This window comes from Adiantum capillus-veneris, chromosome 4 (assembly GCF_014529385.1).
Source record: "Adiantum capillus-veneris isolate H3 chromosome 4, ASM1452938v2, whole genome shotgun sequence".
NCBI classification, from domain to species: Eukaryota; Viridiplantae; Streptophyta; class Polypodiopsida; order Polypodiales; family Pteridaceae; genus Adiantum; species Adiantum capillus-veneris.
In genome coordinates, this window is record NC_140934.1 from 157,464,633 (window position 1) to 157,608,811 (window position 144,179).

Genomic DNA, 144,179 nt, shown 5'->3' on the forward strand with positions numbered 1-144,179 from the left:
CCAGGTTTACCCCCCACACGTGATGTGCAACATGGCATAGATGTCTTGCCAGGCACTACACCGGTGAGTAAACTACCTTATCGTATGAGTGCTAAAGAAGCCAAGGAGGTTGAGAGTCAGTTGGCTGACTACCTCGCTCGTGGTTTCATTAGACCTAGCACTTCACCTTGGGCATCACCAATTCTATTGGTAAAAAAGAAAGATGGTACTATGCGCATGTGCGTAGATTATCGCGGATTAAAGCGATAACCATCAAGAACAAGTATCCTCTACCTCGAGTGGATGAGTTGTTTGATCAACTCCATGGGGCAAGATACTATACAAAGATAGATCTTCGTTCAGGATACCACCAGGTACGTATCCTATTGCAAGATATCTCCAAAACTATCTTTAGAACACGGTTCGAGCATTTTGAATTTTTGGTTATGCCTTTTGGGTCTAACCAATGCTCCAGCTACATTTATGACACTCATGGATAGTGTCTTACATCCCTATCTTGGAAAATTTGTTGTTGTTTTCCTTGATGATATTCTCATTTACAGTAAGACTGAAGATGAACACATAGAACACTTACGATTACTGTTTTAACAACTACGAGCACTTACGATTACTGTTTTAACAACTACGAGCTCACGCGTTGTATGCTAAGCAAAGCAAGTGCGATTTCTTTAAAACAGAGACACATTACCTCGATCATGTGATTTTGTAACATTTAATGGCCTAATAACTTGTGTGTAGCGGAAATGAGCATGAACATAGTGGGCATTTCATTAGAATAGATTTCTAATGAGAATTACAAGAGTGCTTGGGTGGAGAGAGCAACAAAAAACATAACACCTAGTTAGATAACATCAACAATACTTTCAAAAGAGAGAGAAATTAAGCTAATGACAATAGTTGAGGACCGGATTCGCATGGAGCCGATCCCCCCTCCAAAAGGCTTTGTATTATGGTTTCTCCCATCAAGAGAGACATTGTACAATACAATTCTTTGTGTTCCTTCAAGACTAGCTAGTGCAATGAAGATGAAAGCTTCATGCACTAAGCAAAACACTTAGCAAACACAACTTGAATTATCCCCGTTCTCAGACCCAAGACCTCACACACCTTCGAAGATGGTGAGAGCTAGTAGGGTATGAGAGTAGATTGAGAGGAAGAAGGAGTATCTTACGAGAAAGATGTACATCTCCTCACATAATCACTCATATTGGCATAGCTTAGCTTAGTAATTAGCTTGGTAGAGGAGATGAGCATGCATTGAAGCTTGGCTCTTGGTTGGATTTGCATCCACATGCCAAGAGTGTGTTGATGTAGGCTTCTATCTCACAAGCTTGGAGTAGGTGATGAGCTCTCCATTAAAGCTTGGGAAGAGATAGTCTTCTCTTTCTTCACACATGAGATTGTGTGAGTGTGTGTGTGATAATCCTTGCAAAAATCAGCCCTCTCCCTCTCTTGGGCGAGCCCTCTTGCTATTTGCTCTTGCTGAGCCCTCATTGGCTCTCCCCAAGTCAACAAGCCAATGACTATTAAGCAGCATAAGTGATAGCCTTCTGACATGTGTCCCCCTTTTCCCTTTTGTGAGAGCTTAAGGTAATTAAATAATTAAACTAAACTCTCATTGGACCCCTTTGCCTCCTGGCCAATAGGAATCAGGCAAGCCATTGGGCTCCTGAATGCTCATTGGACCCCTTGTGAGACTGCCCAATAGTCTTCTAGGAGACTTAATTCTCATTGGTTTCTTTTATTAAATGTTTTTAAATTAATTAAACTAGATTTACTCTAGCTTAATTCTCATTGGTCCACTTCAAGGGTCATCCAATAGAAACTGGGCACACCTTGTGAGCATCTGGCCTAGGGAGCTGACATGTGTCCCTCATTCCCTTTGTGTAAAGGGAGCCTCTGTGTGTGTGTGTGTGTGTGGCTTTCTCTCTCATCCCCTAGAAGAAGGGCTTGCCCCCTCCCATGTAGGGATATGTGTTGACTTTGGAGAGCACACAAAGCATCCAATTCCCCCTAAGCTTTAATCCTTTGGACACAACCTTTGAATTTTGGAACCTTAGCATTTTGGAAGTCTTAATGGGCTGAACCTTAGGGTCTTTTTAGCCCATTGTTGCACATGGCTCTTTTGCAGATGGCCCCCCCTTTGGATCCCTATTTTCCCTCCTTTGGATCCCTATTGTGGCCGGTCGGCTAGCTTAACCAATATTCTAGCCTTTTCTCCCCTGGCACTTCCCCACATTAAATGATCAGTTTAATATGAGAAAATCATTTAGGAGAATTAGATATTGATTATTATGACAGATCTCTTATTCTGGCATCAAGATGGACACTGACAAGGTCGCTGCCATTCTTCGATGGCCACATCCCAACACAATTGAGGAGCTTCAAATATTTTTAGGCATGGCTGGATTTTATAGACATTATATCTGTGACTATGCCAAAATAATTGTTCCTATGAGACGGATCTTAAAGCAAAAGGTAAGACCTTTTCTTGGGAAGAAGCCCAAAACGCAGTTTCGAACAGCTCAAGGTAGCTATAGCCATTGCTCCCATCCTAGCAATCGTCGACCCACTTAAGCCGTTTGTGGTAGAGACTGATGCTAGTGATAAAGCCATTGGTGTGGTACTTCTCTAGGAGGGAAGACCTATAGCCTTTGAACGTAAAAAGTTAGATAGAGCTCAACATAATTATTCTGTCTATGAGAGAGAGCTCTATGCCATAATTCACGCTTTACGAAAGTGGCGACACTATTTATATGGTGTCGAGTTTGAAGTAGTTTTTGACCATGAGAGTATCAAACGGTTTACTACTCAAACAGACTTGAAGGGCCGTAAAGCTAGATGGGCAGAAATCCTTCAAGATTATGATTGTAAGCTACGATATCTCAAGGGGCGATATAATATAGTAGCAGATGCACTAAGTTGGATGCCTCAGATTGATTCACTTGCTTTCACGGAACTAAAGAGTGGATTTTGGGAGTCATTACACGGCAAGTGTGCACAAGAACACTCATATGCTAAAGTGTGGAGTGCAGTTTTAAAAAGGGATCCCTCACACTCACATGTCTCTGAACAGCCATATCAACATGTCTCTGCACACGCAGATAGATACTCCAACACATAGAGTTCCACCCCTACTTAGGAAGAGCTTAAGCGATGGAAGATTTTTTCCATTAATGATGGCTACTTACTCCACGAAGGTAGAGTATGTGTGCCAAAGGACTCAGACATTAGGTGCCAAATCTTATTTGAGTGTCACAATAGTCCAAGTGCTGGTCATCTAGGTATCCGTAAGACGTATGCCTTAGTTCGACGGCAATTTTATTGGTTGGGCTTACATCATGATGTTCAAGAGTACGTACTAAACTGCCAATAGTGCCAAGTTAATAAGGCAGAGCGCCTCAAGGTAGGTGGCGTTTTACATCCTTTAAAGATTCCACAAGGTAAGTGGGAGAGTATCTCTACGGATTTTGTAGTAGGACTACCTACTACAAATCGTGGATATGATGCCATTTGGGTAATTGTAGACCATCTCACAAAGATGGGTCAATTGATTCCCACTAAGACTATGGTTAAGACACCAAAATTAACACGGCTATTTGTAGAGCATATATATAAACTCTATGGTCTTCCAACTAGTATCATTAGTGACAGAGATCGAAAGTTCGATACTCACTTCTGGAGAGCTGTGTTCCAAAAGTTGGAAACTAAACTTAATCTAAGTACGACTGATCATCCAGAAATGGATGGTCAAACAGAAAGAGTTAATCAAGTGCTAGAGGATATGCTACGAGCATACGTTAGCAAGAAGCAAACCAATTGGGAAGACTACTTACATATATTGAAATTTGCTTATAATAGTTCAAAGCATGTGACTACATGGTTTAGTCCATTTATGCTTTTGTATGGATTTCAACTTAGATCACCCGTTACAGTGGGGTTCATGTCAGACGACAGGTGTTGGTAAAATGGCTAGATAGACCTGAAGAAGGTTCTACATGGGAAAATGTTTCTGCACATAAGAAATGTTTTCCTACGTTCTTTTTTGAGCAAGAAAACGATTCTCCAAGGGGGGGTTAATGTAAGGACATGGGTCCTATGGGCAAGGCCGGATAGTGTGTATGCTAGGGGGAGGCTATAAGATAGCACGGTTGGGTGGAGACTAGCACACGCATTACCACCGCCCTTTCAAGTCGTAGGAGAAAGACAACCCAAGTGCGATGAAGTTGTTCCAAGTGAAGTACGAGGAAGTCATGCATGCTTGCTTGATTTTGCATGTAATGAGTGTCAGGGTTTGATCAAGCTCCGACAGTCTAAATTCTTTTAAACCTCTAATTTAGAGAGAGACTAGAGCAAGAGCTAGGATGGCTAGAGAGAGTATTTGCAGGTTCAAGGAGCATATGGGAGGGTGAATATATCTGATTACATACTCTTCTAGTTGCAAGTCTTGATGGAGGATGATGAAAACCTTGGTGTCTTGCTATAGGCAGCTGCAGTGCAAGATGCAACCCATGATCAAGGCTCTTTCGATTGCACTTGCAAATGGAAGACAATGATGACAACCTTTGAACGTGTTTTCTAATTTAGCGTGGCTTGCACAATGTAAATGAAAGAAACTTGTCCTTAATGCTCCAATGGACGACGTAGGGTTAGCTCAATGAGGTTAGGGCCACTCACATTAATCTGTAGGCCGCCAGCAGATCAATAGAAGTTGAGGTACGTGTGAGCGGAAGAAAATGGAGGGACAACTCATGAGCTGCGTTAGCGAGCAGCAGAGAGGGTTGCATTGGTATTCGTGGCCCAAAACTCTGAGATTTTTGTTCAGCGACGCTTCTTGTATAGGGGCATCAATCTTTGGGCTAGGAGTCTGGGTTGCGGCCTGCATGCATGGCCAGCTGTGAGCAGGGCCAATTTTTTCTTAAAGCTTGTAAACTAAGAGAAAATAAAGTTGCACTAAAAAAGCAGTGTTGCGGTGTTGTAGGATGATTGCAACAATCTGACACTAGATAATTGCAGTACGTGGACGACGCTGAGGGCTGATTTGAGAACTTTGGACTATGCCAACCAAGTAAAGACCCCTTATTACTTCGTTAGCATATAGTGAGATTCAAAAATCTTCGAAGGTGTTCATCCACATGGCATCGTTGTTCAAGCGGCTGCAATACTGCATCTACACACATGACGACCCTATATATTTTAAAAAACTCAAGGCACGCAAAGGTTAGTATTAGTTATAACTTTACAATATGCCACTGACATGACATTTTGCAAAGATGGAGGACTACGCGGGGAGAGCAGCACAGTCGTTGACGTCGACACATAGCACAGATAGCAACGACATCGTGTGCCAGTGCCTTCGATAGACAAACAAACGAAGAGAAAGAGCACGGCCACTCGACAACCAGTAGCACCGACAACACCAAAGTGCGTGACAGAGAGAGAGAGAGAGAGAGAGAGAGAGAGAGAGAGAGAGAGAGAGAGAGAGAGAGAGAGAGAGAGAGAGAGAGAGAGAGAGAGAGAGAGAGAGAGAGAGAGAGAGAGAGAGAGAGAGAGAGAGAGAGAGAGAGAGAGAGAGAGAGAGAGAGAGTGTAATGGTTTTTCTGCCCCTTGCGTAGCGCAACCCTAAATCGGCAAACTTGCAAACAGATGGGGTTTTCTTGTCGAAGACGCACTTGGTTAAGGTAATAATATGTTTGCTTAGGTTATTTTTGTGCTTTGATGCTCTAATGATGGAAATGTAGGTGAAAAGCGGAAGGGTTGTCTTTCAAGGCCTGCGCACTGAGGAAGCCAATGGTGCTAGATCGATAATCGCCATTCTAAAGAACCTCCTTGCGGAAGGAGAGAAGCTCGTTCACCCAGACCTAATGGTTGAGTAGATGCTTCTTCAGCCCCACCATGAAGGGGACGGTTGCGAGCTGATGTTCTATGTCATTTTAAGGCAATACCTTACAAACTTGAAGAAAACCCCTCCCCCCCCTACCCCCCGCTCTGTCATCGGCTTGCTCAAGATCTTCTCGACATCTGCCCCTGGCGTCGACAGCGAGGCTCAAGCCATGAAGCATTGCGATAGGGCTCCACATTCTACAGGTTTTGTATTTGTGTCATGCTGCCCAATTGAAGTTTCATGATTATGCAGTTTGTTTGAACTCAGATTAGGCTAAAAAGTGTAATTTCTCACAATCTGTGCAACCTTGTTCGGAGATTGCATGGTGGACCTATGGTGGACCTTTTTGGCCATGTGCTTTGCTATGTTAAGTGTTGGCCTCTTAGGTGGTGTGGTCTTGGCTTTGAGCCGATTGTGTGTGGGCCATGTTCTGTGTGTTCAGTTGAATAAGTGAAGAGCACTTCTCCACTTCATTTGCTTGAATGGCATTTGCAGATTATTGAATGCGCATTAGGTTATTGGTACTAATTTGTATGCTAATGTTTGCAATCTGGTTCAGAGATTGTAGACAGCCATTCAATGCTGGTGTGTGTCGAGCTCAGGCGGGATCCTGTGGTACATTTTCTCCCGGTGATGGTGAGGAGTACCTTTGACAATAGAGACTCCAAGATCTTCCTTGCTCCCACCCTCATCCAAATTGTTGCTTTCGTGTTAGGACTTATGACATATGATGAGAATGAGCAGCAAAAAGCCTTTATGTTGCATATTCTATTGATGTGGGATAGGGTTCGGGTTCAATATAGGCCAATGGTGCCAAGTTTTTCTCCCAGTGATGGTGAGGAGTACCTTTGCCAATCTCCCAGTGATGGTGAGGAGTACCTTTGACAATAGCGACTCCAAGATCTTCCTTGCTCCCACACCTCATCCAAATTGTTTCTTTCATGTTAGGACTTATGACATATGCTGAGAATGAGCAGCAAAAGGCCTTTATGTTGCATATTCTATTGATGTGGGAAATAGGGTTCGGGTTCAATATAAGCCAATGGTTGTGTGCCAAGTTTTTGCTATGTGCATAACGGTATTTGTTTTGCTTGTCAAGGCAATAAAACAAATAAATCTTTTTGCTATGCTTTGGCTACTTGTGTACAAGGGAGCTTTGCGATGATGTCTCATTTGTTTCCTGGACATCTTTAGATGCCTCAGATGAAAAGAGAGAAGATTGAGCAAGCTTTAGATATTGGACGATATGGAATACAGGATAAGCTGTGATGAGTAATACATACCTATTATGGATTCATGTCCATTTTTTGGTTTTGTTTTCTGAGCTTATGTGATCAAAAAATCCGAATTTTTATTGGGAGTGGAATTTGAATCCTTCTGTCTAGGATCAAAAGATCTTTTTTTTGTATTAATGCCATGGCGAACTTTACTTATGTTTGCAACTTTGCGGGAGGTATTATGGATGAGTTCGCATGATGTGAAACTTAATTTTATTCGTCTTCGTCTAGCTTTGTGTCACTTGGTTGGTTAATTGTGGAGAAGTGGTAAAAAAAAAACCCGGGCTTGTCATTATACTTTAATGTTGGAATTTATGAGTGTAAGTTTTACTTTTTAAACAAGGTGGTGCTGAAAAGTACAAGGCAGATAATATTCCAAAATTTTTAAAATGATTTTTGATTTTGATTCCACTCTTTTTGGATGATATCTTCCACCTTTTTCATAATTAAAATTTAATTATTTTAGATTTGATATATCCATGAATGATGATTATCCCCTACTCAGTTATTTATAATAACAGAACTCAAACTTATTATTTTTACTAGTTGTCCATGTTAATGTTTAAACATCTTTTCTCTCTTTTCAAGATTTCTCATAATGAAAATTAAATTGTTTTGAGTATTCATGATTCCAAGATCCTAAAGTTACAAAGAGAATCCTAAAAAATATCTTGAAAAATGTAAAATCTTGAAAGGAAAAAGTGGAGTGCTTTTTCATTTTTCTCTCCTTGATATTAATACACTTCTCTCACTTATCATCACTAGTCTTTACTCAGCCTACCCTTGCTGAACATGAGACATTTACTCTCCTCATCATCATAAAAACACTCAACCTCTAACTATCTTCTCTCCTTCTCCTATATAACCAATACTTTAATGTGTAATGATTGTGCTATTCCACAAGCTTAAAGTCTCTCTTCTTCTGAAAGCTTGGTGTGTTTAGTAAGGTTGCCTCCACCTACTTCAATGGATATCCCTATAGATGGTTAGTACATACGTTTTTTGAGCTGTGATTAGCTTGAGCATTTGACCTAGATCATTGGACTTGAGCAATTTTGTGTAGATGTAAGCTTTGATGATTTTTCAGTGGTGGCTGAGCCAGACTTAGAATCACCCTCATTGCCCAATGAAAATCTTGATGGTACGAAGTGCAATGCAACCGTTGTTGTTTCACCTTTAGCTCGAAATAAGAATTGATCGTCTGAAAGTTCGCCATTTAGTAAAAAAACTCAGCCCTAAAGGAAAACTGAACAAAGCTTTACTTCAGCTATTAAGAAGGCTTTGATTTCTATTAGAGGTAACATTTAATGTTTGTTTCTCTTTATTTGGCTCAAGCCCATGACTTACACTAATGCTTTTGTTTGGTTAAAGCCTCTAGGTGTTTGGCAGATTCCTCATTCTCATCTTCGTTGATTAAGAACATAGAGGAAGGCAAAGAGGAGCCTATTGTTGAATCTTTCAACTCACAGTTGGCTATAACCCCTACCTTAAGAAATTTGGTTATTTCTAAATTATCCGAGATTGCAAATTTTAGATTTGCTCTAGAAGGGAAAGTTTTATGTAAGTACGGCACTTACAAAATCCCCAAGTTTAACTATGGTAGATACATGCACGCTGATCTTCTTGACAAGGAATCACACCACACAGTAACATTAGTTGTGATTGAGATCTACCTCTTAGAGTTTGTTGAGGCCTTTGTTGTTCATGACTTTGTGTGTGTTGAGGGGGCTTGTGTAAAAAGGGTTGTTGCAAAGGACGATGGTACTTGCTTGTGGGCCTTGTATGCGGATGCTACCACACTGGTTGTCAAAGCAGAGCCTTTTGATTGTTGTCTCCACCTTTATCTAGAGCAGAAAATCAAAGAGTTGCTCTCTCAAAGTGCAAGTGGTGCTGAATTTATTTCAACTGTTGCATTTATTGTTGTCAAAATAGAGAATGCTATTAGAAGCGATGGTACTCCTAGTTTTTTATTGATGGTGGCGGATGGACCGTCAACAAGTGATCGAGCTAGTGTGAGTTTTGCCTAAGCTAGTAGTTTTGCAATAGGTTTGTATCTTCCCTCATGTTTGTATGTTGATGGGCAGCTTCTCTTTGTTCCAACGAGGCGGCTTGACTATCAGCTTATGGTAAATGAGGTGAAAGAAAATGGATATTACTCTTGTTTTGCCGTAAACATCAATGTGTTCAAGCACCTATTGAATACTCTTAGTGTTGTTGATGCTACTATCTTGTGTCCACTCCTTCCTCTTTGGCTCGTGTCTTCCAAGAATACTTGCCTAAGCAAGTCTCGGACTTGGGCTTTGGGAAGAAGGTAGATGTTGTATGTGCGCTTTTAGATTTAGAATGTTTTTGTATTTTACTAATTGGTCATTGTTAAATTCATAGGTGTTTGGAACATTAGAGATTGTCAGTGTGAATAGCTTGGATGTGGAGTTTTCATGTGGTATGTGCAAAGGTTTGAATGTGAGCCGGCAAGCTAGCAACCCATTTTGCTACTCTTGTGGAAGACAATCTACAATCACTAAGTAGCCAGTGTTGCCTGCCAAATTATATCCTCAAGATGGAGATCCTATTTCTGTTATTTTGCAAGGAGTTGTTGTTGATTCCGTTCTTGGATTTTCTCGCCCGTTCTTGCATCTTTTTGAGCAAAGCTTAGTGGAGTTAAAATCTTTGCTCCTCAACTTCAAATAGGCTGGTTGGTTTACTATTGACAAGGGAGGACACATTACTGCATTCAAAGGAGCGTAGTTTGTTACTTTTTTATTAGAGTTCACTTTTTGGACCATGGTATATGATCTGATTTTGTGCGCAGATGGTAGAAGGTTGTATGTTGATCCCATATTTAATTGTAATTTTCCGAAAAACAAAGATGTTTTGCTAAGCTTGCTCCATGTTTTTAACTTGGCCTTTTCTTTGCAATGTCTTGAATCCAAAATTGTGGATGCAATTGCAGAACAAATAGTATTAGAAAATGATGACATTTTGAAAATCACCTTCTTTTAATCAAAAAGAGTTTTTGATTTCGCTTTTGGCTAGTAGACATTCATCAATGATGTTGAGTGTTCACTTGGTGAGTGTGGTTTGTGAGATTCTCTCTACAAACTCTACTTTTACAAATGTGAGGTTTTATGTGAAGTTCGTTGTTTTGTACACTTGACTGTGCATCTTCATCCACTTGGCCAACTCTTGTTGTATTGAACTTGCATGGTGTTTTTTTATGGTTTCATTGTGGAGTTCAATCACCCAAACGTACACGTTGTGTATGGACTAAAGAAGCTACCTTGTGTGTAGCCTCTCTTGTCAAAACTCATGATGTTGCTGTTCAACAAGTTGCATCTATGTTCTTGCAATTATACCCCAACTCCTTTAGTGTTAAACAAGTTAAGACCAAAATTTACAACATGTGCAATTCATTGTGGATGCATCAAAGAAGGTCTACTGTTTCATCTAGCAGAACTTTACTGTTAGTGAAGATTGTTGAAGATATCTCTGCTTTTGATTGTGTTTCGTGTGATTCTCTCATGTTCCATCATAGTTTGCATAGCATGTCAAAGTTAGAGTTTTTGCTTCTCAAGAAAATAAAATCAAGAGAGAGTGTCTTACATAGTGTGCAATGGAAAGATAGATATCCCTAGAGTGATGGGCGTATATACAATGCTCGGGGGGAAAAATCTCCTAAAGAGGGAAAAAATGCCCCGGCGGTCCTAGTGTGTTCACACACATCACCATCACATATATATGGTAACAAATCCCCCCTGGAGTGATGCGGTGAACGAGAGCTGGCACATGAGTAAAGGGAAGTACCATGCCCTAAGGACATGATCAGTCCACAAAGGGGAGTAAGCCCAAAGCTTTGCGGAAAGCTTCAAGATTCTCATGAGACAATGTCCTGTGTCGGCACATAAGCCAAGTTGATCTCTCCTGCTGAGAGCCTCTCCATGACGTAGTGGTAATGCACCTCAATGTGCTTCGTGCGAGCATGAAAAATTGGGTTCCTCACAACTGCCAATGAGCTCTGACTGTCAGTGTAGATAATGTTGGCAGTGTCCTGTCCAACACCCACATCAGCCACCATAAGGCGTCTGAGCCATACACACTCAATCGTAGCTGTGAAGATTGCCCTGTACTTAGCCTCACAACTCGAAGTGGCCACAGTAGGTTGCTTCTTGCTCAACCATGATATACATGAACTGCCCAGCATGAAACAAGAACCACTTGTCGACACTCGTGTGTTAAAACAACCGGCCCAATCCGAGTCCGAAAAAGCATGTAAGTCTGGTGGCAATGATCCCCCCTTGGGATAAAACAAGCCAAGATGTAAAGTGCCACTAAGGTAGTGGAAAATCCTCTTGACAGCTTGCCAATGCTTAGACCTTGGGCTATGCATAAATCTGATGACGTGTGAGATTGCAAACTGAATATCCGGCCTTGTGTTGCATACATAAATAAGGCAGCCAACAACAGTTTGATAAAGAGTGACATCAGCAGGATCGCCAGCATCATGTAGACTCAAATTCAAACTTGTTTCCATGGGAGTGGCAATAGGTTTGCAATCCTCAAGTCCAAACTTACATAGCAATGTCTCTATGTAACTTTTTTGACACAACGCAATACCACCATCACACTGCTTAAACTGTATACCCCAAGTAATGATGCAACAACCCCAAATCTTTCATCTTGAAAGTAGCATTCAAATCAGCCTTAAATTCAGCAATATGTCTCTCATTTGGTCTAGTGATCAACAAATCATCGACATAAAGAATCACAATGAGAATTACATCATCCTCACACTTTACATACAATGTGCTTTCTGTTGGACTGTTACGAAAGCCTCGTTTGACCAAATGAGTGTCAGCTTTCTCATACTAAGCACGAGGAGATTGCTTCAACCCATACAAAGCCTTCTTACATCTGCACACTTTGTCCTCTTGTCCTTTTATGACAAAACCGCAAGGTTGCATTACATAAACTTCCTCAAATATGTCACAATTCAAGAAAGCAGTAACAATGTCTGATTGATGTACATCCCAAGGACAGAGTTTGCATGGGCCCACAAACATCACTATGCACAAGCTGCAACTTGCACGTGGCCTGAACTGAACCATACTTTGGAAACTTAGAACGCTGCATCTTACCCAAAATACAGCCTTCACAAACATGTTTGACAGGTGCTTCAAGAGGCGACAAAGAAGCAACCATATCAGATTTCTGTAAACGCAGCAAACTGGCAAAATTTAGATGACCAAAACGTGCATGCCAAAGTTTTGCATCTGAAGTAGCCCTTGAATCTGCAACAACATTTGCAAAATTTTGTCCACACTTGTCATACAAAGTGAGCTTATACAGCCCACGACACAAAAGGTCAGATGCAACAATTTCATCACCAAAACTGAGATCATGAACTATACATCTGTCATCCACAAATTTGACTACAAGTCCAAATCTAGCAAGTGCGGATATAGACAAGAGATTCTTCTTGATCCCAGGTACATAAAGTCCATCAACAAGTGTGAAGGAACTGCCATTTGCAACAGTAAGCACAATCTTTGCAACTCCCTGAACCGGATAAGAGGCATTGTTGGCACAAGTGACTGAATTCCCATGAGGGACAAACTCGAGAGAGGTGAACAATTCACGATGTAAGTAATGTGCTTTGTAGCACCCTGTCGAAATACCACACATGTGAATCTGCAGCAACTAACAAAGCATGCATCATTGATAGCAGGATTGTAAGTGCACTCTGCGCGCTAAAAGCCCATTCTACATCGACATCAGTATCACAGTTTCCTTTCACAGAAGACTCAACAATGGCTGCATTTGTAGTGGAACCAGCATTTGCAATGGAACCAAAACCATCCTCTTTCTTCTTAGCCTCTTTGGCCTTCAACTTAGGACACTGCTTGATCAAGTGATCATTAGCTTTACAATAATGGCAACGCATCTTCTTTTTGCCCTTATCACCAAAATTGCCAGACGAAGTGCTGCCAGCAGCAGAAGCATTAGGAGCAGAAGTTTTGCCACTCGCAACAGAACCATAAGAAGTGGCTGCATTGCTGTTACCACCCTTTCTTTGAGAATCAATAAAAGCTTGTTCAACTGCACGCTGTCTAGTCCTGTTTTTTCTGAAAAGTGACTCTTGCAACAACAATGTGCATAATGCATCAAACTTGACAACTTCTGGATTTCCTTGGGTCATAAGTCTCCAAGTACCAGCAAAAGTCTGGTAAGAATCTGGTAAGGCATCAAGAACAGTCTGCATAAGGGAATTGTCTGAAATGACTTCACCTGCAGAAATAAGTTGCTCATTGATAGCCTTGACACTAGCAAGGAAAGTGTCCATATCATCTTCCTCATGCATAATCTTCGACTCTAGCTCTTTACGCAGCAAAGCAATTTTAGCCTCATTGCAACTTGCATAAAGACCAGCCAATATATCCCAAGCCTGTTTTGCAGATTTTGCTCAACAAATGTGAGGAACAATGGTGCGCTTCACAGACAACGCAATCAATGGATGAGCCTGCGCATCCTTTACATCCCAACGAGATTGTTTTGCCGTAGGCAAAACAACTCTCATAGCAGAAATCCTTGCAGCAAGACTTGCAACATCGCCTGCATCCTCAGAACCAGGATGTACATCAATGACCTGCACAATATTCCAGACACCCTTTGACATAAGAACATGTTGCATCATGTAAGCCCACATAGGGTAATTGTCCCCATCCAACCTGTCCTCAGCAATAAACATCTTGAACACATATGTGTTGTTGTCGGCCATGGTAAATGTTGCACCTGATGTGAAAACTGCCCGAAAAGAGGAGAAATGAAGCGGGAACAACACGTGCTATATAGCACAAACCGTAGTAGACTGTAAGGCACTTGTTATGCAAAAAATGGCAGTGTGACAGAATTTTGCACAAAATGACGAAATAGCCTACGCAGGCCTGCCTGTAGTGGAAACGGAGGCCGAAATGAGCCCAAATCAAAAATCTGAGCCCAAAATATTTGTCAACCTGCAAACGCTCGCAAAACCTCACTATAATCGTAGAAAGTGAGCAGCGCGTGCTGGAGTAGCTGGCGACCAAGCCCAGGAGGACGTAACCTGCTCTGATACCAATTGTTGGAATTAGGGTTGCAGAGAAACGCACACAGCTTAGAGAAGACGAAGGAAGCTCAAGGCACACAATAGAGAGTGTGTTACTTAGTGTGCAATGAAAGATAGATAGCCCTAGAGTGATGGACGTATATACAATGCTCAGGGGGAAAAACCCTCCTAAAGAGGGAAAAAATGCCCCGGCGGTCCTAGTGTGTTCACACACATTATTACCACATGTATATGGATAACAATTTTAAAATAGAAATGCACTTTAGTAGCAAAATACAAAGTGTAGAAAGATTGAGTTCTGGAAAGAGTCGTCTTGTATCTTTGTGCATACCGTTTGCACAAATTCGAGAACTAAACTTTGAAGGTCAATTCGGTTTACGTGGAAGCATTGTGAATGTAATGGCAGATTTGTCTCGGGTGCAAAGAGTGCTGCCACGCATTTCTAATCAAGCTTCAATTCTCATAGAGATTTAGCACAATCTTGCTTACGATCATGCCTACCTGAGTGGCATTGTGTGTCCAAATTGTGTTCTTCAAGATTTAACTGACCATTTGACCACTCCATTATACAGTGAGCATGGTGTTACAATTGACATGGCTTGGTCATCTTCTTTCACACTCCATGCAGATCTTGCTTGTAGTCCACACCAAGAAGATGTTGAAGATGAGATTGATGCTACAGACACTTTGGTGCATGGTATCTACTCTGCACAACATGTTGTGGACCATAATTCTCAAGTTGCAAGTATAGCGCCTTGTGAGGTATTCAGTTCTCTAAGCATTTTTGATGATGAATCTTGTGAGGAGTTTTCATTTCCAAGATTGTTTTTTGGTCAAAGAAGAAAATATCATGTATTGGCGAAGAAAAAATACCAAAAAATAGCACGATGGGAACTTAAGAATGTGGATAGATGATTTGCAAGCAACATTGAAAATCTATTCTTTAAAACAATGAAAATTATTATTGCAAAAGTTCTTGGTTCCATTTGGGTACGCCTACGGAAGGGGAAACTAAGTGGCAGACAATTGCAAGCAAAAGATGTTCAAGCTAGCACTAACATTGGGCAATTACTTTCATATGAGCTAGGCTATCACGACTTTTAATCATTGCGCACGTCAATCGATTACAAGGTGAAACTTAAACAAAATGTGTTTGCAATGATTCATCAGTTGGGCCAGTCGACTTTCTTTGTAACATTTTCATGTGAGAACAAAGATGGAACCCAAAGATTGTTTGTGTAAATTAAATCCTCATATTAAAGAGACTGACTACCCAAACAAAGCTTCATTCATTCGTGCACTTGTTCGGTCCGATCTCGTCACAATAGCATGATACTACGTTCATAGGTTTCACGCCATGAAGCAGGAGTTGAAGCGCAACAATATCATCCTTGGTGAATTGGTAGATTACTTTTTTGTGATTGAATTTCAACACAAAGGAAGCCGGCATGATCATGGATTGCTTTGGGTAAAAAATGCACCTCTCTTTGGCAGTGTACCGGATAATGATACAATATGTTTTGTTGACACACATATTGCTACTGACAAGAATTTGTTAGATGAGTCTCTTAGAGGCGTGCAAACTCACTTTCATCACAGAACATGTAAAAAAAACAAATGCTTGTGTCGCTTTGGTTTCCCACGACCGCCCTTGTGGGAAACATTGGTGCTATATCCAACCACATTACCTTAAATAGAGAAAGAAACACTCTTCGCCAACAAAAAATGCATTGACAATCGATTGCTTGCTCTTGGATGCGTCATATGATGGATGGCTGACCTCTTTGGGTCAACATCAAGCAAAACAATCAAGCACATACTGCAAGATTGCAAGAAAACAAATGTGTCAACGTTGGATCGATTGAAAAAAATGGCAATGCTTTGATCAATACACAAGAGATGACATCACAAAAAGCAACATATATTTCTCTTTCATTGCCCTTACATAGTGCAAGTAGACAATTTGTGTTTATCAATGCAGACTTTGAAAGCCAACGCACATTGCTCTTGAAACGAAGGGCTACATTAAGCACTTTGAATCCTGAAGATACAAGCTTTTTTTTTAATGACCTTGTTACCAAATACACTCATCGTCCAGATAAGCTAGCACATATATGCTTGGCTAATTACGCAAGCAACTACCAATATGTACGTGGCTCTACCCGTGAATCCAAGTGTCATAAAATATAATACTTAACTTTACCAAATGATTTTCTCATATTAAACTGATCACTTAATATGGGAAGATAAAAGGGAAACAAGAGTTAGTATATATATATGTGCTTCTAGACCTATCTCAACAGGGGACCGAGAGGAGAAATGGTTGCATCTCAATAGGGGTCAGACGGTCTACCAAAAGGCAATGTGCAATAAGTGCTTCTAGATTTACCTCAGCAAGGGACCAAGAGGAGAGATGGTTACATCTCGAAAGGGGTCCAAACAGAGGTAGTCTATCAAAGAGCAACATGCATCTAATGGAGCTTAAAAGACCTTAGGGTTAGCTTCATTAAAGACCTCCAAAAGTTAGTGTTAAAAAGTTCTTTGACCTTACGTAAGCTAGGACTAACCTCGAGGTGGGAATCGTACCCAAGCATGAGGTGCTAAGACGCTTAAAGTAGTTGTGGGAACCTTGCCCAAAGCTTGAGGTGATTTTTATGCTTAAATGACTAGGGTTTTTTGAAATGATAAATTCAAAGATAAATTCTCAAGAGGCATGAACTTCCATGCTTCATTGACCAAGGCTCTAAGTATTCAATTCAAAACAAATAACTTAAGAAGCATAAAAGACACATGCTTGCTCGATTGATTAAGTCTTTGAAGTATTCCATTCAACCAAATGACTTAATAAGCACAAAAGACACATGTTCAAATGATCCTCCACATGTGGCCCTCATGATGTGTTTGAATGCTATTGGTTAGGTTTTAAAGGGGTCCAATGAGAATTTAGATACATAAAAATAAATAATTTAAGTTCTTTCTCTCAAAGAGGAAAAAGAGGACATGTCCAAATGAAATAATAAAATAATGAGAGAGAGAGAGAGAGAGAGAGAGGTGTGGACCAAGCATGAGAGGGGGGGTAATACTCTCCCACACACACACACACACACACACACATTCTCTCTTTGTGTGGAGTGCAAAATGCAAGAGCTCTATCTCCTTCTCCAAGCTTGTGGAAAAGTGGAGAGCCTACACCAACACTCTTGGCTATGGAATGCAAATCCAACCAAGAGCCATGCTTCAATGCTTAAGCTTTCCATCTTCTTCATCTTTGTTACTACGCTATTATGCTATGCTAATCAAGAAGAGTTATGACAAGTGAGGAACTATTTCTTTCTCCTATGGAATGTTTCTTCTCCTTCTTCCCTACCCTCATTCCCCGCTAGCTCTCTTCACCTTCGAAGGTGTTTGAGACCTTGTTACTGAGGCTTGGGATAGGTAATGCTTTTCGAAAAGTTTATGTTAAGCTTGTGATGCATGAAGCTTTCCATCTTCATAGCATCACCAAGGTCACAAGGAACGCAAAGATTGTATTGTAACAAAGTCTCTTTTGAAGGGAGAATCTATAATACAAACGCCTTTTGGAGGGGGAATGGCTCCAAGTAAATCCGATCCTCAACTATTGTCACGTTCTCTAATACTCTCTCTCTCTTGCAAAAGTATTGTTCATGCCAAGTTAATTATGTACTATGTTTATGTTGCTACCATCGATTAAGTTCACCCTCTATGTTCTCAAAGTGATCTCACAAAAATGCTCACCTTAATTCTCTTAATTTCGCTATTCTCAAAGTTCATAGGCCATTTACATTACACCAAGAAGCCTCGAGTCATTCGGTATGCTAACTTCATTGTGGAGAAGGATGCAAAGAAGCATTTCCATGAGCTTTGTTTATTGTTCCTTACATTTATTGGGGATGAGAAAACCTTTGAGAGAATTGTTGATTGTTGGAAAGACAAATATGCCACAAACTTTGCAATTATAGATGAGAATCGTTAGAAATATTGCAAGCTAGAACTTGGAGAAGCAAGCACTAAAACTCTCTCATTGCCCTCACCCTCAAGATTTGAGCATATGGAGCCTTACAAATATGAGTTGGCCCTTGATATTCAAACAAGCAAACCCACTACAAGATCCATTTCAAAAATTGGCATTGTGCAATGAAGAGTACCACTCACTTGTATCCGAGTTGAACATCGAACAACGCTCCTTTTTTTATGACATTATGACTAGAAAACGCTTACAGCCAACTCAACCAATTCATCTCTTTTTTACTGGGGGTGCGAGAACAGGAAAAACTTTCACTTTGCAGGCAATCGTTCAAGGCTTGATCCGCCACTACAATACCTCTCTTGAATTGGATGTTGAACTCCCCTCAACATTATTGATGGCATATACAGGAAAATAAGCTTTCAACTTTGGAGGCACAACAATTCACGCAGCACTGCGCTTCCCCCTTGTCTTCCAACCAAATGTTTCTCTTTCTATTAAAAGCCTTGCCGAACTCTCGCAGCTTTATAAAAACCTTAGACTAGTTGTGTTTGATGGAGCATCTTTGATTGGAAATAGACTCTTGTGTATCATAGTCACAAGGTTGCGATCAATTAAGCACAATCACGTAGAGCCATTCAGTGGTCATGACGTTATTTTCTGCGGTGACTTATGTCAAGCAAGCCCGGTTCAAAACTGTTGGATATTTAGCGAGCCACAAGATTCTTTGCAATTTCTCTTACCTTCATTTTGGCATACCCATACAAAATGCCATGAGCTTACAAAAACAATGCGTCACTTAGACAATGCCTTCATTGATATTCTCAATAGAGTACACAAAGCAAAACACACAAGCGATGATTTGTTGCTCTTGAATACTAGCCATAGCAATAAAGCCTTTGAAAAATTGACAACACCCCATTTATACTTCACCAATATCTTGAAGGACTCACATAACCGCCTTGTTTTTGAGAAATTTCCTGTTCACGCAGAAGCACCCATGCAAGGGACAACCATCATAAAAATTGCTCAAAAAACCTTGTAGTGCCAAACAACCCGCAGAACAGTGCAGGCTTGGCCTCAACCTTGGAGCTTAAAGCATGAATGATTGTTGAGATTTGTGGTGGGTATATCGATATTTTGGACAGCTTGTGAATGGTGCGGGATAGAATTCTAAAACTTATAGAAAGCAAAGCTGCCTCCCCTGTTGCATGGATAGAGTTTTTTGATCGCTCAACAAGCTTCAAACAGCGACATGCAAACCAACACCTTAATACGTGTCATTAAATATCTAATATCTAACCAACCAAAATGATTTTCTCATATTAAACCGATCATTTAATGTGGGATAATAAATGGGAACAAGGGTTAGAATATAGATGCTTACGGACCTATCTCAACACGGGGCCAATGGTAAAGGGGCTCAAATGAGAAATGGTCTATCAAAGAGCAAGGTTAACTAATGGAGCTTAAAAGACCTTAGGGTTAGCTTCATTAAAGACCTCCAATGGTTAGTGTTAAAAGTCCTTTGACCTTACGAAAGCTAGGACTGAGCTTGAGGTGGGAACCCAACCTAAACTTGTCTTTGACCTTAAGCAAGCTAGGGTTGTGCTTGAGGTGGGAACCCGAACTAAACTTGACTTTGACCTTAGGCAAGCTACAACTGAGCTTGAGGTGGGAACTCCACTTAAGGTGCTTATCATGCTTGATGACTAAGGTACTTGAGGTACTTGTCATACTTAATGAGGAAGTTGCTTGAGAAGCTTCCTATGCATGGGGGGTAAGATGCTTGAGTCAAAAAGAGACCGTACAAACTTAATGAGGAAGTTGCTTGAGAAGCTTCCTATACATGGGGGGTAAGATGCTTGAGTTAGAAAGAGGCCCTACACACTTAATGAGGAAGTTGCTTGAGAAGCTTCCTATGCATGGGGGGTAAGATGCTTGAGTCAAAAAGAGACCCTACACACTTAATGAGGAAGTTGCTTGAGAAGCTTCCTATGCATAAAAGTCCCAAAATAAGGGAAATCTTTGACCTAACCTTCCACTCGCCCGAGGGGCACCCCTTTTCTAAAAGGACACATGGGACACATGTCATACTCCCACTAAACTTAACCGCATGGGGTGCTTGAATGCATTGGTTGGGCTAAAGAGGGGTCCAATGAGCTTCTACTTCCATCCAACAAATATCTAGATATTTTCAAGCTCTCTCTCTCTAAGGGGTAAGGAGGACACTTGTCAAAAGACCACCCATGTACTTGAGTGCATCTTGCATGTGATTGGCTAGGGGGAGAGGGGTCCAATGAGATTGAAGCATGTGGAAAAGCTACCACTCGCCCAAAGCAAGGAGGGGGGGTGCTAGGGGGATATACTCCACACACACACTCATTTGGAAGGGCATTCTCACTTGGTGAAAGTTGAGGAATACCACCTCCTTCTCCAAGCTTGTGAGAAGTGAGAGCCTACATCAACACTCTTGGCTATGGAATGCAAATCCAACCAAGAGCCATGCTTCAATGCTTAAGCTTGCCATCTTCTCCATCTCCATTACTATGCTATTATGTATGCTAGCAAGAAGAGTAATGATAAGTGAGGAACTATTTCTTTATCCTATGGAATGTTTCTTCTTCCTCTTCCCAACCCTCATTCCCCGCTAGCTCTCTCCACCTTCGAAGGTGTTTGAGGCCTTGGGATAGTTAATGCTTTCTACAAGTTTATGTTATGCTTGTGATGCATGAAGATTTCCATCTTCATTGCATCACGTAGGTCACAAGGAACACAAAGATTGTATTGTACCAAGTCTCTCTTGATGGGAGAAACTATAATACAAATGCCTATTGGAGGGGGGACCGGCTCCATATGAATCCGGTCCTCACCTATTGTCATGTTCTCTAAACTCTCTCTCTTGCAAAAGTATTGTTCATGCCAAGTTAACTAAGTTCCATGTTTATGTTGCTACCATCAATTAAGTTCACCCGCTATGCTCACAAAGTAATCTCTCAAAAATGCTTCACCTAATTTCCTAATATCACTACTCTCATAGTTCATAGGCCATTTACATTACATTGGTATCCGAGCATTTGGTTTCTCTTTTCTTGCTTAAGAAGAGAGGTCCTTAAGTAGCTTGTTAATGTTGTTTTTGTTAATTATATTAGGGTAAGTGGGTATGGGATCTATTATTGGTTTTGTTGAGACCACTATGTGGAATATGGTGCACACCTCTGGAGCTTTGGTCTTAATAATGGAGTCTTTTTAGACTTGCCTACGGCTTTACCATTATTGAGCCATAAGAACTCTGAAAGGAGCTATCCCTCGGCAACTTCGCTAAGTTAGACTCACTCCACTACTCTCTATAATTAACCAATTCGAGCCTTGGGGTATATACGTAAGTGCCTATTTTCAAAGGCTAAGAGGAGTAGCAGCTAAGATTTTGGATTGCCAAGCGTACACTAAGTAAACGTATAAGTTTAATTAACATGGCTGACAATAACCAAGAGAGTAGAATGAACATTGATAACTTTGATTTTGCACATGAAGGTGCCAATGATGATGCCCCCATGTTTGTTAATTATCTTGTCACTAGGTTGCAACAAGCTATGGGCAAACCCACTTTGCAAGCCGAAATTACTCAACAACTTCGTGCTTATGGAATTTCCTTTCCTCTCCAAGAGGAGAGAGAGCTTACGAGGCCTCTTGAAGAGACCCCCAAAAGAAGACTCTCTCCCATATGAGAGGAGGAATCCAAAGATCAAGAAAGCAATGAATCCCTAAATTCCTCCAAAGATGTGGCTCCACGAAGAAGGCGGACTAAAAGATTTCCAACTCCTTCCAAGAGGAAACGGTTAACCCATAGTCCTTCTCCTCGTCACTCCAAAAGGGAAGAGAGGAAATCAAGGAAGAAAAGGTCAAGAAAGAGGTCACCCTCTTCTCCTTATTCTTCACCTTCCTCCTCTATCGATGAAAGCTATGGCTATTCTCCTAGAGAATATAAGAGGGGAGGACATCACAAATCTTACCCTGCAGGGCGAAGGTCACAAAAGCTCAAGAAGTCCAAAGAGGGAGGAAAGAGTATCTCTTTTCTCACCTATGATGGCACCTTTGGTGCTACCGACAAAGTATTGGCCTTCATCGAACAATTTGATGCGGCCTTTGGAGATGAGGGATTCATGGAGTCCTCCAAGCTACGCCATGTAGCTATGCACTTCCAAAAATCGGCTCGTCCATGGTGGGCTAGCCTTCGTGGCAATGGCGAAGCCCCAAAGACATGGAAAACTCTACGAGTTTCCATCATGAAGCAATTCCTTGCAAGCGATGCAAAGGACAAAGTGCTCACCGAATGGTGGAGCTTAAGGCTTATCTCTCATGATTCTATCCACAAATATGTGGACAAGTTTTGGATTTACATCTCAAGGCTACTATCTTTCAAAAGATAAACTTTGCTGTTTTTGCTGAGTAAAAACAACAATTCTATGCGGGATTACCTGAAGAGATGGCCGAGTATGTCAACTCTCAACGGCCTGACTCTATCAGCGAAGTAATCCACCATACCATGGTTGCTTCACACATCAATTTCCAACAAGGGGTTAGACGGAATGTCAAACCCATGGAAAATAAAGACAAAAGTGATGCAAAGGGAAAAATTAATGCCCAAAACTTTTCCCGCAGCCATTCCAACAACAACAACAACAATTGGTCCAAGGAGAAAGGAGTTTACAAGGTACAAATAAACTCTCTCCTGAAGAGCTTGAAACTTTTCGCAAGGATCACAAATGTTTTAAGTGTGGGGAGCAAGGACACGGCTATCATTCTTGCCCCAAAAGAAATGCTCGCAATGATACTCCTAGAGCTTCCACTATCGAAGCTCCAAAAGAGGATACTCATTGCAAAGGATCACCTCTCTCCTATGCTTGGGGAAAGGTAAGGGAGCATGATGCTTTCATCTTGTTTGACCTTGGTTCTACTCTCAACTTCATATCAATGGAGTTGGCCACCAAGTTGGGCATTCAAGCTTTTGAGATGGGAGATGTTGTAAGTGCCGATTCCGCTTTCAAGGGACAACAAGCCTCTGTTACTCCCTTGATTGGGAAGTTGAGGCTTCATGTCCAAAGCTATGTCGACAAAGAAGACTTCTTTATCTCTCCTCTCCAACATGAGGATGCTATCCTAGGGATACCATGGTTCAACCGCATGGCTGCCAACATGAAGTTCCCTGAAAGGAGAATCTACTTCACCTATAGGGGAAAGAATATGTATATAGATGCTAATGAGTCTAGTCGTACTATACCACTTGTGAATCCTCTCGCCCTTGATAAATCAATGGAAAGCTCAGTTTTTCCGTACATGATTTTTGTTAAAGAATCCCTAAAAGGTCCTAATGTTTCATCAAAGGTGAATGGTAGGAATCAAGAAGAGTTAGACTTGTCTAACTTTCTAAAAAGATTCCAAGATGTGTTCATTGATGATATCCCTATGGACTTACCTCCAAAACGAGGGGATGATGACCATCGAATTGAGCTCCTATCAGGAAGCTCACCGCCTAACAAACCTCCCTATTGAGTTTCAAAAGCTCAACAAGAGGAGATCACGAGGCAAGTACAAGAATTGGTAGACAAAGGAATGGTGAGGCCTAGCTCCTCTCCCTTTTGCTCTCCAGTCCTTTTAGTGCAAAAGAAAGATGATACATACCGCATGTGTGTGGACTATTGCGCACTAAACCATATCACTATCAAAAACAGATCATGTACCTTGGGTAGAAGGTCTGTTTGATAAGCTACAAGGCTCTCTACCTACTTCAATAGGATTGACCTTAAAAGTGGCTACCATCAAATAAGGATAGTGAATGAAGATATCCTAAAGACCGCGTTTTGTACAACGTTTGGACTTTATGTATATCTAGTCATGCCTTTTGACTTGCCTAATTCACCAGCTACATTCAATCGATTAATGGAGAAAATTTTTAGAACCTACCACAAATTCAATGTAGTGTTCTTTGATGATATCATCATCTACTCCAAATGCTTGGAGGAACACAAGCAACATCTCCAAGCGATTTTTCAAGCATTAAGGGAGAATAAGCTTTTTCTCAATCAAAAGAAAAGCGAATTTTTCCTTCAAGAGATTCAATACATAGGTCATATTATCTCTCGAGATGGATACATCTCTCTCTCTCTCTCTCTCTCTCTCTCTCTCTCTCTCTCTCTCTCTCTCTATGTCGTTTTTTTTTCCTACGTAGTCACCCTCTCGGTGATTGTTTTGGTATACGAGTGTATGTACGGATTAACCAAGTACATATAAGATTGCCTTATGATTGTTTCATCATGTTTTATACGTTGACTTATGCACATGATGTGTTATAGTCACACATGTGCATAAAGAAGCGCTTTTCGTTCCACGTCAAAGAAGCGGTAGAAATACTATTTTGGTCATAAATCACAAACTGTTATGAATCAGCCCGAACCCTTTAAACCATAGATAAAACACATCATTTAAAATATTTTCTCTCTTATGTGTCATGTGGAAAACACACACGAGTTAAGAGATATGGTCAAAAAACAGATTGCTGCCCACTACACAACCAAATTTTTTGACTCCAGGCTCCTTGGAGAACTATTATATAGATTCACTGGATGGGCAAACCCACTTAACCAATTGAAAAGCTTGATAAAACTTGATGAAAAATGAATTAGGTCCTTGTTATCATTTCGAAAATGCGAGTTATTAATCACTCTATTATCAGTTTTACCTACACGCGTAGGAGTGCTATCAAAGGGGAATACCATATGACGTCGTGAGTTAACCGAGCCGTTTTGATATGTTTTATGATTTATTTTGGTGAGTTGATTTCAATTATTAGATGGACCTAAACTTACATGAGAGTATATGGTTAAACATTCCAAACCGCATAGGTAGATATAAATAAAGTGACTTTCTTTGGAGGTTACCGTTTGTTGTGTGAGTATCATATGGTCAATGTGACGTGATGGAGTGATAGTCTACATTATAGAGCTGAACTTGATGCATTGGTTTGAGGTCAAACACTTTCATTTGCATGTTTTGCATGCTTCCAAAAATGTCATAAAAATTGTTTCTGCATATGTGTGAAGTTATGGTTTATGGTTGACCTAAAGGTCGGAGTTATTTTGCATCGTGATTATGGTGTTGGAATGTTATCATATGATGTATGGGAACTCATGTATTGATGTGGATGCCTCATATGCATGGCTATGATTGCTTTCCACCTTTTTAGGTTAAAACTAGCTCTAGGTGCTAGAGTGGTGAAGTACGGATGTGATGCATCAACTTTGCATGGTTGGATGTTGTAAAAATTGGATGCATCAACTTTGCATGGTTGGATGTTGTAAAAATTGGATTTTTATATCATGATTAGTCGTTGGTCGGACTCTTTGTATGCATGAAAGAATCACATCTTAAGGGTCACATGTGTGTAGACTCCGATTGATTGCAGGGGATATGTCAAACTCCAAGTGTGGGAGTTGGTTCAGTGTGATTATGATTTTTGGTTAAGGGCTGAGATTCCCTCATAGATTTTGGTTGATATTTTATGGTGGAAGCCGGTGTGGCTTATGATTTTTTTTCTTGATTGAGTTATGTTGTGGAAATTTTTGCAGCGATGTTATGTTCTAAAGTGGTTATGCAGGATTGGTCATGCCTCACCCAAGTAGGGTGGAGAGCTCACCCGTATGATGTGATAGGATTATGGCTTATGGTTTATGGGTTTTGGATTGGGTCATGAAGTGATCAAGATGGTTTATGATAGACGTGTAAGGATAGAGACCCTGTACAGTCTAACTGTTTGGAAAAGGAATTGTTTGTGCATCTAGGAAGTGTTATTGTGATTGGACTCATGTGTTATGTTTCTCATGACAACGTCGCTACAAGACTAGGATCACCTACATTGCTTAGCCTTAGACTAAAGGGTCACTGACCTGGGGTTTTGCTGGATCAGGGGTGTTGCCTAGGTCTTCTTCTTTTTGTTAGGCTCATCTACACGGTTAGTGCGTCGGGGGTTGAATGACCTACATAGCTAATGCGTCGGGGATCTTGCCTTGGCTTGGCCTAAACACCCGATGCTGGGCATCGAAGAGGTGTGTCACCTAAACTGGTATGGTTGGTGTTGATACCCTACCACCTGCTGGTATTTGGGATCCTTACAGAGCTTGGGTTCATGGAGGGAGGCGAAGCAGCCTCACCTATGTCTGGCTCAGGTAGGATGGAGGTGTTCTGGTTCACTCCCGGTGAAGTGAAATTCTCTCTGTCCGTAGTAGAGCGGAAGTGGATGGGTGGACCAGTCGATCCCTACACAGGGTCTGGTGCTCTGCTAGTTATGTTGTCATAATTTTTTTTTGATGTTATGGTATACCCAGATTTTGTCATTGCATTAATACATGGTTGCCTGTTCCATTTAGATGGGCATTTAAAGATTCTCTGTTGTCAATTTCTCATGTCTCTGTGCACTCTATTTCACCCTCCACTATATTCTCTCTCTCTCTCTCTCTCTCTCTCTCTCTCTCTCTCTCTCTCTCTCTCTTCCCGTAACACTGTGTACACATATATTCATCCTCCACAATCTTATGTTTTTTCTTGAGTACGCTTTCATTCATAACACCCATTCAGGGGTAGCACTAGTCGCTAGGTACCTCTAGATGCAGTCTGGATGCAGTCCGGCTCATGGCCTAAACTCCATGCTTGGTCGGGCGCTGAGAACTCCTCCCCTATACAAATGCTTTCGTAACTCTGATGTATATTGAAAATTGTATAAAGGTGTAAATTGTATATTCTGTGCATAGATCCCTGGTAGGGGTATCTCTCAGATAAAAATCCATATTTCATACTTACCGAAGGGGAGTGCATTGACACTTGCATTGCTCCAACCGAATTTCTCTTGCAAGTTGAGGACTTCCAACGATGACCGAAGCACCGAGTACTGTGCACTATTGTAAAGAGGTATTTGGGCACTCACCATCAATCTATCCTCCATTGCTGCTACCCGTTGAGTGCAAGGCTGACAATCCTCCTCCCACACATCGCGCTCATGAGCTAGTAACTCATCACACATATCAAACATGTGCTCATCCTCTGCCTCAAAGTGCAACTGAGGATACCATAGGAGATGTGGAAGTAGAGCCAACGGGAGTGTTAGCGGGTCGCTGCGATGGACGTATGCAGCATAACTTTTTGGTACCAACATAATGTCAATACTCAGGGAAGTGATTCGGATGGGGCATGGAGACTCTATGAGATCACCAATCTCATGAAGTGAACCTTGACAAGCAAACACAACAACTCTACAAGTAAACCAACACTCAATGATCAGGGAAATATACCTATGTCCTTTCTCACAGCTCTAGGTCATCACACCATTTCGGTACTCGAACGGACTCGAAATGCAACGAAACTTTAGGAGGAGGTCTATGATACCTCGGGGCACTATCTTAGCAAGTATGGTTGCAATCCAACAAGGTACCAAAATCACGATCCCTAATGAAAAAGGTCCTGAAAACTGCAATAGAACTATCCAGAAAGGTTGCCCTATGGTCTAGGAACACTCTCCTATGTCAAAACGACTATAAACAGTGATTTAAGCACTCAAATCTGTAATTACAGCTCACAGACGCGTAATCACAGACCACAAAAAAATGTTAGGAAATAAGATGTAGCTAAATAGATATTTGAGTAGATTACTTAATGGAGAGAGATAGATTTCACACACAAGAGATTATAGAGTGGAGAGAGAGAGAGAGAGAGAGAGAGAGAGTACACACGATATACATGGTTCACCCAATGTGGGCTACGTCCACGGGAAAGCAGCCACTCAATGGCTTTTGTACTTCAAAACAAAAAGTAGTTTACAAAGGGATTATACCCTTAATAGAGCTCTCGCCTTGCTTCACTCTCACCACCTCACACCCATCTTGTTGCATCAACTTCACACTATATAATGTGTGTAGAAATGGCCTCCTTCTATAGGCCAAAAGGGCTACCCTCTCTCATGAGAGGCAGCCATGTGTAGCCGTCTTTGTGTAGATAAGTCCAAATCGGACCCTCTAATCCGCCCATGTGTGGCCGCCCTTGAGAAGACAAGTCCGCTTTTGAATTCGGCCACCAGCCAACCGGCCATTGACTTCCGACCACCGGCCACCGGCCATTGACTACCAGCCATCGGCCAACCGGCCAACCGATCGGTCATTTTCCGACCACTTTTCGGCCGCCGTCCGGCCATAGTATTCCGATGAAGGAAAAAAAAAAAGTTGCCCCTGAATTTTGGCCGTGAAATTTTTTATTTCCGGCGAGTGATTTTCCTTCACGCACAATGTCTACTCCTCATAATGGGGGCCTTATAAATGTGCGTTTCTACCACAAAAAATTACAAGGGGTAAATCAGACTCCATACTTAACACAAAACTGACAATGCTTACACTTGAATTCAAGAGCAAAGAGAGACGAGCACAATGCAAGTTTCGGATTTGAAAACGGATTACCCAATCATTAGAGAAGTCGATTACAAGTTGGAGTAGCTTACTAGCTCGAGCGTACGTACAACATTCCTCTTTTCTTCTCTAAAGATAAGCCCCCTTTTCACATTAAGGTTATTGACCTTTATACCTAGGGCATTCTAAATGGCCAATGGATGGCTCACATGTACCTTTACAATTGTCATTGACAGAATTACAACTCAGGGAATTGACTGGTACTCTAGAATTAGGACTTACACAGAGTATCATTACACTAGCTCGGCAAAATAATAAACTACAAATGTGGTGTCCGACTACGTGTCTGACCAGTTGGGCACCCGTTCGATCTCTCCTCAAATGGGAGGATCACCATGTGGTACACCCAAATTGTCTAGTAGTTCTTGCCCCTGCTGTTCGGCATTGTGTGCCGGTGCACCACCATCGAACACAGACCAATGGGGCACCTCCTCAAGCGATGGGTGAGTGACGCTCTCATCTCTCCGAGCGCTTTTTCAAGGATGCCAAAGCCCTTCATTCTCCATGTGCTCCAATGCAATGCGCCTCAAATGAGGGATGCCCCTTTTGCACTTGGCGCAAGGACAAGGGAGTTTTTCCTTGAGCCATCACGATCGCGCTCAGGGCCTCCAAGGGGGCCACGATCATCCCAATAGATGTCTTGCACACGTGATAGATTTTCTATTTAGTCATGTGCCTTAAGAAATAAATACTTAATTAGAAAAAGTTCTAAATTCTAATAAAAAATACATGAAGTTAAATTCAAAGTTATTTTTAATAAAGGTGGACTTAGAAAATGCAATTAATAAACATTTAAAATTTCTACAAATATAAAATACTCATTAAAAATTAAAAATCTTCATTAAAAAACTCAAAAGGCTAAGAAATGAAATAATTGATATCTAAGGGTAGAGGGGGTGAATTTTTACCCCCTCCCCCCCCCTCCTACAACCTCAGATACATTTGTAGCTCTTTGAAATGACATATCGCAGTAATACTAGCGGTAATAAACGCGATAATATTAACAGTAATAGGCACGATAATATCCATGGTAATGCCTGGCGCCTAAAATAGAGAAGAAGGGCAAAGTATGCCTCATTTTGGCCGCATACCCTACCCTCCTTTCTCTCCGCCAATCGCTACAACTCAAGTCCCCCCCCCCCCCCCCCCCCACTCCTGGCTCTCTCCCTCCCCCACCCCTCCTCACTCCTCCCTCTCTTCCTCCTCCCTCCTCCCTCTCTCCTTGCTCCATCTCTCCCTACTCCATCTCAAACACAACAACAACAACAACAACAACAACAACACACACACACACACACACACGCGCGCGCGCACACGTTCGGATCGAGGAGGAGCTCGTTGAAGGGGGTTTTTCGCGTTCGTCATTGGAAGCTCAACCTAACCGGTAACCGTACTACAACCAAAGGTATTCACAAAACATTGCCCCCTTCCTCTTTCCCTATTGTTTTCTACTCCACACACACACACACACACACACACACACACACACACACACACACACACACACACACACATGCATAAACTCTAAAAATTGATGATGAGAAAGATAGAGATATCATGGCATATCTTGTTCATTTGAGAAATGGTTGCGTTGTTGAAATGTTTCTTTGTGCGTATTTCCTACCAGGCACAAAGATACATTTCAACAACGCAACCATTTCTCAAATGAACGAGGTATGTCATGATATCTCTATCTTTCTCATCATCAATTTTTAGAGTTTATGCATGTATCCGCTTGTTTGGAAATGTTAGATTTGTTAAGGTATCTTCGTGTTAGATTTGTTAGACTTGAGAGAGAGAGAGAGAGAGAGAGAGAGAGAGAGAGAGAGAGAGAGGGGAAAGAGGGAGAGAGAAAGAGAGAGAGAAATAGAGGGAAAGAGAAAGAGAGGGAGAAATAGATAGAGAGGTAGAGAGGGAAAGAGAATTAGATAGAGGGAAAGAGAGAGGAAAGAGGGAGAGAGAGATAGAGAAAGAGAGGGGGGAGAGAGAGAGAGAGAGAGAGAGAGAGAGAGAGAGAGAGAGAGAAATAGATAGAGGGAAATAGAGAGTTAGAGAGAAAGAGAGGGAGAAATAGAGAGAGAGGTAGAGAGGGAAAGAGAATTAGATAGAGGAAAAGAGAGAGGAAAGAGGGGAAAGAGGGAGAGATAGATAGAGAAAAGGGGAGAGAGAGAGAGAGAGAGAGAGAGAGAGAGAGAGAGAGAGGGAGAGATAGATAAAGAGGCAGAGAGAGGAAAGAGGGAGAGAAATAGAGAGAGAGGTAGAGGGAGAGGGAGAGATAAAAAGAGAAAAAGAGGGATAGAGCCTGAAAAAGGGGAAAGAGGGAGAGAGAGATAGAGAAAGAGAGAGGAAAGAGGAAGAGAGAGAGAGAGAGAGAGAGAGAGAGAGAGGGGGGGGGTGGGGAGAGATAGAAGAGGGAAAGAGAAGGATAGAGGAAAGGGGGAGAGAGAGAGAGAGAGAGAGAGAGAGAGAGAGAGAGAGCGAGAAAAGAGGGAGGGAGAGGAGAGAAAGAGAGAGAGAGAGAGAGAGAGAGAGAGAGAGAGAGGGAGAGATAGAAGAGGGAAAGAGGAGAGAGAGAGAGAGAGAGAGAGAGAGAGAGAGAGAGAGGGAAAGGAGAGAGAGGGAGGGAGGGAGGGAGGTAGAGAGAGAGGGATAAGGAAAGAGGGAGAGGGAGAGAGAGAGAGAGAGAGAGAGAGAGAGAGAGGGAAAGAGGAAAGAGGGACGGAGAAGGAAAGAGGGAGGGAGAGGGAAAGAGATAAATAGAGATATCCGTAGGGCGAAAGAGGAAAAGAGGGAGAGAGAAAAATAGAGATATCCATCGGGAGAAAGAGATAGATAGAGAGAGGAAGATAAAGAAATAGGGAGATAAAGAGCAATGGTTGTAGACGGAGCAACCATTTTGTGGTGTACACAGTGCGGGTATGTTCCTCCTTTTGTAGAGTGCTATGAAAAAGACCTTCTTTACGTGACATCAACGGACCCTCGGAAATTACTTTCTACTCTCTTCTCCTTAACTTCTCTATCTTTCTTCCTATCTCTTTCTCCCCACCGAATATGCATTAGGTTGGACAGCTTTAACGATATCGTACCTCAGAATGGAGGCAGACATGCAATGTGCAAAGTAATCCCTCAAACAAGGAGCTGTTGTGAAGAGATGCTGTGTAAGAAGCACAATAAAGAAGCTCTTCTTCATAGCACTCTACAGAAGCAAGAGCACTCTCGCACTGCACACAACACAAAACAATGGCTACATTTACAACCATAACTCTTTATCTCTACTCAAAATGATGGCTACATTACGTAATTGTATATATATTTGTGTGTACATATATATTTGTTTATGCATGTATGTGGACACTAAGTACGGGAGCATAGTACCCGAAGGTTAGACGCTTCCTCTTGAGTATAGTCCTTTTTGAATCATGGCATTGCAGTCATTGATCCACTTATGCATGGATTATCACGATGTACCTTTGGTTTTACGACGGTTGAGACTGTGATGATATCTAAAGAGGTGCACTTGACCTTAGGCACTACTAGCCTCTACTTAGGTCTACTAGTATGTATATGTATCTACGTGTTTGTGTGCTAATATACTTGTGTACGTATTTATAGATGAGCGGGTAGGAGGGAAAGCTAAATCTCATATTGCTCTTTGTAATGTAGATGTCAGACGAGAGACCACTTGGTGGGTAACAGCCATCTGGCTCTTCTTTTGGTTGGTTCACGTCCCAAGTGGGCTCCCACTAGGGGTGGACATCGCCTATAGTGGACCCGAGTCTTGAGGTGGTGAGACAAGCAAAGAAATAAAGATTGTTTCTGGCTAGTTAACCCTAAACCATGAGAGTCATAGGTTTATTTTTATTATTTGTAGTCATGGCCATCCTACACCTACTCTAATTAGGGTCCTCCACCGGTCGTAGATCCAAACCTACAACGGGCTATCTCTTTACGACGAGAGTAGTACCTCCGTTCGATGGAGGATTTGTTTGGCCGCTACACTCTGTAGCAGCTTGCATCCTACGGTCTTTCTCAGCATACCACACCGTGGGGGAGTCAGGGAGGGACTCCTTACCTACAGAGCCTTGCACCGATGGCACCTCAGTCTACGGCCCCTTCTTATCGTCCTACTCCCCTTCCATCTCGCAGGGTCCCACTCCCATCTCATCACTGGGTCCTACGCCACTCCATTCCACTCCTGCTTTGCCAGAACACCGTCGACAAACTTCCTCTAGCAGCGCGCGTCGATGCTCGTCTCAAGGCAGCGAGCACTGTGAGAGACGAAGCAGTGGTGGATCTTGTGGTTGCGCCTATTTTGGTAGTGGTGGGGGAATGGAGTCCTCACTTTCAGAGCGTGCCGCCCTTGATGAAGAGGACGAGGATACTGATGCACCCATGCCAGACACACATGGGTGCTACTAGAGGGTTAAATATGGCGGCGAGGTGGACTTCGGCACAGCACGGGGCAGGGCATTTCGATGTCATTTACAAATTTTTATATAATCAACGTATTAGAACTGTATTGTAAAGTTTAGAGACCAACTGCCCGATTATGCATGCTACATTGAGGACGTGCTGCTAGCTAGATTTCCAAATGCCCCCGATCATTGTTTTTCACAACAGTGGTTAGAGGGCTACATAAAGAAATTTCTAAAAAACAAGCAGCCCAGTGTGCGGCGCACAACAGCCAACTAGGTTAGAGATGCATACATGTGCTATCACGGTGGGAACATGGCAGATGCGGAGTGGGAGAGGGCAATGCAAGAAAAGAGCGATCAGGAGGTGACGAGCTCATCCTACAAACAACAACACGAAGCTCGTGCCAGACAAACTCCCACGAACTATGGCTCAGGAGGCAAGGCAACGTGGAAGAACAAATATGTAAGATTGATTAAATTATAACGTCGATTGGTGATTTTAAAGATTGTAGTTGATGATTTGTTATTGTTATTGCTAAGTTAGAAAAATATCATTTTTACTCGACCAACCAGAGAGATGGTCAAGTATCGGGAGCAACATACCAAAATTTGATACTTGGCGAGAACAACCACATCTCTCGCGAGCATTTCGACGCGGTGATTGGATCACTATAAGCGGTAAGTTTAAACAAGTAATTTTATATCAATTGTTTTGAGATGTTGATAATTGTTTAATTTGGTTTGGGTTTATGTAGAGTCAAGGTAATCAAACGTACGTGCCTCTGGACGACGATGAGATCGAGGAGGATTAAATAGAAAAATATTTGTCCAAACTTTTGTAAAGTCCCAATGTGGCACAATGTATATACAACTATTTACATTTTATTTGTAACCTTTTTAAATAGTTGATCTTCTGCATATTAAATTGTCAAGGTAAAGTAAATTCAATTTCAATTCTTTGATTTTTTTGTATACTCTTTTAGAAAACAATTGATGTTTCATTGTTTTATGCAGGTCAAAAATAAAGGTGCTCATTTGGGCCACCCAATTTTGTGTTTATTTGGGCCACCCAATTTTGGGTGGCCCAAATGAGCACCTTTATTTTTTGAATGGTCGTTTAGCGGCAATAAGCGTGATAATAGCAGCGGCAACAATCACGATAATAATAGCGGGTGTATTACCGCCACTATTACCGCGCTTATTGCTTTCAAACCATTACCATGCTCATAGCCGCAGTTATTGTCGCCCCCACAATTTTTTCTCTCTCCATTTTCCTTTGTTTTTCCGCGGCAATAGTAGCGGTTATAGACTACTCCTCTTATAGTGTTGCCTTCCCTGACCGCTGGCCTCGCTATAACCACGCTATCAAGCTCCCGGTATGCTCCTCTATAGCTCCTAGCATCACCTACAACTCACCACTCTCCCCAACTAGCATGCAATCGGCCTCGACCAGTTGCGACTAGTGTTTGTGCATAAGCAGCCACATAGATGCTTCATATGTCAAAAAACTGCTTCTTTGTATATGCCTATATAGAGGCACATTATACTCAATAAAAACCAAGTTCATTTTGCAGCCATACTCTATTGTAGTGTGTGCTCAATATTAAACCATATAATAACTCTATTCTAATCATGCTTATGCCATGCATGGAACATTAAACTATCCACCATGACTTAAAATCCCCCCCCCCCCCTGCATTGTATATATGCCCATCACTCTAGGGCTATCTTATATTTCCAATGCACACTGAGTAATACTACTCTCTATTGTGTGCCTTGAGTTTCCTTCATCTTCTCCAAGTTGTATGTGTTTCCTTGCAACCCTATTTCCAACAAAAAAAGGGAGCAGATGTAAGGTGTTTAGAGTTGGAAAATACACGAAGCTTGTTAGGTGGCACACAAAGAGGGTGGGTTGGCACGTCATGAAGAATGGAGGGAAGATGCTATTTAGATTTTGTCTAATGTTCATGACCCACTTCATTGAAGAATGGAGAGAAGGGTCATGGCACATTTGTTCCTATCTCACTTTAATCCTAGATCTCATTTGGGTTTTGTCTATAACCAATGTTCATGACCCATTTCATTGAAGAATGGAGGAAAGGGTTATGTCACTTTTGTTCTTATCTCACTTAAATCCTAGATCTCATTTCTAACTAGTCTTTGCTGCACTAAAGATCACACTTAGAAACTTATTTAGCTCTACAAAAGACAGTTTGGAAGATGATGGTGTGCAGTTTTACAAAATGGACATATATGTTCCTTAATTAGCTGTGTAAGTGTCAATTACAAGAAATGATAGATGATTCAATGAACTAAAAAAAAAGGACTTAAAATGCTATTTTCTTTGCATGGATAATCAATAGACACATCATGGAGATTTTATGTTACACTAATTCATTGTTCAACATAGTTTGTCTCTTTATAACACATGAAATTGGAGTATAAAAAGGTTGATTGCATTGATTAAAACAAGTTGTGCAACATTGAACAAGCAAATCTTCAAGTTTGCAATCTGTTTTTCAACTTCCATTCTTAAATATTAGGGTAGTTTGCACACTTGCCTATGGGACAAGGCATGGATTTTTTAACTATAAATTTTGCAAAGACTAAGTGAAAATTACTACCATACTTTAATATGGCATCTGATTATTTCATATGATGTAGCTTTTTGACTTTTTTGTATTGCTATTGCTTCATCACTTTACAAGAAATGCATGTTTATTGCTTCATCACTTTATAAGAAATGCATGTGTGTTTGTTTTATTGGTTAGGAATTTATTTTGTCCTTTAAAAAAAAAACTCACTTAAATACTTTCAATTTCTATGTCAATGGTGGTGTGTGCTTGAGGTTAGGCCTTTCTAACAAGAAGCAATGCATGTGTGATTGGATATAAAGATTCAAAAACTACCTTGTAGGTGATTAATGTATCATCTATGATGAAAAGGCCAACCAAGCATGACTAGTTAAAGCTCCTTTGGTGATAGTCCCTACCAAGAACTAGTATGCCTTGATTGCTTTAATGTGCAGATGGTGTGGATCTAAAAGGCAGAGTAGTGGCGTACCCTTTACCTCATGTCATAGCTTGTTCTTTAAGATTCATCATTTTCCTCCCCAAACTTTTCCAAAAATCTTTTTGACCTTGCTACATGATATGAATTTGGAGTTAGCTGATGTGTCAAGGAGAAGAATTTGAGGATTATAATCTTTAGAGATGCAACAAGATGTTTTTTGAGCACGGAGATGCCCATCAATAAAAGAAAAGACCATACATATATATGATGTGAAGTTGACATCGTCCTCCTCATCGTCAATAATAACATGAAGCATGTGGCCTTCCCTCATTTCTAATATCCCTTCATGTGTTAATAGGTGCATTTTCTTCTCCTTCAATGTTGAAGAGCCTATTCCTTTTTGAAAGTATAACTTTTAATGTGTATGAAAAGAAAGCATTACTTTGGGCCCTTGGGGTTGCTTAGCTCTTGAAGTTTGTGCTATTCTCTGTTGTTTCTGAAGATTGAACATTCCAACACTTCAACCACAACTTCCTTGTGACTTGGTCCATGTACCACTCTCATCAATGATAAATCTCTCTCTCTCTCTCTCTCTCTCACACACACACACACACACACACACACACACACTTTTGTATGATTGGTGGTCATTCTTTGACCCTAACCTACCCTATTTTCCCTCACAAAGCTTCGGCTTATTTGAACAACTCGACCTTTTCCAGTACAATCTTGTTAGGCTTTGACCTTGTTAAAATTGGTTATTTCCCCTATATACAATGGTTCATGGTGGTACATTGGCTTAACTTGAAACCTTGTTATTAAAAGAAACCCTCAATATGGAACGCTAACCTTTCTACATGATTTTTTTTCCCCCTAGATCTTTTTGGCTTGATACAATGGATTTGTTCCTCTTATTGGGGACTTTTCCCTTCAACATCTGAGGAATTATACTATTGTGTCTTGCTGTGGAACTTTAACATTTGAACCTTTGTACTAGGCACCGAGTTCACTCACTTGTTAAATTGTTTTGTTTCAAGAAAAGAGGGCTTGCTAATTGATTCCTTCTTTTGGCAATATAATGTGGGTACATTGGCCTAATTTTGAGATTGAATTTTTGGTTACAATGCTCTCCTAAATATTTTTTACTATTGGGTCTACATGAAGTTACATTCCCTTTTGGCAATTGCTCCCTTCACCTTCTGATGTGTGGCGGCCACAATGGCTAGCTCAAGCATGTTTGCTTGTTTTGATCCTCTGAATAAGAATTCTCTTAGTCCTCCTCACTTTGAGGTAAACATCTTGGTGGAATTTCCCCCTCAATGCAATTTTTGTTGTAGGTGTTGCAACATAAGCTTGCCTTTAATTTTAACGTACATTTGTTTAGCCGAACTTTGGTTCTCAAACTTGGTTGAAATAAGGATTTTCTTTTCTCCTCTTTGAGCTGCATAGCTTTGCATAAGAGAGGATGTGTTTACCACCTCTCCTGCTTATCAATGCCATTGTGGCTTGGCTTTGATGCCTACTATGGGAACTAACCCCTTACTTTGGGTGGTTGGTGCCACTTGGGCTTGCCCTGGACTTTGAGGTGTGGCATTAATTGGTACTTGCCAAACTGGTCATCCTCTCTCTCCCGAAGGATGCCATCCTTTGGGGACCTTCTTCTCTCTTGCCTCTTTGACCCCATCACTACATGGTAACTTCATGCTAACTTTGCATTAACTTGGTAATACATTCTTGCCTTGACTACGTTCTCGAATGGTTTCTGGATGTTCTTTTTCCACATGGCTTTCACCAGCCCACGTGTGTGCTGGTGGATTGGCTATCACACTGTTCCTACTAGTTGTCCTCTGTGATGCTAGGAGTACTGATAGTTGTTGATCATGCTATTGAGATTTCATCAAGAGGAGGTGGATGCCAATATCTAATACTCCCAACCATTATTTAAGGTGAGAAATTTTCCCCCTCACTTAGCCTTGGTGTTGTCATTCGTTTTACTAGTTCAAACTAAGCACTTTCACCTAGTCATCATGCACCTGAGTCCTACACTTGAGAGAGATAAAGGCGAGGGTAAAGCTTCGTTGGTTCTCATTGAAAAATGGTGATGGATCAGTTCCTTGCCTCTTTTCATGCTAAAATCTTTTGGTTTATTGCAACTTTCTTTCAAAAACTTGTCATGTTTGAGATGAGGCCAATACGCTCTTATTTCTATGGATTATGGTGCTAGCAACACTGAATTTTTTGGTTTATGGTGCTACCATGTTTGGTATGAGGCCAATACCCTGGTATTTCTATGGATTATGGTGCTAACAACACTGAATTTTTTGGTTTATGGTGCTACCAATACTCGTAGATTTTTTGCTATATAAATTATTAGTCTCTATGCTCAATCGTGATGAATGCATGGCCAAGCTTAAATATTTAAAAGAAGTTACATAAATAGGTCCTTCATTGCTTGCCCTCATCCCTAGAACTCATAAAAGTAGTACCAAAGTCTTGTGTATCTTTTTTCCTTTCAAGATCAGAGAGTGGTCAACAAGCAATATGTACAAGTAACATTACCCACAGATGGCTCATATCAAAACATGAAAAATGTCATAATATCCTATCAAATGAAGAAGGAAGGCAATGAAAAAGGCTTAGTGCTAGTGGATGGTGCTATGTTGAAAGCATCGATGATAAAGAAAGTAAAGACCAATGAGGACATATGTGATACAAAATGGTAGCACGTACAAAAAAGCAACAACTGAAAGAAAAAGTACAATTAAAACAAGTGGCGATACAAGCATGTTGCAAGATACAAAATGAGGACATGTGTGACACCAAATGGTAGCACGTACAAAAAAAAAAAAAAACCAAAAAAAGAGAAAATAAATTTAAAAGAAGTGGTGATACATTGATGTTGCAAGATAAGGAGGGCCTTCACTTGTTCCTAAGGTGCCATGTCAAGAACACTTTGTATTTTCTTCATAGGGCACAAATTCATTCCCAACTTACATATGTCTTGAGGCCTAGAATTGGGAACTCATGTAACTTCTTGAGAGAGATTGCATTTTGCATCTAATATGCGCACATCTATACGAGTGAGGAAGCATGGAAAATAATAGTAATTCCAGTAGTCTATTATCATACCTTTGGGTTATTTGTTTGTTGGCCTATGGAAAGAGCTCATATAAGGTGGCTCACCAATAGCATGATACCCCCCCCCCCCCCCCACCAACACACAAACATCAAAGCACAACCTCAAATTGAATAGAAAAAGGGCGTGTTATAATCATCAAAAATTCACATAGAAAGGATTTTTATACTACCAATTCTAAAGAGAGAAAATAAAAAGAGTGGAAGGATGAAAATTGTTGTGACATGCAACTCAGGGCATAGAATGCTAAAAGGGTGAAGCAACCTTGAAAAGTGCCAAAGCAAGTAGTTTAACATGCATCTCAAGACCTAAGGGTGCCAAAAAGACGGTGTAACCTTTAGAAGCGCCAATGGAATAGAATGCACTTTTACGGGCTTAAAATGTTAAAAATAGGTCATGAATGCCTTTGAAATTGTGATAGAACGTCAGCTAAAAGGGCTCGGGAGAAACAAAGGAAGAGTGTCTGATGAACGTGATTTTGCGAGCTTAAAATGAATTAAAAATAGATCACGAATGCCTCTGAAAGTGTGCTAGAATGTCAACTAAAAGAGAGATGTGCCAATGAAATAGAATGTGCTTTTACAGGCATAAAATGGATTAAAAATAGGTCTCGAATGCCTCTGAAAGTGTGCTAGAATGTCAGCTAAAATGGAGATGTGGGTTAGCTCCACCCTAAGTATCCATGCACACACATTTCTTATGGAGGAGTGGTGAATACTACTCAAGAGGAAAGCAGTGGGTAAAGAACTAAAAAAAAGTTCCAAAGAGGTTGAGCTACCAAAAGGAGACCTAGTGAGACTTTCAAAATATCTCATAATAGAGAGTTGGTCTCTAAAAATGGCAACTCAATGAGACCATAACCGGCGAGATCGACATGTCAGAACAAGGGTAGGACCAGTCACGACCAAGGGCCAGGATGGACATGCAGCCAAGGGGGTCCCTATATTTAGCAGGCCAAGGGCCTATATAGGGCATGGCTGGGTGGAGATTAGCATGTTCAGTCCCCATGCCCTTTCACTAGTATCAGAGAAAGGTGGAGAGAAAGGGGGAAGGTGGAGCCATGGCGGAGGAGAAGACATGGAGCTCTCTCTCTCTCTCTCTCTCTCAAGCATGGATCTCTCTCTTTCTCCCTCTCTTTCGAAAACTGTCTCGGAATCTCTCTCCCTCTCTCTCGAAATCTCTCTCCCTCAAGCTCGTCGAGGTCTTCAAGGCAACACAGGTGGGAACCAAGGCTAGGACGGACTGAGTCTGCTCGTCGAGTAGCCGGCTAAGGGCCGAGTCTACTCGTTGAGTAGCCGGCATCGTGGGTAACAACCCTTGTCGAAGGGGAAGGTCGAAATCCAACCTCGATGAAATCACGTGCAGAGGAGATCTATGGGGTTGCACAGCCTATGGGAGCATTTTTCGTCACCTGCACGAAGCCTGGAATGCAACGGAGAGCTCGTTGGGACTCCCTCTCTTGATCGGCGCTGCAAACAGTCATCGCCATCGCTTTGTTGAGTTCATATTATTAAGCATAAAAGTGCCCTAAGTTGGGCACCCTCCCCTGCTAAGCAACAATTCCCGTGTGGTGCACGGGATATGAGAGCACAACCACGCAGATACGCAAGACTTTGTCAACTTTCAAACAAAATCTGCAAGAAATCGCAGAAACCCTGCACCTTGGAGGTCTTGCATAGCTCGTGCATGGCAGTGCATGCAACCTTGGGTGATGATTTTGAAGAGATTACCGGTGGTGGAGGATTTTGAAGCTCTCTTCCATGCCGAATTGTACACGTCTCTCGGATTTCAAAGAACATTGTCGGTACCAAGGCGGATAAAGGTCATGCCAGGCCTATCAAGGACAGATCGGACGCTTTTCGTCAAGAGTCTTGGTATAGCATGCACGGCATACCATCGACATGCGAAAGGCTGTCGATATATTGGCTTCAATCTACCAATGGTATCAAGGGACACAAGGCTTCCGGTTACCCGCCATCGCCAACAAGGTAAAGCTATGATTTTCACGCCCATCGCTTCATGTTTGACGGAGGTTTTTGATATAGATGTCTTCGACAGCTGGTAAGTACCATGACCTGGAGATTAATGCTTGAGATTAATGTCTTATCTTCATTTTTTTTTTTGCTAAAAGCAAGATTTGAGACTCTTCCTTATGTAGAAGGGGAGCTAGTTTCCAGGTATAATTGTCACATATAACTGTCATGCTGTTCAGGCAAGACCCGTGGCATACCAATACAGGCAAGAATCAATGCATCATGGCATGCATTAAACAAATGATGCAAATGATAAGTATTTGTTGAATGTATGCGTTTACTATGATGCTATTGGCATACATTTTTGACATAGCGATTCATCTCACGCATGGCTTGAGTCTCTATCGCCTTGACTTGAAGCACAACTAATCAACAGTTCAATGGGATTACACGGGAGTCCGGCTAGTCAAAGATGCTCATGGGTATGGTTTGTGTAACACCACTAGAGCATTGCAGTTGCTCATAAGCTTCCCAATTGCTTGCAAATTGGGCAAGGCCTTTGACAGTACAAGGTCAAACAGCTGTGAACCTTGATTCCAACTCGTTCGATTCTTATGACGGCCATTTCATCGGTAGGTGTACTTCATAAGGTACCCATTTGGTATTGTTTATTGCACATGGTGTGATAACTATGGTATGCAATGGGCGTCTAGATGGATCGTGAATATCATTCATCAACTCAAGTATGTACGAGATCAAGGTCGACGAGTCTCTTTGGTATTTATACATCTTGCATTGAGGCTAGCCACGTTTGGCATATGCTATGAGCATACAGAATTGGGAAGGAATAGGCAATATGTTTGTAGGTTATTTCCTAATGCAGGTTATTTCATCGTGTACCAGACGGGTGTATAGGATATACGAGGGCGTCTGTACAGATATGGCTATGAGCCGTTTTGGAGCGAGTTTTTCTTCCGACATCTCCAGGCATTTGGTTACAGCAGGATGACCAGGTCAGACCAAATTCAGTTTTGTTGATTTTTCCATGTTTACACATTTCATTTGGAAAATATTGTCGATTGTGTAAAGCAAAGTGCTTTGACAATTTTGCATGAAGCAAGGCTTTTCATGCGTGCCATGCTACTGCCTATTGATTTGGTATCAAGGGCATTGGCACGCCAGTTTGGGGAACTGTTACGATTAGAAATTTGTTCCCCTTTTCTGTGTGGTGACATCACGTTATGATGCATCACTACCAATGCAGACTGTGCAAGGCACTTACGGCTTCGGCTCTCACGCTTGAGGCCATCATAGTAGCCAAGGGCTTACAATTTTGCATGCAAGGCATGTTGGTCAAGTGGACTCAACTCCACTGCCTCATAAATTACGCTTTCGCTATAGCACCAGACACTCTGTCAAGGACGAGGAAACTTCTGGATTCTTTCAACATGATTTTTGGTTGCTGTCAACACACAATAACACTACAAGGAATCCAAATCTAAGACTTAAGACTTCATTCACAGGCAGCAAGCCATTGTTAAGTCATTTTCGTACAGTCACGATCCCCTACATGATAGGCGAGGCAAGATGTGACTTGTGTTACCTCTCTTGATGCGAGCATTATCAAGTCGGATTGTTGCAGGTTTATAGGATAAGCTGCTCGCTATGCATAAGATACACACAAGCATGGGGTGCAGTACATACAAGGCAGTAACTTAAGGAAAGTTCCTCAGCCTAGAATACTCTCTATCTCTCTCTCTCTCTCTCTCTTATTTCTCTCGAAGATAATGCACCCTTTCTAAGAAGCTTTTGCTACATGTTTCGCTGGTGAGTCCTCCTGAGCCAAGGTGCTCTAACTCTCAGTTAGAAATTGGGCAAAATGCCATCCACATTAGTCTTTATCGGTTTGACGATTGAACACTAATTGCCATGAGGGCTATGAGCCACAAACGCTGGTGAAGTGCCATTGTTCAATCTAGGGTAAGACCCAATTGTTCGTATTCATTGGATGATTGTCCTCAACATCGAACAGCTCTACCTAGTGGAGTACACATTGAAGTTAATTGACAAGCAAGAGTCTTGTCATTGATGTTTAGTGTGTCATTTTGCACTACATGTTTTCAGTGCGATGCTCGAGTTGAGATTTTGATAACCTTAAACTCCCATCAGCTGATCTCTACCACGGAGTATAGATGCAGCAATAGTTTGAGACAGCATGGCTGTCCATAAGAGCTAGGCATTTCACTTGTGTGGATCTCCGACTCTAAAGCACTATGCATTATCTATGGACATACTGTTTTGGGGTAAGACCCGGCGGGTGATTGCTACATCTCCACATAGGCATTGAGCATCATAGTTTGATCTATCCCAGTTCTACTTTCAAGGAAAGAAGCTAGTAATCTACCATGGGGTAGCGGAAAAATTCAACTTTTCAAGTTGATTCTCATCATTCTGTACACGGTTAACTAGGTTGGTTATTGTTACCTGCTAGTTGAGCAGTTTCTACAAAAGGTCTTACCAAGGGGTTTGACTACAGATTCTACCCGACGGGTTTGAATTGCGAAGGCAACACCCAGGGTTTCTAATGCAATGTTGCTTGTTTTCTTTCACAGGTGGGAGATGTACTCCTATGCATTTGAATACGAGTAACTGAACTTTCAGTTCAATCCCCAGGGCCATGCCAAGGGCATGTCGAAACAAGTTTTTTGGGCCGTAGTGTCCAAAGTACATTATGCTGTTATGAATCCACTTGTAGAATTCGATTTGGCACATGTTGTCACATGGGATACAACATGGTCTAGGAACTCAAGGAGTTCGGTTTAGCCAGTGTGGAGCAATGAATGAGGGTCCCTTTCACTCTTGTCGCAGAGTGGTTAGAGTTACCTCCACACACAAGTACATCTTGTACTTGAAGGATGTTCTTTTTTCAGACATCCTTAGTTGAGACATATTCCACATGTGGTGAATATGAGTCTCTGGGATTGACACTAGCGCCCCCTATTTTAAATATGTGTCACGACAAAGTCCCTAGGTGCTGGTTAAATCTATTTTCTAAACCATTTTCAGCACGACGTATCAGGAGCAATTTTAGTGGCCAAAAATTGTCGGATACTTAGAATGACTTATTCAACTACAAGTATTGCTAAACAACATTACAGATAGTTGTTTATACATATAGCAAGGCTATAAATTGTTAATGAAAAAGTTTCATTGTCTGTACCTAGAAGTGATCAATGTTTCACCTTCTATTGTGATTCAGACGTTTTAGCACGGCTGCCAAAAGATTGCAACTAAAAGTATTTAGTTTCTTTTCTTTTCAGAACAATTTACATTCCTTTTTAATGTGTGCTAGGTGCATCACATTTGCCATAAGTATTGACAAGGATCACATGGATATACAGGTTCGGATCCGTTTTTTGCTAAATGCATGCACTCTAGGTGTTATGGGCCCTAGTGTTTAGCAAAGGCTGATTTGGAACGACATGCATATTCCTCAGGTTATTGCTTATGAAGCATTTTGCACTCTATGTGCACTATCTCTATGAGATTACTTTTGAGTTTACTATTCACCAATAGAGGTCATGGCTCGGTTTGGGTGTTTGTGGATTTTTCAAGTTAACCACGATGGTTATTCGGGACATTGTTGATTCCTCAACAATGTTATACGCTACTGTGATTCCCCATTTACCAGTCGTCTAGGAAGACTGTCTGTAGACCGTGGGGGAAACACACCTCAGTACTATCAGTTATCCAAGGGGATAGACAGATTATAAAGTGTAATCTGGTGTTGAAGGATATGTAAAGTGCGTACGTTAGCACCAAGCGATTCAATCAGTAAGCATTTATTGCTCTACTTAGAGTTTGCTTACTATAAGTTAAAGCATGTTTGCGACTAGGTGTAGTCTCTTCATGTATAACTCAGGTTCTCAATCTTGCACACTCTAATATTAGGGTGGGTTGTTTATTGATGAAAATTGGGAACAAGTCAAGGACTTAAAACTTGGCTGATGAGTTATGTCAGCAAGTTACTTTCATGGAAAGTGACAAGAGGTACTCTTTCTGGTACATCTTTGTTGTGATAAACTCGTTTACCATGCTCATAAGCATTCTAAATGGAGTCTACACACTATGTTTTGATAGGAACGAGTACCATCAGATCGTTACAAATGGAAAACAATGTAGAAAATCAAGATGTTACTCTTGGTTTCATTGAACCTCCTACTAAACCGGGTTCCGCTCAAATGAACCGTTGGATCCATGAGGGATGTTACGGTAGAAAACATTAGTGTTCTTATGAGGATACCATCACTTGTGTTTTTGCGGACGAAAACACTTCTCCAAGGGGGGAGTAATGTCAGGACAAGGGTAGGACCAGTCACGGCCAAGGGCCAGGATGGACATGCAGTCAAGGGGGTCCCTATATTTAGCAGGCCAAGGGCCTATATAGGGCATCACTGGGTGGAGATTAGCGTGTTCAGTCCCCATGCCCTTTCACGACAAATTTTATGTTGAACCTTTTTCCAATAGAGGAGAATAAAAGGGTGAAAAATGTGCATTACTCTTGCACACGAGTCTAATCATAGCATGCAGAGCAAGGCTTCTCCCTCTCCAAAGGCTCACTCTTCTCTCTCCCACCAAGATCTCTATAGCTTCCTTGCTCTGCTATGGCTCTCTTCGATCTCTAAACAGATATGGTATAACTTTCATGTTTTGATAATGTCTACTAGATTTTATAGCAACATCTTTTCTCACCAATCTCAGAGAAGACGATGGAGAAGTTATTTGTCATGCATGAACCATGCATGGAACTCTATATGTAAAGATCTTCTAAGAGAAACGTGCATATATTTATGAGTATTTTTGTTTGTTTTTGTGATGTTTCTATAGGAGAAAGAAGAGATGTCAAAGACGAAGAAGATGATTCTTCTTCAAAGAGGATTCTATGAGTGTATGTTTCTGATCAAAGAATTCCATTACACTAGCATGATCAAGGGCCACCTTATGGATAAGAGGATGTATCATGATCGTATTTAGCTTCATTGTAATACTTTGTATTACGAATCCTTGTAAGGGGGGTCGGCCATTCCAACCATCAATACTATGTCTATGTCTCTTTGAATTTCTTCTTATGTTTATGTGACTATGTTATGAATCTCTTATTTTGATTCTATGTTTAATTGACTGCTCAAATTCTGTGACAAGTTTCACATAGAGTGAACACCTTGAACTTTCTCCCAAACCTTAATCAATGTTTGCTCATTGAATGGTTCAATAGAAACAAACAAAAGATCCTCATTCCAAAATTCATCATAGAATTATGGATAATGTTTATGCACATATCAAGGCAAAAGAAAACACACCCAAGATGTCCATAGTTGTTACCATATACATGTTGTAGTGATGTGTGTGAACACACTTCGGACCGCCGAGGCATTTTTTCCCTCACTAGGAGGTTTTTTCCCCCGTTCATTGTATATGCGCCCATCACTCTAGGGCTATCTTAATCTTTTCATTTCACACTAAGTAATACACTCTCTGATGTGTGCCTTCATCTTCCTTCATTTTCTTCAAGTTGTATGTGTTTCCACATAACCCTAATTTCAACAATTGGTATCAGAGTAGATTGCATCCTTTCAGGCTTAGTGGCCAAGAGCTCCAACACATGTCTGCTCACTTTCTTGGATTTCTATGAGCTTTGGTAAGCATCAGCAGCTCAAACTTTTGATTCGGGCTCATTCGGCCTCCGTCTCCACTACAAGTAGTGTTGTGCATGTAATTTTGTCATTTTATGCAGAATTTATATTAGTGTCTTTTTCTGCATATAAGGTCCGTTATAGTCTTCTGCGGGTTGTTTTATATAGCACGTGTTGGTCCCGCTTTGTTTGTCCTCTTTTCGAGCAATTTTCACATCAGGTGTAGGCATTCGCCATGACTGACAACATCATAGTGTTGGGGTATAAAGCCCAATGTGGTCGCCCAGGTAAGTGGGCGGGCTGCCAGGTATGTACACATATTCTTTTGTAAAAACCTAATAAGAACTCACTATGCTCTACACATTATAGTAGAGCGAGTTCACCATATCGTCGTGCTCTTCTTCTCGCACTCTCTCTCGCGTCGCACTGCCGCTCGTACTCCTTCAACTGGTATCAGAGCTCAGATCGAGGCTCGGGGCAGCACTGCAGGAGGCTAGAGTCACCAGCTCAGATTGGAGTGAAATTCGACAGGCAAAGGTACGGCCCCAAATCTTGTGGGAGAACCCGTAGGCCTTGGTGTGCTCAGAATTTCATTCTGAGGTCATCTCGGTCACCGTTCGGCTTCGACAAAGTTCTGAGCATGCCATTTTCAACTACGTGGTCTCAGCGGGTGCAGATCCGACTCTGCAAATTTGGGGTTTTCAGCCTACGTCTACAGGTGCTGAGGATATCGACACTCTGGGATCGACACTCCCAGAGTGTTGATTTGTGGCTATCTACACATCGAAGGACGGCTCACAGTTCTTGGAGGCGTGTCACATACGACACGGGCGCATCTACACACAGACTGTAGGCGACATCCACTAGTTCATCAGGTAGCTTGTGTTTGCTGCTTGATATTCCAGATTTCATCCTGACATTGCAGGTACTTCCACATGGGATGTATTGTCAGAGATGATGTATGTCTGTTGAGGGTTTGCTGGCTGTGAGTCACGCAGCAAACAACCGCCGCAGCGGTTACAGCATACAGTGGGAAATTTGTGGATGTATGACTTTGTGGGAAGTCAATGTACTGTCAGATTTACTACAGCCTTTGTTGAGGGTCGAGTGAGGTTTTATTGAGCTGGGGGATTCTCGAATGTTGAGATCCTTTCGGTGATACAGGTCTTGGAGCGATCCCTCGAGCACCCTTAGATAGGCAGCTAGGATGTATTGACTGTGAGTTAGACAGTTGGGATTGCATCTTTGCTTTACTGCCATTGAGGCATTGTCGCAGTCTATGCTTATAGGACAATGACAGGACAGTGAGAGACAATACAGGTGCAGGACAGGTTTACCCGTAGCTTACAGTGTCAGAGAGACAGTGTTTTTTTTTGAGCTGTTTTTGGTCTGTTTTTTGAGTACACCAGAGCCATTTTACAAAGGAGACTCTGCCGAAATTTATGCAGAATCTGAAGCTTTCTTGGTTCATTTGACAGGTTGATATTGGTTCAGAGGTCAGTTTACAGGGGAAACTCTGCCGAATTTTTCCCAGAAAAGTAAACTACTGTGAAGCGTAGCTATGGCTGGATCACAGGACACTGCTCTTTACAATATCAAGAAGCTGGATGGAACCAATTTCCCATTGTGGAAGAAGCAGATTTGCACGTGTTGGTACAAAAGAAGCAGATAAAACCTATAAAGCTCAAGGGGATAAAACCAGAAGATATGGACGAAGATGAATGGAGCGAAATGGATGAATTGGCACTTTCTACCATTATGCTGACTTTGGTAGAAAGCGTTTACTTCAATGTAGCAGACGAGATGTCGGCTTATCAAGCATGGTTAAAGCTGAGTGATCTTTATGAGAAGCAGAGTGCAGCTTCACAGGTATACTGGCTTAAGAAGCTTGTTGACTTGAAGATGAAAGAAGGGACACCTATGTCCAATCATCTGAATGAATTCAAACACAATCTATAGTTAGTTGTCAGCTCAAGGTGTCAAGTTTGATGAACCTGTTAGAGCTATGTTCCTGTTGATCATATTGCCGGAAAGTTGGGACACTTTTCGCACAACTTTGAGTAATTCTGCACCTCCAGATGGTTTGAACATAGCAGGTGTAGAAGGAAGTCTGCTTACTGAAGAAACCAATAGAAAGACAATGGACAAAGGCAAAGGCAAAGGAATAGCCTTAGTTGTCAGGGGAAGGACCAAAGAAAAGTACAAAGGTGGAAAGAGGAATCAGTCTCGTAGCAAGTCCCACAGTGCTAAAGGCAAGAGTGACATAGAATGCTACCATTGTGGCAAGAAGGGTCACATGAAAAGAGACTGCAGAGAATGGAAAGCAGAAAAAGTCAAAGAGAAAGCTGAAGACCATGGTGAGAAGAACAAGTCCTCAGTAAAGATTCAAGAAATAAATGTGACAAACACTGTTGCAGAGGATGGCAGTCTAGTGTCAGGAGACATCTACTTCTTGAAGAATACAATGGACTCAGCTCTTCTTACAGCATCTGATGGAAATGCACTGAGTGACTGGATAATAGACTCAGGGGCATCACTTCATGTGTCTCCAAACAAGGAGTGGTTTACTTCTTATGTGACCACTAAAGATCATGTTCGGCTAGGCAATGTGCAGACATGTGAGATCTTAGGTGTTGGAGATGTTCAATTGAAGTTTCAGAATGGCTCTTCTTTCACACTGAAGAATGTGAGACATGTTCCCGCAATTACAAAGAGCTTGATCAGCACAGGTTTACTTGATGATGCTGGCTACGTCACCACTTTGGACAGAACATGCGGAATATATCCAAGGGTTCTATGACAGTAGCACATGGAGTAAAGTCTGGAGGAATTTACATGATTTATGTATCAAATGTCTCTAAAAATGTAATCAATGTAACCGAGCAGCCGAACGTTTCTTTGTGGCATAGCCAGTTAGGACATATGTCCAAGAAGGGAATGGAAATCTTGTCTCGTTCTGGTTATTTGCCTGAATTTTCATTTAATGATTTTGAATTCTGTGAACATTGTCTGTATGGTAAGAAAACATAGCAGCCACATAAGCATAGAAGCAGTAGAAGAGATACACAGTTGGAAAGTATGGGTTTACTTTCTCAAGCACAAGGATGAAGCGTTTAGTGTTTTCAAAACGTTTGTGACACTTGTGGAGAATGAGAGTGGCAAGAAGCTTAAATGCTTACGCACGAGAGTATGTTTCAAAGGCCTTTCAGGACTTTTGTGAGTCAAAAGGTATAAAACGTGAACTTACTGCTCCTTACAATCCTCCTCAAAATGGTGTTGCTGAGAGGATGAATAGGACCATACAAGAGAAGGTCAGAAGTATGTTGTCTAATGCACAGCTGCCAAATGGGTTTTGGGCTGAAGCTGTATCAACAGCTGTTCATCTTGTAAATAGATCTCCTAGCAAGGTTTTGCAGAAGGATTCAGTGCCAGAGATGGTATGGTCAGGCAAAATGCCCTCATACAAGCATCTCAGAGTCTTTGGCTGTGAGGCATATACTCACGTTCCAAAGGAATTTAGGAACAAACTTGAGCCAAAGAGTAGAAAGTGCATCTTTCTAGGCTATGGTAATTCTGGTGAGATGGGGTACAGACTTTGGGATCCCGAATCCAGAAAGGTTGTCCGCAGCAATGATGTTCACTTTAATGAATCCAAATATCATTCTAAACCAGAAAGGGTTGAGGAGATTAGAAGAGTTGTCTTCCAAGAAGATGGACCTGCACGTGCAAGACAAAATGTCAGAGCTCAAGAGGAGCAAGGACAGGATAGAGTGGAACCACAGGTTGTGGCTGAGCCTGAGCCACCTATTGTGCGTAGATCTGGACGTGTCACGCGACCTCCTGATAGATTTGTTCCATCTATGAATTATGTCATGTTGACTGATTGCAATGAGCCTTCATGTTACGAGGAAGCAGTGCAAATGAAGGACTCCGGGAATTGGCAATTGGCCATGCAGTCAGAGATGACATCTCTGCATAAAAACAAGACATGGAAGCTACTTGTATTACCACAGGGCAAAAAGGCTCTACCTTGTAAATGGGCTTACAGGTATAAGATCACCGCTCATGATAGTCAGCCAAAGTACAAAGCAAGGCTTGTTGCCAAGGGCTTTAAGCAAGAACAAGGCATTGACTTTGATGAAGTCTTCTCTCCGGTGGTCAAGATGACTACGTTGAGATGCTTTCTTGCATTGGTTGCCATATTAGATTTGGTGTTGCACCAAATGGATGTCAAGACAGCGTTCTTGTATGGTGATTTAGATGTGGAAATTTACATGCAGCAGCCAGAAGGGTTTGTTGAGAAAGGCAAGGAAGATTGGGTATGCCAGTTGTTAAAGAGTCTTTATGGCTTAAAACAATCACCGAGGGCATGGTACCATAAATTCCACAAGTTTATGCTTTCTCAAGGCTACAAACGTAGTGAGTTCGATCACTGTCTATATACAAAGAAGGCTAAGGATGGTAGTTGGCTGATCCTTATTTTGTATGTGGATGACATGTTGATTGTTGGCAAGCACTTGGAAGAAATTTCAGCTTTGAAGTCAAAGATGGCAAAATCGTTTGACATGAAAGACATGGGTGAGGCAAGTCATATCCTTGGTATGCGCATTGAGAGAGACAGATCAAAGAAGTTGATTTGGTAATCTCAAACAGAGTATATTGACAAGGTTTTGCAACGTTTCAATATGGAGAAGGGAAAGGCACTGAGTGTTCCATTGCCACCATATGTGAAACTTAGCAAACAAGATTGTCCCGTGTCTGAGGAAGAACAGGCTGAAATGGATAAGATTCCATATGCGTCTGTAGTGGGTAGTTTGATGTATGCAATGATTGCTACTCGCCCAGACATTGCATTTGCAGTGGGAGTAGTAAGTCGATACACAAGCAAGAAACATTGGGAGGCAGTGAAAGGAATATTGAGATACCTGAAAGCTACAAAGAGTATGCGTATATGCTATGGGAGTCAGGAGCTAAGTGTAAAGGGTTTTACAGACTCAGATTATGCAGGTGACTTAGACAACCGAAGGTCTACGTCAGGGTATGTCTTTACATTGGCTGGTGGAGCAGTATCATGGCGTTCTAGATTACAAGATTGTGTTACTTAGTCTACTACAGAGGCTGAATATGTTGCAGCATCAGAGGCATGCAAAGAATCAATTTGGCTTAATCGACTAGTACAGATTTGGGAATCAAAGAAGAGATGCCTGTGTTATATTGTGATAGTCAAAGTGCTATACAATTGGCTCGCAATCCAGTTTATCACTCAAAGACAAAGCATGTGGATGTGAAGTATCATTTCATCAGGGAAATGCTCGAGGATAAGCAACTTCAGCTTGTCAAAGTTCACACCACAGAAAATCCTGCTGATCTACTTACAAAAGGACTTCCCTCAGAGAGCTTTGCGCATTTTCGCAAGCAGTTAGGTGTAGGGTAGTACATCACTTCTCTACATCTCTTGTATATTAGCTTGTATAGTAGCTTCTCACACTTAAAGTACCACATTGGATTTTAAGTGGGAGGTTGTTGGGGTATAAAGCCCAATGTGGTCGCCCAGGTAAGTGGGCGGGCTGCCAGGTATGTACACATATTCTTTTGTAAAAACCTAATAAGAACTCACTATGCTCTACACATTACAGTAGAGCGAGTTCACCATATCGTCGTGCTCTTCTTCTCACACTCTCTCTCGCGTCGCACTTCCGCTCGTACTCCTTCACATAGATGTGTTCAAGATGTTTGCAGCTCTTGAGGATAGATTGGAAGGGGACAATTACCCTATGTGTACTTATATGATGCAACATGTCCTTGTGTCAAAGAGAATTTGAAATATTGTGCAGGGCATTGATGTACATCCTTCTTCTCAGGATGTAAACAATGTTGCGGATGTTGTAGGTTTTGGTGGCAAGATTGCTGCAACTAGAGTTTTTTTTCCTACAGCTGAACAAGCTCATTGGGATGTAAGAGATGCGCAAGCTCATGCATTGATTGTGTTGTCTGTGAAGCGCACTATTACTCCTCACATTCGTTCAACAAAATCTATAAAACAGGCTTGGGATATTCTTATTGCTCTTTATGCAAGTCGCAATGAGGCTAAACTTGCACTATTGCGTAAAGATCTGGAGTCCAAGATTATGCATGGGAAGATGAGATGGACACTTTTCTTGCTAGTGTCAAGGATATTAATGAGCAACTTAGTTATATAGGCCAAGTCATTTCTGACAGTTCCCTTGTGCAGACTGTTCTTGATGCTTTGCCAGATTCTTACTAGACTTTTGCTAGTACTGGAAGACTTATGACCTAAGGAAATCCAGAAGTTATCAAGTTTGATGCATTATGCACATTGTTGTCGCAAGAGTCACTTTCAAGAAAAAACATGACTAAACATCGTCCAATTGAATAGGCCTTTATTGCTGCTAAGAGGAAAAGTGGTAACAGTAATGTTGCCACTTCTCATTGTTCTTCTGCGAGTGGTAAATCACATGTTCCTAATGCTTCTACTAGCAACACTTTGTCTAGATATTCTGGTGAAAAGGGAAAAAAGAAGATGCGTTGCCATTTTTGTATAGCTAATGATCACTTGATCAAGCAGTGTCCTAAGTTGAAGGCAAAAGAGGCTAAGAAGAAAGAGACTGGTTCCACTATAAGTGTAGCTATTGTAGAGTTTTTTGTGAAAGGAGATCGTGATGTTGATGTAGATGCAGAATGGACATTTAGTGCAGAGTGCACTTATGATCCTTCTGTCCATGATGCATGTACGTCAGTTGCTGCAGATCTCATGTGTGGTACTTTCACAGTGGTGCTATAAAGCACATTATTTCTCATCGTGACTTGTTTACTTCTCTCAAGGATGTCTTGCATGGGAATTCAGTCATCTATTGATCACATGCGTGTTTTGGGTGTTTGGATTATGCTTTGGTGCCACAAACGCAACGTAGAAAATTGGATGATAAGGCTATCAAGTGCATTTTTATTGATTATAGTGTTGAAATCAAAGGTTATAGGTTGTACCATTCGCAAACAAAGTGTATCTTGATTTCACGGGATGTTGTATTTGTGTTAGATTCTCTTCAGTCCTTGCTGTCATGTACTAGAGACAGTAATGTAATATCACAGGACGTATATGATAGTTTATTGCCTCTTTTCAGTGGTGGAAGTTTGCATGTAAATTCCAATGAGGCAAATGTACAACCTATGGGGGTTTCTGAAAATGTTACAGGTCATCCAATTTTTAATGCAGATGTACATGATGCACTTGATGTGGAAAGGGCTCAGAATGAGCAATCTAGAGGTATGCCAAAATGGCTGGTATATACTTTGTGTGATAGTAAATTGTATGCACCTTTGTCTAGTCATACTTGTTCAAGTTTTCACCATGCATCTTATGCATCAAATTTCTACACTTGGGTTGTTTCCAATGATGTTGAGGAACTTCTGTCTTTTGATGAAGCACCGAATTCAAAAAATTGGATGGCTGCCATGCAATCAAAATATGATGCACTTATAGAAAATGACACATGGACTTTATGTGATTTGCCCCCTGGCAAAAAGGATGATGAGATTTATCTCGCTATAAGGCTCGACTTGTTGTGAAAGGCTATGCACAACAAAAAAAGCATAGATTATGAAGAGATTTTTGCTCCCACTTGTCATATGACTAGTGTGCGTTTTCTTTGTGCATTGATAGCTCATATTGGTTGGGATGTACATCAATCAAACATTGTTATTGCTTTCTTAAATGGTGACATATTTAAGGAATTTTATGTAATACAACAGTTTTGTCAAGAAAGGACAAGAGGATAAAGTGTGCAAATGTAAGAAAGATTTGTATGGGTTGAAGCAGTCTCCTCAGGCTTGGTATGAGAAAGCACTTTGTATGTGAAGCATGAGGGTGATGTACTTCTCATTGTTGTACTCTATGTGGATGATTTGTTGATCACTGGTCCGAATGAGGCACATATTGCTAAATTTAAGGCTAATTTGAATGCTACTTTCAAGATGAAATATTTGGGGTTGTTGCATCATTACTTGGACATACAACTTAAGCAGTGTGATGGTGGTATTGCCTTGTGTCAGACAAGTTACATAGAGCCAATGCTATGTAAGTTTGGACTTGAGGATTGCAAACCTATTGCCACTCCCATGGAAACAAGTTTAAAATTGAGTCTTCATCATGCTGGTGATCCTACCAATGTCACGCTTTACCAAATTGTTGCTGGATGCCTTATTGATGTATGTAATAGGAGGCCGGATATTCAGTTTGCAGTCTCATACGTTAGTAGATTTACGCATAGCCCAGGGTCTAAGCATTGGGAACCTGTCAAGCGGATCTTTCGCTACTTGAGTGGAACTTTACATCTTGGGTTGTTTTATCCCAAGAAGGGATCATTGCCACCGGATTTACATGCTTTTTTGGACTTAGATTGGGCTCGTTGTTTTGATACGCGAGGTCCACGAGTGGTTTTTATTTCATGCTCGGCAGTTCATGCATGTCATGGATGAGCAAGAAGCAACCTACTGTGGCCACTTCTAGTTGTGAGGCTGAGTATAGGGTAGTCTTCACAACTATGGTTGATTGTGTATGACTCAGACCCCTTATGGCTAATTTGCACTGCCAACGTCATCGATAGAGCGCATTTGCAATTGTGAGGAGCCAAGTTTTCCATGCTCGCACAAAGCACATTGAGGTGCATTATCACTACGTCAAAGAGAGACTCTCAGCAAGAGAGATCAACTTGGCTTATGTGACACCACAGGGCAACCTCGCAGACCTTTTCACAAAGGCATTGTCTCATGAGAAGTTCGAAGCTTTTCGCAAAGCTTTGCGCTTTCCCCCTTTGTGGATTGATCATTTCCTCATGGCATGGCACTTCCCTATACTTTATGTGCCAGCTCTCGTTCACCGCATCACTCCTAGGGGGATTTGATACCATATACATGTGGTAGTGATGCGTGTGAACACACTTAGAACTGTCGGGGCATTTTTTACCTCAATAGGAGATTTTTTTCCCTATGCATTGTATATACGCCCATCACTCTAGAGCTATCTTAATATTTTCATTGCACACAAAGTAATATACTCTTTGTTGTGTGCCTTGAGCTTCCTTCGTCTTCTCCAAGTTGTGTGTGTTTCCATGCAACCCTAATTTCCAACAATAGTTTCCATAAGCAGATGGCAAGAGGGAGCCAAAATATTTGTAGATGCCAAACAAGGGCTACAAGAGAAGGCTAACAAGGCACTAAAGGAGGGCTCCTTGCTATCTAAACTCACTAGCAATAGTCAACAAAAGGGGCAATAGTACCATGACATGTATGCTCCCACACATTACAACACCCAAGGGCCATGGGAACAATGAGCACCAATGCTACTTTACTAAAAGTACAAGATGTGGAGAGAGGCTCAAGATTAGGCCAAAGAAGACGAGCAACATGCAAGACATAGAGCCAATGAATGAAGGATTCGTAATAAGAGAATGAAGTAACCCCCACGGCTTCAATCCCATGGCTAATTGCAAAGTAGGAGGCCTATAAAAGCAAGAGAGGTAAAGAGTATGGTAGAAGCCTTTGATAGAGGCCGAAGTTTGCATTGTGCATGCTAGTCAATAATGCACATTGGCAACTTTTTTGGCAATCTAAAATAAACCTACATGAATAGTGATTTTGTTGCCTAGCCTTTTTTGCCATGGCTAAAAATTCGAATATTTATTTCCGTACCTTTAATTACTATTCTTGCTAGAATATTAGAGGTGTTCTTGCCACATTACAATCCATCGAATCCTAATTTATCTTCTATCCACATGTATAAATTCTTCTAACTTCTAATGTATGGTAGATTACATTTATATGATTGCAAAATGAATCAACTTTCCTTTCACTCACGGTTTGGTAGGTGACAATGGACTCTACAAAAGGACATTAAATTTATTTGAGCAATTAACAAATTGCACATCCCATTGTATATATATGTATATATAAGCACACGGCAACTATAAGGCACAAGCCCTTTCCCCTCCACTTCAACACCCCCTTAATTTGGCCAGCTCTAACAGATGTCATATAGTGCTTACACCACTTTAAGAACAGCAACCCTTCCTTCTAATCAGAAGACAATACAGTTAAAGAGTGTAGCACGTGTCAATCTCAATTGACGTGGAAAATAAGATGCACAAACCAACAGGCACTGTGTCCGGCGATCGTCGCTTGAATAATGTGCACCCTCTGCAGAGCTTGACAGTAATTGTTTCGAAAATAATTTGCCATTCTTTCACATACATTAATAGTAATTCTGATCTTTCAGTACCCATTATCTGTTCAGAAAATTCCACTACGGGCTCCCTTGACATTCCCTGCTCAAAAGTTAACAAGCAACAATGGTACTCCTAGGCTCCATCTTTCACCATTGAAGCACTTCACCTCTTGGGGGGAGTCATCAACCTTCTTAATAAAGAAGGTGTCTTTCACGTATAAGGAGGCCACATAACATGAGGTTTAGGGGCTACCGTGCACATTAATTGAGCCCAAGTTCTCATCTCATTGCATGTACAGTGAAAAGAAATTATAGACAGCACTATCAAGAGCGTCATGGGCCCGTTAAGTTGTTACCAGTTACATAAACAAAACTGGCCAACACCATTATAATGTGTTCTGTGCCCACCACCTGTTACCACCTGTTACCACCAAAACTTCCTTGAAAAGGCAAAAGTATGTTGCTCACTCAGCTTTGGCTGTTACTCTTGATCCCATCTTCCGCCTACTTGATGCTCTTTTATGCTTCTTTGATGTAGCACGCGTTGGGATTGTCCCTGAGGGGGTGGGACGAAAGTCAGAAGCTCGCTTGCTCATCTGACTATTAGAAAGTATGGAGGGAGCCCTCAGCGTAGACTTCCTTTGCTCAAGTACATCTCTATGATACTCCTGCTTGCAGACCGGAGAAAAAATTACTGCTAATGTCAAGTTGAGAAAGAGAAGATAGCACAAGATTTCAAGAAAATAAGCTGACCTGCACCACAAAATTCCTGCGCTCACAATCTAGAAACATGCTCAGCCGAAATGGAACCCTCCCCATCAGCTTATCACGAACAACAGCAAAGCTCAGCTGATCCCTTGACGTAAATCGATCTACTTCATTGAACCAAAGGCATGTGAACAGGTTTGTGATTGGTGTATGCTCCCGTATAATGACACATCCCTCCGGAACATCTGCATTTAAGAAAGAGGAATCAAAGAGTCTTAAAGGAACTCGCTGCTCCACAGAGTGTGAAAGGTAAATAATACCAACCACTGGGGAAAACGGATTTTGATCTGTCATATGGTACAAGCCCTTCACTTCGATAGAAATCAACCTGAGCATTGATAGAGGCATTATCATACTTCCCTGCAGCCTTATTGGCTTCAGCTTCTTCAAGAACATCAAAACGCTTGTAATGTCTGGAAACGGCAAAAGTTACATTGCGCCTCCATAGAAATCTGCATGACAAGAAATATGAGATGTAACTATAATACAACAGAAAAAAGAGCTCAATGAACCCCACTACACTGATCTACCTTAATACAACTAAAAAGTTAAGCTGCCTAAAACAGCGTGCCGCCACAGGCAATTGCCACGACTTTGTGAGTACTCGCCTGTATGAGCTGTGTTATATCCAGAAAACCATAAGGAGAACGCCACGTGGTAATCAATGCTTTTGGATAAAATGATTCATAATCCACATTGCATTTATCTAAAAACATCACTCCTAGGGAATAGAGTCTCAAGATTTGGAACACTCGAAAGCAAAGAATAAGATGCTCAAGAACTTTGGAGTCTGACATTTAAGCTATGGACATAAGAAAATCAAGAAAAAGTTCTCGCGTAGTGAACCCTCTCTCTCTCTCTCTCTCTCAGGGCGTGCACAGGCAGCAGGTCGAGAACCTTAAGACGTGCACAGGCAGCAGGTCGCAGAGTTGGGCAACGCGCGCACAGGCAGCAGGTGACGCGAACCCTAATGCATGCGCCTTAGACAGGAGTCCCTGCCTGTGCCCGCCCCTGCCTGCTCGCGTCAACCCTTGCTCACGCCCTGACCCCCTGCTCGCGCCCTGTCTGCCCCGCCCCTACCTGCCTGCTCCCGCCCTGTCTGCCCTGCCCCTGCCTGCTCGCGTCGCCCCCTGCACGCTGCAGCCTCCTGCCCCCTGATGTTGCCCACCTTCGCGATGCTGCCCCATGCCCCCTAGCTGGACAGCAGAAGCTGGCGGTCAAATACGCAGGCGGAAACAATGCAAACAGAGAAATCATACGCGTAGACGGCGGCAAGAGCGCACGGGCAGCATCATCATATGCGTAGGCGGCAACATCATTCACTCAGGTAGGCGCTTTTACTCATTAGGTGTAGGAGGGTCATCATACGCGTAGCTCAGCTGGGCATCATACGGGAAATCATACGCGTAGGATTCAGCGGAAAATTCGGCGTGCGAAATGGTAAGTGAGCCCGATACATCTCTTGAACGACAAAAACATGGAAGCAATCTCCCTTGCACAAGACCCTGCACAGGACACGGCAGCCGTCAATGTCTCACCTGTTTGCAAGTCGCGAGCAAAGGCAACCTTCATGCTCACGAACAAGCGGATGGCGCAGATGAAGAGGGAAATGAAGGAGTGGAAAACAGAGATGGAAGGATGGTGGAAGGAGAAGGCCAACCTCCTCCAGATGGTCTTCAATGAAGGCGCACAGCGGAAGAAGGAGAAAGAGAGCCTTAACGCAAAAATACAGACACTCAAAGTAGAAGTCTTAGCCCTCAAACAGGAGAACCCAAACGCCAAGATACGGACACTCAAAAAAGAAGTCTCAGCCCTTAAACAGGAGCTTGCTGATAGAGTAAGCAGTGGACTAGAGGGAGGCAAATTTCAGCCCTCGGTAATAGATGAAATCAAGGAAATCAAGGACCAGGTAAGGATGATCACAGAGGAAGAGAAACTGAGTGTGACAAAGATATCTTCATGGGCGGAGATGATAACAAGGACACAAAAAAAGACGGACGAGGCCGAAAAATGGATTGAGGTCGCCAAGAAAGGGAAAGGTCAAGAAATTCCTTGTACACCGACGCTTATCAACATGACCCTCGAAGAGGAACAAAGGAGGAGGATGCAAGCACTGCATGTGAGAGTGACCGGTCTCAAGGACAAACAATGTGGAGAAAGAGGTCACAAGCCTTACATCCATGATGGGGATGGAGAAGCCTTTGCACACAAAGGCATGGAGGGTAGGTAAGAAAAGCGATGGCACGAGAGAGTCTTCAAAGGGGAGAGCTCTCATACTACGCTTCCACTCACTGGAAGAGAAGAAGGAATTCTTGAGGAAGAGGCCTACTCTCAAAAAGACAGGTATTTTCCTCGGGGATGACTTGACTCTCTCACAGCTCGCACATATGAGAGAGGTAATGCCAGAGATTACAACGGCAAGGGAGAAGGGAAAGATAGCCTTTTACAGAGATGGACGGGTGGTGATTTTAGAGCGACGCACTGCATGACAGTGCGAGACCTATGGGACCACACTAAAGATGGCTACCTGGAATTGTAATGGGTCTATGAGGTTGGACGAGGGTGCATTTGAGGACAGTTTCAAAGACAAGGATATTGTATTCTTCTCACAGACTCATCAAGCCCCTGGACAGGTAATACCACATGTGATGGGATATAGATGGGAGACAGATATAGATGGGAGACAGCTCACAGGACAAATGCGAGATCTGAGCATGGGAGTAGAGGTTCAGGAGGAGTAGCAGTGCTATTCAGAGAGGAACTACAACCATTACTGCATATTGTACGAAGAGATGATCATGCTAGATATATGTGGGTGAGACTGAGAGCTGACACAGGTCGATTCCTATATATTGCCATATGTTACTTTCCTCCCAGTACATCCGTGTATGCTGCATCCAGAGGGCAGTCACCTTTCTCTATTCTAGATGATGACATATGGGAGTTTTCTAGGGATGCTGATATCATTCTCCTAGGGGACTTCAATGCCCGAACGGGCAACTCGTAGACAGTCTTCTACGACACTTCAAATGAGATGCTTAGAGAGTTGGATGTGGGTGAGTTGGGACTGGACAAATGCTCAGATGACAGAGAGCACACTGAGTATGGGAGATACCTCATAATAATGACGACTACACATGGATTAGCCATACTTAATGGCTTACAGCGATTTCCCAAAGCAGCCGATTTCACATGCTTTCCACACAAACATAGGGCCAGTACAGTGGATTATGTTATGACACAACCGAGCTTTGTCCCTTGCATTCAGGATTTCACAGTGGGGGCCAGGCCAGTGGGCATAGCAGTAGATCATGCTCTCTTGACACTGTTCGTTAAATTTCAGTATAGTACAACCAAGACATCAGGAGGCACGTCACACACCCGCTATACATTTACACCAGAGACAGATTTCGTTTATACAATGGAGATCTAAGACCGTCTATTGGAAGGCACAGTTGGCACAAATGGTACAGGCCTCTCAGTGGAGGAGTGCACCACTCTACTGACTGAGACACTGCATGGGGCTGCATCAGTGGCATACCCACACACTCAGCCGAGTAAGAGACGGCATTCTGGGAGCATGCCCCAGAATAGTTGGTATGATGAGGAGTGCAGAGAGATGAGAGCCCAGCTTCAGAGGGATCTTCTTTTAGGAGTCATCACTTACAGACAGTCTCGGATTGCTTTCCGACGCCTTGTGCGACGCAAGAAGCGAGCTTACCTAGCTCAGATGGAGCGAGACTTATATCAGATGTTCTTGAGTAGGGACTCAAGAGAGGCATGGCGACTCTTCCATGAGCACTCCCCTCCCCCAGTGATTACTTCACCTGATGTGTGGGGCCAATATGCGACATCATCATATACGGTTCCTGGACAGGAACCCCTTCCAGACCCTACCAAGCCTTGCCCAGCTACGAGCACTTTCTTTACACCTGAGATGGTACAAAGGGCCATCGACAGGATGAGGACCGGGAAGGCATATGATCATGACGGTCTAGTAGCGAACCACTTTATACATGCCAAGGATATGCTGATGGAGGTTCTCGCAGTGTTGTTAAATCGTGCCATGTGTGAGGGATTACCTGAGACTTGGGAGGTTGTCTAATATTGTGCCCATCTTCAAGGCTGGTGACCCTACAGAGCCTGGGAATTACCGCACTATTATGGTTGGACACACATTGGCACGGTTGTATGCATCTATTCTGGAGCAACACTTGAGTAATTGTGCAGAGGGAGAGGGTGTACGAGCAAAGGGTCAGGCCGGCTTCAGGAGGGGTTTCTCCACTCTTGATCATATTCTGACACTCAGGGCCATCATTGAGGAGGACAGAGCACATGGGAGACGGATCTATTGTAGCTTTGTGGATTTTCCAAAGCATTTGACATGGTACCAAGAGCTCGATTGATGCGCAGATTGCAGGAGATGGGGGTGCCCATAGAGGTGATTTGGGGGATTATGGCTTTGTACAGATAAGTGGTGGGACATGTACGCACTCCGGAAGGGGTATCTGATTTAGTTCACTCTACTATTGGAGTGAAACAGGGCTGCCCATTGTCTCCTACTCTATTTGGTATATATGTTGATGAAGTGTCTGATTACATTGACACAAAGGGTGACAAGGGTGCCCAGTTGGTAGGGACGTGGATCCCATTGTTGCTATATGCTGATGATATTGTGCTGATATCTGACTCACCAGAAGGTATGCAACGACATTTGGATGCACTACGCAGTTTTGCAGAGGATAGTGGACTGTGTGTAAACCTAGGTAAAACCAAGGTTATGGTGTTTAACACCACACCGCAATGGGTCAGGAGATCAATACCTACTTTCAAATATGGTCAGGAGATTGTGGAGTATACAAATGCATACACTTACTTGGGGGTAGTCTTTACTGAGCTGAGATTTTCTTTGAGAAGAGAAGCAGAGACTAGACTAACTAGAGCCGGTGCGGCTCTGGGAGGAATGGAGAGGATGTGTTCGCAGGTTCAGTTATGGCTCTTTGATACTTTGGTTGCCTCTACTATGTTATATGGGGTGCAGGTTTGGGGACATTCTATAGGCTAGGATGGTTGGAGGTGTATGGAGAAGCCCCTGGTCTCTATGATCTCTCCGCTTATTAGAGCCAAGGTTTCCGTCCCGCATGATATCATTCGAGCGGAATAAGCTGCCCCCCCCTATGGAAATTGAGGCGCTTACCAGATCAGTCTCCTTTGTACACAGTGTGTGGGATACTACCAGAGACAGATATGCCAGGGTGGCTCGAGAGTCCTCCAGACAATTAGCTCTTAATGGGGATACATCATGCTGGTATGCACAGATGGCATCATGGTTTCAGACACATGGTTTCACCATGGACAGGTTGCCTCCTTTTCAATACTCTCTACACGCACCCTTGAGGTCTCTGACACATGTAGAGATTAATAGACTCATCCGTCAGGATCTGATCCAGCTGGACACGAGGAGGACATGGATAGAGCCGTTACAGGAGTTGGGCACAAAGATGGCTTTCTATAAAGAGCATCTTCTCCACCTCACAGGGGATGGGTTTATGATTCAACCTAGCTATATGGACACGCATCTTTCGCATGGTTTGTGTTGTGCCATTAGCGAGATACGCACATCCTCACATCAGCTCGAGATTGAGACTGGCAGATTCAGAGGGACACCAGCAAATAGCAGGATATGCCGCTTATGCCATCTAGAGCCAGAGACAGAAGTACATTACATATGTCATTGCACAGTGTACTATGAGATACGAGGCCGTTTTCACTGTCTATTCAGAGAAGGTTTTGGGCCTCTATCTAGGGTCATGAGTTATGAGGATCAAAGATGTCTTGGGCTATATCTACTTGAGTTACACAGGCATAGAGAAACTTTACTGAGGAGAGCTGAAGAGAGGCATCCCCAAAGATAGATCACATATTTCTTGACACTAGATATTGTACACCCAGAAGAACAGACAGAGGAGCAGCGAACGGTGGAGAGATCTACCCGCACTACTGGCATTCTCATAGACCGAGCATTGGAGCTAGGGAGATCTAGACGACCCCGATGGAGAAGAGGAGCTACACAGTTTCGAAGGAGGCTACGGTAAAGGATTCAAGCCATACTCTTTCGTCGTCCAGAGTGCAGATGAAGATGGATCTCTACTCCCCTCCTATATTGTCTTCACATTGTACTGCTTAGTTTAGGATCCCGCAGTATTTATATTTTGTTATCCTAGTTTAATTTATTTTGTTAATTTGACTTTGTATCAGATACACCGCATTGTAACTTTCTGGTCTCATAGGTCACTTTGGCCTTTTGAAGACGTTAATATAACATTTCATTTCATTTCATCTGTGTGTGTGTGTGCGTGCGCGCGCACGTGCGCGAGCATGTATGTGTGATTTGACATTTTTCATTGGGACTTTAAGATCATGACGGCTCTGGGCTTTGAGTTCAAAAAGCGTCGCGTGGTCTATTTTCTTTATGAACATAGTCGATCTGCTGATCTGCTGGAATTCTTGATGGTGAGCTGACTCAATTATGGGATCTTGGTCGATCGGTCAGGCAAGGATGCCCTTTGAGTGCTATGCCGTATGCTATTGCTACACATCCTCTGTTGTTGTATCTAGACTCCTTAACAACATCTGGCCATTTACATGGATTGGAACTGCCATCTCGTGATCATTTTGCGGCGCAAGCGTATGCAGATGACTCCATGTTTTGGCCTAGAAATCAACCTGAGGATGTTCGATGTATTATGGGTTGGCGGCACGCATGCAAGTGAATTTTCGAAAATGTAAATTGTTGCCGTTGCATCAAATGGATTGGCACTCTGTATTATGGCCAAGTGAGATTGTGAAGCCTGATCAAATTGTGAGGCATCTTGGATATTCGTTGACTTAGTGTCACAAACTGATGACGTGGCATGACCAATAAGTTGTTCCAACTTATGGACAACTGCCGAGGGGCCGAGGGGACACCTAGGCTTTTAAAAAAAAGCATGAGAACCTGCTGACGTGGCTGATGTACGGACGGCCACGATTTGCGTTGACTGCTGTACGGACAACCACAAAACGCGCTGACTGCTAACATGGCAGGTCTGTATGAAAACTGTACGGAATTTCCGATTTTGGCGTTGCTGGCTATTACTGGCAGCTTTTGGATCATGATGCTTTTGGGTTTACATGCTTTTGCGGCTCTGCTTTTGGCATCCCTTGTAACAATAAATAAATCCCAAGGGGTCTCACTTCTCAGAGCATCTCGACGTAGAGTCTGAGAGCGAGCACTCACAGGAGTTGTACTTTGCTCAAAGATTAATATAAAAGAAATATTGAAAGGGGCACCAGTTCTTTGGGGCCACTCTCTCTTGGCACGGAACTATGCCGGGCCATGTCGACTCTTGAATTGTGAAGTGTTTTGAAGTGAATTTGGGTGTCCAAGTTTGTTACAGTGATTTCAGAGCACGACCAATTTCTCTTCTACCAGGAAATCTGATCCTTCTTCTCGAGGCACTTAAGGATTCCTAAAAGAATCAGTCGACCTCTTGTGCCACCACTGAGACGGAAGGAGGCAATACAGAAAATTCAAGCGACCTAGCAGAAGATGAGTACGGGCCAACCCGGCCCACACAATATGAATTCATAAATATGCAAATCGAGTGCACAAAGCAGATGCTTCAGTTTGCCAAAGATACCCAGTTTGCAAAATTTTTGACCCGGCAGTCCATGGCTGAAGTGCATACCCAGTGGCAGAAATCCACCGAGAAGCGTGTGTGTTTTGAAGGACTACCCAGTTCTTCTTCCTCTTCTTCCGATAATTCCTCTAGCTTCTTCCTCTTCCGACTCGAGCCAGGAGGATAGCAACGACAAGAAGCGAAGCAAGAAACAAAGCTTTGGAAAAAACAAGAAAAAGGCAAAGAAAATCAGATTCCGACCAGTTTCTGATAGTTTTACGGAGGAGTCATCCTTTGACAGTTCGGACTCCAACGATCACATGTTTTATGCAAAGAAGAAACACTTGTACAGAGCCAACTAGTATGATTTCCTCGAAGATAAGAGCAAGAAGACAAAGGACAGTCCATAAAATTTGAATCCTTTTCTGGATTCCGAGACACTCCAAGGGCTTTGCCTTCCATTCAGTAGTTTGACATAGCCTTCTCAAGCGGGCATTACTCAAAGCACTCCAAGATCAGGAGGGCAGCATCGTTTTTAAACGGAAATGCCCGAACATGCTGAAGTTCAAACGGCTCTTTGTTTCTTCTTGGTTGACCCAGGAGTACGAACGAGATGTGAGAACCGCTTGGAACCATCTTCGGATGACCAAGGTTGACACTTTGGACGCATATTGCAAGAGGTTTTGGGAATCTTTTCTACCAACCTCTTTGTTTAAGAAGGTCACTTTTAAAGAACAAATTGAGCGGTTTTGATGCGGACTCCCTGCAGAGATCCGAGATTACTGCCTTGAACAAAAGTCCGAGTCTATACAACAACTAATAGGACATGCGAAACGGGGATTCTCGATACATTCGGGGAATTTGAACTACCCCACTGATGAAGTTTTGACTCAGAAGACCAGACAGACCTCGACCAATGAAAATAGAAAGAAGAAGAATCCCCAGAAAAAGAAAGATGCACGACCCCGATTGACTACAGAAGAGAGAGCTGACTATCTCAAAGAGGGGAAGTGTTTTGGTTGCGGGGAACTAGGTCACATCTCCGCAAAGTACCCCAAAAAAGCACAACAAGGACAGATTCAAGACAGGCCAAAGAGTTCTAGAGCAACGGCAGAACGTGGCAGAAAAGGCAAGATCAAAGCAGGACTGCATGGGAACCGACCCAAGCCAGATGGATGAAAGTACGGAACTTTGCCGCGCATGGGACAAAGTGAAAGATTAGGAAGCCCTTATCTTTTTTGATGGAGGAGCCAAGGCCAACTTCATTTCACCTGAATTGGCGGCGCGGCTCGAGATTACGCCCGACATGATGGGGCCACCGGCAGAGGCAGTTCTAGCGGCCCCCGGATTGGATGTAGCCATTACACTTGTCATTGGCAAACATCGTTTGCATTGTCAGGGGTATTTAGGGCATGAGGACTTTTACATCATGCCGAAGGGTGTGCTGTCCTCCTAGGAATCCCTTGGTACCATAAGAACAACACCGTGGTCGACGGGCTAAGGAAGCAACCTTGACAAATGAGAAGGGCATGAAAATCGTACTTGATGTGAAATTGAAGGGTAAGTCCGTCTCTATTCTATCGGCTTCGGCCATTTCAAAATTAATGAAATCCAATCTTTTTGTTTGCTCGATCTATTTGAAAGAATTGAATGATGAACAATGAACGAACATGTCTAAATTGGACAAAGGACGACAAGAACTACTGCACACACATGCGGAACGTTTCTCAGAAGGCCTGCCATGCGAGTTACCCCCATCTCATCCTAAGGACCATACTATTGATCTGAGCAAGCGAGCCTCGCAGTAGAGGTGGAGCGTCTTCAAGCCACCTATGTTGTCTGCAAGATTATTAGCAGTCTTCCTAGTCGAGGAGAGGTACGCGACCTTCTGCAAGCCCGCCCTTTAGCAGAGGTGGGGAAGATCATTGACATCCAGCTTCTCAGGCGAGGATACTATCAGATAGAGTTTTGAGACTCCCAAGATGGCTGCCAAGGTCATCTCAATGAGCCCGTTCGCCATCCGTGCGGTCAGAGCTCATTTTCGACAGTGGCGCCATGGGTTTGATCCACCATCGGGCGTTCTTGTCGAGGAGGCAGACTTGCCTGTTTCTATCTGCTTCCCTGGCCTGCGGAGGGAGTACTTACCGCTTCGGTTGCAACCAAGGCTATCGCTGTGCCCTCAGTACACGTTTTGCTTCGTGACACTCATAATCTCCCGAAGGTGGTCTTTTTACCTAAGGTGAGTGGGGGATGGTTACACACGAGGGTGGAGTATTCAGGACTCCCGAACCAGTGCTTCATTTGCACGCACATGGGCCACTTAGCGAAGGCCTCTCCTCACAGGAGATCTCGACCCACAGCGCATGTGCAGCCTCCCAAGGCTAAGCATGCCCAACAGACAGGTACCCAGGACACACAGACAAGTACCGCGACAGACGCCAACGATCAGTCAGCTGAAGGCTGGAAGTAGGTGCCCGGCCTCCACCGCCTCCCCCCCATCCACCTTCAGTCTCCTCCGTTCCGCGGCCACCTCCTCCCCCACCTCCACCTCCACCTCCACCTCTCTCCCCGATGGGGACCTCAGCCTCATGACCCGACCCATCCCACACTCCTTAGATGCACGGGACTGGACGCACATCCACAAGGAGACGATCTCTTGGTAGTGCTTTTGCTACCAGTCGCATGGCTCGAGAGGGATAGCCCCACCTGAGGACACCACTTCTGGTTCAGACCTCTCCTTTTGCAACAGTCCCTCGGGGTTTGACCAGCTTTGACATTCGCAAATGATTCGACTATAGCTTCGCATGCTTCCTTGGTGACCCTTCTCCCGATCTGGAGGAAGCTTGCTTTTGAGTTCACATCCACTTTCTAGCAACCGAAGGCAGGGATGCTCTGGATACATCGGTAGGTTTCTCCTTTCCGTTGTGCGGCAAGGATCATCCTTGCACACAGTTCTTGACTGGATTCAAGGCTATTGAGTTCTCACACCACACAGGGGACCTGGGGATAACAGATCTGGTATACACACTTGGCCTTTAGCCACGTTCAGTGTGATGCTGCCTGATGCAGCAGGTTGCAGGCACATTGTGGTGCACTTGTTTGCTAACACTCAAAGCCCCCCTTGCTATGTATTTGTACATGAGGATTCTTGGACAAAGGATGTAGCCCTACGGACTGCACGCTTGGCTTGGGCCAGGGTGGGACAGTCACTTCAGATGTGTTTGTCTAGAGGTTGCTCGCATGCGGATTACTGCCATCCAAGCAAGCCTCAAAGATAGCGAGGTTGGCTCCTACTGCAGCATCTGTTTTTTCTCATTGACTCCATGAGGATTAGGAAGGCCCCAGTTTCAACGTCAGAGAAGTTGGTTGCGTCAGGAGCTTCAGCGATGCCTTGTGGGTGGTGAGATTGATATTCTTATGCTACAAGAGCATCACCTCTGTGAGAGCCGCATTAGACAATGTGGTCAGATTTTCTGTGGTCGCTATGAGACATTTTGGTTAGCTGCCTTTGGACTTGGAGGTATCCAGGGAGGGGTATGTATGACTATTGCGGACTCATGGGAGCAAGCCATTGTGGACAGAGGTACTATTGTGCCAAGCAGGGCTCAGTGGTACTATGCAAGTCCAGGGTTTCCTGAACATATATGTGCCCAATGTGGCAAATGCACAAGTAGAGTTTTGGTCTCATATTGTAGAGTCTTTGCCACATGTAGAGCAGTGGTGTGTTGGGGGAGACTTCAACATGTTGGAGGTGGCCATGCTACTGTGCACGAGGCGAATTGGCATCTTGGGAGCGTCTATGTATGACTTTGAGCGTTTCTGATGTTTGGCAGCACTCATGCTTTGTGAGGCCCCCACGCAGCTTGTCCTTCTCTCGCTCTCACCGCAAAGTAGGAGTGTCACGTGCTATTTTCAGATTTCAGCATCTGCGTTTTTAGCGCATCGTCGTCAAGTCGTCATTGCCATCCTCGCCTACATAGTGTCAGAGATCAGCAAAAAGTCAGCGTTTTACAAATTTCAGCATTGCAGCCCGTCCTCGTCCTCGTTATCATTGCCGTCGACATCGTTGGCAAGTCCATTGCATCTAGACCATTGTACCAGATTTGTGCAATCTATCGCATAGACCTCTCTGGCCATAGAGAGGGGGGCCCTTGGAGGAGGGTTTGAGAACCGGCAGGTGTCGTATTCTTCTCTCTTTCTCTCAGTCTCAGCACTTTCATTCACAGTAGCATTCACTTTGTTTGTGATCATTGCACTCTCTCTAAAGGAACGGAAGGCTCTCCCTGAAGGGGATCGGGGAGCACCACAGACGGAGAGTGAGAGAGAGAAAAGGAGACACGACGATGTGGGTGGGGAGACTCTAAAGAGTGAGCAGCCCCCTCTACACTTATGCTATGTATAAGGTATACAAGTCAGTGGGCGCCCAGACTTTGGGCGGCCGGGCAAGGCACAGACGCCTATACCCCAACAACCTCCCACTTAAAGGCGACTGTGCCTTTAAGCAAGGGAACCTAGTCTAAAGACTACAAAAGGTGAGAGAAAACCGCTCTCAACCCATACCCACTGGTTGGCTGTGATCGTGTGCATCCGGTTGTCCTGCTCCCGTGTAAGTCCATACACCACCAGACGTACCGCACACGTACTGCAAGTATGTACGCAATACCTGCATATCTCCCTCGTGCACTATGCCATCATCAGTCAACAAACGACTGACAACCCCAACTGCAAATGCTCCCACTGCAGCTGCGATATCCGGTCTCAAGATCAACATCTCATACATGAGACCACCGAATGCCGATGCAATGCTAGCGGGCCCTGCTAGCTCTACGGAGCATGCATCAACATATATATCCCTGGCAATAGGCATCTCTGACTGACAAGGCGTGTCAGCCACATGCATCTCCTGACTATCCGCAAAAGACGCATCACCCTGTCGTGCAACCTCAGAGCAAACCAGCTGCTCTAGGTGTCTGCTGGAAGACATATCCTGCACAACTATATCCCCATGCTCACTTTCGAGCATAGAAAGGAATGATTGCATAATCGCTGACGTCTCAGCCTCCCCTGCAACCATCCACTGCAAACATGACCACTCAATCTGCTGTGACTCACTAGAGCTCTCATGCTCTAACTCCGTATGCATAGAATCTTGCACAACGTCCTCCTGTCGTGACTCACTAGAGCAAGACCGCTCTACCTGTCTATCCTGCATAGAAGTATCTCGCACAACTGACTCTCTGCTTTGCTCAGTCACTAGCAAAGCATGCATGTCTGACTCTGTCACCTCTCTGTGTGACTGCTCAAGTCGTGCCCCAACTGTGTGCACAACGAGCTCACTACTCTGCACTCCATGCAAAGTACCCTGCAACCCATGAGCAAAAGAGACTCGCCTGCTCTCTCGATCTCTACCTTGCTGCATGATCACAGAGACAACACCGTCTCTCTCGTGATCCACATGCAATGGGTAACCTGTACCACTCCTGGCACCTCTCGCAATCACTAGCGAACCCAAATGCATCACAAAATCTCGCTCTCGTAGCGAAATCTGACATCCACAATCTCTAAGCTGACCAATCGAGATCAAACTCATTGTCAAATCTGGTACATAGCGCACATGTCGTAACAAGTAAGATGCACTACTCGGTAATGACAGTCTCACATCTCCTGCACCTGCTATCGCATGCACCGATCCATCAGTCAAACGTACACTGCCAAGCATCCCGCTAGAATAGCTACAAAACCATGCACGATGCCGCGTGACATGAAACATAGCATCTGCGTCTAGCAACCACTGCGAAGGGAGTGCACTATCCACATGTATAGCATCTCGTGCATAACTCGAGGTAAAAGTGACATCCCCGTCACTAGTATACTCCGACACTACATGTGCCTCAACTGTCAAAGCAACTGAGTCCATGGCATCACTACATACATCTCTGAGACTGCCATGTCTCCTACGATGTCGCATACGACGAAAACAACGCCGTCTAACGTGTCCAGAATGACCACAATACCAACATGTCACCTGTCGGCGTGCTCGTGAATGTACATGTCTCACACGAGTCCGTGATGACTTAGATCTATCATACATATCATGTAATCTGCGCCAAAGTGCTCTCGAAGTAGTCTCATACATAACAAGAGCATATACAGATTCCGCAAGGTGCAAAGAGAGCGTAGATAGTGCCATCTCCTCTAGCTCCTGCCACTGATCGTCAGACATGTTTGAAGGTCTACCTACATCACCACTCAATGGTCGATGCAACCCTCGCTGTGTCAATGCATCAAGCATACACTCTGTCCATGCCGCAAAGTCTGACCCATCAAACACGCGCATCTGTGAGAGGTCACAATCTGATCGATCACCTGTCTCTGCCATGAGCACAAGGTAGCAAACTAGAAAGCAAAACCACCTCACCAAAAACACCTGGAAACTGTCTACCAATATGGCCAGAAACACAATGTAAAACCTGTGAGACACACTCCAAAATAGAGCTCCCGCAATGTCAATACAAGCTTCGCATGCTCTAGTATCACACTGCAATCTGTGAGCTAATCACCAAGCCCACACTGTGCGGTATCGATGCATACACACGCACAAATCTCCCACCTGCAGAGAACACCGCACGCAAATGCTGAGTGCAACCTGCAATCTCTACCTAAATCGCATAAATGATACGCATAAAACTCCTGGGAAAATTTCGCCAGAGTTTCGATGCACAATGGCTATCAACACAAAATAACCATTGTCCTGCAAGCGCAATACAATGAGCAATCAATGCGTATCAAACTACACTCAACATACATGCATAAGCTCTGCAAAACTATGGCAAAGAATGCTCGAGATCACAAGACTCTCCCACCCGAGAGCAAACCACTGTCTCAAGCAAAGAAAGATACACAACTCCTCACTCTTGCGAGAGTGGATACAAAAACACAAAACTGTGTCCAAACTGACAAAACCTGTCAAAGTGAGAGTAAACACTCGATCACAAACTATGGCGAGAATCTGGGAAAAATCCGACAGAATTTCCCCTAAAAACTGAGCAAAAAACTCAAGTACAATCTCTACCATAAACCATAACACTACTCAATGCCAATGAGTAGAAATGCCAAAATGGCTCCACATTTCACATACAATGGCAATCCGCACTCAACATACATCAACGGAGTGACCGCGCATAAGCAAGCGCCAAAAGATTTGCAATCCGGAAACTTATTCAATGCGAAAACAATGCTCTCAAGAGAGCTCACCGGCCTATAAATAGGCCCCTCTCCTTCTTGTAAAACAACCTCCAACATCTCACATAGCACCCCAACACTCTATGCGTGAGGAGAGACTTAGGTGTAGCAACCACTTGTGAGCTTCACTCTTGGTGTGAGAGAAGCCTTCAAGCTACACATTGCAAGTGAGAGAGCGTGAGTTCCACAAATCTCAAAACCACTATTGTACATGCTCCATCATCAATAAATTGAGGTTTGGTGCATCAAAGGCGTGATTCGACGTTCAAATCTTCGTCCTTCCATTTGTGCAATACGGTTTGGTGAATTCAAGGTGACTTGTGTATTTTGAGTTTTATCGGTTGATCTTGATTTTAGACCGCCTCGATGGTGTGTAAACGCCTCCGTACTTCGTTGCCCAAGTCTACCAAAAAACCCTCAAACCACAAGCTTAACACAAGCTGCAATTGCATCTTCAACTCAGAATTTATGCACTCAACTTCAAGCATCTCCCGTGCTTCCAAAAGTGCATCAAACTCGCACACAATGCGACAACAGAAAATCTGGAATTTCTGTATACAGTCAGTCTGAGCTGAATATCAGCAAAACGGTGAGGAATTTGTAAAAAGTTTCTTCTGCAAAGTTGTAGACCACGTCGAAACGGATGGGCATAGCGGACAGAGAGCAAGATTTAGAGCTCAGAAAATCTTGCTAGATTTAGAGCTCAGAGAGCAAGTGGAGGCACTTTGGACAGAGAGCTTGGACACGCAGGACACCCCTGCTGGTAGAATGGCCTCTGGACTAGCTGAGCTTAGTCGCTTCTTTCTCCATGAGTCTGTAGCGAGGGAGGAGGAGAAGCGTCTCCGATGGGGCATTGTTTCCTTGCCGAGGATGCAGGAGCAACATCCAGACAGTCCTTGGTTGGAGGAGCAAATGCTGCAGGCTAGACAGGAGCTGGCTAGCATTGAGGAGCGGCGTCATGAGTTAGCCTTTCATCGGCAAGCATCTCAATGGACCCGGGTGAGTGACAGAGTTACTAGGGAGTTTTTTGGGACGGTGAGGCCACGCCATCACCCAGTTGAGGAGACCCAACGGGTCAATTGCTTCAGAGCTTGAGGATATGCATGCAGTTGCTACTGACTTTTAACGTGATTTGTTGTCAGCTGAGCCTCAATCAAAGCATCAGGATGCATGCAAAGAGCAGGTTTGGGCAAAGATACCTTGCCTTATTACTAAGGAGACGTGACAGAGACTTGAGCTTCCTCTCCAGCTAGAGGAGCTCCATGAGGCCCTCAAAGCACTCCCTCGAGGTAATTGTCCAAGGTTTCCTCGGAAATTGGGACTTGCTTGGTTCAGATCTTTGCAGTGCATTCCGGTACGTTTTGCACACTAGCCAGATGCTTGATAGCATGGGTGAGGGCTTGATCTACCTTATTTCCAAGGAGGGAGGCTCCTTGGATGAGATTCGACAATGCCGACCCATCACTATCCTCAACTCATCCTACAAAATTCTGGCATAGACTGAGCTTGAGGATTCAACCACTACTAGACAACATTATACATGGGACCCAAACGGGTTATGTTGAGGAGCGTAGTATCCTTGATAGCATCTTCACCTTTTGGGAGGCGTCTACCCTCGCGCGTCTCCGAGGAGAGGATCTGGTGATACTCCTGGATTTTGATAAGGCGTTGACTGGGACTTCTTGAAGGGCACTGTACGCCGGATGGGTTTCACAGATGCTTGGATCAGAGACGTGTCAGCTCTCTACAGACGTGCACACGGTCAGGTGCTCTTGACAAGGGGAAGAGGGGAACGCTTCATGCTCACACATTCGGTAAGACACGGTTTCCCTCTAGCCCCCTTCCTTTTTTTGTTCTATGCTGAGGCGATGAGCAGATTTTTGACTTCTCAGTAGGGCAAATGAGCTCCTTGATGCTGAGTTTGTCGATGACTCAGCCTTGTACTTGGAGGGCCAGGAGGCCAATCTGCACAGTTGTGAGCAGGCTCTTGAGGTGTTCTGTGTGCATCTAGAGCACTCATCAATTGGAGGAAGACAGTAGCCTTCTGGGTTGGTAGTGCTCCTACGCCTAATTGGTCGCCAGGTAAGGGTTTAGATGGATTTCACAGGGACTGTAGTTCGTTACTTGGGTTGTCAAGTTGGCCTGGACTTGTCTCCTGAGCAGTAGATTGCTCCCCTCCTCCTATCTATTCGGAGAACGTTGTTGCATTGGAGTTCGGCATGCCTCTTTGGAAGGCAGAGTTGTAGTGGCCAACCAGGTGTTGTTGGATAATATGTGGTACATCACGTCTTGCTGGATCTTCTCGAGCTCCTGTATCAGCCAACTAGAGAGGCCGATCAGGAACTTTCTTTGGTCAAGGCGCGACACCTAGTTAGCCCGGGCCAAAGTAGCTCGGCAGGTTGTCACCAGGCGGTGGCAACCACTAACCTTAGTTGTTGGTTTCTTTCCCTTTATTTTTATTTAATTTTTGGGACCCTCTTTTGGAAGTCACAAATGGTCGAACACTGTGTGGCAAGTGTGACACGGCTGACGACCGAGAGTTTCACCTGCAATAGGGAAGGGCAGGTCGCCACAAGATGGTCGGGCCGATCGACACTGGAATCCAAGCAGTAAAAGGGTGTCTAGGCTCAATTCAAAGTCATTTAGGCCCCTCGCTACACAAAATAAGTCGGTGGGTACTAGGAATTAACAAAAAAGAGGCTAAGTGGACACTTGGTGGTTGCAGATGCAATTTTCCGAGTTCAGCATGAAGAGGGAGAGCCCAAATTGAGAGAAGGGCTGATTTGACTTCATAAGTGAACTACAGTGTGTGTGAGTAGTGGGTGCAAGTGATCACAGCTTTAAAGAAAAGCTTGCATTCTCCCTTGTCTTATGTAGCGCGATGATTCCGCTCTCGCGCACCTCTCTCCCCCTTTAAATATAGAATCGCAATGGCCCGCTTGAGGGTTTCCATCCATATGTGCAGTTGTGTGGGCTCATGCCGTATGCCGAGGCAAGAGCCTCTTGTCCAGGTACTGGATTAGCTATTTGCTAGTCCCCCGTACGTATAGGTGAATTCGGAGAGATTTCACGCGAGAAATCTCGTCTGATTCAAAGGGCGAGTAGCCATAAACAATAAAATACAGCCTTATGTTTATTTTTGCAAGTTTAGAGTTTTGACCCTAATTGATCCCTAATACCCCAGGAGCTTTGGGGAAGCGATGGGATCTTTGTACAAGTGATCTGGAGCATTTTCGGGGCAGAAACCAGAGAACTCAGCGTGTTGCAGATTCTCGCCAAGTTTGGGAAAGTGTTTGTATGCACCGGGAAAGACACCTTTGCCATGGGGATTTTGTTTGTGAAGCCTCCTACTACGGTTATGCTGCCGAAATCGGGCTAGAGTATGCCATTTTCAGCCCGGTAAAAGCGGGACAGCTCGTAGGAACTTGCAGGTTTTCTCCCAAGTTTTATAATAATAAAGAAATACCGAAAGGGGTGCCAGTCTTTGGGGCCTATAAGGTGTCGTTGTCTGCTTGGTAGCACTCTAGCTGCCAAGCTGTGCTTTGTTTGAAGTGTCAATTCCAGTCACAGGTTTATTCATGAAGTTTTCCTCTATGTCGTAAAGACAAGTAAAGTTTATCGAGTAAAGAATCAGGTGAAAGCTAAAGTCTACCGCCCTACGGGCCGGTTTCATGGTTCCGTCGCCAAGACAGAATCATTTTTTCGTTAAAGAGTGACCCTTGGTTGATTTGCGCCAAAGACAGAGCGCGGGAACTTGAAATTACACTATGGCTAACAAGACGAATGACGCCAAGGAAGAGGGTTCCTCTACACAAGACAGACAGGCTATTCCTCTAGTGTTCGAGGTTGGCGAGAGTTCACGGCCACCCTTGTCTGTACCTTTTTGTTGATTTGAATGCTCCACAAGGTCAAGGGTATATGACTGGGCAACTAGACGCGTATGCGTACAACAATACGGTGCATTCGTCAACTGGCAAAGCATCTTTTGAGATTGTTGAGGGTGGCAAAAAGGTTCCTCCCATTTTGCACACAAAGGACAAGATTTTTGAGGCAGATCGATATATAGAGAACATGGATGAAATGTATAAGGAGATCAAGCTTGCCTTGGAGAAGACTCAAGCAAAGCAAAAAAGGGCTGCGGATCGTCACCATCGTGAACTGTTGTTTTCACCTGGTGATTGGGTACTTTTACAATTTGAAAAGGCAAGGTTAAAGAAGATGAAGGGCAAGGAAAGGTTGTTTCCGAAGCTCAACATGCGTTACTATGGGCTTTTCAAGTACTTGATAAGATCAACGATGTTGCATATAGGCTGAAATTGCATGATACTTGCACGATTCATAATGCGTTTCACGTGAGTCTTCTAAGACCCTTCGTGGGTGATGTGCCAGAAGATATGTCAAAAATGAAGATCAGCCAGAAGTTGAGGAACTTTATAGACCTTGGTACCTGGCAGATTTTGGCACATAAGGAAAGAAACGTTAAGGGACGGGTTGCAAGACGCTATTTGGTGAAGTTCAAGAACTATCCACCTATGGATGCAAAATGGATGGAAGAGTGTGAACTTTTGGAGTCACTCAATGTATTGCAGCTTTACCTTGAGGCCTTTGGGTTATAGCCTCTGTATGCCCCAACCCAACGTGTTTGAAAGAGGGGTAATGATGGAGCAAGCACATCAAATCTACATATGGATTCAGTGCAATAGAATGGACACTGCTCTATTGCAGATACATGTGATAATGAAAGGGTGCCGATCACACTAAAGCATCTATGGCATGTATATCTAGCATGCAATGGAGGACATTTGCGTTTTCAAGAGGGGGGTATGTCATGAGGCTGTGGCAACGACTAACCTTAGTTGTTGGCTTTTTCCCCTTCATTTTTATTTAATTTTTGGGACCCTCTTTTTCAAGTCACAAATGGTTGGACATTGTGTGGCCAGTGCGAAACAGCCGACGACCGAGAGTTTCACCTACAATCCGGAAGGGCAGATCGCCACGAGATGGTCAAGCCAGTCGGCACTGGAATCCGAGTAGTAAAAGGGTGTCTAGGCTCAGTTCAAAGTCATTTAGGCCCCTCGCTACACTTAATAAATTGGTGGGTACTAGGAATCAACTCAAAAGAGGCAAAGTGGACACTTGGTGGTGCAGATGCAATTTTCCCACTCTAGCATGAAGAGGGAGCATCCAAATTGAGAGGAGCTGATTTGACTTCATAAATGAACTACAATGTGTGTGAGTAGTGGGTGCAGGTGATCACAGCTTTAAAGGAAAGCTTCCATTCTCCCTTGTCTTATGTAGCGCGATGATTCCGCTCTCGCACACCTCTCCCCCCATTTGAATACAGAATTGTAATGCCCCAGTTGAGGGCTTCCATCTGTATGTACAGTTGTGTGGGTTCATGCTCGTATGCCGAGGCAAGAGCCTCTTGTCCAGCTACTAGATTAGCTAATTGCTAATCCCCCGCACGTACAGGTGAATTCGGAGAGATTTCACATGAGAAATCTCGTCCAATTCAAAGGGCGAGAAGCCCTACAGGTGCGGGAGTGCTACGGATGCGACCGGCACATGAAACAGAGCCCAAGACAGAAAGATACAGCCTTCTATGTATTTTTGCAGGTTTAGGGTTTTCACCCAATTAATCCCTAATAGCCCTATGAGCTTCGAGGAAGCAATGGATCTTTGTAAAGGTGATCTGGTGCATTTTCGGGGCAGAAAACAGAGAATTCAGCGTGCTGCAGATTCTAGCCAGGTTGGGGGAAGTGTCTGTATGCGCCGGGAAAGTCACCTTTGGCATGGGGATTTTGTCCTCCTACTACAGTTATGCTGCCAAAATCGGGCAAGAGTAAGCCATTTTCATCCCGGTAAAAGCGGGACAGCTCGTAGGAACTTGCAGGTTTTCTCCCAAGTTTTATAATAATAAAGAAATACCGAAAGGGGCGTCAGTCTTTGGGGCCTACAAGGTGTCGTTGTCTGCTTGGTAGCACTCAAGCTGCCAAGCCGTGCTTTGTTTGAATTGTTAATTCCAGTCACGGGTTTATTCGTGAAGTTTTCCTCTATGTCGTAAAGTCAAGTAAAGTTTATCAAGTAAAGAATGGGGTGAAAGCTAAAGTCTACTGCCCTATGGGCCGGTTTCACAGGTCATCACCTTACCATGTTCTCAGGGGGGGCTGGGGATCATAAACCTAGCACAACAAAGCAAAGCTCTTCTGGGGAAGTTTGTTGTCAAAGGATTGCTTCCAGGGGAGGAGCCCTGGAAGGAGTTGTTGCTTCACCTACTTCGAGCTCAAGTCCCTCATGCAAGAGGCCCTTGGAGCCCTTCCATCGGGTGGATCTTCATAGAGATGCGCAGAGTTGGTCTGAGCAGGTACCAAGAGGTTGGAGGATCGGTTTGCTACATGCCTGCTTTGGTCTTGGGAGCAGCTGAGGAGTGGCTTGGTGCAACACAAGCCCACCTGCACAGAGGAGCACTTGAGACAGCCCCTTGTTTGGAACCCCATGGTTCGCACTCAGAGAGGCCACCTGGTTGGTAGTAGGCCTCATGTTTCTTGGGGTCCCATGGCAGAGGGCCCAACCCACACTCTCGGTGAGTGGCTTCAGTTTTCACGGTTTCTTGAGAAGGCACAAACATCCAGCTACAGCCTACGAGACATGAGAGGGGTGCAGAGCATGTGCTAGGACATTACACTGTTACAAAGGCTTTACCAATTGAGTGGCTCAGATGGATAGGGGCCTTCACGCAACTGGAGGTCCTCATCGCAAACCGTGCTTGCTCAGAGTCCGTACCCCCCATGTTCTTTGAGATCCAGGGAGAGGGTCGCCTATAGAGAGTCTTAGTAGAGGCTCCACAGGTAGCAGAGTGCTGATTTCAGAGGATACATGTAGTTGGCATTTGTGGGAGGACTTGTGCCATTTATCCTGACCCAACAAATCTTGAGACAGGCCACTGACGGCTTTTGGCTTGGGAGAGCTGCCCTCTGGCACAAGTTGAATGGGACCCTAGAGAGTGGTTTCGGAAAGACCCCTTCCCCTTAGCTGTGTTAGAGTTCATATTCCTGTCCGATGGTAGCTCCGGTATCTCCCACGAGCAGATCAGGGAGTGAGGGTTGTTTTGTGGCTGTGCCCGGCCAATGTGAGGTTGTTCTCTCATGTTGGGTCATGTCTAGCCATGTTTAGCTCGGGTTTTGGCTTGGTTCCATGGTCTCTAGTTGTCCTGCAGGCTGGGAATACCATTCCCCAACCCTGGCATATTTTTCGCCCCCCTGAGCCTATGTGCATCCAATGCCCTCTTCACACCTATTCCCTATTTTCCCCCATTTACCAAGGTCGTGGGGCTCGAGGAGTGTAAGGTGCAGCGGACGTGAATGTTGAACTTTGTTCACGATGAGTGCTCTGAACTGTGCTCAAGGGTTCCTTTTACTTGCGGAAGGGAGAGCCTTCCGTTCCTTTAGTGAGATGGTGCAAATGATCACAACCAAGTGGTAAACACTGTGAATGAGTTGCTGAGACTCAAAGATAGAGAGAGAAGACACCATAAAAATTGTCAAACCCTCCTCCGAAGCCCCCCCCTCTCTATGGCGAGAGTGGTCTACTATTGATTGCACAAATCTCTACAATGGTCTGATGCAATGGTCTTGCCGACGATGTCGACGTGACGCGGGCTGAAAACGCTAGGGGCTCAAATCTGCAAATCTGGTATCTGCTGAATTCCGACTCTATGTCAGTGACAACGGTGATGACGACGATGCGATGACGATGCGCTGAAAACGCAGATGCTAAAATCTGCGAATAGCAGGTTGAATCTGCAAACGCTTGCTGATCTGACTATGCGGGGTGAGGATCTGCTGCGGAAAGGTGAGATCTGCGAGGTTTGGGGGCTGCGAGTGCGGAATCTAACTGCTGAAAATGCAAAACGCTGATGCAAATGGATGTTTTGTCGTCGGGAATCTGCAAAACGCTAGGTGATCTGCAAGTTGCAAAAACGCTAGGCTGATCATCAGCCAGCATTTTTGGCTTGGATCTGCCCGGCGCTTTCCCGCACATCAGTTCAGCCCCAGCGTTTTCCTTGGGCAGCACATCATGGACAGTAGGTATTAGTTCCTAGCGTTTTCTCCTTAGGGCATCCCTATGGTGGACGATCTCATGCAGAGGCAATGCATCTCTAACGCTGGCCTAGGAGAGCAGAGGATTCCTTCTCCCTCTAGAGGGCAGCCATACGACGGCAGCCTTGAGCCTTGATTCCTCTCTCTCCAGATCCATCCTGTTGCCGAGAGGAGATGCAACTCGGTACAGCCCATGTGGAGACAGTGACAGTGGTCTCTACGCACGAGCAGTTGGCAGAGTCAGTAGCAGTTGCAATTGTGTGTGTCCTCCGGTCTATCCATTGGTATGTCAGTTCTATGCCAGACCACCCTTGGTCACTTGTATCAGCACATTATTATCAGAATGGAGAGCCTTTCCCAGATCTCTCTCTCTCTCTCTCTCTCTCTCTCTCTCTCTCTCTCTCTCTCTCTCTCTCTCTCTCTCTCTCTCTCTCTCACACACACACATTCTCAGATGTCCTGCCTCATTCTACCTATGTGATCTCTCTTCTCCACAGGTGTGCCTTGTTTATGTGTTTGGCATTGCAAGTGTTCTAGATCGGAGTCGAGGTACCCACTGGATCACGAGCCAGGTCTTGTCCTCATTGCATCTTCTATTGCCACCTTTGACATGTTGATCACCCTGGGATCCCCTTCTATCAGTACACTGTTCGATTGGGACGCCACATATTAGCAGCACGTAGAGAGGCGCATCCTGCTGCAGCACTTCATTGGCAAGAGGAGGGTCTCACAGTTCAGTTCTTGTCAGGTTTTTGGGAGCGGTTGTGGGACTCCAGATAGCCGACGCGAGTCACTTTGTTCCAATGGCTAGTTGCACGCAGAGCTACGGCAGTGGGAAGCTAGCTAGTACATAGTGGCTTGTCAACAGCCTGTGCAACTTGTGACCATCCTTTGCAGAGTCAACGTCACTGTCTGTGGGACTGCCCCATGGCACAACAGGTTTAGCTTCGAGTACTTCAACTGATGCCACTTCTTTCCACAACTTGACAGTACACTTGGGGTGTTGTAGCCTGGTCAACCCTCACGGGCCCTGCGCTCCATTTTGAGCTAGCCTCCACCAACAGGATGATAGTGATCTAGGGGGGTCAACCTACACTTCAACCTTCCAAGGAGTGGTGCAGTGAGAAAGGTGTGTTGGGAGCTCGTCTGTGGCCCGACACTCTGATTCATTTGGGGGGCCGTTGCTTCCGCATCTTCAAGGCTCGCCCAGTCCCACCGCATGCGGGAGCACAGAGAGGCTTTCCTCCGACTCTAGCGCCCAGGACCTTTCTTCACCATGGTCCAGGGTGCTCCCAGATGGCACTACCGGCCACCCGTGGCTCTTTCCTCCTCCCATTTTGTGATTTAGCCCATTGTACATATTTTGTTTACTCACTGGGAGAGTCTCCCCATGCTTTTGATGTAGCCATCTCTAGTAGAGGTGGTTTGTAGCCCAATGGGCAATTTCATTAACTAATGGAAGGAGATCGGAACTCTTGATATTCCGACGTAGCAAAATTAGGCATCACACCCAGATCGTGCTAATCTGTAACAGATGTCTTGATGCACTAATAATTACATACCCAAATCTTACCCAATTAGGAATATTCAGTGGTTGGCCAAATGCTCACATATGCATGTTACAAGACACAAAAAACAACGCTGCTAAGCACTTCCTCGAGGCAGACGGATTGCGGTATGAAGCTACTCAACGACTACCTCATCACTCCCCCCACAAATAACCTAAAAGGTCCGGGCCATGAGCTCAAAGGACTGCTACAACCAAACGCTCCCCAGACCACAGCCTGCGTCGTTTGGAGGTTTCAAGCATACAACCAAACGCTCCCGAGACATCCCGTCTGCATTGATTGTAGGTTTTCCAGCGTACAACAAATCGCTCCCCAGACCTTCTATCTGCCTCGTTCCGAGGTTTTCAAGCATACAACGAATTGCTCCCCAAACATCCTGTCTGCGTCGTTTCGAGGTTTTCAAGCATACAACAAAACGATCCCCAAACATCCCATATGCCTCGATCCGAGTTTCAGATAATACCAAAACAACATTTCTCACTACTCCACCCAGGAGCAAATCACCAAGCATTGAAACCAGTATTAAAATCAAAGTCAAACAATTCAAATCGGCACCAAGACAGGTTTACTATCCATTTCAAACAGATTGCAAACAGTACTTTCTCAAACAGAGTTCAAAAGTATCTAACTACAAAACATCTAGAAAACTGGTTAACGTTTTTGTTCGGACAGCTGAACTTTAAGGACGACTCACTTGTCCTTCTGCATCAGGGTAATGGTATAGTTCTAGATCTAGATTGTCGCGTCATTCTTGTCATGTCAAAGCATGCCCAAAAGAACGTCGCAATTTTCTAGCTTCACGATGTGGAAATCGGCTTTTCCATGGTATCCTTGTATGGTCACAGGAAGACACCAATGAGAGGTACCACCTTCTGGGTCTGACAGGTGGCTAACTCAGCTTCAACTTCTCGTCCCTCTGTATTATAATCAAAGTCAATCAGCTTCAAGAATTTTGGATAGATGGATGAACTCTGTGGCTCTGAGGTCAAAGAAGATTGAGACTCTTAAGCCGTTGACTTTGCCATAAGCTCTACATAATCATTTGTACTCTTGAGGTTTATGCCATAAATATCAGGTACTAGTCCAATAGCGGGTCTAACTCTCTTAGCCAGAGGTGGCCTTGGGGATCTGTCTACCGTCGGAGTGGAAGGTTTCTCTAAAGATGTCAACGCTTGCTGAGGACATGTATTGAATGTGTGCCCTGTTTGAAAACATTCGAAGCATTGGCCTCCTTGTAACATGGTTTCTCTTTCTCATTGACGACGTGTAAAACAAGGCCTTTGAGGTTGGGTTTCACGAGACTCCCAAGGATTTGTTCGTTGTTGCCATGAATTCTAGTTAGTTACCAGAGTTGCTTTTGTGGCAAACTCCAACTTTCCTTTCATCAGTTTGTAGGCGACTGTGGCATGGTCCATAAGTTCTTACATGGTTGAGACTTGCTTCGACAAACAATATTCCTGCAATGGTGATGGTAGTCCAATGGTGTATCACTCGCACTAGTCCTCCAAGGGAATGAACTTAAAGTAGGATACCGGAAGGTAAGACATCAAGAAACCTTTGGTTGTAGTCGTCCATGGTCTCTGTGGCAAGCATTTTCAAGTTACCCCATTCTGACAAGATCTGGACGTCAAAGAGATAAACATGACTGCGTGCAAATATTGTCTTGAAAGCTTGCCACGTCCTTGGAGCATGCGGCTGTGTCGCGATTGAACTCCACCACTGCATAGCATTTTCTTTTAGAAATCCCGCTACTCGAGAAATCTTGGATTCTTCTATATAGTTCCCCAAGTCGAATTGCTATAGGAACTGTAGTGCTTTCTTCCCATCTTCCACCCCAGAAAAGGTGAAAAATTTTACTGTCCTGCCGCCATCTTTAAAATCCTTTGGTTGATTAGGCGCCCCAAGTAACAAATGCCCTGCTCCCACACTTACATATCACCCAAGGTGGAGCCATACGTAGTGTACAATATGCATTTGGTACATAAGGAACGTAGTATTGTATGGTTTGATTATAAGGTCGGTCAAAATACGTGGCAATGTAAAAAATTGTCCATTACAGAACACATTAAGAAATGTTCAAAAGTAATTTAGAAACATATAGACCTCAATCCATCACGCTTATCCAGAGAGATGCATCTACTAATATCATCCTCCGGAGACCTGGAGCCTAAATTCTATGTTTCAAAACCAAGTTTATAGAGTAGAATTTACGAGTTAAAGAGGTTATGTAATCCATTGCAAGCAATCTTTTTCAAATTTAGAGGAACAAATAATCTGCAAATCATTGAAGCAAGATACTACTCTAACACCCCACATTACAAGCAAGAAATGAAGGTAAAATCGCCACAAACTACTCTAATAACCAACATATCATCATTAGACTAATGTACTCTTACAACCAACAAACCACTTGCCTACAATCTATATATGGACAACGTTTTGATTGGGTTGGAACTTGGTTCTGCATCAATAATGAATAATCTGACCTGCATCAAGCCTTTGTTCAGACTACAACTCTCAAATGTAAGTTCCTATTTAACGTCGATATTCCAGATAACTAATTCTTAGCAAAACCTCTATCAATCGCTCCCCCTACCAAAGAATGGATCAGTCGACAACATCCAGAAATTCACTTTTGCTTTAGGTAACTTGGACTAAGACAATTTCACAGCATTCGCTACAAATGGATAAGTGAAGTCATTGACAGCTCCTAGCTTATATCAATATCCAGATAATGAGTTAGAGCTATCACTTGTTCCACTTCACTAAGAAAAAATAAGTGAAGTATTGACAGACATCCATATACTCACCTTTAATTTGTTCTACATGGAGTAACAAGCCAATATTTTACAAGTTAAGTCATTGACAGACATCCATATACTCACCTTTGATTTGGTCTTCATGCACTAACAGGCCACTGTTTTACAGCATTCTCTCACAGGAGGATGGAGTGTCCTAAGTTTAGAACTTGATCGGACAAGTTTTCAACCATAGTTATGGATAACGGGGAATCTAGAACAAGAACAGAAACAGAAACGGCAAAAATTTGGAGTATCCGGGAGTTTCCAGTAGCTATAGGGAGTGATGGGTGAGTGGAAAAGGAAATGGAAACGGAAACGAGACAAAAATGGAATTTCAGGGGGTTTTGAGTAACTATGGTTTCGACAGTTGGCCAATGAGATTATGTTTCATAACTGTGCACAGGCTTGAGCAAAAGCTTCAGAGAGTAACCACCAAACTCTCTCCCTGTTGTGAATGTGCTCAATTCCACTAATTTCCCAGCAATATGACAACCATGCTCAATAGCTTGATTCCTTTATAACCATCAATTACAACTTATTCAATCTTTGTTTGGAAACACATGCAATCATCACTCAAAAAAAATTCAAGAGGGCGCCCTCTGTTGAATAGTTTTGGTACTTTATAATATCAAATGCAAATAAGCAAGAATGCAACACACACACACACACATACCTCTCAAGAATTTGGTAAGGATCAACTACAAGCTTGAGCTTCCCATCGATCCACAAAGAAAATCTGGAATTAGGAAAGAGACGATGGAGGAGTAACTTTGGTATCTGCAATGTAACAATGGATGGACTTCTTATGAGAGGACAACACAGTAAATCATAAAAATCCCATCTAAACTTTCCAGCCATTCAGAGCACTAAACCAAGAAATCATCAATTGTTTCAGATAAAAGACACAATTGCGTTACTTGCAATGGATGAGACATATGGCTCACAACTGCTATGGACAGAAAAGTGTTCATGTTGGTATGCAAAGAACAGAAAGTATTAAATAAATCATTCAGGGAAACCAGAAAGGAGTGAGGCACATGCAGATTACAGATGTTTGCTTTAACATTCATTCATAAGCTAAGCTCTGATGCGTGACAAAGCAGGAGCTCACAAAATGGAAAATATGATTTGTATTGCGTGGATACAGCAAATAAAATGGATAATAATTCAAAAAAGTTCGATGATTAATCTCACATTGAGAGAGTTGTTCGCTGAAGTGAATTGCATTAGACATAGAACAATTTCAGTGTCTTGATAGAACCAAAAAAGTTTACAAAATACAAGTAAAAGACACAATAAAACAGTAGTTGCAAAGCAAGAGCAACTCTTCGTACTTTATGATGCCTTTATATCATGGCAACCATTAGGAAACAAGTGTTTACACATTGCTTCAACATTCAAGTGCAAGACAACCACAACTTGAAAAGTTTCTACCACCAAAGTCTTTCTATCTACATAGGTCAAAGAAGAAGATAATAAAACACTGGCGTGTTGTTTACATGTTACCTTGCCATTTCTTCGAGCATCTGAGTAAGGTAGATTGCGGACCACTACCACTCTCCACACTCCACTCTCACCTCCATGTGTATCCAAGTGGTGTTGTGTCTCTGCATCTACAAACATAAAGAAGCAGATGCTCTTTCGTGCCTCTTTGCTTACATTGATAGGCTGCTGCAACTGATCATAGTTCCCTGTATGAAGTCATGTTTAAAAACAAGGCTCGGTAAAGCTGATATAGACATTAAACAGGAAGGCTTAATTTCAACTCATACCAAATATAGCTGACGCAACCACAACACCAATGCACTTATCCATCTCTATCTGATCAGCGGCATCAATATCAAATCCTGATCCAGCACCGGGCTTGACTCCTTGGGCAAATCTAAATATCAAAGAGAAAGGGCATTACACTGCATCAATAGCAAAAGCTCTAGAAGGACAAACACCAAACAAAATTCAATTCCCAAGGTCTTCGTTTAAGAAGCAATTGCCAAAACAGGGGGCCTACCCACAATGTATGCTCATGTTTCCTTGTACTTGATACGACTTTGTGCGGTCTTCCCATGAGGGATGGCCTCCAAAATTTGTGCTTACACGCCCCTTTCCCTGGAGGAATGTAGATGACTCCTCAATATAAGAAATCTGATTAATGGGAGATGACTCCATCGCACTAAAAGTGGGCATGGCATCAACCGCCCTTTTGATTGGAAGGTAGCAAACTGGACAGGCTGCAAAAATCAGCTAAATATGCGAGTGATCAGTAAACCCCTGACATCCAAAACGTTCTCACATCCTTACAAGCCTTAAAATAGAGCAATTACCAGAAATAAGGCTTGAGTTCAATACTCACGGCGAGGACCAGTTCGCTTTTTGTCAGCTGGGGGAGAAGGCAGAGCGAAACCTTGACAAGGATGACCCAGAGGTAAGGGATGATCTGAACTAAACCAAGGCCAAGGCCCATGCTGATAGCTGTCTATCCTTTGCATGGGAGTGCCTGCCTTTTGAAACTTTGGCAAACTCTCCCTCGGTGGAGGAATACTTGATAAGGAGGTAGGACGCACCCCCATTGTCTCATGTTCTGGGTGCAGGCTACTAGACACAGAAAATTGAATATCCTTCATGCTTAAGTTCTGATGTTGATTGTTAAAAATCATGTCTGGTGGAGTGTCATAGTCTGAAAACAGACAAAGAAGAAATTTTCGGTTTCTTGAAACTGCAGAATAGACACGCAACTCATCTTGTTTATTCTAGACTAAACAGCTCAAGATAAAACACAATTGATTTTGGTACGAACTGTGGGTAAAAACCTGAGGATTATAAAAACAAGTACATGTAAACGGGGACTAAAATGTAACAAGGACTCCAAGATCTACGAGGGGAACCACATAAACTACCTAAAAATGTCTCCCAAGCAATGCAGCACTCTGAAGAAGACCAGGCCTGCTGAATTCCTGGCTAACCACAGGCCAAACCACCAGGAAAGCGTAAAGCTGAATAACGAAAACAGCCAGGATGGCTTGTTTAATAAGGGAGAGGTTTAAGGGAGAGGACACTGGTGGAGGCTGTCTAAGTGCAGCGGAAGGTGTGGTGACAAGGGAACATGCAGGCGAGAGAGAGGACCGTCGAAATCAACTTAATTGCATAGAAACATCATTTATATTTTTGATGATTGGAAATGTATCACACACACAAAAAGAAGTTTAGGACCTTGGTCTTGTAAAGTATCATAGACAGTAGTCTCTGTCAAGGGGAGCTCATGCAGGGTCTACAGCTTGTATCTGATCATAGGTGCTCTCCCTGGACCTAAAAATGTCGGGCCTCCCTTGAGGAAAACTACAAGATGAAAATATTCACACATAATGGCCCATCCCTCAAGGGTGTATTAGGAAATGTCCCCGGGCCAGAGCATAGTGACCCGGAAATCGCATGGATAATGGATAATCAAACTCTATTAAACGAGGAGACTCGATATCCTGATGCCTCAAACTAATGCCTACTTTGATAGATACCTATGATTGGATCTACAAAGAATCAACAAACTATTGAACTGCACACATCTAGGGCACCTCAGGCTCTGAAGTGCCTCTTGCTGGACAATCCTTGTATCAGTCCAACTACTGTAACCGAGTCTCTGGCTTTGATCTGGTAACCTTTCATCAGAAGGCCTATTCGGAGGTTGCTCAAGTGACGACCTTTCAGGTCTTCCGCTTCTTAGCAATTCGAGTTTACTGATGGCGTAATTCTCTTTGGGTCTTGAATTCTTTGAGATTCGGGTCTTGCTATTCAGGAAACAATTTTTACTCCAGGTTGTCTCAGGTTTCTTTCAAGTGGCTCCCACACAGCCGATCTGCGCCATTCTGAGGTTTCATACATTATCAAACATCAATTCTCTTTGGCAGCACTCCTGGGAGTAACTCACAAATCATTGAAACCAGTATTAAAATCAGAGTCGAAGACAAGTTTAAAACAGATACAATCCATTTTAAATAAATTTCAAACACTACTTTCTCAAACAAAGTTCAAAAGTATCTAAATACAAAGCAATTAGAGAATTCACTCGGGTTTTTGGTCGGACAATTGAGGACGATTGGCTTGTCCTTCTACATCAAAGTGATCGTACGGTTTCAAAACTGAAATGTTGCATCATTCTTGTCATGCCAAGGCATGCCCAAGAGAGCATCGCAATTGCCCAACCTCTTGATGTGGAAATAGGCTTTTCCTTGGTATCCTTGGATGGTCACTTGAAGAAAACCAATGAGCGCTACCACTTTCTCAGTTTGCCCCGTGGCCAGCTCGGCTTCAAGTTCTCCACCCTGTGAATCATAGTCAAAATCCATCTGCTTGAGGAATTTGGGATGGATTAAATTCTCGGTAGCTCCTAGGTCAAAGAAGATCAAGGCTTTCAAGCCATTGACTTTACCATAAGCTCTACACAATTCATTTGAACTTTCAAGATGAATGCCATAAATATCAGGTACAAGCCCAATGGCAGGTCTAGCTCTCTTAGCCGAAGGTGGTCCTGCTGGTTTTTCTGCTGTCAGACCTAGAAGTTGCTCTGAGGATGTCTAGGCTCTTTATATGAACTGAAAGTATGCCCTGTTTAAAAGCGTTCAAAGCAACAGCCTTCTTGTTTGTCGGAGTTTCTAGCTTCCCTTTCATAAGCTTGTAGCCGACCGCGGCATGGTCCATAAGCTCTTGCATTGTCGATACTTGTCTAGACAAACAATATTCTTGTAAAGGTGATGGCAATCCAATGCAGTGTGATATGAAACGTTTCGGGGTTTTATGTGTTTCAGCGTTTCGAGATTGCTGAAACATTCCATTTCCGAGCTCAAAGAAAGCGAAACACACATTTCGTTTTACATGTATGTACCTATCATTATACATTGAATATACATACAAATTCACCTATCAAGACATTGAATATACTTAATCTAGATGTGCGTACGGGTAAAAAAAAACTATCAATTTTTTGAGGTGGCCTTTGTACATGGCTTAAAAGATCCGGTAGTTTGAGGTCAACTGGTCAAAAAGGGGCCAAAAAAAAAAACAATTCTTTTCGCTCGTTTCGCCAAAACGTTTCATCCGTTTCGGGGGGCCGAAATGCAACTTTATGTCACTATGGTCCGATGGTATATTGCTCGCATTGGTCCTCCAAGGGGAACGACACCGGAAGGTAGACGCCGATAAACCTTTGGTTGTAGTCTTCCATGGTCTCCACGGCAAGCATGTGCAAGTTGCCCCGTTCTGACAAAATCTAGACTTCAAACAGGGAGGTAATATAACTTCGTGCAAAAATTGTCTCGAAAGCTTGCCAAGTCCTTGGAACATGCGGTTGGGTCGCGATTGAACTCCACCACTGCATAGCATCATCTTTGGGACATGTCGCAGCTAAAGAACATCTTGAACTCCACCACTACATAGCATCATCCTTGAGAAATGTCGCAGCTCGAGTAATCTTTGATTCTTTTGTATAGTTCCACAAAGCATAGATGTTGTCGAGTTGTTAGAGAAACTGCAAGGCTTTTGTCATAATAATCAATATCTAATTCTCCTAAATGATTTTCTCATATTAAACTAATCATTTAATGTGGGGAAGTGCCAAGGGAGAAAAAGCTAGAATATTGGTAAAGCTAGCAGACCGGCCACAGTAGGGATCCAAAGGAGGGAAAATAGGGATCCAAAGGGGGGGCCATCTGCAAAAGAGCCATGCGCAACAATGGGCTAAAAAGACCCTAAGGTTCAGCCAATTAAGACTTCCAAAATGCTAAGGTTCCAAAATTCAAAGGTTGTGTTCAAAGGTCAACCCTAGGGGAAATTGGATGCTTTGTGTGTAACTAAAAAGTCTTTGCATATCCCTACATGGGAGGGGGCGAGCCCTTCTTCTAGGGGATGAGAGAGAAAGTCACACACAAAGCTAGTCTTGAAGAAACACAAAGGATTGTATTGTACAATGTCTCTCTTGATGGGAGAAACCATAATACAAAGCCTTTTAGAGGGGGGACCAGCTCCATGCAAATCCGGTCCTCAACTGTTGTCAATAGCTTAATTTCTCTCTTTTGAAAGTATTGTTGATGATATCTAACTAGGTGTTATGCTTTTTGTTTCTCTCTCCACCCAAGCACTCTTGTAATTCTCATTAGGAATCTATTCTAATGAAATGCCCACTATGTTCATGCTAATTTCCGCTACACACAAGTTTTTAGGCCATTAAATGTTACATTAGTATCAGAGCACAAGGTTTCTCTTTTCTTGCTCAAGAAGGGAGGTCCTCAAGCTAGCTATAAATGGTTGGTATTATTAATTGCCTGTGAGTAAGTAGAATAGGGATTTTTCAGCCTTGCAGTGCGCCTGCTTTGTGCAGTTAACGGGGCATCACCGTCAAGAGCTATGGTCTTAATAGTGGAGTCCTACGGGGCTTGCCTACGGCTTAACCACTATTGAGCTATTAGAAGCTTGACAGGAGCCGGTGCTGTTTTGGTTTTGAACGACCCTCTCTTCTATTCCTTGCAATTAATGGTATTCAAGCTGCGGGTACAGTAGCTTGAGTGCTTTTTCTAAAGAGGTAAAGAGGAGTAGCAACTAGGGCTTGAAGTGCCAAAGTACGCCTAAAAAGTTTACACCTAAAAGTTGTTAGAATGGCTGACAATAGTAAAGAGAGTGAAATTAATGTTGATAACTTTGATTTTGCTCATGAGCAAGCTACTAATGATGCTTCAATGCTTGTTAACTACCTTGTTTCTAGGCTTGAACAAGCCATGGGCAATCCATCTCTTTAAAGCGAAGTGCAACGGCAACTCCGTGCTCACGGGATTCTCCAAGCTCATCACCATGACGAGAGAACACCTAGAAAGCCTCCTTGTGAGACTACCAAAAGAGGTCTCTCTCCGATTCGGGAAGAAGAAGAGAATCCGTACGAAGGGCTCAAGAATTTACTTCTTGATGATGCATCTCCTTCCCAAAGGAGAACTCAAGAGCCTCCACCGAAGGAATGAGAAAGAAGTGAGTCTCCCGCCACCTCGACGGAGATGGCTCCACGAAGACGGCGGGCTAAACGCTCTCCATCACCACCAAAGCGGAGAAGACCATCGCACTCTTCTCCACGCCATAATTCAAAGAGGGATGATAAAAAGCAAGAGAAGAAAAAGGTGAGAACCCTCTTCTCTATCTTCTTCATCCTCCTCCTCTTATGAAAGTGATGATGAAGACAACGAAGATCAAGACAAGAAAAAGGCGAGAAAGAGGTCACCCTCTTCTCCACCTTCTTCAAATTCTTCACCTTCTGAAGAAAGTGATGGTGCAACCTTTAAACCATCAAAAAGAAGAGGCCATAGGAAATCCTATGCCGCATGGAACAGGTCGTCCAAGCTGAAGAAGTTCAAAGAGGGAGGGAAGAGCATCTCTTTCCTTACCTACGATGGCACCTTTGGTGCTACGGACAAAGTCTTGGCCTTTATCCGCAATTTGATGCGGCGTTTGGAGATGAGGGCTTCACGGAGTCCTCTAAGCTACGCCATGTAGCTATGCACTTTCAAAAGTCCGCCAGGCAATGGTGGTCTAGCCTACGAGCCAACGGTGAAGCTCCACGAACATGGAAAGCTTTAAGAGCTTCCATTATGAAGCAGTTTTTGGCCACTGATGCCAAAGACAAAGTACTCACCGAATGGCGAAGCTTAAAGCTCTCTCCCAATGAATCCATCCACAAATATGTAGACAACTTTTGGGACCTACAACTCAAAGCCACTGTCTTCAAAAAGTTGGATTTTGGAGAGCAAAAGCAACAATTTTGTGCGGGCTTAACCGAAGAAATGGCGGAGTATGTCAACTCCTAAAGGCCACGTACCATATCGGTGGTAATACACCATACTATGGTGGCCTCGCGAATCAATTTCCAAACGGGGGCTAAAAGAAATAATAAGCCCCCATAAAACAAGGGTTCCAATGAGCCTAAGGAGAAGGACAATGTCCAAAAGTCTCCTAAGGGCAATTCCAACAAAGCTAAAGAGAAGGGAGTTTACAAAGGTAAGAACAAACTCTCTCCTGAAGAGCTTGAGCGTTATCGCAAGGATAACCGGTGTTTCAAGTGCAGCGAACAAGGGCATGCGTACCGTGCTTGTCCCCAAGAGAACAACCGCCAAGATCCTCCTAGAGCTTCCTTGGTTGAAATCCAAGAGGAGGAGGCTCACCAAACTCATCACAAAGGATCTCCTCTATGCCATGCTTGGGGAAAGGTAAGAGAACATGATGCTTTTATTCTCTTTGACCCTGGTTCTACTCACAATTTTATATCTATAGAGTTGGCCACCAAGCTAGGCATACAATCCTACGAGATGGGAGATGTCCTACCTGCAGACAGTGCCTTCAAGGGGCAAGAAGCTTCAGTCACTCCCTTAATCGGGAAATTGAGGCTTCGTGTCCAAGGCTATGTGGACAAAGAGGACTTCTTTATCTCTCCTCTCAAGCATGAGGATGTAATCCTAGGGGCACCATAGTTTGACCGCCTGGCTGCCGATGTTAAATTTCCTGAAAGGAGAATCTCCTTTAAGTTCAGGGAAAAAGACATGTATATAGATGCTAAGGAAATGGGCAACACTATTCCCATTGTACATACACCAGCTTTCAACAAGTCAATAAAGAGCTCTATTTCCGTGTACCTGATTTTTGTTAAAGATTCTCAAAATGAACCTAATGCTTTAGCAAAAGAAAATAAAAGCAACCAAAAGGAATTAGAGTTATCCAATTTTCTCAAGGGGTTTCAAGCATAGTTACCCGGAACAGGAAATCGGAACGAGGAACGGGGAACGGCAACATGCATGATATGCCATTCCCTGTTTCGGATACTCACGTTTGAAACACGGAACGAGGATTCGGAACAGGAAATTGGGATGGGAATGGGGAACAGGGACCTGAAAATGGCCATTCCCTGCTACTATGGTTTCAAGATGTTTTTATTGACGACATCCCTTGTGAGCTACCTCCTAAACGAGGTAATGATGACCATGCAATTGAACTTCTTCCAGGAAGTTCACCGCCTAACAAACCTCCTTATAGAGTTCCTCAAGCTCAACAAGAGGAGATTATGCGGCAAGTGCATAAGTTAGTTGAGAAGGACATGGTTAGGCCTAGCTCATCTCCATTTTGCTCACCTGTGCTATTAGTGCAAAAGAAAGACGGCACATATCGTATGTGTGTCGACTATAGAGCACTAAATAGGATCACTATCAAAAATAGGTTTCCCGCTCCACGGGTAGAAGACCTATTTGATAAGCTACAAGGATCGACCTACTTCAGTAGGATTGACCTAAAAAGTGGCTATCATCAAATAAGGATAGTTGATCAAGACATTGTAAAGACCGCATTTTTGGTCTTTACGAATACATTGTCATGCCTTTTGGCTTGACCAATGCACCAGCCACATTCAACCGCTTGATGGAGAAGCTGTTCAAGCCTCATCTAACCTTCACTGGAGTGTTCTTTGATGATATTATCATCTACTCTAATTCATTAGACGAACACAAGCAACACCTCCAGGTAATATTTCAAGTTTTGAGAGAGAATAAACTTTATGTTAATCGAAAGAAAAGTGAATTTTTCTTGCAAGAGATTCAGTATTTAGGTCACATTATCTCTCAAGATGGCATCCAAATGGATCCATCAAAGTTAGAGGTAATAAAAGGATGGCCTAAACCAAGGAATCTTCATGAACTAAGAATCTTTACAGGTATGTGTGCATACTATAGACGCTTCATAGAAAAGTTCTCACAAATTGCGGGACCATTACATGACCTAACAAAGAAAAGCGTTAGGTATACATGGTCTGCTAAGGAGAACAACGCTTTCGAAAAGCTTCTCTCTCAACCTGTGCTTACACTACCGGATCTCTCAAAACCATTTGAGGTCCAATGTGATGCTTGTGGTGATTGCCTTGCAGCTGTTTTGCTCCAAGAAGGGCACGCCATAGGCTATGAGAGTCGAAGGCTCGACCCTGTTGAGCAAGCTCTAGGCATATACGAAAAGGAACTCCTTGCAGTTCTACATGCCTTAAACTCATGGAAGCACTATTTATTGGGGACTCCTTTCATTCTGCGAACGGATCACCAAAGTCTTAAGTACTTCATGACGCAGACCAAGCTCTCCGACAAACAAATGAGGTGGACAAATTTTCTTTCGCAATTTCATTTTCATATTGCTCACATTGCTGGCAAGCATAATCAAGTAGCTGATGCACTCTCAAGACGACCGAGAGTGAATGCGGTTTCCATAGCCACTCACAATGATCTATCTTCAATGATAGATGAGTACGCTATTGATCCCGATTATAGAGATGTGATTTCAGCCCTTGCATTAGGGAAGAAAGAAGAACCATTTACTTTACAAGATGGTTATCTTCTCTATGGCAATAGACTATGTGTTACTAACTCACTACGTGAGAAAGTAATGTATGAATCTCATGCTCCACCTTATGCAGGGCATAGGGGGATTCAGTCTACCTTAAAGGGAATTGAAACATATTTCTATTGGCCTACCATGAAAGTAAACATACAAGAGTATGTTTCTAAATGTGTGGTATGCCAAAAGACAAAATTTGATAGAGGGAAGCAACTTGGATTGCTTCAATCCTTGTCAATCCCTCATTCACCATGGGAGAGCATATCCATGGATTTTATCTTTGGATTGCCTAAGTCTATCCATGGGAATACGGGAATATGGACGATAGTAGACAGGTTCAGTAAACAAGCTCATTTTATACCTGTCAAAAAGAATATCAAAGCCCATCAAATGGCAACCCTCTTCATTTCACAAATTTTCAAGTACCATGGCTTGCCAATGTCCATAGTGTCGGATAGAGATCCTAGAATAACCAGTAATTTCTGGAAGGGTCTCTTTGAGAATTTAGGGACAAGGCTAAACTTCTCTTCGACCTATCATCCACAAACGGATGGCCAAAGTGAAATAGCTAACCTAACTATTCTCGATCTACTAAAAGCCTATGTAACGGAAGTAGATCAAAGATCCCAATAGGAGAAGTACTTACCCTTAGTGGAGTATGCTTACAATAACACTGTACATACTTCCACAGGAAAAGCACCTTTCGAGGTAATTGAGGGAAGATCAAAAAGTCCCTTGCTACTTAAAGTACATGGGAAGATCTTCGCTGCAGATGAGTATAGCCGAGACCTACAAGAATCTTTTCAAAAGATTAAGGATGCTATCTCTATCTCACAGCAAAGGCAAAAGGCTGCTGCTGACAAGCACAGAAGAGCCCAAGCCTTTAAAGAAAACGATTGGGTCTTGTTAAAGTTTCCCAAGGCTCGATTAAGGCACACGACGGGCAAGAATCCTACGGGCCACCAAAAGTACTATGCTAAACTAGCAAAAAGGTACTATGGTCCCTTCCAGATTCTTAGGCCAATCAATGAGATGGCCTATCAACTCAAGTTGCCCAATCATTGGCTCATACACAATGCTTTCCATGTGAGCCTATTAAAGCCTTACAAAGGAGAGCCACCTCAAGAACCAACTATTGAAGACCCACCGGAGATCGAGGACCAAGAGGAGGTGCTGCAGCCCGAGTCCATTCTCCGACATGAAGACAAGGTACTAAGAGGCGGTAAGACTATCCGACGATATCTTATTAAGTTTAAGAATTATCCTTTTGAAGATGCTAGATGGATGCAAGGCATACAATTAAAGGATAACCTAAACCTTGTCAATGCTTACAATGCTTTCCAAGAGTAAGCAAATGTACAAAATGTTAAAACTGAACAAAGTTTTCTTGTCTTATAAGACTCTCTTTTTCTTTATTGTGCACAAAAATGAAGTAGTATGCATGCTTAGATCAAGTTTGCGGAGACGACGTCTCCCAAACACCAAGTAGAGCTTGTCACTCTACTATGGAAGACTGATAGGACTAATGTGCAAACATGCTTGCGGCAGCCTCAGGCTCTCAAGCGCCAAATGGACTAGTCATCCATTGTGGAATGATGTCGTAGGGTAACATAGGGATCCTCTACCCGCTAAGAAAAGGACTCATCAATATGCTTTATCTTCTCTACACCATAGTCGAGGACGACCATGATTTCAAAAGAGAGGTAATGTCATAATAATCAATATCTAATTCTCCTAAATGATTTTCTCATATTAAACTGATCATTTAATGTGGGGAAGTGCCAGGGGAGAAAAAGCTAGAATATTGGTTGAGCTAGCAGACCGGCCACAGTAGGGATCCAAAGGGGGGGGCCATCTGCAAAAGAGCCATGTGCAACAATGGGCTAAAAAGACCCTAAGGTTCAGCCAATTAAGACTTCCAAAATGCTAAGGTTCCAAAATTCAAAGGTTGTGTTCAAAGGTCAACCCTAGGGGAAATTGGATGCTTTGTGTGTAACTAAAAAGTCTTTGCATATCCCTACATGGGAGGGGGCGAGCCCTTCTTCTAGGGGATGAGAGAGAAAGTCACACACACACACAGGCTCCCTTTACACAAAGGGAATTAGGGACACATGTCAGCTACCTAGCCCAGATGCCCACAAGGTGTGCCCAATTCCTATTGGATGGCCTTGGAGGTGGACCAATGAGAATTAGGCTAGAGTAAATCTAGTTTAATTAATTTAAAAACACTTAATAAAAGAACCAATGAGAATTAAGTCTCCTAGAAGACTATTGGACAATCTCCCAAGGGGTCCAATGAGCATTCAGGAGCCCAATGGCTTGCCTGATTCCTATTGGCCAGGAGGCAAAGGGGTCCAATGAGAGTTTAGTTTAATTATTAAATTACCTAAAGCTCTCACAAAAGGGGAAAGGGGGACACATGTCAGAAGGCTATCACTTATGTTGCTTAATAGCCATTGGCTTGACTTGGGGAGGTCCAATGGGGAGCCTGCAAGAGCAATTAGCAAGAGGGCTCGCCCAAGAGAGAGAGGGGGCTGATTTTTGCAAGGCATTATCACACACACACTCACACAATCTCATGTGTGAAGAAAGAGAAGACTATCTCTTCCCAAGCTTTAATGGAGAGCTCATCACCTACTCCAAGCTTGTGAGATAGAAGCCTACATAAACACACTCTTGGCATGTGGATGCAAATCCAACCAAGAGCCAAGCTTCAATGCATGCTCATCTCCTCTACCAAGCTAATTACTAAGCTAAGCTATGCTAATATGAGTGATTATGTGAGGAGATGTACATCTTTCTCGTAAGATACTCTTTCTTCCTCTCAATCTACTCTCATACCCTGCTAGCTCTCACCATCTTCGAAGGTGTGTGAGGTCTTGGGTCTGAGAACGGGGATAACTAAAGTTGTGTTTGCTAAGTGTTTTGCTAAGTGCATGAAGCTTTCATCTTCATTGCACTAGCTAGTCTTGAAGGAACACAAAGAATTGTATTGTACAATGTCTCTCTTGATGGGAGAAACCATAATACAAAGCCTTTTGGAGGGGGGACCGGCTCCATGCAAATCCGGTCCTCAACTATTGTCAATAGCTTAATTTCTCTCTCTTTTGAAAGTATTGTTGATGATATCTAACTAGGTGTTATGCTTTTTGTTGCTCTCTCCACCCAAGCACTCTTGTAATTCTCATTAGGAATCTATTCTAATGAAATGCCCACTATGTTCATGCTAATTTCCGCTACACACAAGTTTTTAGGCCATTGAATGTTACAGCTTTCTTCCATCTTTCACTCCAAAAAAGGTTAAAAAATTTGTTGTCGCACCACCATCCTTGAAATCCTTTGATTGGTTAGGCGCAAACCCCAGATATGGATAAAAAGGATATCCATACGAGCTCCAACCATTGTACCCAAGTGGCGGTGGTGGTGGCAGAGGGGGTTTCACAAGACCAAGGTCAAATGACTTCACCATGTTCCTAAAAACTCCCCTTGGTGCCGGAGGAGGGGATACCACCTCGGGCATCAAAGGGGTTAACTTGTAGTTCAGAAACTGTTGGAAACTTTGCAGCATGACGAGATTCTACTGAGGATGCCGCGAAAGTATGACGCGAAGCTCGTCGAGAAGAAACTGTAGGTACTCTGCCGAGTCCATAAACGCCATTGTGCTCTATACGTTCTTTGGTAAGATCGGTATGCTTTTAGAAAAGCACACGACTGGAGCTCTCATATCGATGTAACGAGAGGGCACCACGTGCCACCCTTGAAGAACAGACGGAGCAACTTTTCAACACTTCAATAACAACTGATCTGAAAGAGATGCATGACACATGAGACGCGGAGTGACAGAGTTCCACCCCAAGAGAGCACTGGCCCCAAATCCTAGCGTCCCTTTCGGTATTTCTTTATATTGCTTCAACTCATAACAAGGTCGATGGCTCTGCTCTGCAATAGCTCCCATGAGAATAGAGCCTAGCCTTTGTATTTAAAGGCCCTAGGCCCATCCAAAAGTAGAGCATAAAAAGCATACAATCTAAAAGCATACAGTCTAAAAGCATCTGATCTCCCAAAAGCTAGCGCTCATAGGGTTGTTCGTAAAATCTACCACATCAACAACCAACAGCGCAAAACGTGGACCTGTCTGTTCAATCTGCCACATCCGCAAAGTGCCACGTCAACATGTAAAACTAAATTATGAAGTCTATATTGCTGCCACGTCATCATTTTACGCCATAGTTTTTGTGAGTGTGTGGGTCTTGCTTTATTCTTAGGAAACTAGGCCCCATCGGACGCGATCCCATAAGTTGGAAGATATTTAATAACTGGCCCACTCAGCGAGGATCTGTAAGTTGGTGAGAACAACCTTTTGTTGCTTCTAGGTTTTAGGCCCCATCGGCCGGGACCTGCAGGTTGGCTAAGACCTTCAGTGGCTTGACACGTAAGCAGTTTGTGACATCTCCTTTCCAAACCCGCTTTCTCAGAAAGCATCTGTATTTCCTCAAAGTTTCCTCTAAACCCATATTCATTCAAGTGCTTGCTAATTTCTTATGTACAATTCTAACCCAGTTCGGAATTTCCTCATGGCTATGGAATATTTTCTTTCCGATGCTTTCGTCACCCACAATGTGACGCATCAGGAATACCTATCACCTAATCCTTTCTCACCGAACTTGCGTTACAATCTCCTTCACGATACTCTATGTCACCCATCCTAAAAAGCATCAGAGATGTCCGTTCCTGGATGGCCGAATACTTCTTCCCAATGCTCTCGATCACCCATCTGATGTGACGCATGGTGGCCCTACATATATTCTTATTTACATTGCTCTAATTACTCTAAATGACGCACTAGAAATATCTGCAGTCGCATGTCTCAAGCGAGAAAAACCCTCACTTACAATTCGAGAAATTCATTTAGAATTATTTTTCTTGGTGTCTCAAGCAAGAGAACCCTCTCACTTATAAATCCAATAATTCATTTAGAATTACATTTCCTGCAGATAGAGCCAATTAGCAACATTTCTCTCACTTGTAAACAGTTGTCCTCAACTGTAGTGGTCAACTGAACTACCCGGGGAGAAACAGGGAAAATTCCAAAGCTTGCTCAATGGTGAGGAGATAGTCCTTTCTCAAGAGAGAACTTAAAAATTCAATTAAACAAAAATTCTATCGTTCTATACTTTACCGATTCAAAAGTAGATGGGATACTCAACTCCATTAGGAGAAATTCATGTCTGTCCTCTAATTCCTCGAGGATATCTTTCATTGGACTGTATTAAAGTCCCCACGTAGGCAACTCGTTATTCACGTCTTTCCAATAGATCGAAAGTTTCCTTATTCGAGAAGCTGTTAACTTAGTTCTGCCTTCACAAACTCAAGAAGAATAATCTTCCTAGAAATCAATCTACATATCTCCATTGCGCACAATCTGGCGTTGGTAGTCTTGAGGATATTAAGCCTCTTGTGTCCACCGCATAGGGCATATCCAAATCATAAAGCATTTATCTTATGTGAGGACATGTTCCTTTAGCAAACAGAGATTGTCATCTCAAGAGAAAAAGTTCTTGTTCTGAGCCTTTGCTCAAGGTAGGCCGACTGTTCTGATCCAAAAAATCCCTTGCGCACTGCGGCACCTCTTCCCGTGTTGTTACCACCGACAGTGTTTTCCTGACGCCCATCGGCGTCTATTCCTTGCGGAGGTCATCAAGAATAGTCACCCTACAAGCATCAATGCGGGCTTGCAAAATTTTCTCCCATACATGGTGAAGGTAGTCTTAGTCTTTCTATCTTGGAACGATTGGCCGACCATTCACAGACGAACATAATAGTTCATGCTCAGTCTAGTGGTATGCTAATAGTACTCTACTTGCTTGTGGAGAAGTGTATGTTGCAATCATAACTTGCTACTTCAGTAGTCAAACCTCATAGCATACTCAATGATCTACAACCATCAGAAGACCCCTTCTCAGTAGAGAACTCAGAGCTACCGAACACATCTCAAATATAGATTATCGTGTCGAAATATCATTGCTCGTAAAAAGACGCTCAAAAGAGGTATCTCACATGCCAATCAACCTCCTGAAAAGGAAGTTGACTCATCTCATTCTGTTTGGCAGAAAAAACATATATACCTACCTAGATGAATCCAGGATAAGCCTAGATTCACCCATAAAGGAAAGTGCAAGGTATAGATCCATGGTAGTCACCCACAAGACAATATAACCATCAGCTCCATCATGCATAGTATTGACTGAATACCACGACATCGCCACTAACGTCGTCAACGCCCAATGGTGGGTGTAATACTAGGTACTTAAATATGCTTCCAAACACAACACAACACACACACACACGAACAAACATCAACACAAAGTTCAACATACTGAGTTTCTGTCATGACTCCTGAAACGAAGGGTAGACTCAGCCATAATGAAGCCTAGCACTAAAAGAAGCATTAAATCCGAAAAAAAATCGGCTGGTAATCAACTCACCTTGACACAAGGTCTGCATCTTCATGCATTATCCACTGTGTTAAAGCTTTTGTGAACTCGGGAGATTTCCCTCCCTTCTTAAACATGCCAATCAACTTCCTGAAAAGGAAGTTGGCTCATCTCATTCTGTTTGGCAGAAAAACATTCGACTGGTAGTCAACTCACCTTGACAACAAACATGCTCAGTTGGATGATCCCTTGACTCGATCCCATAGCAAACCCGCTCATCAAAGTAAACTAGGATTTCAATCTTGAAATTCTTTGAGCACAGGGTGTAGCCTTCTCTTGCTCCTTCCCTCATAAAGAGAGTGTCCATTCACTTGTGCGAAAAGCACTACCATATCCTCCCTTAACGATGTCATGTCGTGGCATGTACATAATGTGAAATAAAAAATATTCACCTCACTTTTGACACTTCTTGATGCATGGGAATAAAAACAATAATGTACATATTGTGATATATGCTCAAGCGGCTACTACGGTCTCTATCATGTACATACCTATTCAAGGAGTCATGGCCCTGGATGTGGTGCTATTGCGTGTTTTTCCCACTTGCTAAGATGCCTAATTTGGTTTTATGATGTACATATTCCAAGTGTTTCATGGTGGCATACTCATCTTGCCTACAAAGATAAAACTGTCAAAAATAGCAACTAACGGGCATCGTTGCAAAATTGCATGGAAAGTGACCCAAAATGGAATATTGGTGAAAACTCGTGCATATCTATGCTCTTTATGCTCATGCGAGTGATCCCACAAATTTAGGGATTTTTTTGACTCGGTTAGGGATTTTTCACATAAAAATAAATTAAAAATGGCCTAGTTTTGGTCCACAGTGGCAAAATGGCCCAAAAATTGACACGTCAGTTGAAAATACCATGGGGAAGAGAGAGAGGGCCGCTTCTAAGTGAAAAAATCTACAATTTCCAGCTATTGTGCAATTCCTTCCATGGTTGCTCAATCTATGTGTAGTGCAATCCCGTCTCTTCGCAATCTTGTATCTGAGCTTGTGAGGTAGTGAAGGGTTTCCGTGAAGGTGGAAGCTCGTGTATTCCTTTCAACTATTTGAAGTTATGACTATGTAGTTGGGGGCGAGGATATATGATTCCATGAAAGAGGTTTGGGTTTTGATTGGGATTTGTGCTTGTACGAGCATTGAGGTTTCATGGTTGAAACTTTAGCGTTTTTTATTGATCTTTTTAAGTAAAATTGAATGTGATTTGGTGATCTTTCATCACAATCTCGACTACGAAAACAAGCAATTCCAAGCACGATAGGAAAGAGAGTTTCTGACTCTTCTCTCACGAACACTCTTAGATTTTAAACCATCTTTAGGAAGAGGGTTGGTGATTTTCCATAAACACTTTTTCACAAAGTGTTGTGATTCTTATCACAAACTCTCACAGTTAGAGGTTCCGCACCTTCCCAGCTCGACCGCACACATCCCAACAATGGGTAGGAGATGGGGGCGTAGAGAGGCCTCGAGCTTAGTGAAAGCTTTCTCCGCTTGAAATCCCGGAATGGTTCCCTCGTAATGTCCTACCCACAATAGTAGATAAACTGTTGGAGAACTACCAGATGCCAGATCAATCGTAGAACTTTCGGATGGTTGATCAAACCAGTTCATCACATAAACAATGTTCCAACTCGTCTCTACTCTCATAAACACGAGAGAGAGAGAGAGAGAGAGAGAGAGAGAGAGAGAGAGAGAGAGAGAGAGAGATCCTAGTCAGACATATCCATACATCGTGCGAAAGAGCAAATAAGTAAAATGCACTTCACGATTTTCCCAAAGATGTAACTTTGATCAAAAACATGCCCCCTCACTTAATGTTGTCACCTGCACATCTAACCCTATGTGCATGTGGACAAGCTATCCCAGTTCTAGGGTTCAAGTTAGCCTAGGAAGTGTTTTGGCACCCTTGTGAGCCTGTACATAGGCCGTGCATGTCCAGGAACTTAGAGTAGTTACATACCTCTGATTGCACAACCAAGTAGCACCCAGCATTTGCATTTTCCAAGTCAGTCCACCCAAATTTCCATGGCATTTTGGGACAGTTCACCCAAATTTCCATGGCATTTTGGGATAGTTCAGTTGCAAGCATTTTATAACTATTTATTTAATTATTGCCAATTTGCAAGGTTGTGGGGCCGTAGGGGAGCATGCTCGACCCAGCTTGGATGCACTATATAAGGAGAAGAGGGGGCGCTCATTTCCAGCAGAAGAGGTAGCAGAAGAAGTTATCCAAATTCCAGCTTCCAGTGCTTCTCCTCAGACCAGCACCGAGCCCAACGTTTTCACCCAACAAGAACCCTAGCTTTTTGGCATCTCCCAAATCAGCCAGCGTTTTCAGTTCCACATCCATCTAGCGTTTTCCGTTCCAGATCCACCTAGCGTTTTCAGTCTTAAGCATTGACACCATCAGATCAGGTTAGCATTTCCAGATTTCAGCCCTTAGCCTCGCAGTTCTCATCTCCCGTAGCAAATCCTCATCACCCCATCAGTTCAACCAGCGTTTTCAAATTCAGCCCACAGATTTCAGATTTCAGCATCTGCATTTTCAACACACCTTCCTCGAGTCATCGTCATCACCGTACTCTCCGACACAGCGTCAGTATTCAGCAGCATATCAGCGTTTTCAGTTTTCAGCCCGTCCTCGTCGTCGCCATCATCGTCATCGACATCGTCAGCAAGTCCATTGCATCTAGACCATTGTACCAGATTTCTGCAATCTATAGCATAGACCTCTCTCGCCATAGAGAGGGGGGCCCTTGGAGGGGGGTTGAGAACCATCTCGTGTCGTATTCTTTTCTCTCTCTCTCTCTCTCTCTCTCTCTCTCTCTCTCTCTCTCTCAACACTTCCATTCACAGTAGCATTCACTTTGTTTGTGATCATTGCATTGCACTCTCTCTTTAAGAACAGACGGCTCTCCCTTCCGTAAGAAAAAGGAACCCTTGAGCATAGTTCGGAGCACTCATCCTGAGCACTATCAACATTCACTTCCGTTGCACCTTACATTGGTATCAAAGCTCTTTGGCAGTGTTCTGTATAACTCAAGGAAAGAACCACAGAAAAAATTTTGCTTGTTGTGGTCGCACGTAACCCAAGTCCACTTGGGCATGTCGATTCCTAGTCATGTTTTTGAAGAGTGACATGTAACCCAAGAAAGAAGGGCTTGTCCAACCTCTTTTCACTCATTGAGAGCGGACCGTGCACTTAGCGGCCGGCCAATCGACGTGAGGTGGGAAAAAGCAACTTTGGTGTGAGCGCAAGGCCGCCAAGGGGTGCGCCTGTAAAGAAGAGTCGAGCTCAAGTAAGAGAAAAGCCTTCTCAAACACCAATTGCAAGCTAAGGACTCAAGTCTTCCAAGAACCCAAGTACCCAAGATCTCAGTGTATGGTCATCATCCGTAGCGGAATGGATATTTTGTGTGAAGGTGATGAGAGTTGAGTTGGAGAAGAAGTTTCTACACCAAGAGGATTGTTCCCCGATCCTCCCCATTCCCCATCTACGCCACGGATTGCACCAAATCCTATGGAGGCTTTGGTCAAGTCGATGATGGAGATGATGCTACAACAGGAGGTGCAACGTGCCGCCTTAGAAGAAAGACCGGCAACCATGGAGCGTGAGTGTGAGAAAGCACGCTTGGCGTGTCACGTGACACATCCCAACCCTATGTGTCCATGGACAAGCTACACCACAGCAAGGTTCATTCAAGTCTAGATTAGCAGTGATCTGGCACTTTTGTGAGTCTATTCATAGACCGTGCATGCCCAGTCACTTAGCATAGATGCATATCCTCCGGTTGCACACAGCATGATCATCAATATTCCCTTCAGAATCCATCAGATTCAGTCAAGGGAATTTTCCAGTGCATTTAGCCTATTTTCCTATTTTTGGTTATTTTCACTTATTATTTTTAAGTGACTTTCCAACAAAAGTAGGTAGGGCAATTTTGCTAAGTTAATATATAAGCAAACCCAAGTTAGCACTTTCTGACAGAAGAGGCAACAGGAGCTTCCCACTCAACAGGCAACTTCTCAGCAGTACCCCCCCTCAGCACCCACAACAGATACCCTCGCCACCCTCCCACTTCCCTTGGCGTTTTCCCTTACAGAAAGCCGTCGCCCACAACCTCCTTGTCCTGGTGGTTGTGTCCCCCACAGGCAGCCCCCATCACTTGCGTTTTGAGATCGTTAGCAAATCAGCCAGCTTAGCGTTTTTGCAGCGTTTTTCAGCATTAAGGAAGCTGCAGATATCAGCGTTTTCAGCAGGTACAGACAACCTAAAAACGCAGCCAAAAAGGTGCCACAGTTCAGCGTTTTTTGACCAGCCATCTCAGGGTTTTTTATCAGCAAATTCAGCCTTGAAAACGCAAGTTTTCAACAGATGAATCGCAGCAGAACCGACCTAGATTGGTTGCAGAAGTTCCCCCATCATTAGCCAAAGAAAACGCAGCCAAAACAGTCACTTTCAACCACCGAAACAGTCCCGAAAATCAGCAGTTAGAAGATCCCAGATTTCAGCCTAAGTCGCCGTCGTCGTCGTCGTCGTCGTCGTCGGCATAGTCCCATTGCATCAGTCCATTGCATTCGCATTGTACACCTTTGTGCAATCAAAGTAGACCACTCTCGCCGACGAGAGTGGGGCCTTCGGAGGAGGGTTTTACAACCTCTTGGTGTCGTATCTCTTCTCTCTCCTTCTCTCAGTCTCATTCACTTGCACGCACAAGATCCACTCACTTTGTTCGTGATCACAACACTCTCTATAAGAACTAAAAGGAACCTTGAGCAATAAAGATCACTAATCTTGAGAAAATACAACATTCATTCCGCTGCACCTTACATGGCGGTTGAAGAAAGGCGAGCGGCTATGGAGTTAAGAGCGTAGGGCGCAGAGAGACCAACGCATGCAAGAGTTGGTCCTACAAGTACTCACCTCGAAATTTGAGCAAATCAAGGTCGTTGGCAGTTCATCAGGTAGCACAAGTAGAGATGCAGATTCCAACGACCCAGTCACTGAGAAGTTGACCTTCAGTAAGTATGACGTTCTTGTCGAGGAGGCAGATCTTCTCATCTCAGTCTGCTTCCCCGGCCTAAGGAGAGAGTACCTTCCGCTCCTTTCCAGGATAGGCTCAAATATTGGGACTGTCCTGGAGACACCTCGCATGGCAACCTCACACAGCATGACCATCAGATTTCAGTCAGAACCCCTTAGGAGCATTTTTACAGTGCATAGACCTGATTTCCCTATTTTAGCCAATTTTCACTTATTATTTTTAAGTGACTTTTGTTGGGAACTAGGTAGGCCAATTTTGATAGCCAAGTATATATGTAAACCTAGCACTAGCACTTTTTGGAAGAAGAGACAGCAGGGACCTGACATCCAGCAGTGCACCTTCTCAAGCAAGACCCCCCTGGCAAGAAAAGACTGCGTTTTCAGCCAAGAACAGCCATCGTTTTTCTTCAAGTGCAAAACCAGCCCTGCGTTTTGCAATTGCAGGCCAACCCGACGACAGCAGGGCAGTAGAAGCCTAGCGTTTTTGCAGCAGCCCCAAATTCAGCCCTAGCGTTTTTTTGGTTTGCAGATCAGCCTCGGCATTTTGCAAATTCATCGTGTTAGATCAGCCAATAGCCTCAACGTTTTCAGTTTTCAGCATTCAGACACCGTACCGCAGCCCCCAAACCTCGCAGATCTCACCTTCCTATAGCAAATCCTCGCCGGACGGTCAGATCGGCCACAGTTTGCAGATTCATCCCGGAAAACGCAGATTTCAGCATCTGAGTTTTCAGCGCGTCATCGTCGCATCGTCGTCATCGCCGTCGTCACCGACATAAGAGTCAGAATTCAGTAGATAAAGATTTGCATATTTCACTCATTAGCGTTTTCAGATTTCAGCCCGTCTTGTCGTCGTCCTCATCGTCGTCGGCAAGTCCAAAGCATTGTAGAGATTTGTGCAATCAATAGTAGACCGCTCTTGCCATAGAGAGTGGAGCCTTCAGAGGAGGGTTTGACAACTCTCCTGGTGTCGTATTCTCTTCTCTCTCTATCTCTCAGTCTCAGTACCTTCATTCACAAGTGTTTATCCACTTTGTTTGTGATCACTTGCACTCTCACTAAAGGAACGGAAGGGAGAGGGAAGGCTCTCCCTTCCGTAAATAAAAGGAACCTTGAGCACAGTTCGAAGCACTCATCTTGAGCAAAGTTCAACATTCACTTCCGCTGCACCTTACATTGGTATCAGAGCTTTGGCAGTGTTTTGTATCACTCAAGAAAAGAACCACAGGAAATTTGTTTTTGCTTGTTGAGGTCGCCCGTAACCCAAGTCCGCTTGGGCATGTCATGAAGAGTGACAGGAAACCCAAGAAAGAAGGGCTTGTCCAGCCTCCCCTTCTTAGATGCAACGGAAGTGAATGTTGAACTTTGCTCAAGATGAGTGCTCTTGAAACTGGCCCGTGGTGGGACGGTAGGCGTTGGCTTTCACCCGAAATTCTTTACTTTAGACACACACACGGAGCACTTTGCAAAAAGAACCTGCAACGGGAATTAACACTTGAATACACACACAGCTCGGAAGCTAGAATGCCCCGAGCAGACGCCGACAACCTGTAGGCCCCAAAATTGGCGGCCCTTTCGATACTTCTTTATTCTTTGAGAGGGTAACCTGTAGGCCCCAAAATTGGCACCCCTTTCGCTATTTCTTTATTCTTTGAGAGGGTAAATTACAAAGTAAGGTTCTGGGAATCCTTTACCTGTATCACACTAGATACTACCTGATTTGGCCAAATTTCGGCAACATAGCAACCCCAAAACTTGCGAGAAATCAATTCCCCTACTGGATCTCACTTGCATTGGCGTAGACCCTCTGATTCCTACCCAAAAAAACAGTAAATTCAGCACGCTGTATTTATTGGTTTTTGCCATGTTTTCAGCCCCAAACAGTCCCCTAACTATCCACTGCCAATGGGACACTATTCCCAATGGTTCTGGCGTCCGTATGGCTGAAAAACAGTCAATTTACAACGCATACACAACACTGAAAACGCACTTGTACGGTGAGGTTATGACCCGCACCTGCTTTGGAGTAGCAATTAGCTACCCCTGTTCCTGCTCAAGGAGGCTCTTGCCTCAACACACAAGAATGAACCCACACAGCTGTACATCAATCAAATGAAGAGCCCTCTTGTGGAGCATCACATAACTGCACGTAGGGGAGAGAGAGCAGTGTGTAGTGTGCAAGGCATCACTCCTAGCACCACAATGTACATGAGAGGGAAAGAAAGCACTCCATAGCTCTTAACCTGTGAGAGGTTCTCAATGAAGCATCCCCCCAGCATAAATCGAGCGCCCCCTCTTCTGCCCTTGACCTGTAATGCATCTGTGAACAAATAGATGCAAAAAGGGGAAGATTTCCATGGCTGCCAAAATCTGCGTATCGCTGAAATCGCAGCAAAACAGCCCTGCAAACACGCATCTGATGCCTTCCAATGTTGAAAATGAGCTCCTTGGACCTAGGCAAAGTCATGGGAAGCTCAAAAATGGAGAGAAATGGCTGAAAATCAGAGCCTCCATAACTGCTCCAAAAAGTCAGTTACGAGTTCTGTTCTCCCAAACTTGGTAAATTGACCAAAAAGTGCCACTTGGCACTCATACATGCAATTTCCCCGCATTGGGCTTCCTGCTTAAAAATCTCTCAACTGGTGCATTGGTTGACTTTGCAACAGAGTAATATTAATGTTCCCCTTCTCATTCTGAAGCTAACGACGCGAACAGATTTCATGGCCCAAAATAGCAGTTCCCTAAATTTTAGGAGATGCTTTTGTTGGGCTCCCACTGATCATCTGACCATCTAACCCCATTGGGACCGCATCCAAAAATGCAATGTGGCCCAACTGTCAAATACTTTCTGTTGGTGATCCCACCCTCACTTTATGCCTTTATTGAGTTCACTTCCTAGTATCCACCAACTTGCTAAGTGCGACGGGGGGACCTACATGATCTTGCTCTAAGCCTAGACATCCTTTTATTGTACGAATTCCAGTGCCGACCACTTCCCGTCTGCGGGTGAAACTACCGTTCACATTGGTCATACAATGTCCAACCACTTGCAACTTCAAAAAGAGGGTCTCAAAAATTAAACAAAAATCATTGGAAAGAAACCAACAACTAAGGTTAGCAGTTGCCACGTCCTCGTGACAGCTCCGAACTGTGCTCAAGGGTTCCTTTTACTTACGGAAGGGAGAGCCTTCCATTCCTTTAGTGAGAGAATGCAATGGACACAAACAAAGTGAATGGACACTATGAATGAAGGTGCATGAGACTGAGAGATCGAGAGAGAAGAGAATACGACACCGGAAAATTGTCAAACCCTCCAGGGCCCCACTCTCGATGGCGAGAGTGGTCTACCATTGATTGCACAATCTGATACAAGATGCCGATGCAAATCTATGTGATGCTATGTCGAGGCCGACGGTGGTGCCGACGATGACGAGTACTGCTGAAGTAAAACGTTGAAGGCTGTCTTTCAAAAACGCTGACATGCTGCTCTTCTAACCGCTGGTTTGCTGCTCTTTCGTAAGGCTGAAAAAGCTGATCTGCAGGGATGAAAAACGTTGGTTCAAGGCATGCAAACGCTGCTGCAAAACGCAGGCCTGACGGCTGAAATCGTTGATGCCTTAGGACTGAAAAACGCCAGGTTAACTAGGTTGAAAACGCTGGCCTTTAGGACTGAAAAACGTTGGAGTTCCCTTGAGGGGGAAATGCCAGGTTTTTTAGGAAGAAGATGCCTGTTGAGCAATGCTCCTGCTGCCTCTTCTGCCAGAAAGTGCTAGTGCTAGGTTTCTATATATACAAACTTAGTAAATTTGCCCTACCTAGTTCCCAACAAAAGTCACTTAAAAATAATAAGTGAAAAATGTCAAAAATAGGGAAAATAGGTCTATGCACTGTAAAAATGCTCTTGATGGGTTCTGATGGAAATCTGATGATCATGTTGTGTGCAACCAAAGGATATGCATCTACTCTAAGTGCCTGGACATGCACAGTCTGCGAACAGACTTGCAAAAGTGCAAGATCACTTCCTATTCTAGAGTGACTTGATTGAACTGAACCCTGGTCATGCTGTAGCTTGTCCACAGACACATAGTGTTGGATGTGTCACGTGACACCCCTTGTGCCTCTTTTCACTCATTGACAGCGGACCGTGCACTTAGCGATCGGCCAATCGATGTGCGGTGGGAAAAAGCAACCTTGGTGTGAGCGCAAGGCCGCCAAGGGGTGCGCCCGCGGGAAAGAGAAGAGCTCGGGTAAAGAGAAGATCCTTCTCTAACACAGATTGCAAGCTAAAGAAGAACCTCAAGACTCAAGACCCTCAAGAACCTCGAGACTCAAGACCCTCAAGACCCTCAAGAACCACAAGAACCAAAGTCCTCGTGAACTTCAAAACCCAAGACTTCAAGTGTATGGTCATTACCCGAAGCGGAATGGATACTTCACATGGAGGTGATGAGCATGGCAGTGACGAAGAAGAATTTTCCCCACCATGAGGTTTTTCTGACCCTCTTCATCTACGCCAAGGATTGCACCAAATCCTATGGAGGCTTTGGTCAAATCGATGATGGACATGATGCTACAGCATGAAGCATGACGCCAAAAAAGACAAGACTCCTTGGATCGCGAGCGTAAGCAAGCGCACTTGGCGGTCGAGGAACAAAAAGAAAGAAAAGCAGAAAGAAAAGAGGCGGCCACAAAAAGACAGGCAGCCATTGAGCGTGAGCAAGCGCGCTTGGCGGCAGAAGCAAGACAAAGGGCGGCCGAAGAAAGACGGGCAGCTATTGAGCGTGAGCGCGAGCGTGAGCGCGAGCGTGAGCGCGAGCGTGAGCGCGAGCGCTTGGCGGCCGAAGCAAGAAAGGAGGCAGCCGAAGAAAGACGAGCGGCCTTGGAGGCCGAGCGTGAGATACAGACAGACCTACGCATGCAAGAGTTGGTCCGACAGGTTCTCACCTCGAAGTTCGAGCCGGCCAAACACGTGCACAGTTCGCCAAGTGGCGCAAGCCGAGATTCCGACTCCAACAATCCCGTCGCAGAGAAGATCCAGTTCAGTAGGTATGGTGGTAAGATGGATGCTACGATTATTCATTCTTGGTTGCATCAATTTAATGCTTATTTTGCGACAACTAAGAAGACAGCAAATAGCAAGGTTTTGACGGCAGCTATGTACCTTGCCGGTGATGCCATTAATTGGTACCACGCATGGCAAGAGGCCCAGTTGACCGCGCATCTAGAGGAAGCGGAGAAAGACACGCCCCTTTCCTTCAATTGGGCCGACTTCCAAGACAAGCTCAAGGCACGGTTTATGCCACCACAGACCTAGCACGCTTGAAAGACGATTAGTGCAGACTCAAGCAAAATGGTATATGCGCGTTATGTCTTTCTCTAATCATGTTTTGCAGCTCGGCACCCAATTATGCAAATCGGATGCTGAACGCAAGGAGGTGTCCTTTATGGATTGGACGAGTATATCAAGTATGATGTCAAGGTGCTCGATCCAATCGACCTCAACAAGGCAGTAGCGATTGCTCTTGCACAAGAAATGAAGCACAATAAGGGAAAGCCTAAGGAAAACAAGACTTCTCCAAGTACCACTCAGACTCCTCAGAACGGTAAAAACGGTAAGAACGGTAACTCTTCTAACCACTCTTCCAATAGTCTCTTAGAAAAGAACTCTCCAAATGAACCTAAGGGTAAAGCTAACACAATTACTAAACCTAAGCTCACTCCAGATGAAAAGACAGAACAAGGCATTTTAGGAGGATACATCACGTTGGAAGAACAAAGCATTTATTCTAAGGAAGGTCGTTGTTTTCATTGTCACATCAAGGGTCACATAAAAAGAACCATGTCCTAAGCTTGAATCTAATGACTCTAAAGAACCCACAGAACCCACTTCCTCTGTCAATGCAATAAATGAGAACACGAGTGTGACCCAAATCTCTCATGATCCTCCCATTGATGAGTCTCTCATTAAGTATTATGGTCATGTGAAGGGTCAGTGTTTTATCATATTGTTTGACCCAGGCAGTATGCATGATTTGATAAGTGACTCTCTTGTCGAAAGAGCCCGCTTGGAGGTTAGCAAGACATCTCCTTTCGAGGTGGCAGGCTTCTCTCCCGGTATGGACTCTCTCATCACGCAAGAGTGCCTTGATGTTTTGTTCATGGTTCAACAAGTGTCCTTCCGCAAAAAATTTGTAGTCTCTCCTCTTTCAGGATGTGATATGCTTTTGGGCATTCGATGGTTTCGTGAGCATAAACCTCTCATTGATTGGGCAGAAAAAACGTTCATTTTCAATGCCAAAGGTGACTCTCCCATTGTCATTCGTGGAGAGCAAGTTGTTCATTCTTCATCCCTCATTTCTAATGTGCAGGCGAAGATTGAAAAGAATCGGGAGAAGGAGACTCTCTCAGTCTCTTCTTTTCCAAAGCATGACGCACATGATTAGCATGATAATGATAAGCATGATGATTTGCATGATCAAGCTGTGATTATTCACGAGCATGATGATTTGCAGGATAATGCTGTGATTGTTCACAAGAATGATGGTTTAGTTGATGCTTTTTCTAGTGGCCAATCAGGTGTTGTTGGCTACTATGTGGTACACTACATCTTGTTGGATCTTTTCAAGCTCTTGCATCAGCCAAGTAGAGAGGCTAATCACGAACTTTCTTTGGTCAAGGCGCGACACTCACATCGCCCCGGCCAAAGTAAGTCATCACTCTACCTTGTTCTCAGGGGGGTTGGGGATCATAGACCCTGCACAGCAGAGCAAAGCCCTTCTTGGGAAGTTTGTTGTCAGAGGACTGCTTCTAAGAAAGGAGCCCTAGAAGGCTTCAGCGGCATAGAGCTCAAGTGCCTCAAGCAGGAGACCCTTGGAGACCTTCCATCAGATGGATCTTTACAGAGATGCACAGAGTTGGTCTGAGCAAGAGGTTGGAGGATCGTTTTGCTGTGAGCCAACTTCGCTCTTGGAAGCAGATGCAGAGAGGCCTCAAGCACCACCAACCCACCTACACGGAGGAGCGCTTGAGACAGCCCCTTGTTTGGAACCCCCTAGTGAGCACTCAGAAAGGCCACTTGGTTGGTAGTAGGCCTCAAGTTTCTTGGGGTCCCGTGGCGGAGGGTCCAGCATGCACTCTAGGTTATAGCCTTCAGTTCTCAGGTTTGCCATAGGAGTTACAAGCATCGAACTGCAGGGCCTTTGGAGAGTCAGCGTCACTGTCTTTGGGACTGTCCTAAAGCACAGTAGGTTTGGCTTCGAGTCCTTCGACTAATGCCAACTCTTTCAACAACACGACAGTACACTTGGGGGGCAGCTACTTGGTCCACTCTCACGGGCCCTGCACTATAGTTTGAGCTATCCTCCACCAGCAAGATGATAGTCATACAAGGGGGCAGACCTACACTCCAACCTGCTACAAAGCTTACCCCACAGGAGTGGTGCAGTAAGAGAGAGGTGTTGGGAGCTCATATGTGGCCTGACACTTTGGTTCATTTGGCGGACCCGCTGCTTCCGCATCTTCGAGGCTCACCTTGTGCCACCAGCGGAGACTGTTCGAGATTTTTGGTTGGAGTTGATCAATACTCTCAAGGGACAGTTCGAGAGACTTCAGGGCAGCTCCGACCGCAATCGGGAGCGCAGAGAAGAGTTCCTTCGACTCTGGCGCCCTAGGCCTTTCTTCACCATGGTCCGGGGCGAGCCCACATAGCACTATCGCCCACCTGTGTAGCTTTTCCCTCCTCCCATATCTTGATTTAGCCTTCATTGTACATATGCTGTTTTTCATTCGGAAAGTCTCTCCCCATGGTTGACGTAGCCCTCTCTAGTAGAGGTGGTTGTAGCCCTATGGGCAGTTTTATTAACTAATAGAAGGATCTCTTTCTTGGCAAAAAAAAGGGTTGGGACAGAGCTCTTGACAAGAAGATGAACCACATAATAAAAGGCTTGAAGCACTCTCGAAAGGAGAGAAAATCGATGGATTTCCCCGGTTATTTTGGGCCGGAAGTCGAGTTTCGAGGTGCCAACAGATCCAAGAAGCGTGTTCGTTTCAAGGATGACTCACATTCTTCTTCGTCTTCACAGAATTCCGACAGTTCGTCGTCCTCTAGTTCTAGAGAGGATAAGAAAAGGAGGAAGAAGCGGAGAGAAAGCATGAAAAGAAGATTTGTGAAAAAGTCTAGGAGGTTGTAATGTGTAGCGAGAGAGAATGATGGTATATGCTCAGAATGAGTGATTAGTGAGTCCTCAAGGTTCCTTTAACTTCAAGGAAGGGAGAGCCTTCCTTAACTTAATGAGAGAATGTGCAATGACCAAAACAAGAGAGTGGAAAACTGTGAGAGAAAGTGTTCTGAGTGGTGTGTGTGTGTGTGTGTGTGAGAGAGAGAGAGAGAGAGAGAGAGAGAGAGAGAAGATACGACGCAGATGGGGTCCCAAACTCCCCTCCAAGGGCCCCCCTCTCTATTAGAGAGGTATTTGCTTTAGATTGCACGGAGTTTGGTACAATGGTTCTAAATGCTATGATGTTTGACGATGATGATGATGTCGACGACGATGTCGAGGCTAAGGGCTGAAATCTGAAATACTCTTGATGCTTGTGGCTGAAATCTGAAATCGCTAGGAATGCTGATGGGAATCTGCTAGTGCGGAGAGGGGCTATGTAGCAGAGGCTATGGGCTGATAGGTCGTCGTCGGCAATCACGACGGCTGAAAAACTGAAAACACTGGCTGAACTGAGGGCTGAAAGCTGAAAACGTTGTCTTTATTGCGATGGAAAAGGCGACCACGATGAGGGTATGGCTGATCTGCTAGGGTACTCCAGCAGTACGCCAAGGAAAACAAAGTGCTGCTGCTGGCTGAAAACGCTGATGCCAAAATGCTGGTACTGTTGAGAAAACGCCACAAATGATGGGGTATTGAGTGTCTGCTGCTTGGTGCTTCTACTCCTTGGCTTCTTCTGCTGACCTCTAGCGCCCAAGGGGTTGCATATATACCTGTTCCATGCTGGGTTGAGCAAGCTCCCCAACAGCCCCACGGCCAAATTTGAAGTTACTTTATTAATAAAATGCCTTGTAAGAGGTGGTTCACGCGCAGTTTCCAAAACGGTCACTTGCGGTGAAAAATGCTCATGCTTGGGGCTAGGTACTGATGCTAATGCTAAAGGGTTGTACAATCAGAGGGTATGCAGCTACTCTAAGTGCCTGGACATGCACGTCCTGCGTACAAGCTCACAAAAGTGCCAAAACACTTCAAAGGCTACCTAAACCCTAGCAGTAGGTACAGCTTGTCCACATGCACATAGGGTTAGATGTGCACGTGACAGAGGCATGGGAGGCCAGCTGGCAGTTCAAGGGAGGAGAGCTCGTCCTCTCCTGACACCGAACGGATGAGCAAGAAGACCAAGGAGTTCAAAAAGGAGGTCACGCTGTCAAGACACCCATCGAGTACTTGAGTTTGTACAATAGTTTGACGTCGCCTTCTCTAGAGGTTGGTTCACGAAACACTCCAAGGTGCGAAGGGCGGCATCTTAATTGCACAAACATGGTGATCTACTCTGTTGTTACGCAAAGAAGCACCTGCGACGTGGGTAAAATTCAAAAAAAATCACGACGACTTGGATATCAGACGAATATGAAAGAAATGTCATCACCGCTTGGCGTCATTTGAGAATGACTAAAAAAGATACATTGGATGACTATTGCCAGAGGTTTTGGATACTTATTTGTCAGTGTCTTCGTTTCGGAAGATTACTTTGAGGGATCAGATTGAGCGGTTTTGTTGTGGATTGCCAAAAGAGATTCGAGAGTATTGTCTAGAACAAAAGTCGGACTTTATTCAGAGACTTATGGGACATGCTAAACAAGGATTTAAAATGCATGCCGGCTCATTGACTTATCCTACAGACAGGATAGTATCCACCTCAACATGGCAAGAGTCTTCAAGTGAAAGAAATGAATCAGGGGAACCAGACGACACCTCATCATAGCATTCCAAAGCAATAAGAGAATCAGATGGTAACACATCCGAGGGTTCCGACGAACTTAGGGAAGCAGATGCAAGTTCATCAAAGGATTCCGGAGAAGAACAGGGATCAAATGACAGTGCATCTCAAAGTTCCGACGATTGAGACTGACGTGCCAATGGACAGGGGAGGCTAGCAAGGCTACCCATGGGTCCAAGGGCACAAGGAAAGAAAGGAAAGGGAGCAGATGCTTTTGGGGGAAAGTGCTTTTGAATCTGATGCTTTTGGGGTTCTGCTTTTGGGCAACCCTTGTAAGTTTAAAAGAGCCCTTGGGCTTCTTATTCTGCAAAGCATCTGGACGCAAATTCTGAGAGCAGAAGACCCTCGGAAGTTGTACTTTGCTGTGAGCAATAATAAAGAAATACCGAGAGGGAAGCCAGTCTTTGGGGCCAGTGCTTCTGGGCGCGGAACTCCGTCATGCCGTGTCGTCTCTCTCTCTCTCTCTCTCTCTCTCTCTCTCTCTCTCTCTCTCTCTCTCTCTCTCTCTCTCTCTCTCTCTCTCTCTCTCTCTCTAAGTTCAATGATTTCGTAGTTTTTGTTCATGTGTTGCTATTGATTTCTTGCTTGGAGTGTCCAAGCCTATAACACCTTCTCAAAGTGTAGAGAAATAAAACTCAGCCTTGAAATGAATCCACATCTTTTCTTGAGTTCCTTGTAGATCTTTGTTGTTGGGATAAAGCCCCATGTGGCCAATTAGGCCAGGCCACGCCCATACACTTATTATGTACATAATAGAATAAGGAGACTTACATATTCATAGTGAGTTTCAGCCCCTGCAAACACAAGTCTCCTCTTCTTCTCTCTTCTCCATTGTTGCACACACACATCTCCTGCTCGCGCACTTCAACTAATATCAGAGCTTGAGGATTGGAGAGCACCATTGCAGCTTGGCAGGGAAGCACACGGTGAAGCAACAAAAACTTCAGCACGTTTTTGCAGATCTGTTTTGGTCTGTCACAAATTTCCGTCCATGCCAATTTCCGAAATTCCTAGCCGATTTCGTGCTCTTCAACTTTGCAAAAGAAAGTTTTCTCAAAATCTTTACACTTTTGAGATACGTCACTCAGACTGAATGGTCGTGTAGGACAGGCTGCAGATTTTGCAGATCAGATTTCTTCGGGTTTGAATCGGCGTTTCAAGTTGATTCCCATGATTCCTAAACGTTTTCGCGTGCTCTACAACTTTGCAACAAGAATTTTCTACAAATTCCGCACGGTTTGAGAGAAATCTACTTCACATAACAAGGTGGTCTACTTTTGCAGCTTCTTCTGCTTATAGGTCCTTCGCAATGCACGAGTTTTTTGGCGTGTGTTATATGTACACATACGCATACACACACTTGCAGATTGATATGTAGATGATGTATGCATATTGTAGAGATCTAGAGTGCTTTCCAAGTTGATTTGCTACATCCGGAGAGCTCAGATTGAGCTTGATCGTTCTCTTATTTTGTGCATATATGGTTTGCTCTCAGTGAAGAGAGTGTGGGCTGAGAATTTCACCAAATTTATGCACATACATTGAAAAAATTTTAAGAATGTATGCACCCTTGAGGAATCTCAAAATTCAAGAGTGGATTCATCACAAGTTATGTGCATTGACTTGTGCGATTGAGAAGATTTCGGAGAGTGGTGCACGGATTTGCAGAGAGTTTTGCAAGCATTTTTGGAATGATTGTGAGCTGAATTTTCGGCTGATTCGGATGCTCATTTGATACACATTTGGTGCATACTTGATGCTTGTTTGTATTGCCATGTGGATGCACATGATGTGTGCTTTTTGGCGATGATATTCACCGTTTTCCAATGGCTGATTTTCAGCTATTTTTAACAATCAATTTGTGCCACATTGGCTCATTTACATCCAAATTCTTGCCAGTAATTGCAGAGAGTGTGGTTGATACACTTTGTGTTTCGCATTACAAGATTATTTTCATATTCGGGGAGTTGAGACTTTGGAGCAGCTCATGTATACTTGGCACACAGAGCACAAATTGCCAAAATGATTATCTATCCAAAGATATAAATTCACATCTACCTCACAAGTCACCAATCTTGGGACGAACTTAGACAATCTCTATGGATTTTGTCAAAATGCATTGGTTTGCAATGAAAAACTGAAAGTTGCCATCAGTAAAAGGTATCTATTCAAACAATATGCAACTTAAAAGCTTCTTTCTGACTAAGGTAGCATGCCCCAGCGTGGACCTACCTCCAAAAAAGAACTGAATCTTTACTCAACAAGCATTGGTAAATCCTCCCTCCAAGGCAATTACGCTCTTCCCTATATGTATCTGAAGATTTTGTGATGCTACAATCAGACCCAAGGCTCATTCACTCACACTCAGTATCACTAGCATAACTCTTGGGGGCTGTGTCCTCATATAACCATATTGTTGTTGGCAATAATTAACTCCATCGAGATCTCCCTTGCAAACTACGATAACCACAACATAGTAAATAGATACCACAAACCAAGCACAAATGCACTCCGCAATTTTTCAAGCCTTTAGATAATTTCATTGGTTGTTAGGTAAGTCTCATTTGTAAGTCTCATTTGAGAGACAGCAATCAATCAAGTTTCATGGTAAAGTTGAAACTTATCAAAACATTCCTTGCAGGCCACCTTATGGAAAGTATGTATGTCTGCTTTCTGGCAAAATATATGCCATCAAGATGACAACATGTCAATTGTTACTATTCAAACTGACCCTGTCTGCAAAATCCATCCTCCACGATGCATACGAGTTGAGAGTGCAGATCTTAACATTAAAATGGAAACCTAGATGAGAAATGACAGTAGCGAAATCCATCCTCCACGATGCATGAGAGTTGAGAGTGCAAATCTTAACATCAAGATGGAAACCTAGATTGAGAAATGACAGTAGTTGAATGAAGATCAAAAAACACAGTACCTGAGGCTGACTTTGGAGCAGTGACCCTGCTGGTAATGTTGAAGAGCATTAGCAGGGAGATAGCAGAGATGAAGAAGGCAAGAAAGGTTCCAATGCGGCGACCGATAATCAACCGCTGCAAGCGAAGGCAAGAGCGCTCCCTGTCTTTAGCCGAGACCTTGGTCTGCTTGCGGCCCTGCACAAGGCCAGTACTGGGGAGATGACCCAGATCAAGAACTAGCGAGTTCATCTCCTCCTTTGTTCTGCCACTGTTAAAGAAGCCTCATCGCAAAGAGACTCATTCCTCATAGCTTGTTCCAAAATGTACAGGAGAAACTTCGTCTCTCGCTTTGGTGCGCTCCTCATAACGCTGGTGAGTGAACTTATTTTTGTGTGATTTGAGTTGGTTAGTCGTGCTTGGGATCTTTACGAATAAAATCCCCAAGTCCAATCCCAACGGGGTGCTTCACAAACAACGCACGTGCAAAAGCATGAGAAAGGAAGACATCGTGTGGAGAATTTTTGGCTTCAACAAAAATCTAATCAAATTGGGAACTTCTAGTTTGAAGGCAAGACACCTTTGTTGTGAGGAAAACTTGGAAATTTGTTGGTCCGGTAGTAGGGCTTTCAGCCCCTAAAACCATCAAAGATTGAGAGATCTCATGCCTAGCGTCCATTGAAAGAACATGGTGAATTTTTTTCATTGCGATAGGTCGAAAGAACAAAAAAAGCTAAGGTGGACCAACATGGAAACAAGCAACCAACCTTATCTCTAACATAGATAAAATTTAACTTGCATTGAAGTCACTTAATCCCACATGCCACTCCTCCATGCCATAACAACCATGCAAGATTTCACACTCATTTCACATTAAGAATTGGCATACGCCTTAATATGGAGCCATGCTTGTCTAGATGTAGTGTGGCATATGGCTTTTAGTGAAGCAATGTTGTTTAGGATGGTGGGTTTTGGCATAAGAGTCTCCACCCATCCATTACTTATATAACCCTTGCTATTAGGTCCCCTTGCCATTATGTATGCCATAAGGGCTTATTGCCCCTTTCCCTAGACCCTTGTCCTCACACCTTAGTTGTGGGTTGGCCAACCCTTTCTCCCTCTTGGTTTCTCCCTCTTGGTAGTAGGGATTCTAGGCACATATAGGGTATGCACCATGCATTTTGTCCATTTTCTCATGTATGTCTAGTTATGGATATTTAGGTGGTGGTTGGATATTTTTAGAGGTTTTGCCCAACCTAACACTGGCACACGTTATAGGTGTTTCAAGGGTCCATTCTCTGGTTATCCACTACAATTTCATCTAGATTTATTGAATTGCCAACTTTGCCAACTGTCTCTTTCATGTTCTCTCGTATTGTCTCTCTCTCTTCCACTATACACTCTGACATAAGATTCTTGATGCATCTACTATAACTTAGATGTACACCATGATTGATACTTGGATATTACATTTGCAATGAGCATACGAAAATATGTATGGTTGGTCCTAGCAAGAAGCATAGGGAGGTAGTTAAGGGTGCCATGAGCAATGAAAATGTCAATGGTTATGTAGATGCAAGTTATGCAAGGAAAAGTGTACAACATTAGGTCTACATCAAGCTATGTTTTACATTCATTGGTGATGCAGTCTCACGTGTCTCTCATTTGCAAAAATTAACGTCTCTGTCTACTACAAAAGTTGAGAATGCGTTGGATTAGAGGCCAACAAATTTTCTCATTTATTGGGAGACATTAGCATTACATAACATCCACATCTATTCTTCTAGCATGTCTTTGTCTAAGAGCATGTATTTGTATCAATCTTCTAAGCACTTTAACTTTGGACTTTGGCTATTTCCTATTACAAATGTGCAAATAGTGATTTTGTTGCCATTCTTGAGCAAGAATGTGTCCTTTGTGGTGTAAATGAATAAGTTTACTTGAGAATATGGAAACAATGTCCCTAAGCCATGATACTGCCTTTGAACCTATCAAGATTAATACTTTGGTGAAAGTTAATTTTGCTATGTTTTGGTGGCTTTACTCATAAAATTATAGTGGATGTGAAACTACCCACAAGAAGTCTTTACAACACTCTATCAAGGACATCATCTACTAGATTAAGCTATGATGATGGAGCTTTGAGTCTAAGTACTCTAAGAACACATCTTTGATGTGGAGATAGAGTTTCAAGAGAATAAGCATATTACTTTTGCAATGTTATGGGGCATGGTCCAATGAGTACAAGTCACAAGAGATCAAAACTCTATTGTATGACAATGAGTTGTGAAGTACTCTAAGGACACATCTTCGATGTGGATATAGAGTTTCCAGAGAATAAGCATATTATCTCTAAGATGTTGTGGGACATGGTCCAGTAACTACAAGTCACAAGAGATAAAAACTCTATTGTACAATAATGATTTGTGAAGAAATATTTCTACAAGTGAGCATTGCAACAAGTAACTACCTTGTTATAGGTGTACACATGCTCAAAGTCATGATTGGGTATATGATCCTATGGTCTTTACCAATTGCATTTTTTTTTCTTGATGGCAAAGTGCCTCTATAGCTATCAGCAAACATATTGCATTCTTTAACGATTTGGCATTTTTAAATTGTGCTCAACAAATCAGCCTTACAACCTCTTTAGGAAGCACATGATAGACGATCAAGAGTCTATATGGTTATGCACAAAAGTGTGCATATGTTTTACACTTCATGACATCATAAGTAGCCGATTAAGATAGTCAAGGAATTCACAAGGGTACATAGGTGCACATGTGTCTTTAGGTGCCCATGCATACCTATTACACACACCTCCAAGACCTTTGGTATGAATTTGTGCATGAAGGTGCACATATGTTGCATGCATGGCATGTCCTCAAACACGCATTTTACAAGATTATTTTTTTTATTGGCGATTTATTTTTTCCTATACACATTTTTTATTATGCTTTGGACATGAATATCTTCTTCTAGGCATTTATCTTGCTTCTATGGACAAAAAATGGCTTGTTTATGATTGAGTCTCCTCATTCTTATATGGATGCAACAGAGGATTTCTCTTTCTTATCAAGAAGCGTGGTTATGAACCATAGTCAGGTGGCATTTATTTTTTCCAATTCTCTATCATTTCACAGTCAAGCATTTTGTTGTTGTGCTCTATGCTACAGACATGGCATGTATCCCACTAAATGATCGATGCAAGGACATCCCAAACGTCCACATGTTAGGACATACATTATGATTTACGCTTTAGACAAGAATCCTCGACTATCACAATGATTCTAGTTCATGACAAAGAATTCTAAGCGGTTAAGGTTGTTCAACCTATGAACAAGGGTCCTACGGTGGTGCTACATTCATGGTAGATTTTCTTTTGAGTTATCAAAGTGCTCAAACTTGCAAGTAAAAGCTCGAGATAAGCATGAGCTATGAGACGAGCAATGTAGGTACACTCATCTTACTATGACAAATTGATGACTTCTTTATAGAGGTTTCATCACATAAGCTGTTCATTTATATGACAAAGTTAGGCATAACTACAAAAGTAGTAACCAAGAGAAGGCTCTAGATATTTCATGTTTCCTTCACATCCCTTAACATATTTTCTATACTGTGTTAAGTGATAAAATGGCCATTGAAGGTGCCCACTATGCATCTAATTGCTTACAAGTATAGGATGTAAGAGTATGCAACAAAATTTAAATCATAAAAAAGGGTGTGCAAGTGGTGCTAATTACATCCAAAGGATACACAACTTCTTTTTCTAATGCAAATTTATTCAATTTATGAGTCTCACATATAGCATTCATGTGAGCATGTCTTTGTATCAGTTTTATGGCCCAAAAGTTTCCACAACATGCAGGCCATGACTTTAAGTTAGTGAGCTTTTACTGCTAGTATTTTAATGCAATTTAATCACCTCTATAATGCAAGCAAGTACTAGCTACGAGCTTTCTTTTTACATTAAGGAGACTCAATTCTAAAGAATCCAAGGCATGCAGGAGCTCTAATTTGTTTTGATATGACGTCCCTATACGCAAGGCATGTTCTTGGAAACACAATAATAATTCCATAACAATTATATGCTCGTGTGTGCATGTCTAACATAGATGTTGCGATATTACAGATGTTTGTACTGCACAAACAACTCATATCGTTACTGGCACAACGTGTGACTACAGACTTGATGATCTGGTTGTTGCTATGTTCCCCATGTCCGATGGCATAGATGAGACATGTGTGATGAGTTATCGACTTGCATCTCTTAGCTTTCACTATTTCCATTTTTTCAATTGAAGACCTAAGGCTTGTATTCTTGGATATTAGCATGGCCAAGGGCCTTCTTTTTTCACCCTCTTCCATCATTATGGAATGGATGCATTGTTATATGGACACTTGTCCTCAAATCATCCATAAATTACTTAGTGGTTTCTATCTTCTACCCTCCAATTTATGACTATGGTACAACATATGATGGGAATGACTCACATGACTATAGGTAAGGGCTATTATTCAATTAAAATAGAAACTTATACTTGCTTCTAAGGTAAGGTCTACAAACGATAGATTCAAATTCAAATTTTGGTTTTAGAGACAACTAAGATTTCAAGCATATCTTCTTAGGACCAACAAGGATGAGATGCTCAAAGTTTTGGTTAAATTTATGGGATAGGGGAAACGTAGCTACATAGGCCAAAATCAAAGTATCAATTATGTTGTTAAAACCCCATCCATGCTTTGCTTTTTTATCTTTCTTTCCTATAATACTTTAGGTCTACTTATTCTATCAACTCAAACACCTGTATGAGATGTTGTAAGTGCTCTTCTTCAGAAGCACAATAGACTAGGATGTCATCGCGGAAAACAATAAAAAATTTGCCCAAATATGGCTACAAGATACTATCCATAAATGTCATGAACGTTGCGGGCACATTGTTAACCCAAAGGGCATCACCAAAAACTCGTAGTTTCCAAACCGTGTTCGGAAGGTAGTCTTAGGTATATCGGCAAGCCGAATACGGACTTGGTGATATCCTGGCTGTAAGTCAATTTTTGTAAAAATGCGAGCATGAGTTAGCTTATCAAATAACTCATCTACTCTTGGCGATGGGTATTTGTTCTTAACTGTAACCGCATTTAAGCCCCGGTAGTCTACGCACATGCGCATACTGTCGTCCTTTTTCTTCATTAACAGGATAGGTGAAGCCCATGGTGAAGAACTGGGTTGGATAAATCCTCTGCTAAGGTAGTCAGCAAGCTGACGTTCCACCTCAGCAGCCTCTGAGTAACTCATATGATAAGGTGGTTTACTAACAGGTTTCCAGCCTGTAGCCACGTCAATGCTATGTTGCAGTGATCGTGTCGACGGTAATCCTGGTGGCAAATCATTAGGAAATACATCTTGGAATTCCTTTAATAATTGTTGTAATTGACTAGAAACTTTGCTTAGAATTAGCAATTGGTGGAATAGAGGAGAGAGAAGCATGCGGCGTTGAGGAATGTTCAACTGACTCAATGTTAGAAAAGAAAATGAGACAGTGAGTAACACAAGAAAACTTGATCTATTTCATTATCAGAAACGAGCTGCATAAGCTTGGTGGTACAAATTAGTGGTAATGAAGGTATATTCTTTTCTCCTAACAACAACACATGTGCGCCATGGGTTTCAAACATCAAGCTGTTGTGCTCATAGCTACGCTTCAATGATGGTCCTAAGCTATGCAACCATTCCCTACCAAGAACTACATCAACCCTTTCCATGTTTATAACCTGAAAATCCAAACAAGAGTACCCTTGTACCTCTAATGGAACATTTCGGCATTGGGTATCCCATACTTCGCTATCATGTCCATTCATCATTGCTACCTTGTAGCGGTGGGTACTTGGAGTTTGAGGCAGTTTGAGCCTTTTCACCTTTTCACCAATCCATAATTGATGAAATTGTGAGTAGCCCCGTCATCTACCAAGATGCGCACCTTGTGCCCTTGCAGATATCCATGCATACGTACTAACTCATGTGGTCCAAAGGTTTGTTGCCACATGGAAGTTGTGAGACAACATTCATGCACCATCTTAGTGTGTGTTACTTCCACTGTGGAGAATTTCGAGGAAGACTCGAGAGGCAAAAATTCCTTGCTAAACATTGCTTCAAAGGCTGCCCAACTTTGTGGTATGATGTTCTTCTCCTTGAGAGACATCCACCATTTGTAGGCCTTGCCTTCCAGAGTTAAGCTCGTCTGCAGAGCTCTAACAACATCTGGAGTACGCCTTAAGGCGTGAATTCCATCCCATTTGCTGAGAAAGATGTTCACTGCATCCTTATTACGGTCTTGGTCTTCGCCCTTAAAGACTGGTGGTTTAAAGTTCTTTAACAAGTCATCCACCTCTTTGGCAGTGAGAGTATGCAACGTATCCTGAATTGGGCCTTGCCCTTGTGTGTCTACGTGCTCATGCATATGGGTGTCAGCAGGACTCTTAAACTGCTGATGCATTAATTGAATTACTAATGTGGGAAGTTTAGTAAAATTTTCATTTAAAGCTTTAAAATTTTCATCCATGCCGGTCATGTGTGTCTGAAGTGCACGAAATTCTTGAATATCGAGCAATTCATAAGTATCTTCTCCTGCCATAGCGTCACGGTTACTCTCCTTGAGAGGATCCGGTCGCAGGCCATTATTGGTAGGATCAGGAGTACTTTTCTCAAAATCGAATGTCATATTGATATCCGAATCCATGGTTACACAGTGCGGTGAAAGAAGTACTCAAAAAATATACCTGATATTGGGAGCACTCGCCAAGTAGGGTAGTTGTGCTAACTCTGTCTAAATCGGTGGTAGTCCGCCGTATATGACACTCTGTAAGCTCTTTATAGTTGAATCAACTATGCTTAATGATGTCGCCAAAAATTTGTACTGCTCGAAACATTGTTGAAGCCTGAATCCTTTCGGAGGAAGAAATTGTAATAAACAGTCTTCCGAAACTTCAACCTGTCAAGTTTGAACTTCGATCAACTTCTGTAATTTCTGTCCTTCGGACAGTTTACCTCGAATTTGATGGCCCTTGGACTATGATTATGTTGGATTCCGGCCTTGCCTTCCCCTCGAATACCCTGGCTTGGGTATGGGGTGTGTACCCGGGTGGGCACGCCCCCTATGTTGAGGTTTTTTTGAATGAATTGCCCAAGGCCAAAGCCTTTGGGCGGATTGTATGTGAAAATAAAGGCTTGAGTAGGCTATGGTGACCTTGGCAGTGCCGCGAGGGCGAGGGAGAGAGATACCTCCCCGCGCGTTGTGTTCTAGGCGTTGCCCCAGTGACGTGAAACACTCCCCAAGGCAACGCGCATCCGCCGGGCCAAGCCACGCAGCGGTTGCCGGAGGTAGAGTTTGCCTCCCTCCCGTCGGCACAAGCGGCGCTTCTCACACAGTAGGACCTCGTCGTCCCCCTTAGCAGGCGGCTCTTCACGCCCTCAAAGAGAGGAGCATGCATAAAAGCTCCACGCCCTCTTGCCCAAAATAGACTTAGCTCTTATACCAATGTAAGACAGGGGTGACTAGAGCCTAGGAGTCCTCCACCCAACCACCCTTATATAGGCATGCCCTTGGCCCTTTGCCCTAGATGGACTCCCCGTTCCAAACCGCCTAGCCCGGCCCTGCCTTATTAGTCTGGCCTTGCTGGTGTCTTGACATTACAAAAGCCTCGTTTAACCAAATGAGTGTCAGCTTTCTCATACCAAGCACGAGGAGATTGCTTCAACCCATACAAAACCTTCTTACATCTGCACACTTTGTCCTCTTGTCCTTTTATGACAAAACCGTGAGGCTGCGTGACATAAACTTCCTCAAATATGTCACCATTCAAGAAAGCAGTAACAATGTCTGATTGATGTACATCCCAACAAGAAAGCAGTAACAATGGCTGCCAATGCACATAGAAAACCCACAGTAGTCATACGACAAGTGGGAGAAAAGGTCTCTTCATAATCTATGCCTTTTTGCTGTGCATAACCCTTTGCAACAAGTCGAGCCTTATGGCGATCGATCTCACCATCCGGCTTGCGTTTCAACTTGTAAACCCACTTCGTACCAATGGCCTTTTTTGCCAGGAGGCAAATCACATAAAGTCCATGTGTCATTTTCTATAAGTGCATCATACTCTGATTCCATGGCAGCCATCCAATTTTTTGAATTCTGTGCTTCATCAAAAGACAGCGGCTCCTCAACATCATGTAAGCTAGACATAGCCAAACAATCTGATGCATAAGATGCATGGCGAGAACCTGAACAAGTACGACTAGACAAAGGTGCATCCAATTTACTGTCACGCAAAGTGTGCACCAGCCATTGTGCATACCTCTAGCCTGCTCATTTTCAGCCCTTTCCTCATCAAGTACATCATGTACATCTGCATCAGTAATAAGCTGATCTATAACATTTTCAGAAACCCCCACAGGCTGTACATTTGCCTCATTGGAACTTACATTCGCATTTCCACCACTGAAAAGCGGCAACAAAGTGTCATGAATGTCATGTGAGCTTACATTACTGTCTCTAGTACATGACAGCAAGGGCTGAATAGAATCTTCCACAAACACTACATCCCGTGAAACCAAAGCACCAAAGCATATGCCAAACAGCCAAAAACACACATGTTCTTAATAGAAGGCTTTCTATCATGACATGCTTCATATGGAGTAATATACTGCAAAGCTTCCATAGGACACCTGTTAAGTACATAAGTGGCACACATGATGGCCTTGAGCCAAAAAGAATGCGGCAAAGCTTGACTTTTGACCATACATCATGCCATTTCCGTCAATGACCTGTTTTTCCTCTCAGCAACACCATTTTGCTGAGGTGTATAAGGAACTGTACATTGGTGTTTTATCCCACGACTAGCCAGAAATGCATTAAACTCATGAGACATATACTCCCCCCCTCGATCGGAACGGAGGGTGCCTATAGTACATTTCGAGACATTTTCATCCATAGCCAGAAATTGTTTGAAGCACATAAAAACTTCGGACTTCACTTTAAGCGGAATTACCGATGCATGCCTGGAGTAATCATCAATCAAAGTCACGAAGTAAAGGTAATTGCCCAAGGACGGAGTTTGCATGGGCCCACAAACATCACTATGCACAAGTTGCAACCTGCATGTGGCCCGAAATGAACCATCCTTTGGAAACTTAGAACATTGCGTCTTACCCAAAATACAGCCTTCACAAATATGTTTAACAGGTGCTTCAAGAGGCGGCAAAGAAGCAACCATATCAGATTTCTGCAAACGCAACAAATTGGCAAAATTGAGATGACCAAAACGTGCATGCCAAAGTTTTGCATCTGAAATAGCCCTTGAATCTGCAACAGCATTTGCAAAATTTTGTCCACACTTGTCATACAAAGTAAGCTTATATAGCCCACGGCACAAAGGGCCAGATGCAACAATTTCATCACCAAAACTGAGATCATGAACTGTACATCTGTCATCCATAAATTTGACTAGGTGTCGAAGTCTAGCAAGTGCGGATACAGAGAAGAGATTCTTCTTGATCCCAGGTACATAAAGTGCATCAACAAGTGTGAAGGAACTGCCATTTGCAGCAGTAAGCACCATCTTTCCAACTCCCTGAACCGGATAAGAGGCATTGTTGGCACAAGTGACTGAATTCCCATTTGGGACAAACTCGAGAGAGGTAAACAATTCACGATGTGAGGTAATGTGTTTTGTAGAACCGCTGTCGAAATACCACACATGTGAATCTGCAGCAACTGACAAGCATGCATCATGGACAATAGGATTGTATGTGCACTTTGTGCTAAAAGCCCATTCTGAATCGATATCAGCATCACAGTCTCCTTTCACAGAAGACTCAACAATAGCTACATTTGTAGTGGAACCAACATTTGTAGTGGAACCACCCTCTTTCTTCTTAGCCTCTTTGGTCTTCAACTTAGGACACTGCTTGATCAAGTGATCATTAGCTTTACAATAATGACAACGCATCTTCTTTTTGCCCTTATCACCAGAATTGCCAAATAAAGAACTGCCAGCAGAAACACTAGGAACAGAAGTTTTGCCACTCGTAGCAGAACCATAAGAAGTGGCTGCATTGCTGTTACTACCCTTTCTTTGAGGAGCAATAAAAGCCTATTCAACTGCACACTATCTAGGCCTGTTAGGGACTCTTGCAACAGCAATGTGCATAATGCATCAAACTTGACAACTTCTGGATTTCCTTGGGTCATAAGTCTCCAAGTACTAGCAAAAGTCTGGTAAGAATCTGGTAAGGCATCAAGAACTGGCTGCACAAGGGAACTGTCTGAAATGACTTCACCTGCAGAAATAAGTTGCTCATTGATATCCTTGACAGTAGCAAGGAAAGTGTCCATATCATCTTCGTCATGCATAATCTTCGACTCCAGCTCTTTACGCAGCAAAGCAATTTTAGCCTCATTGCGACTTGCATAAAGACCAACAAAAATATCCCAAGCCTGTTTTGCAAATTTTGCTGAACGGGTGTGAGGAACAATGGTGCGCTTCAAAGACAACACAATCAATGCATGAGCCTGTGCATCCTTTACATCCCAACGAGATTTGTTCTGTCATAGGCAAAACAACTCTAATAGCTGCAGTCCTTGCAGCAAGACCTGCAACATCCTCAACATCGCCTACATCCTCAGAACTAGGACGTACATCAATGCCTTGCACAATATTCTAGACGCCCTTTGACACAAGAACGTGTTGCATCATATAAGCCCACATAGGGTAATTGTCCCCATCCAACCTATCCTCAGTAGCAAACATCTTGAACACATCGGTGTTGTTGTTGTCAGCCATGGTAAATGCTACACCTGATGTGAAAACTGCCCAAAAATAGGAGAAACGGAGCGGGAACAACACGTGCTATATAGCACAAACCATAGAAGACTATAAGGCACCTGTTATGTAGAAAACGACACTAACAGAAATTCTGCACAAAATGACAAAATTGCCTGTGCAGATCTGCATGTAGTTGAAACGGAGGCCAAAATGACCCCGAATCAGAAATCTAAGCAGTCCAAGCTCTATGAGATTTCCTGAAATATTTGTCGACCTGCGAACGCTTGTCAAACCTCACTATAATTGGAGAAAGTGAGCAGGCGTGTGCTGGGGCAGCTGGCGACTAAGCCCGGCAGGACGCAACTTGCTTTGATACCAATTGTTGGAATTAGGGTTGCAGAGAAATGCACACAGCTTGGATAAGACAAAGGAAGCTCAAGGCACAACGCACACAGCTTGGAGAAGACAAAGGAAGCTCAAGGCACACAATAGAGAATATGTTACTTAGTGTGCAATGGAAAGATAGATAGCCCTAGAGTGATGGGCGTATATACAATGCTCGGGGGCAAAAACCTCCTAAAGAGGGAAAAAATGCCCCGGCGGTCCTAGTGTGTTCACACACATCACTACCAGATACTCGTTCGGACTTCCTTGTTGAGAGGTATTAGGAAATTTTGGAGGTCTTTTGGAGGGCCTTTTAAAAGAGAGAGAAAAAAGAGCTCCTTCAACGAGAGAAGGGCCAACATTAGGTAGAAAATAGGCTAATATCAACAAAAATATGAAAAAAGTGTTCCCCACTCATTCAATGATCCAATGGTCCTTGAAAACGATCACCTTTTTATTCAATGCGAGTGTCTTTTTCATGAGGTGGGTTTTGCTCATTCAATTAATGGTAGGAATTGAAGCTTTTGACACTTCCATTGCATTTGGAACACCCAAAAACCTAAAAAATGTATGTCTACTTGCCTCATTGTGACACCTAGAGAGAGAGAGAGAGAAAAAGCCAAAGAACCCCCGAAAAGGGATTTTTGTTGAATGGCGTAGAGAGGCCATTTCAAAAAAAAATTGGAATGGCTTTTGCATGCTATTTGACAAAAACAAATTGAACAGCATGCAAAGACATTTCAAATAAAATTGGAATGCCCCTGTTGTGTCGTTTTCGACAAAAATCCCTTTTGGTTTTTTCTCATTTTCTCCCTCTCCAAGTATCAGAACTAGACAAATAAACATGCATTTTTTAGGTTTTTGGTTGTTTCGGACGCATTGGTGGTGTCAAAAACTTCAAATCCTAATACTAGTTAATAATCTTATGATTTTTTTCATTTCAATGATGAACGAAAGCCATATTAAATGAGCAACATCTACCTCATGAAAAGGACACTCGCATTTAATGACAAGGTGACCGTTTTCAAAGATGATCAAAAAGTTAGGTTCGCTTTTCAGAGTGTGTAGTTGTTATTTTGGATGTACTCAATAAGTGCAAGTGCATTTTAAGAAAATTTTCTAGAGAGAGTAATAGAATTTTTTAGAAGGCCCTCCAAATGACCCCCAAAATCTCATAAGGGTCTTGACTTCACTTCATATGTTGTAATCTTCGGCTTTGGTACACATACATGTCTATTACCTTTCTAGTACTCATGTTCTTCTGAGCTACATTGTGAGGCTACCCATCTCATGTGCTTCTCTTTTTGTGTTGTTTTGTCATCTTTAATCCACATGAGATTATTGAATGTTATTTGACTGCTCAAGACAAACATGTTTTTGACTCGTTTTCATTTTAATGAGTACTTGGGCTGGTATACCTTTGTTAGTTTGTTTTTTTCCGATGGGTATATTTTGTTTGAGTCACCCATGAATTGAGACACTAGGAAACTTGGATTTATTGAGGGACAGGATCCACTAAGCTTGTTTGATGTAGAGGCATATGTTGTCACATCTTCCATGGTTCTTGTTGAAAGGTCCATTGAATCTTTTCCTTTGTGCATAATTGTAATAATTTTTAGCACTTCCTAAGAACTTTGCAATTTTGAATCTCACATTGGTGGTAATTATAAAAATTGCATACTACTACTTGGAAAGGAGAGTAACAACACTGCTTCTCCTTTGTAGCTCTTGTGTTGGTCTAACCACTAACAACCAAGGATGTCATCTGCAACCATTCAATTCCTTTGAAAGTGTCACTTGCAGTTTCACCTACTTTTCATGCTCTTGGATGTTGAGAGTAGCAACCAGCATTTCCAATTGACTTGCAACCTTACCTTCAATTGTTGTGCTATCATGCTCACATTGAGTAATCTCCAGTAATCTTTGAATATCGTGCGAAACCATATTTCACTTTACTTCTTTATCCAACAAAACAATGCATTGAACGCTTGCTCTATTTGCACTACTGAGTACTGTAGGAATCCTTGTTGGTGGCCCTATTGAGGATACTTGCTCTTCTTCTGTTGAGATTTGATCATGATCTACCTAGGTCTCTGCGGAAGGTCATTCAAGAAATTATATTCCATCAAGCGTTGTCACTTTTTGTGTGTTGACAACACATGCTTTTACCTGATTTGATTCAATCTCATCTGGAGTTTTGTTGGGTGGAATTGAAACATCTATAGGAGGTTGTACCTTTGTATTGGTCTCCAATTGTACTTCACTCAAGGAAATTTTGTTCTCTTTTGTCAATGATAATTTTTGGTGCTCTTTAATCATGGTTGTCTTCATAGACTGCATCTCTTGCGAACACTATATCTCTAGAGAACTGTCTTGGCTAGTGACTTTCCCATAACTACATTGTCTTGTATATCTCTTACTGTCATCACATGAAATTGTGTTTCTAGGATATGAAATCTATCTGAGGGGCAAGATAAATTATTACCTAGTATTCTCCTTGTTTGTTTCCAGACATGCTAACGAATTTGGAGCATCAACTAGTTGTGGTTTGCCACATTTTAGCTATGTGTAAAAAGATATGAGGTTCTTGTCTATCTCAAATCTAGCCTTGCTTCCCTTGACAACTTGTCTCTGCTTTGACAAATTATGTTGCACTTGATCTTCTCAAAAACTCCTTCTATCCTCACTGCTCTTGTTGTGGTTGTTTCCTGTGGATGAACTTTTTCTACAACTCCCTTGCTCTAATACTCTCCACATGAGATGTTGGTTGTGATACTACACGTTTTGCTTGCAATGTTGTGCATCATTTGCCTACATCTAAGTAGCTTTTGATGTTAAAAGATCCATCGTACTTTCTAGCAAAGTTTGTCTCTTGGGAGGGACTTTGCTAGTACCTTTGTGTAGCTTTTTGAGAAAAATGTATCCAATGAAGAGTGACATTGTGTTGATTTTCTATAGCTTTAACTACTACCAATTTTTAGCTTTTTGCACCCTTTTTTGACAACTTGAGATTTTGCATCAACTTGGGACAATCTCTGACTTCAAACTTGTCATCCATATGGGGCTTGTGTAAGACCATGAACTTGCTCATATTCATTTCCATCTTCATCTCTATATGCATATGTAAGCTTGCTACATACAAATGCTTGAACATTATTGGGTCGATCGCCTTTTGATTTTGACATGAGGAAATCAAATGAAACTCCACTCCTTGACTATCTTCCTACAAGCATACGTCAATAGATTTTGACAAAATCTGTGCAAAAATCTACCAATTGACACAGATTCTGACAGAATCAATGTTAACTAGAAGCTTCCAACAACCATATATTCTAGTAATGGCATGTGATTCAAAATGTTATGGCTCAAAGATCTAGGACTTCTAATTGACGCGGTGAATTCTTGATATAGCATTTGATGACAAAGTTGTTGTGGTTCCCCCCTTCCTAGGGTGTTTTCTAACTGAAATTGTAGCTACCTTGGCATCCGATAACATTTGTAGACTTCTAACTTTGACTTCGGTTGTAGACCTCTATTGATCTCGTAGGGGGTGTTTGAATGTTGACAGATGATATGACTCACCCCTTCTCATGGACCTAGGGTGATCACTAATATTTTCTCCATGAGAAAGGTTCAAGAATGTTTGGCTCTGACTTGAATTGATTTTTTGGGGTTTACATATGTTTTGTGTTGCTTTGTGGATGTTTGACATCTGCAAACCTTCTTCATATGATTCTATGTATCTCTTAAGACATGAAATACTTTTTCCAAGATTAGGTTGTAAATTTTATTATCTTTTCCCTAAGATTTTCTATGTCATGGGTCTATTATGAGTTGAGCTATTGTGAAATTAAGACCCATATCATCATAGAATGTAGACTCACGTCTATATCTACGTTTGCAAAAGTCATGATATGTGTTGGTCATGGAATAACATTGAAGCTTGGCTTTCGATGGGTGATAATTTGATTTTGGACACAATTTGGGATTCACTCAGGTAACGTGATTCAAATCTAGTGAGGAAATAAGTGTTATTTTCCTCGGAGATAAACCATCCTTCCTGATCTAGCATAAAGCACACTTCTATGAGTTAGTATGTAGGCCTCTCAAAGATCGGTTTGTTCTTTTAATCCAAGTATCCATTTTGGTCCACATAATGTGAATAATATTTATGTATCCCATATAACGCTAACAATATTTGCTTCAATGTATCTCTCATCCTAGCATGTGAATGCACAATATCGATGATGGATGCAAGATCATTTGCAAATCTAGCACTTTTTGTGACCTTTGGTGATTGTAGAGTGCTTTGATCATGCACAAGTTATTGTTATGTGGTTTCAGTTTTAGCCCTTCAAGTGCCCCTAAATCCTCATGCAGATATTGAACTTGTGGTGCCTTTAGCGGTGTTCCTAGAGGTAATGCATGAGCATTTGACTATGTTAAAAATAGAGAGTTAAGTGGACTTACATTGTCAATTGTATTTCCAAGTTGTTATGTGATTTACTTCACTGTTGTTGTGTTCCCATTCTCCAAATTCTTGGGACAATCCTCTAGAAAATGTCCTGCTTGTCTTCCACAATTTGAGAAATATATTGTAATGGTTGGCACTTTGATTTGCCTATCCATAGAAAGCTCCTTTTGAGAAGTTCTAGCTTCTGTGCTCGCAAAATTGTTGGTGTCATCTTTAAAGTTGCACAACATTAGGCTATAGATTGCTCCATCTTGATCTCTATATTCCCTTTGACTCGGTTCTCCAATAAGTTTGCTTCGATTGGCTGATATGAGGGCTTACCATTTGTGGCTTTCAACTATATACTTGACCATTGTAGTCCATGTACAAGAAACCAGATTGCATGTGTATCAATTGTATGGTTTCTTGAACTGTACAGATTCCCGAATAACAACTTGAATTGATTTTTGGGACATCTACATGTACTTCATCTTTGAGTTTTCAGTCCCTAGCTCTACTAAAATTTAAAAACATTTGGGGGTTATATGGGTCAGGTGGGCTTCACTCTTACCGATAGAATCTCCTACGTTGTAGTTTTTGGCACTCATTAGGTACTTGTGGACTTCCAAATTTGCATAGAAAACCATGTCGTTATTATAGCCATAAAGTTGTAATAACTGTTATCTTGGCTGCTCTACTACAGTTTCTCTTGTGTTGTTGTTTTTACTAGCTGGCTTCAGTGCAATTGAACTCCCTACTAGATTTGATTCCATGTTGTACTCACTTTGTAAAGCTTTTATCCCGTTGTGTTTTGTTATTCTTGATGGAACAAATTCATACTCGGGTGGAAAAAATTGCTCGTGCAAAAGCAATTCTACAGCTGAATTTGTTCGTCTGATCTTATGAGAGTTGGGTAACTCTAACTCAAGCAAGCTAGAGATGACTTCAACTCAAATGATGGGTAAATGGCTCTTTAATAGCCAATTTTCAATCACTACAAAGTATGCCTCTTAATAGGGTACTACCTTGATACCTCAACTTGTTGTTAAGTGGCCTATTTTCCCTTAAAACCCTCAATTTTTAGCCCATGAAGTAATGGCCAACTTGAGGTTTTCCTACAAAAGAAAAAAGGTCAAAATTGAAACCTCTTGTTGGTATTTACCCTAAACTTGCAAAGCTTCACCAGTTTTCTCCAAGATGAGTTCAAAATTATAAACCCATATTTCACAATTTAAACACATTAAAAAGACACTCTGGACTGATTTTCCCCAACACCTCCAAGCTAGAACTCAAAGAGGTTTTTGATAGGCTGTGAAGGGTTCTTGACCATTTTGATAGGCTTTGAGGATGTTTTCCAGGGTTTTGTTTCAGTACAATGACATTCGAAGTGGGCTCAATGGATTCCAATTGGTTTTGTTGTAGTTTGGCTGTTTGAGGTTTTTTTTCTAATTGCTCGAGAGGATTCCCTTAGTGCTCGTTGGGTATTGATTTACTTGAAGCTCAATCGAGGCACACTTTCAACTCTACACTCTTTTCTTGATGCACCCTTGCTATTTTGGCTCAAAATTTCCCCCCTTTTTTTGTTTAATGATGAGAGCTAGTGCTCAAGAAAAGATAGGTTTGTTTTAACTTAAATCTATTCAATTTCAAAACTTGCCATCTCAAGATTTTGCTTGAAGAATTTAAGACTGGCTTGATGCAAGACGAGGCACAGTTCCCTTTAGATTTGCACTCCTCTCTCAATGGGAGGGTTGAAAATCTTCTCGATTAGAGAAAAATAGGAATTAACAAGATCCAAATTTATAAGGCATATGGTACAATAAACTATGCTCCCCATAGTAGTGTCCCCTCTTATTTAACCAAGTGCCATTCTATGCAAGCATTGTCCCTGTTACCTACATCCATCATAAACAAAATAACTTAATTAGTCTTCAATTTATGGACTTCAAGTGTCATTGAAACAATGTACTTGCTACTGATGTCAACATAGTATGGACTATCGCTTTATAGGGACCCGATTAGCCATATTTAGGGGGCTTTTGTCAACAATGTAAGGGCCAAGTAGTATATCTTCTAGCCTTAAGCGCTGTGGATTTCATGCACATGCTTTTACATAGCATAAGAGAGGTGGGCCCAACTCCTGTAAGCTTCAACTTAGATGACAAATTTTTTTGCTTGTCAAGAGTGGGGTGGTGGCGGTGAAATAGATGAAGACTTCGCCATGCAAGTAGTGGGGGTAGATCACTCATGTGGTTTTGCGAGCTCGTACCACTTAACACGATCCATATTTACCCATGATGAGAGACTTTTTTGGTTTTAAATCAAGGCTTACAAGCGGTTCCCTTAAAAAACTTCAGGTGTTGGATCCCACAAAAAAAGCTCATGCTATTGTGTGTGTGACAATTGCCCTCCATCCTTCTTGCACTAGGTATAATATAAGAGGTACTTGAGGGGGCACTAGGCCCCTTGAGGGACCTAGTGTCTGCCATTGCACATGCATAATATAGTTGGAATATTATGAAACTCTCATTAATTATGCGGATACCCTTTTACCAGTCTCCAAGCCTGAGCCTTTTAAATCCATTGCTACAGAAGTCTTGTACAAGCCTTTTGATGTCTTGGACCGCATTTATATATGAAGAGTTTGAAGAAAGGATAGGATTTATCTATGATAATATGACTTTATGAGCCCATCATGATGGGCGGTTGATGCCTCTAAGAATGTACTTGAAGATCTGAATCAAGACTATATTCCATCTTTCCAACTGCTTTTTATTGATGTTGGCATCCTCTACTTCAAGCTGCATACAAATGAATGTTGTCTTTTGCCCTACTCCATTCTCAAAAGTTGTTGCATTGTGGTCGACTGTTAAACAAGGTTGGGCACATTGAGTATCTCTCTCTCTCTCTCTCTCTCTCTCTCTCTCTCTCTCTCTCTCATGCTCATTGGCCCCACACATACACAAGTGGTGCTAAATGGGCAACTCACACACCCACACACCTCCACACACAATCTTAAATTAGCAAATGTTGTAAATTGCCTTGATTTGATGCATACTACAAGTCTCCGACACATTTAACACACCCCACACCTTCACTCACATACACCCACAGAACAACCAATCATTCTCTCTCTCTCTCTCTCTCTCTCTCTCACACACACACACACACACACACACACACACACACAAACAAACACACACACACACACACACACACACACACACACACACACACACACACACACACACACACACACAAATAGAATTTCCAACCAATTGGTGGTGCAAGAGAACAACAGAGTACGCACACACATACACACACTTATACTCACACATGAAATACCTTACTTCTTGTTTGGATATCAGCTTTGTAAGAAGTTTTATTAGTCTTTTTTTCTATGGACAAGGAGGCAACAATTCATGTAAGCTAGATATTATTTGTTTTGGATGGACTTTTTTGGGATCAATTAAGGACAGTGTGTGCAATGCCAAGTCTATTTTCTGTTATGAATCACAACATGAATTTCTATTCAAATAAGGTATGATGGGCTTCTTTGAAGAAATCCAACAGATACTCACATATGATTTAGCGGCTTTTGATCCATACATTTAGAATGTCTTACATGAAGGGTTAAACCATATGCCTACTCAAACCTTATGTATTCACAAAGTATGTGAAGAATTATGGAATTTGACACTCACTATAATCACAGAAACTATGGTCTCCATAAACTATCCTATGGATCAAGTCAAGAACCTTTCTTGGGATTTCTGCAGAGTAGATTTACCAAAACACAAGTTCGGTAAGAACATCCAAGACATAGATCCAGATGTGGATACGTTGAAGGAGGCTTTTTTTTTGTCATACTGGGTAAAGCCCTTAATAATCCTATCCTCGTATGCAAGGGTTATATGTTGGAACAAGCAAAAAGGAGGCTATCAAAACCAGATTTTGTCCCATATAAAGTGTCTCAATTAGAAGCCTTGGAAAGAATATACTCCATAAGTGAGAATTTTCACATCTTAAACACATCACCACTTCTCTACCTAATGGCTATTTATAAAGCCCACAAAAAGGCTTATAGATGGATAACTTATGCTAATTTTGTAATTGTCTTTGTTACTACCATGTATCCTTAAAACATGCATTCATCTTATCAAGAAGAGGGTTTTGTTATGCTACAATAGCAAAATACAACCCTGGGGGTTTTGGATTCCTTACATGATGTAATCATCAATCTTCCCCTAAATGATTCATTAGTTTTCTCAGCAGATGTGAAAAAGCGCTATGAAAACATCGCCATGAATGGGACCTAGGTCTGAAATTTAAACTGTGTGGGGTGTGAGAGGGCTCCCCCATAGGCCCTTTAAAGGGGCTTTTTGTTGAAGGGCCCTTTCTTCATTGAAGGGTCCTCCAACTACTTAGCGAGATCCCCTTACCCCTCCTATCTTTCGGTTACCCAAAAAGGTTGACAAGTGGAATTCCCATTTTGATCATGCTAGGCAACTTGGCTACCTAAAATTGAAGGTTGTAAAGGTGTTTCTCTATTGTGGGGGTGGTTGAAGCATCCCCCATCTAAAAGATAGCAGTCACAACAATAATTAGGATGAGGGCCCTTCAAACAGAAGGTAAGAGTATGGGGCACTTTTTTAAAAATTTGGAGGGCCCCTACATGCACCTTTAAAATGCCTATGGGGGAGCCCTCTGATAATGCAATTAGTGCCGAATGGTGAAGAGTGTGTGCGTAAAGTGGAGTGTGGGTCAGTGGCATGGGCCAGTGGACATCAAATTTTGCAAAAAGAGAAAGTGGGAGAGGAGGGATAAGAGAATGTGCACGCCCATTTGAGAGAGAGAGAGAGAGAGAGAGAGAGAGAGAGAGAGAGAGAGAGAGAGAGAGAGAGAGAGAGAGAGAGAGAGCTGATGATCAACGTAGACACAAAAGCACTTAAAATCATGCCATAATTGTGCAACTCATCAAAATTGCACTTAGCCAAATTTTTATGGATTTAATTAGAACCCTCATCACCACCTAGGTGAGGTTGAGAGTGTTGAATCATCACCAAAACTACCTATATATAGGCATAGACCATATATATAGCCCTTTTGAACTAGATCTCCTCTAGAGTTTTCTCACACAACACCCATGTCTTGACCCTAGCTCTCATCCTTGAAAACAAAATTGGGGACTTGAGAAAATTAACATGAGGCTTTAATGTTTTCCATTGTACTCCAAAATTTTTTCTCATTCATGAAGTTGAAATGGAGGTACAATGAAATCTCCTAGCACAGATATGTCCACAAAATCATATGCATTGCCAAATCATTACCTTAAACAACTTCACACAAATCATTGGGTGGACTCAAGCTAGCAAGTAATTATAGCTTGTAGGCAACATGATCTATATTCTCATTATTATAAAAATTCCATAATAATTAGATAAATGTAGGGTACTTCTCTAGTGTTTAGGATTTTTGAATGCCCGAAAGGTCATAGAAAACTTGATTACCTTCCTTTAAAGTAACTTGTCTTCTCTTTAATCCCATATATAGTTTATAATGGTCTTTTGCTTGTTGCACATCAAAACAAGAATTTGTAGCATTTTAATATGTTCACGAAGAAATTTCTTAACCTAATGGATTTTCTTGGTGCAAATTCCACTAGGCAAGTGATTTGAGTTGAAATCCATACAACATCATTGAATGCGGTGAAATCCACTGACACATGCTTGGACATGTTGTCATCAAATTCTTATATGGGGAAAACTATTTTTAAGAGAGTTTTTTAGCTTGAGATGGCACCTAGGACACCAATAGCTTCTCATCTTAATCACATGCCTAGTTAGATGACTCAATTCATAGGTAGTTCCCTCAAAGTGGATGAGGACCTTTCCATTGTTGTATTGCTCATACCATTACCATCTAGTTGTGGTCATGTTGTTACCACTCTCACAAACATGTCTACTATCACCAAGTTGGTTGATGTGCATGCATCCTTGCTAAAAGAAATAAACAAGATGATGGAAAGAAAGAAGCCCAAGATTAAGTGTTGCTAAGATTATGAGAAGGCTCTCTTCAATAGGAAGAATTTTAATTCAAAGGTAGTCACAAAGAACATTGTGGTCATTAAGAACAAGGTGGTCATACAGAAGAATACGGTGGTTTGTGAGTTTTGTCACGAATGTTCCAACAAAGGGAAATATTTTTTCTCACAAGAAAGCTGAAGAAAGCATTCTTGGCACACAAAATTGAACATGATGAAGAACATGAGTACCAAGTTCATATAAAGTTGGAGGACAATGGGATGACCCACTTGTGGCAAAAGGGTATGCCCAATAGAAGGGCATTGATTTGATGATACATTTTCTCTTACTTGTTGTATGACTACATTCAGAGGAATTCATGCATTTGCAGCTCATAGTGGTTGGAATGTACACCAATTGGACATAAAGCCTACATTCTTGTATGTTCATAGCCTTATGGATTTGTTCAAATGGGTAGGAAAGCAAGGTTTGCAAGCTTAAAAAGTCTTTGCATGGTTTGAAGCAACCTCCAGTGCTTGGTACAAAAATATGCTTATTTGGCTACACATGGTTTTTAAAATAGTCCAACCAAGAGCTCTTTGTATCAAGCAAGCTGATGATTTATTTATGATCATTGTGTTCTATGCCAATGTCATGTTGCTCACCGGAACCTTTGAAAGAAATATTGATGTTTAAGGCTAATGAATACCTTGTTTGAAATGCTAAACCTAGGGCTTTTGCATACTAGTTTGGGCATAAAGCTTTTGTAGGTCGATGGAGATATTGAATTGTTTTCAACAAAGTATATTAAGACATTGTTCCATAGGTTTGGCCTTGAAGAGTGCAAGCCTATTGCTACTCCTAAGGAGACAAGTTTGAAGCTTAGTAAAAACGATGTCGGAGACTATACAAATGTCGCTCTCTATTAGCAGGGGCTATAGGTTGCCTGATTTATGTATGCATTACGAGGCCAGATGTTCATTCTAGAAAGTGAGAGAATTTATGCATATCCGAGGGTCTATGCATTGGAAGGTAGCTAAGTGGATCTTTTCCTATTTGAGTGGCACTATACATCTTGGGTTGCTTTCTCCCAAGGGGAATCATCGCCATGGGATTTACATGCCTTTTCAAACTTAGATAGCATTAGTTGTTATCATACATGAGTGTCCACTAGTTGTTTTTGTTTCATGCTCAACAATTCATATGTAACTTGGTAGAGTAAGAAATAGCCTAAAGTGGCCACTTATAGTCATGAGACTGATTACAAGGCAGCTTTCATAGCTTCTATTGTTGAGTACATTCGGCTCATTTGCCTTAAGACTAACTTAGGTGTTGAATGCAACCATTATCTTCACTGACAATTAGAGTGCTTTAGCAGTTACGAGGAACCCAGTGTTACAGGCTTGCATGGACTTACATTAAACATATCAAGGTGTATTCTCATTATGTAAGGGAGAGGCTCTCTATAGGAGATGTAATATTGGATTATTTGCCTATGAAGATGTGCCCTACTAATCTTTTCACAAATGCTTTGCTTCATGAGAAGTTGGAAGCTTCTCGCAAAGCTTTGGGCGTACTACCTTGTGGAGACTGGGCACATAGGTTTTGGCACTACCACATGCATGAAGTGCCAACTCATGTTCATCTCATCATTCTCCCCACGGAAATTTGTTACCATATTATGGTGGTGATGTGAATATTGAATGAAAATATAGTTGCTCACTCAAATAGAGCCAAAATGGAAATTCTAGACTATTCTAGCAAAATTTCTGATCGAATGGAAAATTTGAGTTTAAATTTGGGAAAAACCTTTCAAGAAGCTTGTAAACATAGAGCACAATCGATTTGTCCAATTAAATTTTGTTGTAGTGAAGTACATCAAAAATCACAATTCTTGGATTCCTCCAAAGTAGGATACTTTTATCTTACAAGAAGTAAGCCCAGGTAGCGCTAAAGCTTTTTGTATGCTTAAGGAGTTGTGAACCCTCAAATTAGTAAAATATTGAAGTGACAATGGTGCCTGTAAAACATACAATGGTTTGAATAAGGCCCTAAAATTGACATAACTCTTTTGGAACTATAATGGTGGTCATAATTCTAGCTATACACAAGGTAGAGTTTGCTGTCATAAAAAGATAGTGGCAAGAAGCATCCCAAGAATCGTGATTTTGGCCTCCTTCTTGACCTATACTATTTGTCAATAGAGATAGACCCTAATGACTAGCAAACATCAACAAGGAAACCAAAAAGTGGAAAATTTAGGTTTCCAACTCCCTTAACGAGATAAGA

General features: G+C 42.9%; 1 protein-coding gene and 1 pseudogene across 1 annotated transcript; one reads left to right on the plus strand and one right to left on the minus strand.

The window, feature by feature from the left end:
- Window positions 1-5,876: 5,876 nt before the first annotated feature.
- LOC147460206 (uncharacterized) lies at window positions 5,877-6,659 on the plus strand (annotated as a pseudogene).
- A 50,437-nt stretch (window positions 6,660-57,096) lies between these two features.
- LOC147460207 (putative hexosyltransferase MUCI70) lies at window positions 57,097-120,602 on the minus strand. Its single transcript, XM_086511300.1, has 9 exons — window positions 120,227-120,602; window positions 87,712-88,035; window positions 87,370-87,589; window positions 87,134-87,243; window positions 86,868-87,052; window positions 86,035-86,138; window positions 58,255-58,442; window positions 57,976-58,175; window positions 57,097-57,890 (listed from the first exon to the last, which is right to left on the minus strand). The coding sequence occupies exons 1-9, from the start codon at window positions 120,453-120,455 to the stop codon at window positions 57,687-57,689; spliced, it is 1,764 nt and encodes a 587-aa protein (XP_086367426.1). The 5' UTR covers window positions 120,456-120,602; the 3' UTR covers window positions 57,097-57,686.
- Between the last annotated feature and the right edge of the window lie 23,577 nt (window positions 120,603-144,179).

What these genes read in the sequence shown, in the direction of transcription:
- LOC147460207 (XM_086511300.1), bottom strand. Translation starts at nt 120,455, where the DNA reads ATGAACTCGCTAGTTCTTGATCTGGGTCATCTCCCCAGTACTGGCCTT. An exon ending in AAAGCGAACTGGTCCTCGCC is followed by an intron (nt 87,590 to 87,711) that starts GTGAGTATTGAA and finishes TGATTTTTGCAG; the next exon opens with CCTGTCCAGTTTGCTACCTT. An exon ending in CCTTACCAAATTCTTGAGAG is followed by an intron (nt 58,443 to 86,034) that starts GTATGTGTGTGT and finishes CTTGTCATGCAG; the next exon opens with ATTTCTATGGAGGCGCAATG.